Raw genomic sequence first — 144179 nt, forward strand, 5'->3', positions numbered from 1 at the left:
TGGAGGGAGCCTCTAAACAGCCCAGTTTGGACCAATTCATGGTGGAGGGAGCCTCTAAAAAACCCAGTTTGGACCAATTCATGGTGGAGGGAGCCTCTAAACAGCCCAGTTTGGGCAAATTCATGGTGGAGGGAGCCTCTAACCAGCCCAGTTTGGACCAATTCATGGTGGAGGGAGCCTCTAACCAGCCCAGTTTGGGCAAATTCATGGTGGAGGGAGCCTCTAAACAGCCCAGTTTGGACCAATTCATGGTGGAGGGAGCCTCTAAAAAACCCAGTTTGGACCAATTCATGGTGGAGGGAGCCTCTAAACAGCCCAGTTTGGGCAAATTCATGGTGGAGGGAGCCTCTAACCAGCCCAGTTTGGACCAATTAATGGTGGAGGGAGCCTCTAAACAGCCAAGTTTGGACCAATTCATGGTGGAGGGAGCCTCTAAAAACCCCAGTTTGGACCAATTCATGGTGGAGGGAGCCTCTAACCAGCCCAGTTTGGGCAAATTCATGGTGGAGGGAGCCTCTAAAAAACCCAGTTTGGACCAATTCATGGTGGAGGGAGCCTCTAACCAGCCCAGTTTGGACCAATTAATGGTGGAGGGAGCCTCTAAACAGCCAAGTTTGGACCAATTCATGGTGGAGGGAGCCTCTAAAAACCCCAGTTTGGACCAATTCATGGTGGAGGGAGCCTCTAAAAAACCCAGTTTGGACCAATTCATGGTGGAGGGAGCCTCTAAACAGCCCAGTTTGGGCAAATTCATGGTGGAGGGAGCCTCTAACCAGCCCAGTTTGGACCAATTAATGGTGGAGGGAGCCTCTAAACAGCCAAGTTTTGGGAAATTCATGGTGGAGGGAGCCTCTAACCAGCCCAGTTTGGACCAATTCATGGTGGAGGGAGACTCTAAACAGCCCAGTTTGGGCAAATTCATGGTGGAGGGAGCCTCTAAAAAACCCAGTTTGGACCAATTCATGGTGGAGGGAGCCTCTAACCAGCCCAGTTTGGACCAATTAATGGTGGAGGGAGCCTCTAAACAGCCAAGTTTGGACCAATTCATGGTGGAGGGAGCCTCTAAAAACCCCAGTTTGGACCAATTCATGGTGGAGGGAGCCTCTAAAAAACCCAGTTTGGACCAATTCATGGTGGAGGGAGCCTCTAACCAGCCCAGTTTGGACCAATTAATGGTGGAGGGAGCCTCTAAACAGCCCAGTTTGGACCAATTAATGGTGGAGGGAGCCTCTAAACAGCCCAGTTTGGACCAATTCATGGTGGAGGGAGCCTCTAAAAACCCCAGTTTGGACCAATTCATGGTGGAGGGAGCCTCTAACCAGCCCAGTTTGGGCAAATTCATGGTGGAGGGAGCCTCTAAACAGCCCAGTTTGGGCAAATTCATGGTGGAGGGAGCCTCTAACCAGCCCAGTTTGGACCAATTAATGGTGGAGGGAGCCGCTAAACAGCCCAGTTTGGACCAATTCATGGTGGAGGGAGCCTCTAAAAACCCCAGTTTGGACCAATTCATGGTGGAGGGAGCCTCTAAAAAACCCAGTTTGGACCAATTCATGGTGGAGGGAGCCTCTAACCAGCCCAGTTTGGACCAATTAATAGTGGAGGGAGCCTCTAAACAGCCAAGTTTGGACCAATTCATGGTGGAGGGAGCCTCTAAAAACCCCAGTTTGGACCAATTCATGGTGGAGGGAGCCTCTAACCAGCCCAGTTTGGGCAAATTCATGGTGGAGGGAGCCTCTAACCAGCCCAGTTTGGGCAAATTCATGGTGGAGGGAGCCTCTAAACAGCCCAGTTTGGGCAAATTCATGGTGGAGGGAGCCTCTAAAAACCCCAGTTTGGACCAATTCATGGTGGAGGGAGCCTCTAAAAACCCCAGTTTGGACCAATTCATGGTGGAGGGAGCCTCTAAAAAACCCAGTTTGGACAAATTCATGGTGGAGGGAGCCTCTAAAAAACCCAGTTTGGACCAATTCATGGTGGAGGGAGCCTCTAAACAGCCCAGTTTGGGCAAATTCATGGTGGAGGGAGCCTCTAAAAACCCCAGTTTGGACCAATTCATGGTGGAGGGAGCCTCTAAAAACCCCAGTTTGGACCAATTCATGGTGGAGGGAGCCTCTAAAAAACCCAGTTTGGACCAATTCATGGTGGAGGGAGCCTCTAAAAAACCCAGTTTGGACCAATTCATGGTGGAGGGAGCCTCTAACCAGCCCAGTTTGGACCAATTCATGGTGGAGGGAGCCTCTAAAAACCCCAGTTTGGACCAATTCATGGTGGAGGGAGCCTCTAAACAGCCCAGTTTGGACCAATTCATGGTGGAGGGAGCCTCTAAAAACCCCAATTTGGACCAATTCATGGTGGAGGGAGCCTCTAAAAACCCCAGTTTGGACCAATTCATGGTGGAGGGAGCCTCTAAAAAACCCAGTTTGGACCAATTCATGGTGGAGGGAGCCTCTAACCAGCCCAGTTTGGACCAATTAATGGTGGAGGGAGGCTCTAAACAGCCCAGTTTGGACCAATTCATGGTGGAGGGAGCCTCTAAAAACCCCAGTTTGGACCAATTCATGGTGGAGGGAGCCTCTAACCAGCCCAGTTTGGGCAAATTCATGGTGGAGGGAGCCTCTAAACAGCCCAGTTTGGGCAAATTCATGGTGGAGGGAGCCTCTAAACAGCCCAGTTTGGGCAAATTCATGGTGGAGGGAGCCTCTAACCAGCCCAGTTTGGACCAATTAATGGTGGAGGGAGCCTCTAACCAGCCCAGTTTGGGCAAATTCATGGTGGAGGGAGCCTCTAAACAGCCCAGTTTGGACCAATTCATGGTGGAGGGAGCCTCTAAAAAACCCAGTTTGGACCAATTCATGGTGGAGGGAGCCTCTAAACAGCCCAGTTTGGGCAAATTCATGGTGGAGGGAGCCTCTAACCAGCCCAGTTTGGACCAATTCATGGTGGAGGGAGCCTCTAACCAGCCCAGTTTGGGCAAATTCATGGTGGAGGGAGCCTCTAAACAGCCCAGTTTGGACCAATTCATGGTGGAGGGAGCCTCTAAAAAACCCAGTTTGGACCAATTCATGGTGGAGGGAGCCTCTAAACAGCCCAGTTTGGGCAAATTCATGGTGGAGGGAGCCTCTAAACAGCCCAGTTTGGGCAAATTCATGGTGGAGGGAGCCTCTAAACAGCCCAGTTTGGGCAAATTCATGGTGGAGGGAGCCTCTAACCAGCCCAGTTTGGACCAATTAATGGTGGAGGGAGCCTCTAACCAGCCCAGTTTGGGCAAATTCATGGTGGAGGGAGCCTCTAAACAGCCCAGTTTGGACCAATTCATGGTGGAGGGAGCCTCTAAAAAACCCAGTTTGGACCAATTCATGGTGGAGGGAGCCTCTAAACAGCCCAGTTTGGGCAAATTCATGGTGGAGGGAGCCTCTAACCAGCCCAGTTTGGACCAATTCATGGTGGAGGGAGCCTCTAACCAGCCCAGTTTGGGCAAATTCATGGTGGAGGGAGCCTCTAAACAGCCCAGTTTGGACCAATTCATGGTGGAGGGAGCCTCTAAAAAACCCAGTTTGGACCAATTCATGGTGGAGGGAGCCTCTAAACAGCCCAGTTTGGGCAAATTCATGGTGGAGGGAGCCTCTAAACAGCCCAGTTTGGGCAAATTCATGGTGGAGGGAGCCTCTAAACAGCCAAGTTTGGACCAATTAATGGTGGAGGGAGCCTCTAACCAGCCCAGTTTGGACCAATTAATGGTGGAGGGAGCCTCTAACCAGCCCAGTTTGGGCAAATTCATGGTGGAGGGAGCCTCTAAACAGCCCAGTTTGGACCAATTCATGGTGAAGGGAGCCTCTAAAAAACCCAGTTTGGACCAATTCATGGTGGAGGGAGCCTCTAAACAGCCCAGTTTGGGCAAATTCATGGTGGAGGGAGCCTCTAACCAGCCCAGTTTGGACCAATTAATGGTGGAGGGAGCCTCTAAACAGCCAAGTTTGGACCAATTCATGGTGGAGGGAGCCTCTAAAAACCCCAGTTTGGACCAATTAATGGTGGAGGGAGCCTCTAAACAGCCAAGTTTGGACCAATTCATGGTGGAGGGAGCCTCTAAAAAACCCAGTTTGGACCAATTCATGGTGGAGGGAGCCTCTAACCAGCCCAGTTTGGACCAATTAATGGTGGAGGGAGCCTCTAAACAGCCAAGTTTGGACCAATTCATGGTGGAGGGAGCCTCTAAAAACCCCAGTTTGGACCAATTCATGGTGGAGGGAGCCTCTAAACAGCCCAGTTTGGGCAAATTCATGGTGGAGGGAGCCTCTAACCAGCCCAGTTTGGACCAATTCATGGTGGAGGGAGCCTCTAACCAGCCCAGTTTGGGCAAATTCATGGTGGAGGGAGCCTCTAAACAGCCCAGTTTGGACCAATTCATGGTGGAGGGAGCCTCTAAAAAACCCAGTTTGGACCAATTCATGGTGGAGGGAGCCTCTAAACAGCCCAGTTTGGGCAAATTCATGGTGGAGGGAGCCTCTAAACAGCCCAGTTTGGGCAAATTCATGGTGGAGGGAGCCTCTAAACAGCCCAGTTTGGGCAAATTCATGGTGGAGGGAGCCTCTAACCAGCCCAGTTTGGACCAATTAATGGTGGAGGGAGCCTCTAACCAGCCCAGTTTGGGCAAATTCATGGTGGAGGGAGCCTCTAAACAGCCCAGTTTGGACCAATTCATGGTGGAGGGAGCCTCTAAAAAACCCAGTTTGGACCAATTCATGGTGGAGGGAGCCTCTAAACAGCCCAGTTTGGGCAAATTCATGGTGGAGGGAGCCTCTAACCAGCCCAGTTTGGACCAATTCATGGTGGAGGGAGCCTCTAACCAGCCCAGTTTGGGCAAATTCATGGTGGAGGGAGCCTCTAAACAGCCCAGTTTGGACCAATTCATGGTGGAGGGAGCCTCTAAAAAACCCAGTTTGGACCAATTCATGGTGGAGGGAGCCTCTAAACAGCCCAGTTTGGGCAAATTCATGGTGGAGGGAGCCTCTAAACAGCCCAGTTTGGGCAAATTCATGGTGGAGGGAGCCTCTAAACAGCCAAGTTTGGACCAATTAATGGTGGAGGGAGCCTCTAACCAGCCCAGTTTGGACCAATTAATGGTGGAGGGAGCCTCTAACCAGCCCAGTTTGGGCAAATTCATGGTGGAGGGAGCCTCTAAACAGCCCAGTTTGGACCAATTCATGGTGAAGGGAGCCTCTAAAAAACCCAGTTTGGACCAATTCATGGTGGAGGGAGCCTCTAAACAGCCCAGTTTGGGCAAATTCATGGTGGAGGGAGCCTCTAACCAGCCCAGTTTGGACCAATTAATGGTGGAGGGAGCCTCTAAACAGCCAAGTTTGGACCAATTCATGGTGGAGGGAGCCTCTAAAAACCCCAGTTTGGACCAATTAATGGTGGAGGGAGCCTCTAAACAGCCAAGTTTGGACCAATTCATGGTGGAGGGAGCCTCTAAAAAACCCAGTTTGGACCAATTCATGGTGGAGGGAGCCTCTAACCAGCCCAGTTTGGACCAATTAATGGTGGAGGGAGCCTCTAAACAGCCAAGTTTGGACCAATTCATGGTGGAGGGAGCCTCTAAAAACCCCAGTTTGGACCAATTCATGGTGGAGGGAGCCTCTAAAAAACCCAGTTTGGACCAATTCATGGTGGAGGGAGCCTCTAAACAGCCCAGTTTGGGCAAATTCATGGTGGAGGGAGCCTCTAACCAGCCCAGTTTGGACCAATTAATGGTGGAGGGAGCCTCTAAACAGCCAAGTTTTGGGAAATTCATGGTGGAGGGAGCCTCTAACCAGCCCAGTTTGGACCAATTCATGGTGGAGGGAGCCTCTAAACAGCCCAGTTTGGGCAAATTCATGGTGGAGGGAGCCTCTAAAAAACCCAGTTTGGACCAATTCATGGTGGAGGGAGCCTCTAACCAGCCCAGTTTGGACCAATTCATGGTGGAGGGAGCCTCTAAACAGCCAAGTTTGGACCAATTCATGGTGGAGGGAGCCTCTAAAAACCCCAGTTTGGACCAATTCATGGTGGAGGGAGCCTCTAAAAAACCCAGTTTGGACCAATTCATGGTGGAGGGAGCCTCTAACCAGCCCAGTTTGGACCAATTAATGGTGGAGGGAGCCTCTAAACAGCCCAGTTTGGACCAATTAATGGTGGAGGGAGCCTCTAAACAGCCCAGTTTGGACCAATTCATGGTGGAGGGAGCCTCTAAAAACCCCAGTTTGGACCAATTCATGGTGGAGGGAGCCTCTAACCAGCCCAGTTTGGGCAAATTCATGGTGGAGGGAGCCTCTAAACAGCCCAGTTTGGGCAAATTCATGGTGGAGGGAGCCTCTAACCAGCCCAGTTTGGACCAATTAATGGTGGAGGGAGCCGCTAAACAGCCCAGTTTTGACCAATTCATGGTGGAGGGAGCCTCTAAAAACCCCAGTTTGGACCAATTCATGGTGGAGGGAGACTCTAAAAAACCCAGTTTGGACCAATTCATGGTGGAGGGAGCCTCTAACCAGCCCAGTTTGGACCAATTAATGGTGGAGGGAGCCTCTAAACAGCTAAGTTTGGACCAATTCATGGTGGAGGGAGCCTCTAAAAACCCCAGTTTGGACCAATTCATGGTGGAGGGAGCCTCTAACCAGCCCAGTTTGGGCAAATTCATGGTGGAGGGAGCCTCTAACCAGCCCAGTTTGGGCAAATTCATGGTGGAGGGAGCCTCTAAACAGCCCAGTTTGGGCAAATTCATGGTGGAGGGAGCCTCTAAAAACCCCAGTTTGGACCAATTCATGGTGGAGGGAGCCTCTAAAAACCCCAGTTTGGACCAATTCATGGTGGAGGGAGCCTCTAAAAAACCCAGTTTGGACCAATTCATGGTGGAGGGAGCCTCTAAAAAACCCAGTTTGGACCAATTCATGGTGGAGGGAGCCTCTAAACAGCCCAGTTTGGGCAAATTCATGGTGGAGGGAGCCTCTAACCAGCCCAGTTTGGGCAAATTCATGGTGGAGGGAGCCTCTAAACAGCCCAGTTTGGGCAAATTCATGGTGGAGGGAGCCTCTAAAAACCCCAGTTTGGACCAATTCATGGTGGAGGGAGCCTCTAAAAACCCCAGTTTGGACCAATTCATGGTGGAGGGAGCCTCTAAAAACCCCAGTTTGGACCAATTCATGGTGGAGGGAGCCTCTAAAAAACCCAGTTTGGACCAATTCATGGTGGAGGGAGCCTCTAACCAGCCCAGTTTGGACCAATTCATGGTGGAGGGAGCCTCTAAAAACCCCAGTTTGGACCAATTCATGGTGGAGGGAGCCTCTAAACAGCCCAGTTTGGACCAATTCATGGTGGAGGGAGCCTCTAAAAACCCCAATTTGGACCAATTCATGGTGGAGGGAGCCTCTAAAAACCCCAGTTTGGACCAATTCATGGTGGAGGGAGCCTCTAAAAAACCCAGTTTGGACCAATTCATGGTGGAGGGAGCCTCTAACCAGCCCAGTTTGGACCAATTAATGGTGGAGGGAGGCTCTAAACAGCCCAGTTTGGACCAATTCATGGTGGAGGGAGCCTCTAAAAACCCCAGTTTGGACCAATTAATGGTGGAGGGAACCTCTAACCAGCCCAGTTTGGGCAAATTCATGGTGGAGGGAGCCTCTAAACAGCCCAGTTTGGGCAAATTCATGGTGGAGGGAGCCTCTAACCAGCCCAGTTTGGACCAATTAATGGTGGAGGGAGCCGCTAAACAGCCCAGTTTGGACCACTTCATGGTGGAGGGAGCCTCTAAAAACCCCAGTTTGGACCAATTCATGGTGGAGGGAGCCTCTAAAAAACCCAGTTTGGACCAATTCATGGTGGAGGGAGCCTCTAACCAGCCCAGTTTGGACCAATTAATGGTGGAGGGAGCCTCTAAACAGCCAAGTTTGGACCAATTCATGGTGGAGGGAGCCTCTAAAAACCCCAGTTTGGACCAATTCATGGTGGAGGGAGCCTCTAACCAGCCCAGTTTGGGCAAATTCATGGTGGAGGGAGCCTCTAACCAGCCCAGTTTGGGCAAATTCATGGTGGAGGGAGCCTCTAAACAGCCCAGTTTGGGCAAATTCATGGTGGAGGGAGCCTCTAAAAACCCCAGTTTGGACCAATTCATGGTGGAGGGAGCCTCTAAAAACCCCATTTTGGACCAATTCATGGTGGAGGGAGCCTCTAAAAAACCCAGTTTGGACCAATTCATGGTGGAGGGAGCCTCTAAACAGCCCAGTTTGGGCAAATTCATGGTGGAGGGAGCCTCTAAAAACCCCAGTTTGGACCAATTCATGGTGGAGGGAGCCTCTAAAAAACCCAGTTTGGACCAATTCATGGTGGAGGGAGCCTCTAACCAGCCCAGTTTGGACCAATTAATGGTGGAGGGAGCCTCTAAAAACCCCAGTTTGGACCAATTCATGGTGGAGGGAGCCTCTAACCAGCCCAGTTTGGGCAAATTCATGGTGGAGGGAGCCTCTAAACAGCCCAGTTTGGGCAAATTCATGGTGGAGGGAGCCTCTAACCAGCCCAGTTTGGACCAATTAATGGTGGAGGGAGCCGCTAAACAGCCCAGTTTGGACCAATTCATGGTGGAGGGAGCCTCTAAAAACCCCAGTTTGGACCAATTCATGGTGGAGGGAGCCTCTAAAAAACCCAGTTTGGACCAATTCATGGTGGAGGGAGCCTCTAACCAGCCCAGTTTGGACCAATTAATAGTGGAGGGAGCCTCTAAACAGCCAAGTTTGGACCAATTCATGGTGGAGGGAGCCTCTAAAAACCCCAGTTTGGACCAATTCATGGTGGAGGGAGCCTCTAACCAGCCCAGTTTGGGCAAATTCATGGTGGAGGGAGCCTCTAACCAGCCCAGTTTGGGCAAATTCATGGTGGAGGGAGCCTCTAAACAGCCCAGTTTGGGCAAATTCATGGTGGAGGGAGCCTCTAAAAACCCCAGTTTGGACCAATTCATGGTGGAGGGAGCCTCTAAAAACCCCAGTTTGGACCAATTCATGGTGGAGGGAGCCTCTAAACAGCCCAGTTTGGGCAAATTCATGGTGGAGGGAGCCTCTAACCAGCCCAGTTTGGACCAATTAATGGTGGAGGGAGCCGCTAAACAGCCCAGTTTTGACCAATTCATGGTGGAGGGAGCCTCTAAAAACCCCAGTTTGGACCAATTCATGGTGGAGGGAGCCTCTAAAAACCCCAGTTTGGACCAATTCATGGTGGAGGGAGCCTCTAAAAAACCCAGTTTGGACCAATTCATGGTGGAGGGAGCCTCTAAAAAACCCAGTTTGGACCAATTCATGGTGGAGGGAGCCTCTAACCAGCCCAGTTTGGACCAATTCATGGTGGAGGGAGCCTCTAAAAACCCCAGTTTGGACCAATTCATGGTGGAGGGAGCCTCTAAACAGCCCAGTTTGGACCAATTCATGGTGGAGGGAGCCTCTAAAAACCCCAATTTGGACCAATTCATGGTGGAGGGAGCCTCTAAAAACCCCAGTTTGGACCAATTCATGGTGGAGGGAGCCTCTAAAAAACCCAGTTTGGACCAATTCATGGTGGAGGGAGCCTCTAACCAGCCCAGTTTGGACCAATTAATGGTGGAGGGAGGCTCTAAACAGCCCAGTTTGGACCAATTCATGGTGGAGGGAGCCTCTAAAAACCCCAGTTTGGACCAATTCATGGTGGAGGGAGCCTCTAACCAGCCCAGTTTGGGCAAATTCATGGTGGAGGGAGCCTCTAAACAGCCCAGTTTGGGCAAATTCATGGTGGAGGGAGCCTCTAAACAGCCCAGTTTGGGCAAATTCATGGTGGAGGGAGCCTCTAACCAGCCCAGTTTGGACCAATTAATGGTGGAGGGAGCCTCTAACCAGCCCAGTTTGGGCAAATTCATGGTGGAGGGAGCCTCTAAACAGCCCAGTTTGGACCAATTCATGGTGGAGGGAGCCTCTAAAAAACCCAGTTTGGACCAATTCATGGTGGAGGGAGCCTCTAAACAGCCCAGTTTGGGCAAATTCATGGTGGAGGGAGCCTCTAACCAGCCCAGTTTGGACCAATTCATGGTGGAGGGAGCCTCTAACCAGCCCAGTTTGGGCAAATTCATGGTGGAGGGAGCCTCTAAACAGCCCAGTTTGGACCAATTCATGGTGGAGGGAGCCTCTAAAAAACCCAGTTTGGACCAATTCATGGTGGAGGGAGCCTCTAAACAGCCCAGTTTGGGCAAATTCATGGTGGAGGGAGCCTCTAAACAGCCCAGTTTGGGCAAATTCATGGTGGAGGGAGCCTCTAAACAGCCCAGTTTGGGCAAATTCATGGTGGAGGGAGCCTCTAACCAGCCCAGTTTGGACCAATTAATGGTGGAGGGAGCCTCTAACCAGCCCAGTTTGGGCAAATTCATGGTGGAGGGAGCCTCTAAACAGCCCAGTTTGGACCAATTCATGGTGGAGGGAGCCTCTAAAAAACCCAGTTTGGACCAATTCATGGTGGAGGGAGCCTCTAAACAGCCCAGTTTGGGCAAATTCATGGTGGAGGGAGCCTCTAACCAGCCCAGTTTGGACCAATTCATGGTGGAGGGAGCCTCTAACCAGCCCAGTTTGGGCAAATTCATGGTGGAGGGAGCCTCTAAACAGCCCAGTTTGGACCAATTCATGGTGGAGGGAGCCTCTAAAAACCCCAGTTTGGACCAATTCATGGTGGAGGGAGCCTCTAACCAGCCCAGTTTGGGCAAATTCATGGTGGAGGGAGCCTCTAACCAGCAGAGTTGGTGGAAATCAGGGTGGAGGGAGCCTCTAACCAGCAGAGTTGGGGGAAATCATGTTGGAGGGAGCCTAGTATTAGCAGAATTGTGCAACGCTTATGGTGGATGAGTATGAGGATGCGGAGGAATTGGAGAGGTTGAGAACAGACATGGAGTTTCATGTTGGGGTGCTTTACACAGGTGGGCACAAAAATGAAGGCTCTATCCAGTGGTGGTTCATTTTTATCAAAGTGAGCCGGTCGGCACTCTCAGCTGACAGACGGGTGCGCTTGTCAGTGATGATGCCACCGGCTGCACTGAACACCCTCTCAGATAGGACGCTGGCGGCAGGACAGGACAGCACCTCCAAGGCATATAGGGCAAGTTCAAGCCACAGGTCCAACTTCGACACCCAATACGTGTAGGGCGCAGAGGGGTCGGAGAGGACAGGGCTGTGGTCGGAAAGGTATTCCCGCAACATGCGCCTATACTTCTCACGCCTGGTGACACTAGGACCCTCCGTGGCGGCACTTTGGCGAGGGGGTGCCATCAAGGTGTCCCAGACCTTAGACAGTGTGCCCCTCGTTTGTGTGGACCGGTGAGAACTTGGTTGCCTACTGGAGGAACTGCCCTCCCTGCCGCCAACGTCACATGCTGGAAACATCTCCATCATATTCTGCACCAATTGCCTGTGGCAAGCATTGATGCGATTGGCCCTCCCCTCTACCGGAATAAAAGACGAGATGTTGTTTTTATACCGGGGGTCAAGGATAGCAAAGATCCAGTACTGGTTGTCCTCCATGATTTTGACAATACGCTTGTCGGTTGTAAAGCACCCCAACATGAACTCAGCCATGTCTGCCACAGTGTTAGTTGGCATGACTCCTCTGGCCCCACCGGAAAGTTCAATCTCCATTTCCTCCTCATCCTCCATGTCTACCCATCCGCGCTGCAACAATGGGACGATTCGAAGTTGCCCGGAAGCCTCCTGTATCACCATCACATCATCGGACAACTCTTCTTCCTCCTCCTCCTCCTCCTCCTCCTCCATTAAACGCAGTGAAGCGGACAGATGTGTGGACCTACTCTCCAGCTGTGACGGATCGGATGCTATCCCTAACTCCTCTGTGTGATCTGAGTTATCCCTGATGTCAATCAGGGATTCTCTCAGAACACACAAGAGCGGGATTGTAAGGCTCACCATCGCATCCTCAGAGCTCACCCTCCTTGTGGACTCCTCAAAGACCCGTAGGATGTCACAAAGGTCTCTCATCCATGGCCACTCATGGATGTGAAACTGAGGCAGCTGACTTTGTGGCACCCTAGGGTTTTGTAGCTGGTATTCCATCAAAGGTCTCTGCTGCTCAACCACTCTATTCAACATCTGAAACGTTGAGTTCCAGCGTGTGGGGACGTCGCACAAAAGCCGGTGTTGTGGCACATGCAGGCGTTGCTGGAGAGATTTTAAGCTAGCAGCGGCTACTGTCGACTTGCGAAAGTGGGCGCACATGCGCCGCACTTTCACCAGTAGCTCTGGAACATTGGGGTAGCTCTTTAGGAAACGTTGCACCACTAGGTTGAAGACGTGGGCCAGGCATGGAACATGTTGGAGTCCGGCAAGCTCCAGAGCTGCTACCAGGTTCCGGCCGTTATCACAAACGACCATGCCTGGGCCCAGGTGCAGCGGCTCAAACCATATTGCCGTCTCATCGAGGAGGGCATCCCTCACCTCGGAGGCAGTGTGCTGTCTGTCCCCCAAGCTGATCAGCTTCAGCACAGCCTGCTGACGTCTACCAACGTCAGTGCTGCAACGTTTCCAACTCGTAGCTGGGGTCAATCTAACAGCGGAGGAGGAGGCGGTGGCGGAGGAGGAGGCGGTGGCGGAGGAGGAGGCGGTGGCGGAGGAGGAGGCGGTAGAGGAGGAGGAGGAGGGGGGTGTTCTTCTCGTGTCCCTGCCAGGAATGTTAGGCGGGGAGACGAGGTACACCGGGCCAGTTTGGGAAGCAGTCCCAGCCTCAACTACATTCACCCAGTGTGCCGTCAGTGAAATGTAGCGTCCCTGTCCGCATGCACTTGTCCACGCGTCGGTGGTCAAGTGGACCTTTGTGCAAAGCGCGGAACTAAGGGCCCGCCTGATGTTGAGTGACACGTGCTGGTGCAAGGCGGGGACGGCACACCGGGAGAAGTAGTGACGGCTAGGGACGGCATAGCGAGGTGCCGCAGTTGCCATCAGGTCCAGGAAGGTGGGAGTTTCAACAAGCCGGAACGCCAACATCTCCTGGGCCAGCAGTTTAGCGATGTTGGCGTTCAAGGCTTGCGCGTGTGGGTGGTTAGCAGTGTATTTCTGCCGCCGCTCCAATGTCTGAGAGATGGTGGGTTGTTGTAAAGAAACGCCTGATGGTGCCTTTGATGGTGCAGGAGAAGGAGATAAGACAGGACCAGGGGAGGATGAGGTAGAAGTCAACAAAGTGGCGGAGGCAGATGAAGTGGTGTCCTGGCTCGTCCTCTGGAGTGCATCGCCAGCACAGTCATCAGTGGCAGTGGCAGAGGCAGAGGCAGTGGCAGAGGCAGTGGCAGTGGCGTGAACGGCAGGCGGCCTTTGTCCTGCCGTTGCTGCCTGCCACTGATTCCAGTGCTTGGATTCCAAATGACGGCGCATTGAAGTGGTGGACAGGTTGCTCTTCTCAGAGCCCCTAATCAATTTCGAGAGGCAAATTGTGCAGACAACACTATATCTGTCCTCGGCGCATTCCTTGAAAAAACTCCACACCTTCGAGAAACGTGCCCTCGAGGTGGGAGTTTTTCGGGGCTGGGTACGAACTGGAACATCTTGGGAGATTCCGGGTGTGGCTTGGCTTCGCCTAAGCTGCTGACCTCTGCCTCTGCCTCTAGCTACCCTTTTTGGTGCTGCACCTGCCTCAACATCCACACTACTTTCCCCGCTTGACATCCCCCCTGTCCAGGTCGGGTCAGTGTCCTCATCATCCACCACTTCCTCTTCTAACTCCTGTCTCATCTCCTCCTCCCGCACAATGCGCCGGTCAACTGGATGCCCTGACGGCAACTGCGTCACATCATCGTCGATGAGGGTGGGTTGCTGGTCATCCACCACCAAATCGAACGGAGATGGAGGAGACTCTAGTGTTTGAGCATCTGGACACAGATGCTCCTCTGTTAGGTTCGTGGAATCGTGACGTGAAGAGGCAGGTTGAGGGACAATGAAAGGAGCGGAGAACAGCTCTGGGGAGCAGGGACAGTTTGGGTTATTGTTCTGTAAAGCTTCGGAATTTTGGGAGGAAGGAAGACAAGACTGTTGGGTAATAGGAGGAGAGGAGGCAGAGTCTGACTGGCTGCTGGACAATGTGCTGTAAGCGTTCTCTGACAGCCATTGCAAGACCTGTTCCTGGTTCTCGGGCCTACTAAGGTTTGTACCCTGCAGTTTAGTTAATGTGGCAAGCAACCCTGGCACTGTGGAGTGGCGCAATGCTTGCTGCCCCACAGGAGTAAGCACGGGACGCCCTGTGGCTTCACTGCTACCTTGCTCCCCAGAACCATTCCCCCGACCTCGCCCACGGCCTCGTCCACGTCCCTTTCCGGGAGCCTTGCGCATTTTGAATTCCTAGTTAGAAATTGGCACTGTATACCAGTAGTAAAAATTGTGGGTGCACGTAACCCCAATATATTCTTTGAATTACCAGTCAGAAACTGGCACTATATGGCAGTAGCAAGAAATGAGGGTATTTGTATTCCCAATATATTCTTTGAATTCCCAGTCAGACAATGGCACTGTATACCAGTAGTAAAAATTGTGGGTGCACGTAACCCCAATATATTCTTTGAATTCCCAGTCAGACACTGGCACTATATGGCAGTAGCAAGAAATGAGGGTATTTGTATTCCCAATATATTCTTTGAATTCCCAGTCAGACAATGGCACTGTATACCAGTAGTAAAAATTGTGGGTGCACGTAACCACAATATATTCTTTGAATTACCAGTCAGAAACTGGCACTATATGGCAGTAGCAAGAAATGAGGGTATTTATAACCCCAATATATTCTTTGAATTCCCAGTCAGACAATGGCACTGTATACCAGTAGTAAAAATTGTGGGTGCACGTAACCCCAATATATTCTTTGAATTCCCAGTCAGACACTGGCACTATATGGCAGTAGCAAGAAATGAGGGTATTTGTATTCCCAATATATTCTTTGAATTCCCAGTCAGACAATGGCACTGTATACCAGTAGTAAAAATTGTGGGTGCACGTAACCCCAATATATTCTTTGAATTCCCAGTCAGACACTGGCACTATATGGCAGTAGCAAGAAATGAGGGTATTTGTATTCCCAATATATTCTTTGAATTCCCAGTCAGACAATGGCACTGTATACCAGTAGTAAAAATTGTGGGTGCACGTAACCCCAATACATTCTTTGAATTCCCAGTCAGACACTGGCACTATATGGCAGTAGCAAGAAATGAGGGTATTTGTATTCCCAATATATTCTTTGAATTCCCAGTCAGACAATGGCACTGTATACCAGTAGTAAAAATTGTGGGTGCACGTAACCCCAATATATTCTTTGAATTACCAGTCAGAAACTGGCACTATATGGCAGTAGCAAGAAATGAGGGTATTTATAACCCCAATATATTCTTTGAATTCCCAGTCAGACAATGGCACTGTATACCAGTAGTAAAAATTGTGGGTGTATATAGCCCCAATTCTATTGCTAGGGGACTTGCAGGGTATTTCTGGGGTGAAGGTGGGGGGGCACACCGTTGGAACGGGTATCGGGGTATATATCGGGTATACGGGAATACACTGACAGTGTATTCCATTCAGGATCCTGGGAAAGCTGGGTTGCGGCGATTGAGCCCGTCAGTGCCACGTTACACTGACAAGCTTCTCCCTGGAATTTAGCTCTTATAAGAGCTGTTGGTTGTCTTCTCCTTCCTATCCTAGCCTGTCCCTGCCTACCCAGAATCTAAGCCCTAGCTAACTGGACGGAAACCTCCGTCCTCGGTGAATTGCAAGCTCAGAATGACGCGAACCTGGGCGGCGCTGTTCTTTTAAATTAGAGGTCACATGTTTTCGGCAGCCAATGGGTTTTGCCTACTTTTCTCAACGTCACCGGTGTCGTAGTTCCTGTCCCACCTACCCTGCGCTGTTATTGGAGCAAAAAAGGCGCCAGGGAAGGTGGGAGGGGAATCGAGTAATGGCGCACTTTACCACGCGGTGTTCGATTCGATTCGAACATGCCGAACAGCCTAATATCCGATCGAACATGAGTTCGATAGAACACTGTTCGCTCATCTTTAGTTAGTATCACTCAAAGAACAGAGGTGTCCAAACTTCTATAAAAAATTTAGCCATAGGGTGAACACCATATTGGGAGAAAAAATAATCAAAAGAGCTGAACCGTTTTACACTGTTTCACCAGTCTTAGAAAATATGAACAAAAAGCAATGAAAGCAACAGACGTTCCCCAAAGTAGTATAGCTAAAATTGAATTTAGCACAGCACAAGGAACGAGTTTAGTGGCAGGCTAGCTTGACAACTGCCGAAACGCCAGAGCAGGCGGATTATCAAAGCCAACAACACGCTCATTATATGTTGTCCCAGCGAGCTACTGAGATGCCGGAACAATCTCAGACACAGTGTGAGGAACACGTTGAACAACAGGACAGCTTAAGAGCTGCCGGAACGCCGGAGCAGGCAAACCATCGACGACAGCAATTTGCTGAATATAGGTGGATCATCGACGTCAATAACAGGCAGGCGGCGTCACGGGCACAGGCTAGTATATTATATAAAAGTTACAAACATTCTGTAGTTTATATTCTGTATTACTGAGTTACAACCCTAAATTTCTGTTTGGAAATTTTTGAAAGATTATAACTGAAAATGATTCAAGGAACAATAAGACTTAAAGAGGACCTTTCACCACTTTTGGGCACATGCAGTGTTATATACTGCCAGAAAGCTGACAGTGCGCTGAATTCAGCGCACTGTCGGCTTTCCCGATCTGTGCCCGGTGTGAAGAGCTTACGGCCCGGTACCGTAGCTCTTCTATGGTCAGAAGGGCGTTTCTGACCATTAGCCAGGAACGTCCTTCTGCCTCGCGGCGCCTATCGCGCTGTGCTGTGGAGCGGGGAGGAACGCCCCCTCCCTCTGCTCACACAGCTTGTCCGTAGACTAGCATTATCAGGAGAGGGAGGGGAAGTTCCTCCCCGCTCCACAGCACAGCGCGATTGGCGCCGCGAGGCAGGAGGACGTTCCTGGCTAATGGTCAGAAACGCCCTTCTGACTGTAAAGCGCTACGGTACCGGGACCGATAGCGCTTTACACCGGGCACGGATCGGGAAAGCCGACAGTGCGCTGAATTCATGCTTTCTGGCAGTATATAACACTGCCTGTGCCCAGATATGGTGAAAGGTCCTCTTTAAGGCTGAGGCCCCAAGTTGCAAAAATGATGCTTTTCTGTTGCAGATTTTGCTGCTCTTTTTTTTTTTTTTTTAGCCAAAGCCAGGAGTGAATTGAGCAGAAGGGAGAAGTATAAGAGCTTCCTGGATATTTCCCATTCCTTATGTCACCAATTTTGGCTTTGGCTTAAAATACTATAGCAAAATCTGCAACAAAAAACGCTGTTTCCTGCACCTGGGGCCTCAGCCTTAATGTATGCTCCATTTACTTTAGTGAAGATAAGATGCAACACTGAACATAGGCCATATGCAAAAGTGCTGCTTTTTCTAGAAAATATCCTTACTTCTTATCCTGAACCACCTAAACAATATAGACCTTTAGTGTTGGGCTGGCCAACCAAAATACCAAAGAGTCCTCCAGTGGCCCCAGGCTCTAACACAATAATAGTATGGAAGAGGGGGGCGGAGTCTGACCGCGCACGGTGTAGGATGCAAGCCTGCTGAGCTCCTCACACGCAGCCCTTTTTCGGACTCCCTGATAGCTGATACGGCTACTACCATGGGCAAAAATGGTAAAGAACGGGGCCCGGATCCCCCCGGGACCCCAAATCAGTCGAAACACTTGGGAGATTTGCACAAATCAGCGAGGAAGAAGGTCGGGTACTCACCTGCTAGGCCTTCCAAGATGGCGCCGGGCACACGCAGAGGATATGAGTCGGAAGAGGATTCGGAGGCAGAGAGTGTGGCGCTCACAGACCAGTCTCAGCAGCAAGAGACCGGACAAGCCACTGTGTCTATGGCGATGCTACAGAAAGCCTTGACTAAGGCTCTTCACCCGGTTATGTCGGAGCTGGCGGCAATCAGGTCAGATTTACAGCATATGGGGCAGCGGGTGTCTCAATTAGAAAACGGGGCCATGGCTCTTACTAACCATGCTACTTCTGTCGCTGCTAGGATGGCCGTGTATAAGGAATATATAGACAGATCATTGGTGCTTGTGGAAGACCAAGAAAACAGAGGGAGGAGGAAAAACTTGAGATTAAAGGGGATACCAGAACAAGATAATAATGAAAACCTAAATGACACGGCATTGGCTATTTTTGCTGAACTTTTAGGCCCTGACAGGGCTAAGGACATTAAGATTGAGAGGATTCATAGAGCACTCCGGCCTAAACCCCAACAGGGGGAGCCTCCACGTGATGTAATTTGCGGCCTACTGATGTATCCGGATGTGGCGGACATTTTAACTGCTGCAAGGAATAAGCCTGTTATAACTTATGCAGAGTCTGAAGTGTCTATTTTTCAGGACATTGCCCCTTCTATTCTGGCTAAACGTAGACTGCTTAAACCATTGCTGGACATCCTCAGAGCGAAAGATATAAAATACGCATGGCTGTACCCCTTCGGTCTGGCTGTTCATTACAAAGGGAGGAGGATTACGGTACACTCCCCATCAGACCTACCCTCTCTCTGGGCTCAACTCCGCATAGAGCCGTTGGACATTCCTTCCTGGCTACCAACACCCCCACTTCCAGATTGGCCGGACTTGCCAGATTGCGACCAGTGGTCTGAGGGGCGCTGCGCCAAGTCACCAAAAATTAAAAAGTTCCTGGCACGTTCGAGGCAAGGAGTCCCGTGAAAGGTTTCTTATTGTTTTTGCCCAAGATTGCACGGTTTATATGTGCCTCAGCGCTATACTAACTTGATTGTATTTCCTAGTTTATGGATGTACAATGCAGTGTATAGTTATTTACAGGTGTTATAGATTTATACACTTCTGTACTTTCTTTTTTTTTTTTTTCAGCAGTTGTATGTTTTACTTAGTAGCCGTATCTTTTATGCTACTTTCTCCAGCGGTTTGTATCCAGGGAGACTGATAGGGCTGGAATTCCGATCAGACCTATCTCCAAATTGTTCCGTCCCTATCATCTTCTTGTTAGCAACATTATTCCTCTTATAATTGTGTTTATTTTACATTGGATAACACTCGGATGTAGGTGCACTTCGTTTGGGCATCTAGGTCCCTAGTGTTTTTCAGAGATTTTTTTTCCATTGACCCACCTTCCTTCCCCCCCCCCCCCCTCTCTCCATTCTTAACCGTATATTTCATTTCCTATACCCTATCCCCCCCCCCTCCCTCTTTACGGTACTAGAGACGGTGTTACGTTTTATTGAGTAGTGAAGTCCTTGCTTTGGTCTGCATCTGTAGTTATGGCGTCGCTCTCAATCACTTCTCTAAATGTGAACGGTTTTAACTCTCCACAGAAGAGACATGGGATTCTGCGGTTAGTCCAAAAATTGAAGGCGGAAGTGATAATGCTACAGGAGACTCATTTTAAAGCCACTAATTTGCCCAATTTTCCAAAAAAAAATTTCGACCAATGGTTCTTTAGTTCACACCCTACGTCTGCGTCCAAAGGGGTGGCGATTGCGTTCCACCACTCTGTCCCCTTCGCTTGTAAACAGTCACAGATGGACGCAGAGGGTAGATACTTATTTGTTAAGGGGACCTTGGCTACCAGACCCCTCACCTTCGCTTGCCTGTATGCGCCTAACCAAGGCCAGGTGAGCTGGATCAAACAGACGCTTAGTGATCTCCAACAATTTGCAGAAGGAGAAATAGTGATGGGAGGAGACTTAAATGTCACCTTAAACCCACTATTAGACACTTCAACCGGGAAATCAGCAGTCTCACAAGTAGCTTTAGCTTCTCTTCTTAAAACCTTCCATGATTGTCATCTGATTGACACTTGGAGATCTTTGCACCCAAATGTCAAGGACTTCACGCATTTTTCTCCTAAATATAACTCGCATCAGCGCTTAGATTATGTGTTTTGCTCTAAATCGCTTCTTACCAATCTTACTGGTTCAGATATAGGCTATGCGACCCTTTCAGATCACGGTCCAGTCTCAATCTCCGTTGTGATACCTGAAATTACGCCAACTGAATGGAACTGGACGCTAAATGAGACGCTTTTGAGTGACGCAGTGTTTTTAGATGAGCTTAGACTTAGGCTTGGGGAGTTCTTCCGTATTAACCAATCTAATGAAGTATCCACGGGCTCTATCTGGGAGGCTCATAAGGCCTATGTCAGAGGTCTATTGATAGCGAGAGGCTCACTGCTTAAGAAGAAAAAGCAGCTTGAAATAGACTCCCTTTTAGCTCAGATCTCTAACTTAGAACGGGCTCATAAACGGACACAGTTAGCCTCTATACTAAAGGATCTAGTGGCGCTTAGGGAGAGATTGCAGCGCATTTTTCAGAAACAACAAGCTAAGAATCAACTTTATCACAAACTTCGTGTGTACTCACATGGAGATAAAGGGGGCAAAACTATGTCGACCCTAGTGAAGAAAGCGAAGGCAAAATCATTTATTTCTTCGATTAAAGATGCCTCAGGGATCACACATTGTAATACACCTGAAATTGCTAGAATCTTTAGAGATTATTACGAAAAACTTTATAATATTGAGAAGGCAGACGCACCCGAAGAGAGGGATAGACAGACACTCCTCTTTCTACAAAAATTGCAACTCCCGACTGTCCCCTCGGAGGATGTAGAGAAATTGCTTGCCCCTGTTACTGTCCCAGAATTGCAAAATGTTTTACAAAGTTTTCCATTAGGGAAAAGCCCGGGGCCGGACGGTCTGACGGCCATGTATTATAAGAAGTTGCAAGATGTTCTTCTTCCCCAGCTGGCTGCACTGTGCAATGCCCTGATCTCTGGCGAAAAACTTCCTAAACAGTCTCAAGAGGCCTTTATAACCTTGATAGCTAAGGAAGGCAAGGATTCAACGCAGTGCGGAAATTACCGCCCCATTTCCCTCCTGAATCAGGATATTAAGATTTGGGCTAAACTGCTCGCAAATAGATTGAAAGCCATTGTCCCCAAACTCATCCACGAAGAACAAGCAGGTTTTGTCAAAGGAAGGGAGGGCAAAGACAATGCACATAAGTTGTTGCATGCCATAGCGCTGGCTAAATCCTCAGGCAAGTCATTGGTCCTTCTCGGTGTTGACGCCGAGAAGGCCTTTGATAGAGTCAATTGGTCCTTCATGGCAGCCACCCTTAAATCTTTTGGCTTTCCGCCTGTCTTTGTCCAGATGGTCTTTTCGCTTTACACAGAACCACATGCCAGGCTACGGGTTAATGGGACTCTCTCTACTCCTTTCTATATACAAAACGGTACCCGCCAAGGGTGTCCGTTATCGCCCACGTTATTTATTCTTACCCTCGAAACGTTATTACAGGCTGTTAGACTACATCCCGAGATTGTAGGCTTTCGTGTGGGTTCCCGGGCATTGCACAGTGTAGCCTTTGCCGATGACGTTTTGTTTCTGGTCACAGATCCAGCCAAGGAGCTCCCCATACTTACTAAATTGATGGAACAGTATGGGAAGTTATCGAACTACAAACCGAATGTTTCTAAGTCTGAGGTGCTTGTGATCTCTCTTCCGAGCAAAACTAGAAGGGAATTAGAGGCTTCGTCCCCTTACGTCTGGAAAAGAGATCATATCACTTATCTAGGAGTGAAGTTAACCAGCAATCTTCTCAATTTATATAAGGAAAATTTTCTCCCTCTTTTACATGACTTAAAATCCTCTTTGCAAAAAATGGACATCCCTTACTTGTCATGGTTTGGCAGACGTAATTTGTTACAGATGTATATTTTGCCAAAGTTATTGTATAAACTCCAAATGTTGCCGATCGATCTCCCTAACACATACTTGGGCTCACTCAGGTCACTTTTTCTCCGGTTCCTCTGGAGAGGAAAGCCAGCGAGACTGGCTTATGACAAATTGATTTGTAGGAAAAGTGCAGGTGGTATCCAATTTCCTGATGTAACACTGTACTATGAGGCGAACTTATTGTCGAGATGGCTCTCTTTAGCTTCCCCAAGACAAAATTCTATAGTTAGAGAGATGGCAGACTTACAGCATGGACAAAGTCTCATTTCTCACCTCTGGACCCCAGAGACTCGACATCTTAGAAACCCGACTTGGGATTGTATTTTGAAAGGCCCTTGTAGGATTTGGTTGAAGTGGAGAGATAAATTAGCCCCTCCTCCCTCTAGATTATGTCCCGCTCAGCTTGCACCAAAACTATTAAAGAACCCCATAGATGGTTACGGTGGCTTCTGGTCGCAACTGAGGCATTTAACTTTGTCAGAACTGTACACTATGGATTTTGAACCCCTCCCATTAGAGCAACTTCAGGAAAGAATGACTCTCTCTAACATAACCCCTCTTCATTACGATCATTTTCGCTGGTGCCTGAAATCGATCCCCATACGAAGAGCCTTCTTTAGACCTCTTACTAAATTGGAACAAATACTTTCGCTACCCTCCAATAAAAGATGGAATCTGGCTCAGTGCAAACAAATTTTACTTGATGTTGCTCAGGTAGAGACCCCGAAGTTTGTTAGAGATTGGGAAAAAGATCTTGAGATTCAATTCACGGAGGAGGAGGTGTCTCATATTTTGAAGCACTCCCATGGGTTTTCCAAGTGCGTCAAGCTACAGGAACTACACTTCAAAGTTCTCTCTAGGTGGTACAGAACCCCAATATGGCTACATGATCGTGGGCTCTCTGACACGGATTTATGCTGGAGATGTAAAACTGAAAAAGGCTCCATGTTACACATCTGGTGGAGCTGTCCAATCATTAGGGATTATTGGGATCAGATCCAATCGGCTATTCAGAGGGTTACAGGTTCTCCTATTGATCTAACTCCAGCAATTGTTTTATTATCCACCCCCTCAAACGATTTCAGGCACCACCGGAGGAATCTCCAGACACATCTGATCGAACTGGCCAAGTCTTTGATACCCTATTATTGGTTAAATCCATCTGCCCCTCCGATCTCACACTGGAATGAGAAGGTCTCACAAGTTGCTCGTTTCGAGGAACTTTTAAGTTGGTCCACAGGTACACATGAGAATTTCCTGAAAACCTGGAAACCGTGGTTCTTGGACCAAAATACGTCTATACACACAGATTGATATTTGTAACTTCCTAGTACTCGTTCTGTAGAGCCAGCCTATGAATATCTACACCTATGATTGTATTCTTCTACTGTCTGACTGGATGGGAATACCGTCTCCCTGCCTCTTCCCTTTCTTTCCGCCTTCCCTGATTTCCTCATCCTACCCACTCCAACGTACCTGTTCCCCCCCTCTCCCCCCCTCCCTATTTACCTTTTTTTTTTTTGGTGGTTTAATCCCACTTACTCTTAAAATGTAATAATTTTATATGTCATTGGACAGTTTATTTCCTTTACTGCCATATTCGGCATAATGTGACACTGGGGCCGCCTGGACGATGGGCCCCTATTTACCTGTTGTCTTTGTCATCAAGTTGTTATTTGTAATTGCTCTTTTCAATTTTTCAATTGTTTGGATGTATGATTATAACGGATGCTCTTTTCACCTTTGTACTTTTAATGTTTCAAACTTTTCAATAAAATGAGAATTTAAAACAAAACAAGGAAGAAGACACCTATATTTGAAGAGGTACTATGGTCTATTTCCTATGAGTTATTGGAGGGTGGACCTCCACAATCCTTTTATCTGATGGGCCCAACGAACTTCAGTCCAACACTTTTAATATACATGATGGGGCAAATTTGTTATGCATTACACACCGGTTTTCTGACTTACAAGGAATAAATAGTTGCAAATATTTTTTGCAAAAAAGTGCAATTTGTGCTGCCCTTGCCACTTTCCTGCAAAGGCGTGCCGAGGACAGGGCCATCAACCCCATTAACATCATTTGCAACATATCATTAATGATGCTATAAATCTCTGCACCTTGATTTCCCTCCAGGCGCCTAACCCTGTGGAGGGTGCACCTCATTTATGGGGAAGCCTCGTCGTAAATGAGGTGCACACTTTGCCGAGGACGGGGTCATAAAGCCCGGGCACTGATTACACCCGTTTTCATAAATCTCCCCTATTGTTTATAAAATGTATTCATAGCTGAACTACATGTCTGCTTTTGATAAATGCTTTCCTATTTTTTCCTTGCAAATTTCTCCAGATAATTCATATGCAAAGAAATTTGTATACATTAAAAAGGTAATTATGGATTTAGAGTTTTTCATACGGCAAATGGAAATCAATCTGTGGCACTTCCTGATTCATCAAAGTCTTATTTAGGTAAGATCTGCATAATCATGTAGATTAAAATGCATAATATCTCTCATACTTGTGGTTGACAATATGACAGTGAAAAGGACTAACATAGGTCAACGCTCCTTCCTGTAAGACCTCTTCACCATTCACTAAATAACAATGCAATGAGATTACAACCTCCATTTATTTCCATGATTGTCATTTATGAGGGGCCAAAATAAATTCTTGTTCCATAAAATGAATGATAATATATGTCGCATAGTGTACATTGTGTATGGCTTCAATCTATGTTTTATAATTTTTTAATGCAAATTTTTACAACAATTTTGTAAAATCATGAAAAAGTATGGGCGCACTTATGATCGCACAAAAAGAGTAAGCAATTCTGCGCTAATATGCCAAAACTGGAAAGGGAAAGAGAAAAAAACAACACTTTTTTAGCCTAATTTATGAAACAAAAACAAACAAAAAAACCTAAAAAACAGAAAGAATATAAAAACATTAAGACAAATAAAAAAAATAATAAATATATACAGTCATGGTCGTAAGTGTTGGTGCCCCTGGAATATTTAGAATTAAAAAAATGAAGTATTTTTTCCCAGAGAATTATTGCAATTAAACATGTTTTCTTATTCACATGTTTAGTTCCCTTGTTTGTATTGGAACAACATGAAAAACTGATAAAAAAGGAAAATTGGACATAATTTCACGCAAAACTCAAAAATGGGCCAGGCAAAATTGTTGGCACCTTTTCAAAATTGTGGGTAAATAACTTTATTTCAACCATGTGAGGTTTGTTCAAGTCACTTGTAGCAAGTAACAGGTGTGGGCAATATAAAATAACATCTGAAACCAGATAAAAGATAGTGTGCCTCACTAAGGATGGGCACCAGCAAGAGGAGAAGAGAACTGTTGAGGACTTGAGAACCAAAATTATGGAAAATGATCTCAAGGTTATAAGTCCATCTCCAGAGATTTTAATGTTCTTTTGTCTATGGGGCACACCATAATCAATAAGTTTGCACTCCATGTCACTGTAGATAATCTCCCTGGTTGTGGACAGAAGAAAAAAAATTGCTGAAATGCTGCAACACTAGATTGTCTGGATGGTGGATAAGCCCCGATCAAATTCCAAAGAACTGTCCTGTAGTTTTGGGGTGCATCAGTGTTAACGCCAACTATCCATAAATATTTGAATGAAATGAAACGCTATGGCAGGAGACTCTGCTGACACAAAGACATAAAAAAGCTAGACTACAATATGCCAAAATGTAAATGAGTAATCCAAAATCATTGTGGGAAAATGACCTATGGGCAGATGAGACCAAGATAGAGCTTATTGGTAAAGCACATCATTCAATTGTTTACTGATAACTGAATGAGGCCTACAGAGAAAAGATCACAGTCACATATGGTGAAGGTTCAAAGATGTTTTGGTTGTTTTGCTGCCTCTGGCAATTGGGTGCCTTGACTGTGTGCATCAACTGAAGATTACCAAAGGATTTTGGGTCGCAATGTAGGACCCAGTGTCAAAAAGCTGGGTTTGCGTTCTAGCTCATGGGTCTTCCAGCAGGGCAATGACACCAAACATACTTCAAAAAAGCTTCCAGAAATGGATGAAGCCCCAAAACACTGAAGATCTCTGAAGTGACCAGCAATAAGTCCGGATTTAAATCCCATTCAACACCTGAGGAGAGATCTTGAAATTGCTGTTTAGAGCAAAGAAGGTACACTTCAAATATGACCTGGAGCAGTTTGCAAAAGAAGAGGGGTCCAAAATTCCACTTGAGAGATGTGAGAAGCTTGTTGATGGTTATAGGAAATGATTGATTTCAGTTATTTTCTCCAAAGGTTGTACCATCAACTATTAAGTTAAGGGTGCCAATAATTTTGTCCAGCCTATTTTTGGAGTTTTGCGTAAAATTATATAATTTTTTTTTTTTTTTTGTGTGTGTGTTGTTCCAAAATACACCAAGGAAATAAACATGCGTCTAACAAAACATGTATAATTGCAATAATTTTCAGGGAGAATACTTCAATTTCTGGAAAAAAAAATAGGGATGCCAGTGCTTACAGACATGACTTTACATACATACTGAAAAATCAAAAATAAATTCAATAGTTATTCCATAATTCCACTGAGTTATTAAAGGGATCCTATCATTAAAGCTCAATTTTTTCTGCCTACCAGCATTGTAAGCGGCCATTTTCTTGTGGCCAGCAGGCATGCGTAGTCGGCTTTGCCCTAGAAGTTTGAAGCCACCTCCAGAAGAATACGCGGAAAAGATCCGTTCCTGAAGAAGATGGAGGTGGCGCTGAAGAGTTCTCTCGCAGTATTGGGGATGCCCCCAGTGCTGTTTGAGTGCTGGGGACCGCCCCCAGTAGTACGAGAGAACTCATTTGCATACCGACGAAAACCGGATTATGTACCAAACGGCGGCGTGGAGAAGACATCTAAAGGTAGGAGAAGAATAGCCTTTCTTGGGGCTATTCCTACGTGGTAGGCAGAAAAAAATGAGTTTTTATGATAGGATCCCTTTAAACCATTCAAATTTTTTGATCTGAGAAAAAATTGCTATATCTTTTATATCATATCTCACCAACCTGTGACTTTGCGTTTGGATGGCAAACCCCCTACCAGCTCAGACACACCCTTAATTGTAATTGCTTGGCAAATTACAAAGGGGATCCGTAATTTATTACATTTTTTCATTAGATCTGTCCTAATGAGACTAGCAGATCATTATGCAAATGTGTAGAGGTCTGAATTGATGACATCATCACTCTTTAATAATAAGCCATGCTGATAATAAAATACCATTTTTCTTTAATGTGTACTACAAAGCCAGAATTGCATTGATCGCTATATATGTAAGTCATCAAAAATTTCAATGGAAACGCGGTATATGCTATTGATTTCTAGCTTGGTACAAATTAAGATCTATTGACCTAAAATGTTAATAAGAAAAGAGAGATAACAACATAGCAAATATTAATCCATTATAATCAATGAGTCCGGATAACAGAGGTCTCATGTTAAATTTTACCTGTTTGTAGAAATTGAATATTTACTCCTGGGAATAACATAGTTACAGCAGTGTTTTATTTAAAAAAAAAAAAAAAAAATCTCTTTTTACGATTAATTTTTATAGTTTGTTTTCCCCAAAAAAATCTATTAAAAAATCACCAAGCTGTTGCTTAGAGGATACATGATTTTTCTATGATAAGTGAAATTTGTCCGTAATTGTTAAGCATCGATGGAATTTTGGAAAAACTCTTAAAACATTAAAATATTTTTTAAAATCTCATAACCGAACCAAAAAAAATATCAGCCCTCTATGCCTGTTGTCTCTTGCTTTTGTACTATTTGTATCCTCTTTGTAAAGGTTGAGACGCCAAACCAAAAGTAGACTTTAGGAAAGTAATTGGTTTGCTAAGATGAATGTTGCAATTGCAATAATTTTTATTGATTGAAACTTTACTTTAGATATTGCTTCCCCCGCTGTAATCTGGTTAACCGTGTAAGGGTCACAAGTTTAACTAAGTATCTTCGCTTTTCCTTTTAGAACTGCAATGATTGTAAGACGTACTGGAAACGGTTAAAGAGACTGTACAGAACACAAAGGGAATGTATTTTTTAAAATAAAACTAGAGTTGGCATATGGCATATTGAAAACTGCAGTAAGTCATCTTGAGAAGACAAAAAGTAGGGGGTGCTCACCAGAGCGTGTTCTAAAAGGCAGACTTTATTCCAAATGTCCATAAAAACATATACATGGAGATAGATGATGTATACAAGGCTAGACAACAGCGCTTTTTCAAGCCTCCCCTGTATACAGTGGCGTAACTAGGAATGCCGGGGCCTGTGGCGAACTTTTGACATGCCCCCCCCAACCGACGCCGAAGACTTCGATCAACCCCCTCCTCCGCACTCTATTATGTCCCTTAGTAAGCCCTGCACACAGTATTATGTCCATTAGTGGCCCCCGCAGACAGTATTATCCTCCATAGTGGCCCCTGCACACAGTATTATCCCCCATAGTGGCCCCTGCTCACAGTATTATGTCCCTTAGTGGCCCTGCACACAGTATTATACCCCATAGTGGCCCCTGCACACAGTATTATACCCCATAGTGGCCCCTGCACACAGTATTATCCTCCAAAGTGGCCCCTGCACACAGTATTATGTCCCATAGTGGCCCCTGCACACAGTATTATGCCCCATAGTGGTCCCTGTACGCAGTATTATACCCCATAGTGGCCCCTGCACACAGTATTATGTCCCATAGTGGCCCCTGCACACAGTATTATGCCCCATAGTGGTCCCTGTACGCAGTATTATGACCCATAGTGGCCCCTGCACACAGTATTATGTCCCATAGTGGCTCCTACACACAGTATTATGTCCCATAGTGGCCCCTGCACACAGTATTATGCCCCATAGTGGCCCCTGCATGCAGTATTATGACCCATAGTGGCCCCTGCACACAGTATTATGTCCCATAGTGGCCCCTGCACACAGTATTATGCCCCATAGTGTCCCCTGCATGCAGTATTATGACCCATAGTGGCTCCTACACACAGTATTATGTTCCATAGTGGCCCCTGCACACAGTATTATGTATTTTGTGCGGAGTCAGGCTAAGGCCCCATAATATATCCCGCAACAAAAAAACGCTGCGGGAAAAACTGCGGCGGCAATGCATCACGGTTATTCCCACAGAGCATTAGACAAAAAGTTTGCGGAGTTTTCAATAATATCTATGGAGAAAATGCCGGGGTTTCCACCGCCGGTATTGGAAATCACAGTCTGTCCACATCTCGGTTTTTACCGTATAGTGGGCATCCCATCCACATTGCCCTTACTGAAAAACAATGTTTGTCGTGATGCCCCCCCCCCCCTCACAGGGGGTCTTTATGTAGGGGAAACAGGGCAGACACTCAGAATACGGCTGAACTCACACTGCCACACAAGTACAGAGCAGAGAATGGACCTCCCTGTGCCAAAACACTTCTGCAATCAAAATCATAATATCATCAATGACATGAAGTTTTTGATTTTAAGAGGGAATTTCAAATCTAAGAGAGACAGATGAGTATGGGGGTATAAACTCATGACCACCTTTGACACATTCCAGAGGGGGTTAAACCTGTTGCATGGATTTATCTCCTTCTATAAGAACTAAGCATCAAAATACCAATCAAAGAGATCATAAAAACTCAGAGAGTCATCCTTTGAACTCATAATTTGTTTTTTAACTTGTTTACTTGTGTGTACTGCTTCCCATCACTGAACACTTGATTCCTGTGCCTCTTTTAGTATATAACTATGCAAGCCTTCAGAAATTACTGTAGCATATAAGCCTTACTTAGATACAAAAAAGCCTATTTATATGACCATTACTATGAAAAATTTAGAAGTATTTGAACCTCCAATGTTAAAAAAAAGTTTTTTTATGCAAAAATAAGGCCACATTCAGTTCTCAAACAAAGGGAACTGAGACACAGTGCGTATCCCAATGGACTGCGGTGGCTGACAACAGAATGCTAGGAATGGGTGAGTATGTTTGGTTTTTTTCATGCAAATATAATGGGAACTGAAACAGAGCACACTGATGTACTAAGCTGAAAACCAGGAAATGGAGGGGAAAGAGCAGGTGAAACCCTGAGATGATACAACCCCTTTAATTGAAAGTCCACATCGGGCCTCAAAATGTGTTCAGAACTCAGACAAGTTTGCAAAAATGATTTGGACCCCAGACCAGGTGTCAAAAAATACAAACTCTAGAGCAGACCCATTAATAGCTTAAGATCCCAGACCAAGCCTCTAAATTTATTTATACACCAGACTCCTCATCTAAAAACCAGATCAGATCCCAGACCATGCCCTAAAACTAAAAGAACAAGAGAAGACCCATAGGTACATTGAGATCTCACACCCAAAGATTAATTCACACCCCATACCAGACTAAATAAATTTAGAACCCAGATAATAAACCTTACTGCAGGCACCAAGCCAAAAACATTCTGATAACACCAGACTTCGAAATGAAATCAAATACCGGTTCAGACCTTAAATATATTTAGACTCCAACAGACGCCTCTTATTAATTCAGACTCAATAGCAGACTCCGAAATCAAACAAGAACTAAGGGCCCGGCAACATGGAGTAAACGGGCACTCACTGCTTTCATTGCACACTGCTTGCTTTGGTAGTCCGTTCAGGGGGGGGGGTCCCCATGTGGACTCCGTGATTAGATTGCCAAACGCAGATGTGAACGAGGCCTTAGGGTCCATTCACACAGAGTAAATGTGCGCTCATTTTGGCAAAATACACATGTAAAAAATACACGTGTAAAAATGAGACTCCCATTGACTTCAATTACATTTTTTTACACGTGTAAAAAAACACGTCAAAATACCAAATACATTTGCAAGCAGTGTGCAGTGAAAGCACACAGACCCCATAGACTATAATGGGGTCCATGTGTTCGCTGCACAATCTCTGCAGGGAACATGCAGCCAGAAATGTATTTCACAATCTACTTTCCTGTCCGCATGTTCAGTGCGGAGACTGTGCAGCAAACACATGGACCCCATTATAGTCTATGGCAGGGGTGCTCACACTTTTTCAGCATGTGAGCTACTTTATATACTGACCAAGGCAAAAGATCTACTACCCATTTCTTGTGGGTGGGGCCGGGGCGGGCCTGTGGGCGGGGCATGTCTGTGGGCGGGCTCGGGCGGAGCGTGAGAGCATGAGACAGTGGCATTCTGTGGCCGCCCAGGGATCCCCGGTGTCTGCTTGTTCACAGTGCAGGCTGACAGTTATCTCTGGACACTGGCAGGCTGGGGCTGCGGCAGCCCCGCCTGCCTGTGTCCGTAGATGACTCTCAACCTGCGCTGTGAACAAGCAGCACCCCGGCCCCTCCATCCCTAAGAGCGGGGCGCGTCATCCCCGGAGCTGCTGCTGCCCGGCCTGCAAGTGTCTGGAGTGCTTGTTCACAGCGCAGGCTGAGAGTCGACTCTCAGCCTGCACTGTGAACAAGCAGACACCGGGGATCTCTGGCTACATCCCGCGATCGACCCATACGTCCTTTGCGATTGACCGGTAGATCGTGTTCGACATATTGGGCACCCCTGGTCTATGGGGTCCATGTGCTTTCACTGCACACCGCTTGCAAATGTGTTCAGTAGACCGTTCGGGGACTACAAAGAACTAAGAATCCAATGTCACAATATAAATGCAGTTTTTTTTATTTAATGAATATCTCATTGTGGTGGAATTTTGGCACTTAATTTATTGCATTATAGACACGTCCTAATTTTTTATTGTATGTGATCTAATAAGCAACAATTATTTTAGTAAAACATCAATTATGCCCATAATGTGAACAATAAAGAAAAAAAATCAATCTTAAATTGTGATGATCTATTTATTAGCCATCCCATAAATCCCTCATAACGCATATTTCATTAGATCACTGCAGTCACTTCTCGTTGACTCTCACATATGTATTTTACTACAGATCCATCTTTCTTCATCTATCATTAATAACGTGTACACTTTATCACATCAAATTATGAAAGAGATTCCAGCCCAAATCTTTGTATCACTGGGCAGAAAGACCACGCATCCAGTTGGAAGAGAAAAAAAATCTATATTTATTGCTTTTGGGAAATTTAGCAGTGTGACTTTGAGAATTGTATTAGCAATTTAGCATCTGGAAGTTGTCATGGTAAATAATAATTGTCCATAAATATTTCAGGCATGATTTATCAGTGCGAAGTAAACATATTGATTGCGTCTGGGAAAACAGAGAAAAAATAGAGACTTTCTAAATGAATTTGGTAGGAAATTAACCATGACTTTGAGAGAAAATTCATTGTGGGGGAAATTATTTAATATATCTATCTATCTATCTATCTATCTATCTATCTATCTATCTATCTATCTATCTATCTATCTGTCTGTCTGTCTATCGATCTATCTATCTATCTATCTATCTATCTATCTATCTATCTATCATCTATCATATCTATCTATCTATCTATCTATCTATCTATCTATCTATCTATCTATCTATCATCTATCTATCTATCTATCATCTGTCTGTCTATCTATCTATCTATCTATCTATCTATCTATCTATCATCTATCTATAATATCTATCTATCTATCTATCTATCTATCATCTATCTATTCATCTATCTATCTATCTATCTATCTATCTATCCATCCATCCATCCATCCATCTATCATATCTATCTATCTATCTATCTATCTATCTATCTATCTATCTATCTATCTATCATCTATCTATCTATCTATCTATCTATCTATCTATCATCTGTCTATCTATCTATCTATCTATCTATCTATCTATCTATCTATCATCTATCATATCTATCTATCTATCTATCTATCTATCTATCTATCTATCTATCATCTATCTATCTATCTATCTATCTATCATCTGTCTGTCTATCTATCTATCTATCTATCTATCTATCTATCTATCTATCTATCTATCATCTATCTATAATATCTATCTATCTATCTATCATCTATCTATTCATCTATCTATCTATCTATCTATCTATCTATCTATCTATCTATCTATCTATCTATCTATCTATCTATCCATCCATCCATCCATCCATCTATCATATCTATCTATCTATCTATCATCTATCTATCTATCTATCTATCTATCTATCTATCTATCTATCTATCTATCTATCTATCATTTGTCTGTCTATCTATCTATCTATCTATCTATCTATCTATCATCTATCTATAATATCTATCTATCTATCTATCTATCTATCTATCTATCTATCTATCATCTATCTATTCATCTATCTATCTATCTATCTATCTATCTATCTATCTATCTATCTATCTATCTATCTATCTATCCATCCATCCATCCATCTATCATATCTATCTATCTATCTATCTATCTATCTATCTATCTATCTATCTATCTATCTATCTATCATCTATCTATCTATCTATCTATCTATCTATCTATCTATCTATCTATCATCTATCTATCTATCTATCTAAAAGAAAAAAATATTAGAACATGAATTATGGCCAATTTTTTTTTTATGTTTTAATTTTATTTTGCAGCCCTCATAACAGGCTATGTCCTGTTTAGTAAAGATCATATTTCAGATTGTGCTGTGTACATTGGTGGCAGGATCAAGGTAATGGTCGCCATATACACACATGTCCTTACCCATCCTCATAGGCTAAGGCTACCCATTGTAGAAACGCAACAAAAAATTAAAGAAAGAAGAAGTATTTATTATTATGCTCACTTATATACTGTAGCGCCATCATATTCCACAGCGCTTTACAGACATTGACAATCACTGTCCCATATAGGGCTCACGATCTACATTCCCTATCAGTATGTCTTTGATGTGTGGGAGGAAACCGGAGTACCCAGAGGAAACCCACACAAACAAAGGGAGAACATACAAACTCCTTGCAGATGTTGTCCTGGGCAGGATTTGAACCCAGGACTCCAGCGCTGCAGTGCTAACCACTGAGCCACTGCAGAAATATAACACATGTATACATGTATGCATTTTCCATGATGTTATCCCATATTTTCAGAAGCATTTCAAAATGAAGTGAAACACTGCGTGCTTGTTGTGTTTTTTTTCTCACCCCCATAAAAGTCAATGGGAAAAATGCAGGTAAAATTCACACAACGCATTTTTCAAAAACTCACACTGTTGCATTTTCTGCAGCTCTTTGTTTCCACTATGTGTGAATAAGAGTACATAAAGAAAAAGCCAGGAGCCGATTTAGCAGAAGGGGAAAGTATAAGGACTTCTTTTATATTTTCTATTCCAGTTGAGGCCACTCTTTGCTTTCCCTTAAAAACAACACTGTAAAATCTGTAACAAATGCTGCGAAAAAACTCAGCAGCTCGCCACTTTCAGTTGCATTTCCAATTTCTGCCTTCCCCCAATGAGACTATTGAGAAAATACAGAGTTTTGCATGTAAAATTAACAATCTATTAGAGATGAGCGAACAGTGTTCTATCGAACTCATGTTCGATTGGATATTAGGCTGTTCGGCATGTTCGAATCGAATCGAACACCGCGTGGTAAAGTGCGCCATTACTCGATTCCCCTCCCACCTTCCCTGGCGCCTTTTTTGCTCCAATAACAGCGCAGGGTAGGTGGGACAGGAACTACGACACCGGTGACGTTGAAAAAAGTAGGCAAAACCCATTGGCTGCCGAAAACATGTGACCTCTAATTTAAAAGAACAGCGCCGCCCAGCTTCGCGTCATTCTGAGCTTGCAATTCACCGGGGACGGAGGTTTCCGTCCAGTTAGCTAGGGCTTAGATTCTGGGTAGGCAGGGACAGGCTAGGATAGGAAGGAGAAGACAACCAACAGCTCTTATAAGAGCTAAATTCCAGGGAGAAGCTTGTCAGTGTAACGTGGCACTGACGGGCTCAATCGCCGCAACCCAGCTTTCCCAGGATCCTGAATGGAATAAACTGTCAGTGTATTCCCGTATACCCGATATATACCCCCGATACCCGTTCCAACGGTGTGCCCCCCCACCTTCACCCCAGAAATACCCTGCAAGTCCCCTAGCAATAGAATTGGGGCTATATACACCCACTATTTTTGCTACTGCCATATAGTGCCATTGTCTGACTGGGAATTCAAAGAATATATTGGGCTTACATATAACTTCAATTCCAGGGAGAAGCTTGTCAGTGTAACGTGGCACTGATGGGCTCAATCGCCGCAACCCAGCTTTCCCAGGATCCTGAATGGAACACACTGACAGTGTATTCCCGTATACCCCATATATACACCCCAAATCCCCGTTCCAACGGTGTGCCCCCCCACCTTCAACTCAGAAATACCCTGCAAGTCCCCTAGCAATAGAATTGGGGCTATATACACCCACTATTTTTGCTACTGGTATATAGTGCCATTGTCTGACTGGGAATTCAAAGAATATATTGGGGTTACGTGCACCCACAATTTTTGCTACTGGTATATAGTGCCATTGTCTGACTGGGAATTCAAAGAATATATTGGGGTTACGTGCACCCACAATTTTTGCTACTGCCATATAGTGCCATTGTCTCACTGGGAATTCAAAGAATATATTGGGGTTACAAATACCCTCATTTCTTGCTACTGGTATATAGTGCCATTGTCTGACTGGGAATTCAAAGAATATATTGGGGTTACAAATACCCTCATTTCTTGCTACTGGTATATAGTGCCATTGTCTGACTGGGAATTCAAAGAATGTATTGGGGTTACGTGCACCCACAATTTTTGCTACTGGTATATAGTGCCATTGTCTGACTGGGAATTCAAAGAATATATTGGGGTTATAAATACCCTCATTTCTTGCTACTGGTATATAGTGCCATTGTCTGACTGGGAATTCAAAGAATATATTGGGGTTACAAATACCCTCATTTCTTGCTACTGGTATATAGTGCCATTGTCTGACTGGGAATTCAAAGAATATATTGGGGTTACAAATACCCTCATTTCTTGCTACTGCCATATAGTGCCAGTTTCTGACTGGTAATTCAAAGAATATATTGGGGTTATAAATACCCTCATTTCTTGCTACTGGTATATAGTGCCATTGTCTGACTGGGAATTCAAAGAATATATTGGGGTTATAAATACCCTCATTTCTTGCTACTGGTATATAGTGCCATTGTCTGACTGGGAATTCAAAGAATATATTGGGGTTACGTGCACCCACAATTTTTGCTACTGGTATATAGTGCCAATTTCTAACTGGGAATTCAAAATGTGCAAGGCTCCCGGAAAGGGACGTGGACGAGGCCGTGGGCGAGGTCGGGGGAATGGTTCTGGGGAGCAAGGTAGCAGTGAAGCCACAGGGCGTCCCGTGCCTACTCCTGTGGGGCAGCAAGCATTGCGCCACTCCACAGTGCCAGGGTTGCTTGCCACATTAACTAAACTGCAGGGTACAAACCTTAGTAGGCCCGAGAACCAGGAACAGGTCTTGCAATGGCTGTCAGAGAACGCTTACAGCACATTGTCCAGCAGCCAGTCAGACTCTGCCTCCTCTCCTCCTATTACCCAACAGTCTTGTCCTCCTTCCTCCCAAAATTCCCAAGCTTCACAGAACAATAACCCCAACTGTCCCTGCTCCCCAGAGCTGTTCTCCGCTCCTTTCATTGTCCCTCAACCTGCCTCTCCACGTCATGATTCCACAAACCTAACAGAGGAGCATCTGTGTCCAGATGCTCAAACACTAGAGTCTCCTCCATCTCCGTTCGATTTGGTGGTGGATGACCAGCAACCCACCCTCATCGACGATGATGTGACGCAGTTGCCGTCAGGGCATCCAGTTGACCGGCGCATTGTGCGGGAGGAGGAGATGAGACAGGAGTTGGAAGAGGAAGTGGTGGATGATGAGGACACTGACCCGACCTGGACGGGTGGGATGTCAAGCGGGGAAAGTAGTGTGGATGTTGAGGCAGGTGCAGCACCAAAAAGGGTAGCTAGAGGCAGAGGCAGAGGTCAGCAGCTTAGGCGAAGCCAGGCCACACCCGGAATCTCCCAAGATGTTCCAGTTCGTACCCAGCCCTGAAAAACTCCCACCTCGAGGGCACGTTTCTCGAAGGTGTGGAGTTTTTTCAAGGAATGCGCCGAGGACAGATATAGTGTTGTCTGCACAATTTGCCTCTCGAAATTGATTAGGGGCTCTGAGAAGAGCAACCTGTCCACCACTTCAATGCGCCGTCATTTGGAATCCAAGCACTGGAATCAGTGGCAGGCAGCAACGGCAGGACAAAGGCCGCCTGCCGTTCACGCCACTGCCACTGCCTCTGCCACTGCCTCTGCCACTGCCACAGCTGACTGTGCTGGCGATGCACTCCAGAGGACGAGCCAGGACACCACTTCATCTGCCTCCGCCACTTTGTTGACTTCTCCCTCATCCTCCCCTGTTCCTGTCTTATCTCCTTCTCCTGCACCATCAAAGGCACCATCAGGCGCTTCTTTACAACAACCCACCATCTCTCAGACATTGGTGCGGCGGCAGAAATACACTGCTAACCACCCACACGTGCAAGCCTTGAACGCCAACATCGCTAAACTGCTGGCCCAGGAGATGTTGGCGTTCCGGCTTGTTGAAACTCCCGCCTTCCTGGACCTGATGGCAACTGCGGCACCTCGCTATGCTGTCCCTAGCCGTCACTACTTCTCCCGGTGTGCCGTCCCCGCCTTGCACCAGCACGTGTTACTCAACATCAGGCGGGCCCTTAGTTCCGCGCTTTGCACAAAGGTCCACTTGACCACCGACGCGTGGACAAGTGCATGCGGACAGGGACGCTACATTTCACTGACGGCACACTGGGTGAATGTAGTTGAGGCTGGGACTGCTTCCCAAACTGGCCCGGTGTACCTCGTCTCCCCGCCTAACATTCCTGGCAGGGACACGAGAAGAACACCCCCCTCCTCCTCCTCCTCTACCGCCTCCTCCTCCGCCACCGCCTCCTCCTCCGCCACCGCCTCCTCCTCCGCTGTTAGATTGACCCCAGCTACGAGTTGGAAACGTTGCAGCACTGGCGTTGGTAGACGTCAGCAGGCTGTGCTGAAGCTGATCAGCTTGGGGGACAGACAGCACACTGCCTCCGAGGTGAGGGATGCCCTCCTCGATGAGACGGCAATATGGTTTGAGCCGCTGCACCTGGGCCCAGGCATGGTCGTTTGTGATAACGGCCGGAACCTGGTAGCAGCTCTGGAGCTTGCCGGACTCCAACATGTTCCATGCCTGGCCCACGTCTTCAACCTAGTGGTGCAACGTTTCCTAAAGAGCTACCCCAATGTTCCAGAGCTACTGGTGAAAGTGCGGCGCATGTGCGCCCACTTTCGCAAGTCGACAGTAGCCGCTGCTAGCTTAAAATCTCTCCAGCAACGCCTGCATGTGCCACAGCACCGGCTTTTGTGCGACGTCCCCACACGCTGGAACTCAACGTTTCAGATGTTGAATAGAGTGGTTGAGCAGCAGAGACCTTTGATGGAATACCAGCTATAAAACCCTAGGGTGCCACAAAGTCAGCTGCCTCAGTTTCACATCCATGAGTGGCCATGGATGAGAGACCTTTGTGACATCCTACGGGTCTTTGAGGAGTCCACAAGGAGGGTGAGCTCTGAGGATGCGATGGTGAGCCTTACAATCCCGCTCTTGTGTGTTCTGAGAGAATCCCTGATTGACATCAGGGATAACTCAGATCACACAGAGGAGTCAGGGATAGCATCCGATCCGTCACAGCTGGAGAGTAGGTCCACACATCTGTCCGCTTCACTGCGTTTAATGGAGGAGGAGGAGAAGGAGGAGGAGGAAGAAGAGTTGTCCGATGATGTGATGGTGATACAGGAGGCTTCCGGGCAACTTCGAATCGTCCCATTGTTGCAGCGCGGATGGGTAGACATGGAGGATGAGGAGGAAATGGAGATTGAACTTTCCGGTGGGGCCAGAGGAGTCATGTCAACTAACACTGTGGCAGACATGGCTGAGTTCATGTTGAGGTGCTTTACAACCGACAAGCGTATTGTCAAAATCATGGAGGACAACCAGTACTGGATCTTTGCTATCCTTGACCCCCGGTATAAAAACAACATCTCGTCTTTTATTCCGGTAGAGGGGAGGGCCAATCGCATCAATGCTTGCCACAGGCAATTGATGCAGAATATGATGGAGATGTTTCCAGCATGTGACGTTGGCGGCAGGGAGGGCAGTTCCTCCAGTAGGCAACCAAGTTCTCACCGGTCCACACAAACGAGGGGCACACTGTCTAAGGTCTGGGACACCTTGATGGCACCCCCTCGACACGGAGGGTCCTAGTGTCACCAGGCGTGAGAAGTATAGGCGCATGTTGCGGGAATACCTTTCCGACCACAGCCCTGTCCTCTCCGACCCCTCTGCGCCCTACACGTATTGGGTGTCGAAGTTGGACCTGTGGCTTGAACTTGCCCTATATGCCTTGGAGGTGCTGTCCTGTCCTGCTGCCAGTGTCCTATCTGAGAGGGTGTTCAGTGCAGCCGGTGGCATCATCACTGACAAGCGCACCCGTCTGTCAGCTGAGAGTGCCGACCAGCTCACTTTGATAAAAATGAACCACCACTGGATAGAGCCTTCATTTTTGTGCCCACCTGTGTAAAGCACCCCAACATGAAACTCCATGTCTGTACTCAACCTCTCCAATTCCTCCGCATCCTCATACTCATCCACCATAAGCGTTGCACAATTCTGCTAATACTAGGCTCCCTCCACCCTGATTTCCCCCAACTCTGCTGGTTAGAGGCTCCCTCCACCCTGATTTCCACCAACTCTGCTGGTTAGAGGCTCCCTCCACCCTGCTTTCCCACAACTCTGCTGGTTAGAGGCTCCCTCCACCCTGCTTTCCCACAACTCTGCTGGTTAGAGGCTCCCTCCACCCTGCTTTCCCACAACTCTGCTGGTTAGAGGCTCCCTCCACCCTGATTTCCACCAACTCTGCTGGTTAGAGGCTCCCTCCACCCTGCTTTCCCACAACTCTGCTGGTTAGAGGCTCCCTCCACCCTGATTTCCACCAACTCTGCTGGTTAGAGGCTCCCTCCACCATGAATTGGTCCAAACTGGGGTTTTTAGAGGCTCCCTCCACCATGAATTGGTCCAAACTGGGGTTTTTAGAGGCTCCCTCCACCATGAATTTGCCCAAACTGGGCTGTTTAGAGGCTCCCTCCACCATGAATTTGCCCAAACTGGGCTGTTTAGAGGCTCCCTCCACCATGAACTGGTCCAAACTGGGGTTTTTAGAGGCTCCCTCCACCATGAATTGGTCCAAACTGGGCTGTTTAGAGGCTCCCTCCACCATGAATTTGCCCAAACTGGGCTGTTTAGAGGCTCCCTCCACCATGAATTTGCCCAAACTGGGCTGTTTAGAGGCTCCCTCCACCATGAATTGGTCCAAACTGGGGTTTTTAGAGGCTCCCTCCACCATGAATTTGCCCAAACTGGGCTGTTTAGAGGCTCCCTCCACCATGAATTTGCCCAAACTGGGCTGTTTAGAGGCTCCCTCCACCATGAATTGGTCCAAACTGGGGTTTTTAGAGGCTCCCTCCACCATGAATTGGTCCAATCTGGGCTGTTTAGAGGCTCCCTCCAGCATGAATTGGTCCAAACTGGGGTTTTTAGAGGCTCCCTCCACCATGAATTGGTCCAAACTGGGCTGTTTAGAGGCTCCCTCCACCATGAATTTGCCCAAACTGGGCTGTTTAGAGGCTCCCTCCACCATGAATTGGTCCAAACTGGGGTTTTTAGAGGCTCCCTCCACCATGAATTGGTCCAAACTGGGCTGTTTATAGGCTCCCTCCACTATGAATTGGTCCAAACTGGGGTTTTTAGAGGCTCCCTCCACCATGAATTGGTCCAAACTGGGCTGGTTAGAGGCTCCCTCCACCATGAATTTGCCCAAACTGGGCTGTTTAGAGGCTCCCTCCACCATGAATTTGCCCAAACTGGGCTGTTTAGAGGCTCCCTCCACCATGAATTGGTCCAAACTGGGGTTTTTAGAGGCTCCCTCCACCATGAATTGGTCCAAACTGGGCTGTTTAGAGGCTCCCTCCACCATAAATTGGTCCAAACTGGGCTGTTTAGAGGCTCCCTCCACCATGAATTGGTCCAAACTGGGGTTTTTAGAGGCTCCCTCCACCATGAATTTGCCCAAACTGGGCTGTTTAGAGGCTCCCTCCACCATGAATTGGTCCAAACTGGGGTTTTTAGAGGCTCCCTCCACCATGAATTGGTCCAAACTGGGCTGTTTAGAGGCTCCCTCCAGCATGAATTGGTCCAAACTGGGGTTTTTAGAGGCTCCCTCCACCATGAATTGGTCCAAACTGGGCTGTTTAGAGGCTCCCTCCACCATGAATTTGCCCAAACTGGGCTGTTTAGAGGCTCCCTCCACCATGAATTTGCCCAAACTGGGCTGTTTAGAGGCTCCCTCCACCATGAATTGGTCCAAACTGGGGTTTTTAGAGGCTCCCTCCACGATGAATTGGTCCAAACTGGGCTGTTTATAGGCTCCCTCCACCATGAATTGGTCCAAACTGGGCTGTTTAGAGGCTCCCTCCACCATGAATTGGTCCAAACTGGGGTTTTTAGAGGCTCCCTCCACCATGAATTGGTCCAAACTGGGGTTTTTAGAGGCTCCCTCCACCATGAATTGGTCCAAACTGGGCTGGTTAGAGGCTCCCTCCACCATGAATTTGCCCAAACTGGGCTGTTTAGAGGCTCCCTCCACCATGAATTTGCCCAAACTGGGCTGTTTAGAGGCTCCCTCCACCATGAATTGGTCCAAACTGGGGTTTTTAGAGGCTCCCTCCACCATGAATTGGTCCAAACTGGGCTGTTTAGAGGCTCCCTCCACCATGAATTGGTCCAAACTTGGGTTTTTAGAGGCTCCCTCCACTATGAATTGGTCCAAACTGGGGTTTTTAGAGGCTCCCTCCACCATGAATTTGCCCAAACTGGGCTGTTTAGAGGCTCCCTCCACCATGAATTTGCCCAAACTGAGCTGTTTAGAGGCTCCCTCCACCATGAATTGGTCCAAACTGGGGTTTTTAGAGGCTCCCTCCACCATGAATTTGCCCAAACTGGGCTGTTTAGAGGCTCCCTCCACCATGAATTTGCCCAAACTGAGCTGTTTAGAGGCTCCCTCCACCATGAATTTGCCCAAACTGGGCTGTTTAGAGGCTCCCTCCACCATGAATTGGTCCAAACTGGGGTTTTTAGAGGCTCCCTCCACCATGAATTTGCCCAAACTGGGCTGTTTAGAGGCTCCCTCCACCATGAATTTGCCCAAACTGGGCTGTTTAGAGGCTCCCTCCACCATGAATTGGTCCAAACTGGGGTTTTTAGAGGCTCCCTCCACCATGAATTGGTCCAAACTGGGCTGTTTAGAGGCTCCCTCCACCATGAATTGGTCCAAACTGGGGGTTTTTAGAGGCTCCCTCCACCATGAATTTGCCCAAACTGGGCTGTTTAGAGGCTCCCTCCATCATGAATTGGTCCAAACTGGGGTTTTTAGAGGCTCCCTCCACCATGAATTGGTCCAAACTGGGGGTTTTAGAGGCTCCCTCCACCATGAATTGGTCCAAACTGGGGTTTTTAGAGGCTCCCTCCACCATGAATTTGCCCAAACTGGGCTGTTTAGAGGCTCCCTCCACCATGAATTGGTCCAAACTGGGGTTTTTAGAGGCTCCCTCCACCATGAATTGGTCCAAACTGGGCTGTTTAGAGGCTCCCTCCACCATGAATTGGTCCAAACTGGGGGTTTTTAGAGGCTCCCTCCACCATGAATTTGCCCAAACTGGGCTGTTTAGAGGCTCCCTCCATCATGAATTGGTCCAAACTGGGGTTTTTAGAGGCTCCCTCCACCATGAATTGGTCCAAACTGGGGTTTTTAGAGGCTCCCTCCACCATGAATTGGTCCAAACTGGGGTTTTTAGAGGCTCCCTCCACCATGAATTTGCCCAAACTGGGCTGTTTAGAGGCTCCCTCCACCATGAATTGGTCCAAACTGGGGTTTTTAGAGGCTCCCTCCACCATGAATTGGTCCAAACTGGGCTGGTTAGAGGCTCCCTCCACCATGAATTTGCCCAAACTGGGCTGTTTAGAGGCTCCCTCCATCATGAATTGGTCCAAACTGGGGTTTTTAGAGGCTCCCTCCACCATGAATTGGTCCAAACTGGGGTTTTTAGAGGCTCCCTCCACCATGAATTGGTTCAAACTGGGGTTTTTAGAGGCTCCCTCCACCATGAATTTGCCCAAACTCTGCTGGTTAGAGGCTCCCTCCACCATGAATTGGTCCAAACTGGGGTTTTTAGAGAACACGCATAGCACAGGGGAGTCACAAAGTTACTTCAATGCATATAAATAAATAACTCCCATCAGTATCCCCAATTGTAAGAAGCATACTTCAACCAAAAAAATGCATACAGACAAACGGTTCAGGATATAAATAATCCCAAAAAAAGGTTATGAAGTATTCAGCATACACAAGAAGTATTATAACATAACATACTTTATTATCAAATAGTAAAAAGTTATACAAACATACAAAAACACATAGAACACCAATAATTCAAGCAAAAAGGACAGCCCACAAATACGAGTGTAATACTGTCAGACCACAAACATAGAAATACACAATGACACTAAGATACTACCTGTTGCCCACATGGCAAAATGGGCACATATATATATCTAGGTGTACATCATCTCCCTCCTAAAGTATGTAAGTATATGCAATATAAGGGAGGAAAGAAAAAGGTATATTCACAAAAGATTATATATCAGAGGGTAGAAGAAACCCAATGTAATCATACCAAGTAAATACTGTACATGTTAATCCATACCCTTACATAGCATGTCTGAATAGACTAAATAGTAAATTAGTCCTCAACATAGAATAATAGAAAGCCCAACAGACATGCCTAAGGGCATGTCTGTTGGGCTTTCTATTATTCTATGTTGAGGACTAATTTACTATTTAGTCTATTCAGACATGCTATGTAAGGGTATGGATTAACATGTACAGTATTTACTTGGTATGATTACATTGGGTTTCTTCTACCCTCTGATATATAATCTTTTGTGAATATACCTTTTTCTTTCCTCCCTTATATTGCATATACTTACATACTTTAGGAGGGAGATGATGTACACCTAGATATATATATGTGCCCATTTTGCCATGTGGGCAACAGGTAGTATCTTAGTGTCATTGTGTATTTCTATGTTTGTGGTCTGACAGTATTACACTCGTATTTGTGGGCTGTCCTTTTTGCTTGAATTATTGGTGTTCTATGTGTTTTTGTATGTTTGTATAACTTTTTACTATTTGATAATAAAGTATGTTATTTTATAATACTTCTTGTGTATGCTGAATACTTCATAACCTTTTTTTGGGATTATTTATATCCTGAACCGTTTGTCTGTATGGGGTTTTTAGAGGCTCCCTCCACCATGAATTGGTCCAAACTGGGCTGTTTAGAGGCTCCCTCCACCATGAATTGGTCCAAACTGGGGTTTTTAGAGGCTCCCTCCACCATGAATTGGTCCAAACTGGGGTTTTTAGAGGCTCCCTCCACCATGAATTTGCCCAAACTGGGCTGTTTAGAGGCTCCCTCCACCATGAATTGGTCCAAACTGGGCTGTTTAGAGGCTCCCTCCACCATGAATTGGTCCAAACTGGGGTTTTTAGAGGCTCCCTCCACCATGAATTGGTCCAAACTGGGCTGTTTAGAGGCTCCCTCCACCATGAATTTGCCCAAACTGGGCTGTTTAGAGGCTCCCTCCACCATGAATTTGCCCAAACTGGGCTGTTTAGAGGCTCCTTCCACCATGAATTGGTCCAAACTGGGGTTTTTAGAGGCTCCCTCCACCATGAATTGGTCCGAACTGGGCTGTTTATAGGCTCCCTCCACCATGAATTGGTCCAAACTGGGGTTTTTAGAGGTTCCCTCCACCATGAATTTGCCCAAACTGGGCTGTTTAGAGGCTCCCTCCACCATGAATTTGCCCAAACTGAGCTGTTTAGAGGCTCCCTCCACCATGAATTTGCCCAAACTGGGCTGTTTAGAGGCTCCCTCCACCATGAATTGGTCCAAACTGGGGTTTTTAGAGGCTCCCTCCACCATGAATTTGCCCAAACTGGGCTGTTTAGAGGCTCCCTCCACCATGAATTTGCCCAAACTGGGCTGTTTAGAGGCTCCCTCCACCATGAATTGGTCCAAACTGGGGTTTTTAGAGGCTCCCTCCACCATGAATTGGTCCAAACTGGGCTGTTTAGAGGCTCCCTCCACCATGAATTGGTCCAAACTGGGGGTTTTTAGAGGCTCCCTCCACCATGAATTTGCCCAAACTGGGCTGTTTAGAGGCTCCCTCCATCATGAATTGGTCCAAACTGGGGTTTTTAGAGGCTCCCTCCACCATGAATTGGTCCAAACTGGGGTTTTTAGAGGCTCCCTCCACCATGAATTGGTCCAAACTGGGGTTTTTAGAGGCTCCCTCCACCATGAATTTGCCCAAACTGGGCTGTTTAGAGGCTCCCTCCACCATGAATTGGTCCAAACTGGGGTTTTTAGAGGCTCCCTCCACCATGAATTGGTCCAAACTGGGCTGGTTAGAGGCTCCCTCCACCATGAATTTGCCCAAACTGGGCTGTTTAGAGGCTCCCTCCACCATGAATTGGTCCAAACTGGGGTTTTTAGAGGCTCCCTCCACCATGAATTGGTTCAAACTGGGGTTTTTAGAGGCTCCCTCCACCATGAATTTGCCCAAACTCTGCTGGTTAGAGGCTCAATCCACCCTGATTTTCAAAACAAATGTTGGTGCCAACCTCAACTTACTACAAGGGCCAAATTCACTGCTGGTGACAAGCTCTCCTCACTGCAAGTGCCAAATACACATGTTTCAAGGTGTTTTCCTACTGTCAGAGAGGTGGTATTGAGTGTGTAAAGTGTGTAGTTGTTAGGCTGTGATGTTGGGGTAATAGAGGGTCTTTGGTGTGTTAGATGCCCCCAGACATGCTTCCCCTGCTGTCCCAGTGTCATTCCAGAGGTGTTGGCATCATTTCCTGGGGTGTCATAGTGGACTTGGTGACCCTCCAGACACGGATTTGGGTTTCCCCCTTAACGAGTATCTGTTCCCCATAGACTATAATGGGGTTCGAAACCCGTTCGAACACACGAACATTGAGCGGCTGTTCGAATCGAATTTCGAACCTCGAACATTTTAGTGTTCGCTCATCTCTACAATCTATGTCTTTCTATGTCATTCAGAATAAGCTGGCATATATTCAGTGTGAACTCACCCTTAGGGTGCATTCACACTGAGTAAACGCTAGCTTATTTTGTAGAGTAAAATTACACTTGTAAATTTTGCTATCCCATTGACTTCAATGACATTTTACAGGCGTATTTTTTACAGGCGTATTTTTTACAGGCGTATTTTTACACTTGTAAAAAAATATCATTGAAGTCAATGGGATAGCAAAATTTACAAGTGTAATTTTACTCTACAAAATAACTAGCTAGCGTTTACTCAGTGTGAATGCACCCTAAGGCCGGGTTTACACGGAGTTACGGGCCGCGAGATTTGGCACGTAGACGCCGCGTGACCCTTTGCGTTCCGTACACGCTCCCATTGAGTTCAATGGGAGCGGGGAGCGTATGCGCCGCGCTAGTTTGCGGCCGTGAATAAATGCACGGCCGCAAACTAGCGCGGCGCATACGCTCCCCGGTCCCATTGAACTCAATGGGAGCGTGTACGGCACGCAAAGGGTCACGCGGCGTCTATGTGCCAAATCTCGCGGCCCGTAACTCCGTGTGAACCTGGCCTAAGGGTGCATTCACACGAAGTAAAATGGAGTGTATTTTGGAGCGTTTTTTTTACACGTAGCGTTTCAGTAGCGTTTACGGAAGTGTTTTTTTACATGCGTAAACGCTCCAAAAAATGCTCCGTAAACGCTACTGAAACGCCACATGTAAAAAAAACGCTCCAAAATACACACGTAAATTTTTTACACGTGTAAAATTACACTCCAAAATACACTCCATTTTACTCTGTGTGAATGTACCCTAAGGTGGAAACACAGTGTTTTTTGTTGCAGATTTTATTTTTTTTTAGCCTAAGGGTCAGTGCACATGGAGTTTTTGGTGCTGATTTTGACGCTTAATCTGTCTCAAAAAAAGAGGTGGATTCAGTGTCAAAATCAGCGCCAAAAAGAGGATTTAGCAGAAGGGAAATGTCTAAGGGGCCAAATTGTGGCTCAGTGGTTAGCACTGTAGCCTTGCAGTGCTGGAGTCCTGGTGTTCAAATCCCACCAAGGGAAAAAAAAAACCCATCTGCAAGGAGCTTGTATGTTCTCCCTGTGCCTGCATGAATTTCCATCCCATCTTCCAAAAAGACATACTGATAGGGAAAAAATGTACATTGTGAGCTCTATGTGGGGCTCACAATCTACATTAGAAAAGAAGGGAAATGTCTAAGTACATACTTTATATTTACCATTCCTCTTCAATCGTTGACTCAAAAACTGCAGCAAAATCTGCAACAAAAAAGCTGTTTCAGCAACATGGGGCCTTAACTTGAAACACATAAAGAGACTAAATAAAATCTCACTCTGGGACTGTAAAAAGTAATGTGCCTCATAGCCAAAATTTCCATAACATGTGGCCCCAGCCTTAGGCCCCTTGCAGACAATCTGGGTTTTTCCTGGATAGCACACTGATCCATTCAATTCCACCAGATCACACATGACCGTATATGAAGAAAAATGGCTGATTATGCCAACTGCGCATGTCCATCACCCTTTTTCCTGTAGCCTCTCTTGTTTGGCCCACATGAAATGGCCGATGGACATGTGCAGTCGAGGCATTTGGACCCTAAGAAGAGGAGCGCATGAGAAGAAGGAGGTGTCAGTGAAGAAGACTGGAGCCATCACTGGAGGGTTTAAAAGCAGCACTGAGGATGCTCCCAGTGCTGCGAGAAAACTCATTTGCATAAGGAAGAAAGAAGAAATTCCTCAGGAACAGCTGTGCAGATCAGAATAATAAAGGTAAGCAAACAATAGCCTTTCTTAAGACTATTCCTATGTGTATTTATTGTAAAAAGGGTTTCTATTGATAGAATCTTTTCAACCTTTTCCTAAGCCAGGAATGATGTCTTTCTTGCAGTTCTCTGCTTTCAGCCACTAGAGGGAGTGTAGATGGATATTGAGCCATTTATTGAGCCTGACCTCGTCCTGGTACCTGGTACTCAGAGCCAGAATCCAATAGGATGGGTAATCAAATATAACGTAGAGATCAGTCATAATGGGGGGGGGGGGGGTACACGCATACAGTGCAATGGTGGAAAATCTGAAATAATCAGGCGCAGATAGCTCAAGCTGTGATAATATGGGGTGCAATCTGTTGTGATTGTCCATAGTGATTGGTGACTACAGTAAAGTAAGATTATATTCACAGCAATATTACATGTATATATGAGCAGTGAACAAGCAGCAGTGCTACCATTTCAATTATGCACAGCAATGTAGACATTACTTGTTTTTATGTCTTTATCACTTGTACTTGATCTATACTATAGTGTGACTATGTATCATTTAACACAAAAATGCATTACGTTACAATTTCACAGTAAGGAAATCCATTGGGGAATCAAATGAACTAATTGAAAGTACCAAAAATCTTTAGGCGCATAAATGAACAAAACATAAAACATATTTATGATAGAAGATACTTATAATTATACATGACAATGAGTTAGAAATGCTCATGTTACATATAGCGGGACATCGACAGCGTGGCATCTAATTGGCATTCTCATGGTGAAGGTGCAGCGTGTAACGTCAGGATCTATTCACAATGTACTGGGTGGGTTTGCCTTGACAAAATGTATTTAGTAGAAAAAAAAAAGCTAAAACAAAACATAGAAAGAACCTCAGTAAATTGTAGCAAATACAAGGGCAACACGGTGGGTCAGTGTCTAGCACTGCAGCCTTGCAGTGCTGGAGTCCTGGGTTTGAATCCTGCCAGGAACAACATCTGCAAGGAGTTTGCATATTTACCCCGTGTTTGCATGGATTTACTCCCATTCTACAAAGACATACTGATAGAAAAAAAAAATGTACATTGTGTATATTGTGATCCCTATATGGGGCTAACAATCTACATAAAATAAATAAATTGTAGCAAATATATTTGCAAGTATGAACTAGATACAAGAGAAGATGGTCTTGTTCATAAATGGTTATGGTTTGTAGGAAGTAGGTATGAATATTGGTTAGAGATGGGAGAACTTCTGAAGATTCGGTTTGCTACAGGTCCAAAGAGTCTTCACAAATCGGAAGTGCTGTTATTATGCTCTGGAGTCTTCTGGGAGATGCCACACAGGCCTGTGATTGAGCCCCAGTAGTCACATGAAGTGCACCAACATCATGGCTTTTTACCACACGCGCACCCCATATGACCACTGGGGTCTCAATCTCAGGCCTCAGCAGCCCCTGGAGTGCTTGACGTTACCCAAGAGGCAAGAAGAGAACCCCAATGGAGCACTGGATACCACAAGAGTGCTCATTTGCTACTGGCCAAGCATTTTGGGAAAAGCTAACAATGTTAGCTAAGTCCCATAGGAATGAATGGATGCAGCCGACACACAGCCTGTGCCGGTGTCCGACCGCTTAACCCCCTGCGTGCCAGCTGCGTCCATTCATTCTAATGGGAGACTAGCTAACATCGCTAGTAAATTAAGGCTTGGTTCACATAGGCTGATGTGTTCCGTCCGTAATAGTGCGCATGAGGACACCTACGGACGGAACACATCAGCATATGTGAACCGGGCATAACACTTACCTGCACAGAAGCGCTACCGCTGGTCCGGTCCCCCTGTTCTCGCTCTTCTTCTCACCTTGCTGCCCCCACCTCCCAGGTTAGTGTTACAGACCTAGGAAGAAGGCGGGACTTGTGGCTTAGGAGAGTATGGGCGGGTACTGGGAGGGGAGCACTCACGTCTCCCTGCCCTTTACCCGCCCACACTCTCCTAAGCCACAAGCCGCACCTTCTTCCTAGGTCTGTAACACTAACCTGGGAGGTGGGGGCAGCGAGGCGAGAACAAGAGTGGGAACAGGAACGAGAACAGCGGGGACCGGACCAGCAGCAGCGCTTCTGTGCAGGTAAGTGGACACCAGGGGGGGACTAAGTAGCCAGAGGATTTTTTTTTTAATCACTACACAGCGTGCGGTCTAACAATTAAAGTGTTCAATCTTTAGACTCCATGCTGTGTAGTGAATAGGATCATTTTTAAAATCCGTTCTTCGATTATTAAAAAAATCCCATTGACTTGCATTGGGATCGGAATTGGGATCGGGTTCAAATGGAAAATGATCCCGAAATCAGATTTTAAAAACGATCCTGAAATCTCAAGATCGGCTCAACCCTACTTATTATATTTCCGCACCTCCCACCGGGGCCTCCGCTTGTTATACTCTGAAGAGACCCTAAAGTATAATAATGATTCATGGGTGATAAACCCCAACATTTATATTTCAGATGGAGCCTAAAACATTGAACAATTTGAGTTGAATCTGGTTAGAACTGAACCAGTTCTCTCCTCTTTTCCATAGAAGATAAATGTCAGATCAGTGGAGGTCTGACCTCTGAGACCCCCACCGATCCTGAAAGCAGAGGGTGTTTTACCCCTGCTGTGAATGCAGCTGATTTAAGGGCAGTCACTCCTCCGGTAGATGCTGACGCACCATCTTCCATTGAACTCAATGGGACCACTGGATAAATCCAAAGTACAGCACTTATCTATGTCCAGAGCTCCTGTTGAAGGTAACAGGGGTGTTTGGGTGTTTGCATCCATCAGGAGTTCAGTTGCTTTCACAGGGTAAAAAAAAAAAAAACTTTCTCAGGATCAGCAGGGGTTTCAGCAATAAGACCCCCAGCAATAAGCAATATAAATTCTTTCCTATGTATAGAGGATAAACATTTTTCATGGCATAACACACTTAAGTATTTTGTTGAGTGAATAAGTAAGCAATGGACACCCTGCCAGGGAGATATTGACATTTTAAAACATAACATGAAAGACTCCAATTTCTCACAGTGCAAATTCAATGCAATAGCTCTACATGCTAGCAAAGTACTTCAAAGCCTGTCAACTACAATACAACCGCTGGGTGGCCACACATAGGAAAATGTAGCTGATATTTTGCAATATTGTGTCACAGGATGTTTATCATACATGTGTCTATGTGTGGCCATCTAGTGGTTGTGTTGTGAACTGCAGCTTGTCAAGTGTTTTGCCAGCATGGTATAATATTGTACTAAGTGTACAATATTATTATTGGCCAAGCGTACTACAGTAAAATGGATGAACAGACAGGCGCAGTTGGCTCTGCCATCGGTCTTTGGGCACAGAAGACTGCGCATGTCTGTTCGGCCATTTTAATGTTCCTGTAAGCAGCCACAGTAAAATGGCCGAACAGACACGTGCAGTCGGCTCTGCCTGAAGCCCTATGGCTTACAATGCCATACAGTCATAATAAATTTGCTTCAATGAAGAATAAAGTTGCAGAAAACACTAAAACATGCTACACCAATGGCGTAACTACCACCATAGCAGCAGAGGCAGCTGCCACAGGGCCCAGGACATTAGGGGCCCAGTGACAACCGCTACCGCTGCTATCATTATACTTGGGTGTCTTTTCGGACCCCCGAGTATAATGATCGGATGCCCAGGAGAGGTAAGAAACATAAAAAACACTGTTGCTTACCTCTCCACGATCCTGGCCAGGCCTCCTTCCTACTTGTCTGACGTCTCTGACGTCACATGAACCTGGCTTGCGTCCCGGGTGACGTGACGTCTGACGTCTTTGAAGAAGGACGGCAGCGGAGGCCGACAGCGTAGGAGCCGGGGGACAGTTAAGAAACAGTAGCTTTTTATGTTTTTATTCCGCCGGGTCTCCGATTATTATACTCTGGGGTCTGAAAAGACCCCAGAGTATAATAATTGTCTATGGATGTCCACAGTGGGACATAATACTGTGTGCAGGGGCCACTATGGGGGATAATACTGTGTTCAGGGGCCACTATTGGGGATAATACTGTGTGCAGGGGCCACTATGGGGGATAATACTGTGTGCAGGGGCCACTATGGGGGATAATACTGTGTGCAGGGGCCACTATGGGCATAATACTGTGTGCAGGGGCCACTATGGGCAATAATACTGTGTGCAGGGGCCACTATGGGGGATAATACTGTGTGTAGGGGCCACTATGGGCATAATACTGTGTGCAGGGGCCACTATGGGGGATAATACTGTGTGCAGGGGCCACTATGGGGGATAATACTGTGTGCAGGGGCCACTATGGGGCATAATACTGTGTGCAGGGGCCACTATGGGACATAATACTGTGTGCAGGGGCCACTATGGGGGATAATACTGTGTGCAGGGGCCACTATGGGACATAATACTGTGTGCAGGGGCCACTATGGGGCATAATACTGTGTGCAGGGGCCACTATGGGACATAATACTGTGTGCAGGGGCCACTATGGGGGATAATACTGTGTGCAGGGGCCACTATGGGGGATAATACTGTGTGCAGGGGCCACTATGGGGCATAATACAGCGCGCAGGAATGCATAGGAGGGGGTCAGTCGAGGTCGTTGGTGTCGGTCGGGGGGAGGGGGGGCCATGTCAAAAGTTCGCCACGGGGCCCCGCCATTCCTAGTTATGCCACTGTGCTACACTATAGGTGCACATGTCATAACGAACCCCATTGCCATTACTAGGATGCAGAATATTATAAAGTTTCCTATATTTCCTTCTATTATTGATTTGTGTAAAGTTTGTTGAAATATTAGTGACCAATTAAATACATTGTTTCCCTGAATCCTAGAAATTGTGAATGTGGTAACATTGATGTATTGGTAGAAACTGATATTTTCTGTGATACATTTAGATTGAAAAAGTCAAATACAAGTCAAAAGGCAAAAGAGCATAAAAGAGGCGATGTAGTTGCTAGGCAGCTGCTCGGGTAACTATGCTATCTCACATACAGTAACAACAGCAGCGTTATAATGTAAATGAGATGACTGAGCTTTGCTATAGATTCTGCCAACCAGAGCCCCATTCACACTATAGAGACTGAGATCAGATAAACTTCTTACCGCCATTTAACGTCTTCTATGCCATGGCCAAGATTAATCACAGAGAATTCATCGGAAGAAGAGAATAGTTATGAATAAATATTATATAGTAATATATATATATATATATATATATATATATATATATAATTATTATTATTATTATTATTATTATTATTATAACGTTATATTTTCCCTACATATTCACCACTTTAAAAATTAAATATATTTAAATTATTGAATGTATACCCTAAAATTTTGCCAAAAGAAAATACATTCAGAAAGTCATGTTAGAGTAAAAAATAAATAAATAAGTAAAAATAAATAAAAATAATAATAATAATAATAATAATAATAATAATAATAATAATAATAATATAAAAAAATAATAATTTCAATGGATAAATAAAAGTGGGTCTGACCAGGTCCTGAAAGGGTTAACAGTGTCTGGGATATAAATACCTTTATTGCCCATAAATCAGAGCGGTGCACTGTAACTTCACGTGGAAATCCATAGAACTGTTCTAGTGCCTGCACGGATACAGTATTAGCAGATGTACAGATATTCGTTCAGCAGCTAGCTGGCATCATTGTATATTAATGTGGCACCGCCTGCTGGCCACAATAGGAAAAATGCCTTATAGTATTGTGTTGCAGTGGTTTATATGGCAGAATGGAGACATTGATGCATCCTGGCTATAGGCTTGTACTGACAGTCCCTGTTGTATCCACATTACATTGTCTTGTTTGTTTGACTGCTTTGCATATTCTATTGTCGTTATGTAATTGTTATAAATTACCAATGTTTCACCTAATTGTTTTATTAGTCAAACACAGGAGACATTGATATCACAAATGGTAATACATGCCCAGGTGTGAACGGAGAATCGGCTTGCGACTATTACACCTGCATATACAGCAAAGCCTTGGTTTAGTTTCCTGGTTAGGGCTGAGGCCCCACGTTGGGGAACAGCTACTTTTTTCTTTTGTAGAATTCTCAGCATTTTTTGAGCCAAAGCCAAAGCTGGCTTCAACAAGAATGGGAGATGTATAGGAAGTTCTTATCCTTCTCCCTTCTGCAAAATTCACTCCTGGCTTTGGCTCAGAAAATCGCAGCAAAGAAGTAGCTTTTCTGCAACTTGGAGCTGTAGCCTTAAAGGGGTTGTCTGGGATAAATAGAAATCCCTACACTAGTGTAAACACCCTCCCCCTCCTATGATCTAAATAACAGAATTAATCAAAATGTATGGTTACCCATATCCCTGGGGCAGACCATTTTCTGATTATCCGGGGACGATCCATTTCCCCATTTCCGGAAACAGATCGTCTCTACTATTCCCCCATTCACCCTATCATACTTACCTGCCAGGCTTCTTCCTGCAGGACGACTTCTTCGTCTTTACTGATTCTGCAGGCGAGCGCTCTTCTGCAAGTGTTGCTTTGTGCACTGCTGCTGATAATCCACCTCTACTGCGCAGCTCCTATGCCTGCAAACAACAGGATTAAAGTAGGTAGCAGGGCAGGTACCCTAACATTTATATATGTATGTATTTATTTTTATTTTTGTCCTATTCCCAGACAGCTTCTTTAAGGGGTAAATTTTCTTTTATCATTTTTAATGCATTATAGCAACATGCTAGCAAAATTCTTAATATACCGCAACATGTTAGCATATCCATCTCCTGACAGAGTATCAGGAAATTAAGTTTTCTCAAAGATAATAGTCTTCCACAGCTCTAAGGATATGTCAAGCCAAGAAGAAAGTTAAAGAAGGGCCTACACCTTTGCAGCCACTGGATGTAAACAGCTATGGACTGTTCTTTCCTATACAATGAAAAGTAACATCCAATTCTTTTTTTTTTTTTAAATGTAGATTGTAAGTGGGCGTTCACACTACCGTCTGTGTCCGACAGGTAGTGTCCGCTCCTAGTGTCCGTTCAAAATCTGGCACGGACATTAGGAGCGGACACTAGCTGTGTCCGTGACACCTGTCATTTATTGAAATGCCGATCGGGTGCGTTCTTTTGCACTCCGTGCCCTTTCTTCACTGTCCACTTGTAAAGATGTCCGACTTTTCAAGCGGACAGAAAAACCCTGCATGTAGCAGTTCTGGTGAAACTAAAGTTCTGGAGGAACCTCATGAATATTTGCGAGACATATCTTTACTTATAGTTCTATGGAACACCACGCAGTTGTACTACACCAATACAATGTTGCAGTATTATGCCTGGGTATAAAGTAGTTGCACTATTTTATTATTATTATTATTATTATTATTATTTATTTATTTATTTATATAGCACCATTAATTCCATGGTGCTTTACATTTGGGGGTTTACATACAGTACACAGAATATACAGGTAGATATAATACTAACAATGACTGACTGGCACAGTGGGGTAGAGGGCCCTGCCCGCGAGGGCTTACAATCTATGAGGAAAGGGGGATAGAGACAGAAGGAGAGACACTATGATACATGTCTGTTTCTGTTATTTAACAATTAGCATTGCTTAACTTATCACTGACCTGGAAGTAGAGTAGCATTGCAACACTCAGGAGGGGCCAGGGCTGGTATCACTGGTGATTATATCCGATGTGGCCAGCTTGCAGGGAGTCCCTGGGTCCCGAATGTGCACCAAATCTCCCTTTTTGATGTCCCTGATTACCCGCCCTCACTCTGATATCTGACAATGACAACAGACAACCAGGCTTCGGGGGTAATCGTTGCTCTTTTACTAGCAGGACAAAGTAATACAAATGTACATATGGAGGAATTCTTCACATACAATACAGCGATCTTTATAGACAGTGTTCACTTAATCAGGTGATGGAGCTTTGAGCAAGAATACCTTGGACTTGGATAACTCGTAGTAGCTTGGGAAGTTAAACTTGTATATACTTGTAGGGATGGCCTGTATCCAGGGGGTTAGACCTCAACAAAGCTGGGTACACGTATATAGAAGAAGAGATACAAGTTATCGACGGCGGGCGACCCTCAATTTCCGTCGAACTAGCTATGGGCTCCTTTAAATATAGATTTGTCCCAAAGACTTACTTGCATAGCGAAATATGTGTGGAGTTCCCAGATGTATGGATACAGGACAGCCTACTCGTAGAGAAGTGGAGCTTCAGAGGAAAACACTCCCTGAGGAACATCTTGGAGGCAGCGGAAAAGGCATCTCTGCTTGGAGATTCAGAAGAAAGTATTCTCTGAGAAGAAGCTTGGGTACAGAGGAAAAGACGTCTCTGTTACAATTTCCCGGAGACTTAGCTGCCATTTTTACAGCTTCTCAGCTCAACACCGAAGACCAAAGACAAAAAGTTCCCAACCCCCTCTCTAGAGTGGGCGGTCTCTCAACTCCGCCTCCAGGCCAGCCAAGCTCCCTTGAGTGGTCCTGGAGGTCAACTAATTATAATGGACACTCCCTTTACAGTGCCAGCTCAAATTACAATGACAAAGTATAGGCAGGTGTAGTTCACAAAAACATCCACAAGATGGCGCATGCTCTGGTGAAATATAGAAGGACTGACGGGGGAGGAATCTTTTTTACCTTATGTGCAAATGTCCATATCATCTCGGTCTGCACGGATTATTAAAGGGAATGAGACTAGCAGTACCGGGACATTACAGCATGACCCTCCTTAGGCCTGGTTCACATCTGCATCGGTAATCCATTTGGGGGAGTCCGCATGGAGACCCCCCAAATGGACTAGCGAATGGATTGGCAAGCGGTGTGCAGTGAAAGCCCACGGAGCCTATAGACTATAATGGGGTCTGTGTGCTTTCCGCACAGTCTCCGTGCGAGTCATGTAGACAGGAAGGTAGATTGTGAACTAGATGCCTACCAATGCCAATGCCCCATGCCCCAAATGGATTACCGAGCAGATGTGAATGAGGCCTTAGAAACACTGGATACTTCCATAGTAAAAGTGGCATGAGGGTGAAATTAAAGGGTGATCACTATTCTAATAGGCAGATGAGGTCCGGACTTCTCACAACTATGGAGCACCTCATAAACTCATGGATTTGTGTAGAATAAATTCTCTTCTTTATTTCTCTTTAACATTGCCATAATCCTGACCTTTTCCTTGGTTATGGTGTTATTCTATTTTTATGTTGTTATTCAGTGCTACGACTTCTGTGTCCTGATGAAATATGGAGAGCTCATAAAATGATCATAAAATCCCACAGTAATTTATTAACTTCACATTAAGATTATATATAATGTTCTAATAACTTCTCAGCAAACCTATAACAAAAATGGAAAAAGTAAACGAAGCTGGTCTTACTTACAGTATGAATACAGATATAAACATGCATGCTCGGTGTACAAGTTTATTTCAGAGTCTGTACTGCATGAACACGACATTGGGCATAATAACATCCAACCAGTGGGTGATGCTGAGACATTCATTGCCATTGGATCTAATGGAACACTCCAAAGACATACTGATAGGGAATGTAGATTGTGAGCCCTATATGGGACAGTGATTGTCAATGTCTGTGAAGCGCTGCGGGATAGGATGGCGCTATATAAGTAAGAGAAATAAATAAATAAGGTGCCATATTTGGCCGAGTTTTACCTAATGTGTATGGCCGATTCATTTTTTTTTTAAATTTCAGAATGGAGTAAAATAAAATAAGTCACATGTCACCATTCCCGCGTCACTTTTGTTCTGACATTTCCCAGAGTGGAAGAGGTTGGTCACTGCTACGGTCATCGCTATGGTCATCATTTCCATAAAGAGATGTAATACGGTCAGTGGATACCATTGTATCGTTGCGGTTCTGAGTAAGAACCGGTCCATGGACAACATCTACAGTAAAAAAAAAACAAAAAAAAAACGAAAGAGAGTCTGCGGAGGAAAACTTCACAAACTTTCTTTTTAAAGCGCTGCGGAAGAACTACGATACATTGCTGCCGCGTTTTTTCACAGGCCTTAGGCTTTGGCTACTGCCTCATGGGTCGGAAATGCTGCGCTAAAGTGCTGCAGGGACAACCGCGGTGGGAACGCATCGCGGTTCTTCCGATAGCGCTTTGAATAGAAAGTTCACAGTGTTTTCCTCCGCAGACTTTCTGTTACCATTATATGTACGGGAATTCCATAGGTATAATTGACATGCTGCAATTTCCAAAAGTGCGCTGGTTTTGGAAATCGCAGCGTGTCCACGCTGCAGTTTTTACCACAAAGCGGGCATGGGATTCTCATCAATCCCATCTATTTTGCAGACTCCAGATATATCACAACTTTTAGCACTCATGTCGGTCTAAGAAGGTTCAAGAGGCTGAACTTTCGCATTTCATCGGCTGCAGAAATCTTTCAGAATATTATCAGGCAGGTTCTTTCAGGAATACCTGGAGTCCTCAATGTCAGTGATAACATCCTTATCTTTGGCACAACCCAAGAGGAACATGACAAACACTTGGAACAAGTCTTTCAGAGACTGCAAACCTGCAATTTAACCATAAATCCATCGAAATGTGAGTTTAACCAGACGTCATTGAACTTTTTTGGCTACATTTTTTCTGAAAATGGTGTTTCTGCAGACCCTGAGAAAGTAACTGCCATAACCTCTGCTAGCCAGCCACAAAATGTCTCAGATGTTCAAAGTTTTCTTGGTCTGGTCACATACTGTGGACGATTCATACCTGATCTGGCTACTGTTTCTGAACCCCTATGACACCACACTAAAAAAAGATACTCCTTGGTCATGGACAGTTGAACATCAATCAGCATTTGACACATTAAAGTCCAGTCTTACTAGTGACACAGTCATGGCTTATTTTGACCCACTAAAGCCCATTGTGGATGCCAGTCCTGTAGGCCTTGGTGCAATTTTAACTCAGGTATCCAAAACTGGCAGCATCTCCACAGTCTCCTATGCGAGCAAGGCTTTAACAGAAACGGAACAGCGCTATTCTCAAACTGAGAGGGAAGCTCTCGCAGTTGTATGGGGATGCCTTCATTTTCATCTTTACCTCTTTGGTCGTCCATTCACAGTGGTCAGTGATCATAAACCACTCATTCCAATCTTCAATAAACATTCATCAAAGCCACCCCCACGACTTGAACGCTGGCTACTCCGCCTGCAGAACTATCGCTTTCACTTGAGATATAAGGCAGGAGCTGGGAACCCTGCAGACTATTTTTCAAGGCACCCTTCACCACAGTCTACCAAAGATGACTTGCCTGCCACTGTCTTAGCTGAGGAGCATGTAAATTTCGTTGTTAGACATTCTGTGCCAAGAACAATGACCCTAGAAGAAATTAAACATGTGGTGGATTCTGATATCCAGCTCCATTTGGTAAATGACACTGTTTGGTCTGAGAACTGGAACTCTTTTCTAGCTGAGACTCACCTTCAACCGCAGGGCCAAACAGCATATTTACAGGCCTTCTTTCATACAAGACACTCCCTCTCTGCATCTGACTCAAACATACTACTACGTGACAACCGCCTGGTCATTCCTCAGAAACTTCAGAGTAGAGTGATCGATCTGGCCCATGAGGCCCATCAAGGTATAGTTAAAACAAAGCAATTACTTTGAGAGAAAGTATGGTTTCCTGGACTAGATAAACAAGTGGAAGCACTTATTGCCACATGTATACCTTGCCAAGCAACTACGGTGGACCATAGCCGAGCACCAGTACAAATGACACCTCTACCAGACAATCCATGGACTGCTGTGAGTTTTGATTTCTGCACTTTGCCAGATCATTCCTATTTACTGGTTGTCATAGATGATTTTTCTAGGTTTCCAGTTTTTGAACCTGTTTCCACCACCTCTGTAAGAGCTGTCATACCAAAACTGGACAAAATCTTCTCTGCATATGGCATACCTGAAACAGTGAAGACTGACAATGGGCCACCTTTCAATAGTGCAGATTTTCAGTCTTTTGCAACTTATCTTGGTTTCACCCACAGGAAAATAACTCCTTACTGGCCTCAAGCCAATGGTGAAGTGGAGCGCTTCATGCAATCTATCAACAAAACTCTTTGGATTGCTACCATGGAACACAAGGATTTGCAGCAAGAATTGTACAGGTTCCTTAGACGGTACAGAGCCACCCCACACTCTACTACAGGAACTCCGCCAGCGACTGCGCTTTTTGGCAGGCCTTTGCACATTAAGCTTCCAAACATCCCAGTAGTTCACGTCCAGACTCCATTGGTCATCAATGATTCCCTTGCCAAAGGAAGGATGAAAAGATATGTAGATAAGAGAAGTTGTCTCTGCAAACAGCTGGATGTGGGAGACTGGGTCCTTGTTAAAAGGCTGAGACCCAGTGACAAGTTATCATCCAGAACCCTTTCAAGTCACACACGTCAAAGGTACCATGGTTACTGCTCAACGCCAGGGTCATCAAGTCACAACAAATGTATGACCTTTTATTTATTGTCCATTTATAATGTTTGCATTTTATTTTTATTTTTTATTTTATAAGAAGGGGAGACGTGACGTTTTTATAAGTATGTTCTGTTCTGCTTACTGATTCTGCTTTGTCTGCCTAGTAACAGTGAGGTAGTAATGGAGGAGGAGCTGAGCTTAGGGGGAGGAATTGTGAGACAGGGAGCTATGATGGAAACATGGAATAAAGTGTTCTGATCTAAAACATTTCAAACCCATTCACAAAGTCAGACATGCAAGACTTTGTGTCCGGTTAAAAAAAAAAACAGTTTCCCCGCGGACAGGCAGAAGACACACACGAGCGGTCACCTCTGCAAACCCATTCAAGTGAATGGATTTGAAAGCTGACCGCCGGGTTTCTGTCCCCTGTCCACTTTCATGGGCAGAAGACGGAAACCAGCCAGATTGGCTAAACCGGAGACCGGACGCAGATGTGAACCAGCCCTTATCCCCTCTGTCATCAGAATGTTGAGGGTTATGATACAGTGAATGATACAATGTAATATATTCTCCTCGGAGCTTGTATTTATGAAGTAACATGTATAACAATAGATTCTGTTACATAAGGTAATAAATGTAGGGCGCTGCTATGTGCTAGAATGGCAATTTACAAGGAAATCTATTTTAAGGAATAGAAATGTGCAGTGCCAGCATTTGTTCTGCCTTTAGCAGCATAGGACATGGCTAAGAATAATAAGCTTAGGGTCTGATTAGGGTGTATTAGTCTCCTTCCAGCCGGACCACACAGGAGCAGTCTATGAGAGTCCACCTATGAAATACACTTGTGTGGTCTGATTGTTCATATAGCGAAATGTCAGATAAAATGGAATGCAGACGGTTTATCTTTCTTTCCAACTTTCTTGATGGCAACCAGAGAAACCAAACAAAAATAATGGTCCTTTCTTCCACACTTCATGCACAGCAAATATTGGTTTGTAATTGTAGCCCAAGTCCCGAAAATCTTTCACTGTGACCAGTGTAAATTCTCCATCTTTGCAATTTGGTGGGTTTACTTTAATTTTAAGCCCTACTGCACCAGGACAAACAAACTACAGGAGGTCAGTAATTCACTGGGAAAACCTATGGCAGCCAGCAAACAGCATAGCAATCTGGAAATGATTAGAGGAATGGTGTTAGTTGTTGTAGGGACCGGGATTTACTCGTAGTATTCAGGGCTAATATCAACAAGACAATTAGTTCTGCTATTTTTACACTGGAAAGGACTTTGGTGTTTCCCCTTTGTCAAGAAAAGCAGAAAAACTTCAAGAAATCCAAGTAATGGTGAATATATAAAACCTCAACCTAAATCACAATCTCAGACAAAGAATCTGGAAAAAGTTGCTAACTTATTTGTCAAAATGTAAAAAAAAAACGTTTCGAATGCTTTATTTTCATTTTCTTTGTATCCAGTTTTTAGTACCCATCTTAGGCTAAGGCACCACGTTACAGAAAAGTGGCGTTTTTCATTGCATTAAAAAGTATAATAGAATATAATATATATTTATATTGTTATATAATTCTATAGAATATGAAATATAAAGGAAGCTCTTATACTTCCTTTTACTCAATTTACTCCTGACTTTGGCTCAAAAAAAGAAGTTTTTCCACAACATGGGCCTTACGCCTGGTTCACATCTGCATTGGTAATCCATTCAGGGGAGTCCGCATGGGGTCCCCCCCCCCGAATGGACTACCGAATGCATTGGCAAGCGGTGTGCAGTAAAAACACATGGACCCCATAGACTATAACAGGGTCTGTGTGCTTTCTGCACGGTCTCTGCACGGAACATGTGGACAGAAAATAACTTCATGATCTATCTATCTATCTATCTATCTATCTATCTATCTATCTATCTACCTGTCTATCTATCATCTATCTATCTATCTATCTCCTATCTATCTATCTATCTATCTATCTATCTTTCATCTATCTATCTATCTATCTATCTATCTATCTATCATCTATCTATCTATCTATCTATCTCCTATCTATCTATCTATCTATCTATCTATCATCTGTCTATCTATCTATCTATCTATCTATCTATCTATCTATTAGGGTTGAGCGATCATGTTCGGAAAAGAACGGATTCTGATCAGCGATCGAGAAAATTTCACGATCGCCATCAGAATTCCGAACATGATCTTTTTATGTGGGATCGAGATCAGTGATTTTTCCCACAATGCTTTGCTTAGCCTTCACACTGAGTATACTCTGTATATTCAGTGTGAAGGCTCCGCTGCAGTTCCATAGGAATGAATGGAAGCAGCCGACACACAGCCTTAACCCCCTGCGCGCCGGCTGCCTCCATTCATTCGAATGGAAGGCTAAACTAAATCTCTAGCAGCTACTTACCTCTAGAGATGGCTGCTCCGGTGCCCTCCTTCTTGCCTCGCTGCCCCGCCTCCCAGGTTAGTGTTTAAAGTGCTAGGTAGGCAGGGCTTGTGGCTTAGAATGTGGGCGGGCACAGGGCGGGGAGACGTGACGTCTCCCCTCCCAATACCCGCCCACACTCTCCTAACCCGCCCACACTCTCCTTAACATGCCCACACTCTCCTAACCTGGCTGCGAAGGGAGAAGAGCAGCGTGGAGCAGCAGCGAGGCGAAGAATGAAGGTACGGGGCACCGGACCAGCCATCTCTGGAGGTAAGTGGACACCAGGGGGGACTAAGTAGCCAGAGGATTAAAAAAAAAATCCTCTGGCTACTTAGTGATTCACTACACAGCGTGAATTCTAACAATTCTTAGATTCCATGCTGTATAGTGAATAGGATTGCTTTTAAAATCCGATCTCCGATTAATAAAAAAATCCCATTGACTTGCATTGGGTTCGGAATTGGGATCGAGATCGGGTTAGAATGAAAAATGATCGGAAATTGGATTTTAAAATCGATCCTGAAAAGTCAAGATCGGCTCAACCGTACTATCTATCTCTAAAACAATGGCTTTTGCTATAATCACATATAGAACCCAAGGTGTTACATTTAGGTGTTGTATGACGACTCCCTCTGCATATCCTGATGAATATAATGTAGCATTTTGAAGCATTACATAAATCATAAACAATTAAAATGTGCAGAATCATAGCAGTAATACTATTAGTCATGCTTGGCAACATGTGTATCTGCACGGATACATTTGTTTAATTTGATTTTGAAGAAATAAGTCAAAACTGCGCAATGCGTCTCTCTGTGATTACGGACTTAAAAAAAAATAATTCCGTTTTACAGATTTTATAAATTAAAATATTATCACAACTTTATTTTTCCATTTTTATTGCATTAAATTATACTTCAGTAATGTTTTATGAAAAGGACTTTGTGTTTATGCTAATGTGCTATCTGGCTCTGTATTGATAGTCTAAATATTTAATTTGGAAGCCAAATTGGATTTTATAACATGAGAAGATACATAAAATTTAAGAAACGCTCCTTGACTTATCTTGCATCACCAGTTTTTACACTAGCGTGAGCAAAGTAATCTGTAAAGTGACCAGATTTTGGTAATCAACATTGTTGTATTAATTTACATACTTTAATCAGCTAATGTAGAAAACACCAATTTCTTAAAAATAGCAATATTTGTGCTCAGTATAAAACCAGATCATTTAATTTATTTTTTATAGGTTCACAATGAAACATCTAATAGTATTTGTTTAAAGTGTATGGAACTCCATTTATCTGAGAAAGTTTCAAATCCCCTGCATACAGATAGAGATGATACTATTCTGGCTGCTTGCAGAAAAAAAAAAAAAAAGAAAAAAAGAAAGAAAGAAGATATATATATATATATATATATATATATATATATATATATATATATATATATACACTCACCGGCCACTTTATTAGGTACACCTGTCCAACTGCTCGTTAACACTTAATTTCTAATCAGCCAATCACATGGCGGCAGCTCAGTGCATTTAGGCATGTAGACATGGTCAAGACAATCTCCTGCAGTTCAAACCGAGCATCAGTATGGGGAAGAAAGGTGATTTGAGTGCCTTTGAACGTGGCATGGTTGTTGTTGCCAGAAGGGCTGGTCTGAGTATTTCAGAAACTGCTGATCTACTGGAATTTTCACGCACAACCATCTCTAGGGTTTACAGAGAATGGTCCGAAAAAGAAAAAACATCCAGTGAGCGGCAGTTCTGTGGGCGGAAATGCGTTGTTGATGCCAGAGGTCAGAGGAGAATGGCCAGACTGGTTCGAGCTGATAGAGAGGCAACAGTGACTCAAATAGCCACCCGTTACAACCAAGGTAGCCAGAAGAGCATCTCTGAACGCACAGTACGTCGAACTTTGAGGCAGATGGGCTACAGCAGCAGAAGACCACACCGGGTGCCACTCCTTTCAGCTAAGAACAGGAAACTGAGGCTACAATTTGCACAAGCTCATCGAAATTGGACAATTGAAGATTGGAAAAACGTTGCCTGGTCTGATGAGTCTCGATTTCTGCTGCGACATTCGGATGGTAGGGTCAGAATTTGGCGTCAACAACATGAAAGCATGGATCCATCCTGCCTTGTATTAATGGTTCAGGCTGGTGGTGGTGGTGTCATGGTGTGGGGAATATTTTCTTGGCACTCTTTGGGCCCCTTGGTACCAATTGAGCATCGTTGCAACGCCAAAGCCTACCTGAGTATTGTTGCTGACCATGTCCATCCCTTTATGACCACAATGTACCCAACATCTGATGGCTACTTTCAGCAGGATAATGCGCCATGTCATAAAGCTGGAATCATCTCAGACTGGTTTCTTGAACATGACAATGAGTTCACTGTACTCCAATGGCCTCCACAGTCACCAGATCTCAATCCAATAGAGCATCTTTGGGATGTGGTGGAACGGGAGATTCGCATCATGGATGTGCAGCCGACAAATCTGCGGCAACTGTGTGATGCCATCATGTCAATATGGACCAAAATCTCTGAGGAATGCTTCCAGCACCTTGTTGTATCTATGCCACGAAGAATTGAGGCAGTTCTGAAGGCAAAAGGGGGTCCAACCCGTTACTAGCATGGTGTACCTAATAAAGTGGCCGGTGAGTGTATATATATATATATATATATATATATATATATATATATATATATATCTTCTGAGAAGGTTACAGGCAAAGCGCTGGAGTTCCGCTATATCAGCTCAAGACTGGAGTACATTGATAGATTAACAAACTTGGGGTTATTCAGTTTAGAGAAAAGACATCTACGGGGAGATCTAATAACAATGTACAAATACATGAAGGGACTATACAAAGAACTTTCTAAGGATCTTTTTACTCCTAGGCCAGTGACAGTGACAAGAGGACATCCTCTACGTCTGGAGGAGAGAAAGTTTCACCCAAAACATAGAAGGGGACTCTCTGCCCCAGGAAGTGGTGATGGCGGATTCACTGAACAAGTTCAAAGAGGGCCTGGATGCCTTTCTTGAAGAGAAAATATAACAGGTTATGGACTCTAGATTTTAAGGACTTGTTGATCCAGGGTTTTTATACTGACTGCCAGATTTGGAGTCGGGAAGGAATTTTTTCCCCTAAAATAGGGCAATTGGCATGAGCCTCATGGTTTTTTTTTTGCCTTCCCCTGGATCAACACTGTAGGGATTGTAGGGTTACAGGTTGGACTTGATGGACTGATGTCTTCGTCCAACCTCATCTACTATGTAACTATGATTCTTGACCTATGTGTGGTCCAGGGCAGGTCTAGAATATGCCTCAGCCCCAGGTGTGGGTCATAGGCTCATTACTGGCCCATAAAAGGCTGCAGAGCCTGCACTTCAGGGCAGATCCTGAGAGTGAGAAGAGGCGTCCGGGTCTGTCTTGATACTTTGGGTCTGGTGAGATGGTATCATGTTCATTTGTTTGTTCGTGTGGCTGTTAGTAAGCCACATGTATAGTTTATTAATAATGTTTAGTTTAGAGTTCGGATGAGCAGGATTTTGTTTCGTATCACCTTGTAATATGGTATAGTATTGTTTTGTTTGATTTGTGTGGCTGCTAGTAAGCCGCACATACAGTTAGTATTTTTTGTGTTTTGTTAGCGCTCAGACGAGCAGGATTTTGTTTGATGTTATTTTGCCTGAAGTTAAGGCTGTATTTTATTTTGCTCATTTTGTGCCTGATTTAAAGGTTTATTTATTTTGCTGTTTTTTTTTAAACCGCTTTGCTCCAAAATTTGTGTCCCTGTCTCTGACTGGCTGGGTCCACATCACTGCTTCTATGAGCTACCTTCTATATATATATATATATATATATATATATATATATATATACATATATAATTTTTAGTGCCTGTATTTACTAACTAAAACCAGGTAGTAACACATATTCTAGATTTGAGTCATTTTTATTTATTGCAGTTGTTTTTCTATTCTCTGTACATAATTATGGAGGAATCCATTTCTCCTGAACTGCTGTTAAAAAAGGACCTTTCATTACATCCATTGATTTCAGTTCTTTTCTACCTTTAATGCTGCAAGGCAAATTTGGCCGCTACTCCCATTGTGCAATCAAAGATCACTAGGTTGCCTTCTGAATCCTTTACCCATGTTAGTAAAGTCACAATCAACGCTGGTCCTGCCGGAGGCTCGTCTGTGAGGAAGCGGAGTCTAAGATCAAACCACAATGGAGACTGCTGTGTTCCGATCTTAGACTCTGCCTCCTCGCAGACAAGCCTCTGGCAAAACCAGCATTGATTGGCCGAATGCTGTACACTGGCCAATCAACGCTGGTCAATTCATTCCTATGAGAAAAAGTCTGCTCCCTCCTAACAGCAAACTGCCAACTCTATGTCAACTAGCAAGGACATGCCTGCTGCAGAACCAGTGCTAGTTTGCCAAACTGTATAGCATTCGGCCGATCAACGTTGGTTCTGAATCGAATATTTACCGTGAATAGCTAGTAGTATTCGATCGAGTATGAGTATTTTGAATACTGTAGTATTCGATCGAATACCTACTCAATCAAATACTACTCGCTCATCTCTAATAGCAGGCAAACAAAGCAGCATTTCTAAAGTAATGAGCAAATACAATGAAATGAATTGGTACACATGATGTCTGCAAAAAAGTGGATGCCACATGTACATGATATGCAGATGTGCGAAGAAGGGCATACATGACATGGTTTTGTCATTCTGCAGTTCAATTTTGATAGGAGGTTTGCATGTTCAGTACACCAGGATATCGAATTTTTTTTTTCCATTTTTTGCAATTTTGGTGCAAGCTCAAATTTGACTGAGGACTCTAATTTCTCATAAAACAATTCATCACAATATCGTCACATGCTAACCAAACAGTTGAAAGACTGTAGAATACAATGCAACCACCGGGTGCCCATAAATAGACTCATATAGTATCTGGGCATGTCCAAACAAGGAGGAAGGTAAGAGAGGACACATTTAGAGATTTACATAGCATCAATATTTACAACACGGGAAGTTTTTATTCATCAAACTATTTACAAAGCTGCTTGGATTCCTAACCTTTCAGTAGATGCTTTTGGAGGAATTGTCATATCCTTGAGCCTTGTCACCTTGCAGTGCCAGCCTACAACAGAATAACTGCATAGTTAAACACTTACATTAAAAAATAAATACAACAACAAATCAATGTTTCTGTAGGTATACAGTCTCTCACCATACGTGCCAGCCTTGGCCTTACCCTGCATTTTGTCACAGCAACAAACATTTGTAACGTGCCTTTCTCACAATGGACTCAAAACACAAAAATATTTTCAATTCCAGATACATTTTTATCAAACAGCTAAGTTCTAATGTTTTCCTTCTGTTTAACCTTTTAGATTCTTGGAATATCCTCATGGGACCACAGCTGTTTATTGTGAAAGCCATTTTAATGAACAAATGTCTGTGCCACCTGCACCATGCATAGCTTGGTGTTAAACTTCAGCCATAAAAGTGTTCTTGGCTATTGATTCAGTGACCATGTTTGATTGTACCTGTGGGAGAGGGGACATCCAGGGAACAGAGAAGGCTATGTTTTACTATCCTAATTACACATAGGAAATAAATCTTCCTTACATTAATACATTATTTTTCCCCCTGTCTCTGAGGACTCATTAGGTGATTGGTTCAGACCCTCACTTGGCCCTTCTACCCTATTGCCTGAATCTCACCTTTCCGTCTCCACAATGCATTTTATACAGTAAATACTTTCTCTATTTACATAGCACCTTCTTCACACATTAGATCTCACAGCGGGAAGAGTGGTAACAGCTTATATAAAATTTTCATACATTTAAGTAAACATTATTAAAAGGAAGTGTCTGCTTCATGCAATAGCTTGGCTGCCTGCTATATAAAGGAAGAAATCAGATAAGAAAATATTTACGGAAAATGTAATATATATTTTCATTGGATCTTTTATACAGTAAAAATGATGGAAATTCTTCCCTTTGCGATAGTTATAGAAATGCATATTTTATTTCAAGGCAATTTTATTATGTATTTAGGTATGCTAAGAAATATAGAATATAGAAAAAAGTAGAGCGTGTGCATTCTTTTACAACTCATGCTGGAAATAGAGAACTGGCAATTCAAAATCGGTGACAAGATTTAAAGGGGTTTTCCAGGAAGTTTATCAGAGGTGTGGGGAGGTAGCTCGGTAGCAGCAGTGGTGCGGACCCAACCAGTCAGAGAAAGGGACACAAAATCTGCAGCAAACTGGTTTATTTAGAAAAAAAAAAAAAAATAGATAAACCTTGACTTCAGGCACAGGATAAGCAAAATAAAATACAGCCTTAACTTCAGGCAAAACGATATGAAAAAAAAAATCCTGCTCGTCCGAGCACAAAACTAAACAGTAGTAATAAACTAACTATACGTGTGGATTGCTAACAGCCACACGAACAAACAAATGAACATTATACTGTCTCACTGGACTCAGAGTATCAGGACAGACCCAGACGCCTCCTCTCACTCCCTGGATCTGCCCTGAAGTGCAGGCTGTTCAGCCTTTTATAGGCCAGTAATGAGTCTATGACCCACACCTGGGGCTGAAGCTTACTCCAGACCTGCCCTGGACTCAACATAGGTCAGAAACCTGGGGTTTATATAGTGGGACTCCAGCACTTTGCCTGTTAACCCTCTCACAGTGGGTATATAATAAAGTCATACACTTAACGAAATATTCAAAATGTGATATTACACAGTATTTGACATATCCAAATAAGTATGCTATATAGTGTGCAAAATATAATGTCAATCAGGTATGGGCAGGGTGTAAAACCTATTTTTTAGTGAGGTTGGCCAAGATTTCACTATGCTACGTTGAGGAAGACGTGCACATAGATTTAGGATACCAACTATCTCTGTAGAAAGCTGGTTGAAGGCAAGACGTAGGAGGACCCCACTTGATAACTGAAAAAGTGCATAGTTAGTTTGTGTCCAGTTGATAGAGAAGAGTAATGTGTTGGCTGACGAGGAAGTCAGGCAGGAGACAGGCCAAGTGAAAGTTCTCAGAGATGGTTTAAGAGGACTGAACTCTTGACCAGACCAAATGCAGCAGCTTGAGCAGAGGTTGCAAAACCAAGCCCAACAGAAGATCAAGGTTAACTGTACACAGAAGGTAGCCATCTTGGGAGCCTGTGAGCTCACACAGTGTATGAAGCTGCAATTATACACTATACCCAGGTCCCAGGCATATGTTTCATCATTACGCTCTATATAATGGATATGGAGATTCCCCTTGCACAGACCAGCTGGCTGAATATACAGAATCTACTAGTGCTTGTAGTTCTTGTGTTCAACCGTTACAGGTCAACCTGTTTTAATGTTCCAAATATACCTGATAGGTTCAATTTAAATTCGGAAACTATAGCATTATTCATTTGGTAAATCCTCACTCTTGTTGCCCCGTCTAGTCTTTGCCTACTTATTCTACAGAGGTGACATCATCTACATCCTTGTCATGGCCTCAACTAATCACTGCCTTCATTGGTCTTGTGTCAGATATGGAGATATCACCTCTCAGGCCAGCGATTTTCTATAGCAGTCATATGTATATGACATGTTACTGCTTCATGGAAGTAAACAGAGACTGGAAAGAATCACTGAAGATGCAATTCTGGTTGGGCAGGGAATTTACCTTAGAGGTAGTAGTGTAATGTTGTTTTATTCTTTTTTTAATATTACTTGTTTCCTTGTTTTACTCAATTTTCTTGAAATCCTGGGAAGCCCTTTAATATATTTTAAGACCAAGGATTAAGAAATGCATCTGAGAAACATTACAATATTAAAGGGGTCTTCTGGGCAAAAAAAATTAATTTTTCCAAAAAGGTTAGTTAATGCTATTAATAGGTTAATAAGTGCATCCTAATACCTTTAGAAGTGTTTTGAGTAATTTCTGGGTTTCTCTGTGAGCTCCTGGCATCTTCTGTATTTATTGACATGGGCATCTTTCTGTTTTGTGTTTTCCTACAACTACCATGATGCCTTGGGCTTCACTCAGAGCTGATTCACACCACTTCCTTCTCTCACTCCCTCTCCCTCTGCTTCTCACTTCCACTCCCCTCCCTGTTTCCCTAAATAGCCTGCCCACTACTAGCCGTGTCCAACTAACTCAACCCCATCCCCGCATCATACTTACCTGTCTTCTGGTTCGGACCTTCTGGGCACATGACGTCGCTTCTTTGGGAGTGCCAGCTACTGTGCATACCGGCATTCTGGCTCTATTGCTCAGGTGAAGAAAAAGTGATGTCCTGTGCCCAGAAGGTCCAGACTGGAAGACAGCTAGGTATGGTGGTGTGGGTGAGGGGTTAGTATATGTGATGTTTTGTTTCCTCCCTTCCAAAAAATTGGAAAATATTTCCTTGGTAATTTAGGTAGACACAAATTTTTGGAAAACTAAGTAATTTAGAATGTAGGCAGGGGTGGGGGATGTTTAGCTTAGATTAGAAATATCAATTTATCTCGGAAAAGCCCTTTAAGGTAAGTAAAGAAGAAAAATAATCTACAGAAAACAGTACTTAAAAAGGTTTTCCAGAGATTTGATATTGATGACATATCCTTAAGACAGCTCATCAATAACAGATTGAAGGGGGGATCATTAATATCGAGTGGGGTTAAGCCAATCTTGAGATTTCAGGATTGTTTTTTAAAATCCAATTTTTGATCATTTTCCAGCCGATCCCGATCGTGAAATTTGCTCGATCACCGAACAGGATCCAATCTTTCTCGATCGCTCAACCCTAGTTACTTTATGTTTATGGAGTAGGGTTGAGCCGATCTTGAGATTTCATGATCATTTTTAAAATCTGATTTTTGATCATTTTCCAACCGATCCCAATCCCAATCATGATCATGAAATTTGCTTGATCACTGATCGGGATCCGATCTTTCCCAATCCTGATCGCTCAACCCTAATATCAAGCCATTTTTAATCAATATCAAACGCATCAAAAACCCTTTTAACAATTTAACGAAAACTTATTTATTTTTTACCGTTGCCTCAAGGACACAGATCTCTTTCTAGGACTGGTCTGATCTTTAGGATTCATGCTGTATGGAGATTATAACATTGGACTACTAAATATTCAGCTTATGATATAATCCAAAATAGACCAACAGAGGCCTTAAGAAGATCCGAGTACACATATGACATTTTTAATATGTACTCATATCCGTTCTAATCCCCTGTATATTACACAGCGCCCATCCTGTGTTTGCTGTATCTTATTGTTTTATTAAAATTAGGGAGGGGGAAATAAAAGTTGTGCTTAGTGTATTTTTTAAGTTTTTCCTTGAAGGATTAGATTAACCCTATAAGTGGAAGAAGATATAAACTTTATATTATGATACCCGATAAAATAAGTCAATGTAATACTGTCTAAATGAAATTGTATTCTACACACATGTAGCCAGTTTAGTTTCTCAAATGAAAAATGAATTCAATAATATTTTACCATCTGCTTGTAATTTGCTTGCTGGCATTATTAATACCGTATAGCCTCCTACAATACGGTGACAGATCTACTAGGTGCAACCTTCTGAAATGTGGTTTACAATCTAATTTGGGGCTTTACAGTGATCACGGAGATAGAACATGTCGTAAAGATCACTTCTATTCTACTTTTATCCTTCTGTATTTTTTTGTGCTAGGTATTATACCTCCAACCATGTGATTTATCTGCACAGTACCATCCTGCACCTCTATAATTAACTGGATACCTTGTAATTTTACATCTGTCAATTGAATCACAGGTTTAATCTGCTTCATTAATGTATGTTTCATAGGTTAATAATATAATGTATTTTACATCTCACACTCATTTCCAAAATTGATATTACAAATTTGTAATTATTACATTTCATTTAAAAAGAGTTTGAAACTGTTTGATTATTTAATGTAACATTATAAAGAAGGATTCATTTTACATAAATTGTAGCAATTTAAAGATATATAAAATTAAATAAACGTAATTTATTTAAAGCATACCTCCAATTACAAAATAACTATAACTATAAATGAATAGTACAAGTCAATATAAGAAACTTTGTGAAATGTCTTGCTTAAGAAATATGTTTGGTTCTCCACTTATTATAGTGATTTAATTTTTACATATTGGTCTATGGAGAGGAGAGGGTGGAGGAGGCATATGCTGAAAAACACACAAAAATAATTGCAGCTACAATCTGCTACATTGAGATTTAGACTGGGTTTACATAGCACCTGCCTACTGAAGAACTGCATGCAGTTTTTAATTGCATTTTACTCTGCATTTCACCTATATACTCATGGCCATTAACATGAAAATTACTGGTTTACTGACATAGTGCAGCTGGAATGATCTGTTACAACAATTGGGTGTTTTTAGCTGTGTGTTTTGGGTTATTATCCTGTTGCAAGACCCATGACCTGTGACTGAGATTAAGCTTTCTGACACAGGGCAGCACATCTCTCTGGAATCCCTTGATAGTCTTGAGATTTCATTGTACCCTGCACAGATTCAAGATAGCCTGGGCCAGATGCAGCAAAACAGCCCCAGAAGATAACAAAGTCTCCTCCATGCTTCACAGTAGAGACAGTGTTCTTTTCAAGATATGCTTAATTTTTCCATCTGTGAACATAGAGCTGATGTGCCTTGCCAAACAGTTTGATTGTTGTCTCATCTATCCATAGCACTTTCTTCAGGAAGATTTGTGGTTTGTCAACATGTAGTTTGACAAATTCCAGTTTGGCTTATTTATGATGGTGTCCACCTTGGTTGTCTCCCATGAAGTCCACTTTGGCTCAACCAACAAAGGATGGTGCAATCTGACACTGATGTTCCTTGAGCTTGAAGTTCACCTTTAATCTCTTTAGAAGTTTTTCTGGGCTCTTTTGCTACCATTTGTATTATCCGTCTCTTTGATTTGTCATCAATTTTCCTCCTGCGGCCACCTCAAGGGAGGTCATCTACAGTCCCATGGATCTTATATCTCTGAATAATATGTGCAACTGTAGTCACAGGAACATCAACCTTCATGGAGATGGTCTTATAACAGTTTCCTTTAACTTACTTGTCTATAATTTTCTTTCTAAGCTCCTGAGACAACTCTTTCCTTCGCTTCCTCTGGTCCATGTGGAGTGTGGGACACACCGTGCCACCAAACAGCACAGTGAGTATCTGTAGCCCTACATACAGGCCACTGACTGATTACAAGATTATAGACACTTGTGATGCTAATAGTGAACACACTTTGATGTAACATGTCACTTTGGTCACATTATGGTCAGAGGTGCCATCATTTCTGTCCAGGCCTGTTTCATCAGATTTATTTTTTGCTAAAGCATGGTTGAAAAGCAATATATTTGTCCACTTGTGTATATAATACATGGATAGGTAAGTACATTGCACTCTGGGTAATAGAATAAGGTAACCCTCTCCAATAATTCTCTAAGAGCGTGTTTGAAAAAGGATTTTCTAAATTGAACAACCTGTTTAAGCTCTAAATTTATTATAATTATTATTATTATTATTATTATTATTATTATTATTATGAACAGTAGTAACGATATTATTATATAAATACAATATATTTTATACCTATGTATTCAAAAAAGCCTCAACAGTGTTGACCTTTCCTTTCTCCCGTACTTGTAGCATTACATCATTACCTTTCTACATGTTATCCCATTGGGAAAAAAAATGTTAAATAATTTAAATTGGCTATTTCTGATCATCAGAAGTTCAAAGAATTTGAGGCATCTGGCAGAAAATGAATTCTACACCCTGCTGGCTGCACATGTATAAAGAATGTGCTTCACTTACCCTGGTATCTATGTCCTCATGATGAACCAAAAACATCAACATAATTTCCAGATTATTGAAGTCATATTTTACCACATTTCAGCCACTCCGCAGCATTACATGTAATATTACCATTTACACTGATTTATAGTATACAGTATATTGTACACGCAATGATATAGATTATTTTATTTGTTGAGTTTAATAATAAAACTAATCATTATCATTCGAACATTTTTTTTTGTGATTTTTAATGATATGAGACACTATTTAAAGGAATACTTTCTATAAAGTTAAAGGAAACCTGTCACATAAAACATGGCAGCATATTCTAGCAATAGAAGCCAAGCAGATTGATACCCCATTTTAGTAAAAGAAGGGACACCTACCTTTCCTGACATCTGCCATACTAATATGGAGATGGCGGCCACTGGGGAGCTGTTTAATATAGCAGACACTCAGCGCTAATGTCCATGATCAGTGCTCACACCGATCTCAGGTATTAACCCTTCTGGCACCTCGGTTAAAGCTGGTAATATTCCCCTGATATCGATAAACCCAGACTCATCCATCAGCCTGTCAGACAGAGAAGCATGATTGTCCACAGAACACGTTCTCACTGCTCCAGAGTCCAATGGCAACCTTGTGGCATTGTGCTTGGTGATGTAAGACTACGTGTGCAGCTACGTGGCCATGGAAATCCATGCTATAAAGTTCTGTGTTGGGCACAGCTTTTGTGCTGATGATAATACCAGAGAAGATATGGATCAGCAGGGCATTGAAGTTACTTTGATTTCTAAATACTTGTCCCATAATGGCCCATCCACACAGTATAATGTGACATAATGGCTAGTGCACATAGTAAAATGTTACATAGTGGCCCCTGCACACAGTATAATGTCCCCTAACGGCCCCTCGACACTGTATAATGTTCCATAGTCGTGTCTATACAGTATAATGTCCCATAGTGGTCCCTTCGAACAGTATTACGTCCCACATTAGCCCCTACGGTGTTAGTTACAGATTTTGCAAAAACTTAGAACCCGAAATAGTTGGGGTACACCACCTACAAACTATTATTATACTCTGGAGTCTTTCCAGCCCCAGAGTATAATGATCAGAGGCCCAGGAAGATGAGTGTACATAAAGTACACTGTTACTCACCTCTCCTGGGCTCCAGCATGACTCCTCTTCAATGCCGTCACAGACGTAGGTTATGCTGGGGTCATTATGTACAATGGTGCCATCCTGACCCACATGACATCTGTGATGTTACTAACAAGCCGAAATACAGTAGACAGTCTCAATGGAGACTGAAAGAGATGAGTAGAGTAACACTGTTTTTTTTTTTTAATGTTCGCTCACCTCCCCTGGGCCTTTGCTCATTATACTAGGGGGTGAAGACACCCCTGAATTTAATAATAGCAGATTGAGTGTGGACGTATTCAGTCTGAATGGAACCAGGTGAACTTTGCGAGATAAATCTTGTAGGGTTCGCCAAACAAATACTCTTGCTTCCTCTTCTGCCCTCCAGGGGGCCCCATACATCCCATATCAAATTGTTGTCAGCAACATCCTGACTCCAGCAGGTAATGGCCTATTAAAAAAATAAAAAAATAACAGCGGAGGCCCCACAAGATAGGGCAGTAGTGACGCCACTGGGCTGGATTTTGTACTTCTGTGGCAATGAAACTAAATACAACTCCTGAACTCATCGATGTGTTTGTCCATAGACTGTATATAGTTTTGTGGGAAAAGATTTAGTATAAAATATAGTTTATTAATGTAGAAACAGAATGAGGTCAAGATGACAAAAATACTTGAAAGGTCAAATGTGTGATGAAAATAAATTAGAAAGTGAAAGGGACAATTAAAAGATTAGCAGACGTCTGAAGAAGGTCAAAAGTATAAATTAAGAAATAGTTCTAAGTTTTAAGAATAGTTTCAAGGGAAAAAGACTATCTTATTCCTAACCCACATTCCAGGTGAAAATAAAGTTTGTTACACAGAATTTAACATTTTTCTTTTATCGACCCCTGTATGAAATGTCCACTTGTATTAAAATAAGTTATGTCTTTTGTAGAGTAGTCTTTCATATATTTTGATTCCTGTTACTGATACCAATAAAGACACTCTCTTAGCTCAAGTAGTTTAGAGATTACACAGACCAATAACCTCCTGTGTCTTATGGTTTCTCCATATACATTGCATTGTATATATTTTTCATCTAACCTCTATGTGTCAGTTATAGTTTGTCTTTAGAACTCATTTCAAAATTCTAAAACAATTCATTTTAATTGTAGCTCATCAGGGCTTAGGAGTCCATTGGGATGTCCTTCTCCATTATAGCATTCCCTGTTTATTTGTACATTCAAAGATGCTACCAGTGCATCTCAATAAATTAGAATATCCTCAAAAAGTTCTGGACTGTTGCTCAGTGGTCAAAGGTGTTTTCAAATTAAAGTACATTTTGGATTTCATTTGGAAGGTCCCAGAGTCTGGAGGAAGAGCGGAGAGGCTGCTATACACAATCCAAGTTGCTTGAAGTCTAGTGTGAAGCGTCCACCATCAGTGATGGTTTGGAGGAGAGCCATGTCATCTGCTGGTGTAGGTCCACTGTGTTCTATCAAGACCAGTCAGCGCAGCCGTCTACCAGGAAATTCTAGAGCACTCCATGCTTCCTTCTGCCTACAAGCTTTTTGGAGATGGAATTTTCATTTTCCAACAGGACTTGGCACCTGACCACACTGCCAAAACTACCAAGCCCTGTTTTAATAATCATAATGTCACTGTGCTGGATTGGACAGCAAACTTGTCTGAACTTAAACCTATAGAGAATCTATGGGTATTGTCAAGAGGAAGATGAGAGACCCCAGACCCAACAATGCAGACGAGCTGAAGGCTTCTATCATACGCTGTCTACCAATAAGTATTTGAACACCTGCGGTAGAATAGGAAAACAACATTTCTTCATATCCAATAGTTGGTAGAACCCAGCAGATGCTTCCTTACAGATGGTATAGTTTGACACAATTCTCCCAGATGCCTGGTGACACTCCTGGTGTATGTGAGCCATCGTTTGGGTGCGATTTCTCTGGCCAGCACTCGTCGGTCTCTATCTCCCAGTTTCGGGGGTCTGCTGGGCACATTCTGAAAATCACCGTTGCAGAGAAACAGAGAAACCGCACCCAACCAATGGCTCACATACACCAGGAGTTTCACTAGGCATCTGGGAGTATTGTGTTGCTCAATACCTTCCGTAAGGAAGCATCTGCTGGGTTCTACCAAATATTGGATATGAAGAAATGTAGTTTTTCTATTCTACCTCAGGTGTCCAAATACTCAGGGGCGTAACTACCGTAGAGGCAGCGGAGGCAGCTGCCACAGGGCCCGGGCCATTAGGGGGCCTGGTGACAGCCGCTACCGCTATGTTTTTTTTTTAGTTTTTTTTAAATAGGCTGTTACGGTCCCTATTCACTTGACGATCCTGGCTGGGCCGGGATCGGTAAGTGACACCGCCGGCCCCACAAACACTATCATTATACTCGGGGGTCTTTGCAGACCCCCGAGTATAATGATCGGCGGACCGGGAAAGGTAAGTGAACATAAAAAACACTGTTACTTAACTCTCCATGATCCTGCCAGGCCTCCTTCCTGATGTCCTTTCTGACGTCTCTGACGTCACATGAACCCGGCCTGCGTCAGGTGAACCTAACCTATCTCTCTGCAAGGTTGGGTTGACATCCTGGATTCTGGTAACCATATTAGAGCTAAATGGACAAGCCCTTATCTGCACAGTGCTAGGTCAGTCACATAATATTTGCACTGGTAAAGATACAATTGTGTCTGTGAGAACACAACACAGGGAAATCTGAGTACTAGGACATCCCGTTTTGGGATACCTCATAAATTCCGCAATATCTTTTTGGGATTACTAAATGCAATCTGTTCTGGTCACGTCATACCTTACAACTTATATATCCTATTTTGAATGTTTCTCTCCAGTGGACACATCATAAAAGTTATTATTAACCAGTCAATCTTTGCTTCTTTTATAGATTTATATCTATAAAAATAATGCATTACATTTGTCATGGGCATTAATAATGCTTGGGAAGGGGTCAGTATATCATAACCCAGCCAATTCCCTCAGTCTCAAAACTTGGACTTCCTCCTGAGTCTGAATATTATTCAGTCTGGGCTCTGTCTGGCCGTACAGAAATAAATGGTCATGACAACACTAGAATGAAATATTGGAGTTAAAGGGATACATTTTATTGCCTAAACCAATAGATTTAATTTGTAAAGTTCTGTAATTACACATGACAGCATATTATATGCAGAAAATATATGTACTATAAGCAGAATAGTATGAAGAATTTTAGATGTTGTATCAGAAGAGTAAAGGCATATAAAATGACATTAGAAAATACTGTAGTATATATATATATATATATATATATATATATATATATATATATGTAATGTAGTAGGACATAGATGTGTATTGTATAGAGAAGATTAACAGGGCTGTCCAGGAATTGGACAAACCACAGGGGAGGGCAGATGAAACATAAAATAAAAATAATGCTCGTTTTTTCAAGGTGCTCCATTGTCTGCTGCTGCTGCTATCTTTTTGGGCATGTGCTGTGCCCTTGTTAGTGGCAATCCTTTAACCCATGTGACCAACCAGTGGCCTCAGCAGTCATTGGAAAGGAATCAGTGATATATGTGAATGACATCACCAGTTCCTTGCCTGTGACTGATGAAGACATTGTTTAGTCTCAGCGGTCACATGACATGCAGGACTTCCGAAAACGAGGGCACAGTACGAGACAAGGGCATGGTGCGTGAAACAAGACTGAACACATGACTAGAGATGAGCGAGTAGTACTCGATCGAGTAGGTATTCGATCGAAAACTACGGTATTGAAATACTCATACTCGATCGAGTACCACTCGCTGTTCGAATGTAAAAGTTCGATGCAGAACCAGCATTGATTGGCCGAATGCTATACAGTCGGCCAATCAACGCTGGTTCTTCTCCTACCTTTAGAAGTCTTCTCCGTGCAGCTTCCCCGCGGCGTCTTCCGGCTCTTCATTCACTCTGCCAGGCATCGGGCCTGGGCAGAGCCGACTGCGCATGTCCGCTTGTAGTGCGGGCATGCGCAGTCGGCTCTGCCCAGGCCCGATACCTGGCAGAGTGAATGAACAGCCGGAAGACGCCACGAGGACGCTGCAAGCAGAAGACTGCACGGAGGATCCAGCCCGACCCTCACTCGTGGACTCGGTAAGTATAATTTGATTGAACGTTGCCTACCCCTGAAACGAGCATTTTCCCCCCATAGACTATAATAGGGTTCGATATTCGATTCGAGTAGTCGAATATTGAGGGGCTACTCGAAACGAATATCGAACCTCGGACATTTTACTGTTCACTCATCTCTACTAGAGATGAGCGAACAGTGTTCTATCGAACACATGTTCGATCGGATATCAGGGTGTTCGCCATGTTCGAATCGAATCGAACACCACGTGGTAAAGTGCGCCAAAATTCGATTCCCCTCCCACCTTCCCTGGCGCCTTTTTTGCACCAATAACAGCGCAGGGGAGGTGGGACAGGAACTACGACACTGGGGGCATTGAAAAAAATTGGAAAAAGTCATTGGCTGCCGAAATCAGGTGACCTCCATTTTAGACGAATAGTGGATTTCAAATCCGGGTCATATGAGAATGTGAACTTTGTGACTATGAGACAGGGATAGCTGTACAGGCAGGGATAGCTAGGGATAACCTTTATTTAGGGGGGAATGTTATTAAAAATAACTTTTTGGGGCTCTATCGGGTGTGTAATTGTGATTTTTGTGAGATAAACTTTTTCCCATAGGGATGCATTGGCCAGCGCTGATTGGCCGAATTCCGTACTCTGGCCAATCAGTGCTGGCCAATGCATTCTATTAGCTTGATGAAGCAGAGTGTGCACAAGGGTTCAAGCGCACCCTCGGCTCTGATGTAGCAGAGCCGAGGCTGCACAAGGGTTCAAGCGCACCCTCGGCTCTGATGTAGGAGAGCCGAGGGTGCACTTGAACCCTTGTGCACCCTCAGCTCTGCTACATCAGAGCCGAGGGTGCGCTTGAACCCTTGTGCACACTCTGCTTCATCAAGCTAATAGAATGCATTGGCCAGCGCTGATTGGCCAATGTATTCTATTAGCCTGATGAAGTAGAGCTGAATGCGTGTGCTAAGCACACACATTCAGCTCTACTTCATCGGGCTAATAGAATGCATTGGCCAGCGCTGATTGGCCAGAGTACGGAACTCGACCAATCAGCGCTGGCTCTGCTGGAGGAGGCGGAGTCTAAGATCGCTCCACACCAGTCTCCATTCAGGTCCGACCTTAGACTCCGCCTCCTCCGGCAGAGCCAGCGCTGATTGGCCGAAGGCTGGCCAATGCATTCCTATGCGAATGCAGAGACTTAGCAGTGCTGAGTCAGTTTTGCTCAACTACACATCTGATGCACACTCGGCACTGCTACATCAGATGTAGCAATCTGATGTAGCAGAGCCGAGGGTGCACTAGAACCCCTGTGCAAACTCAGTTCACGCTAATAGAATGCATTGGCCAGCGCTGATTGGCCAATGCATTCTATTAGCCCGATGAAGTAGAGCTGAATGTGTGTGCTAAGCACACACATTCAGCACTGCTTCATCACGCCAATACAATGCATTAGCCAGTGCTGATTGGCCAGAGTACGGAATTCGGCCAATCAGCGCTGGCTCTGCTGGAGGAGGCGGAGTCTAAGGTCGGACCTGAATGGAGACTGGTGTGGAGCGATCTTACACTCCGCCTCCTCCAGCAGAGCCAGCGCTGATTGGTCGAGTTCCGTACTCTGGCCAATCAGCGCTGGCCAATGCATTCTATTAGCCCGATGAAGTAGAGCTGAATGTGTGTGCTTAGCACACACATTCAGCTCTACTTCATCAGGCTAATAGAATACATTGGCCAATCAGCGCTGGCCAATGCATTCTATTAGCTTGATGAAGCAGAGTGTGCACAAGGGTTCAAGCGCACCCTCGGCTCTGATGTAGCAGAGCCGAGGCTGCACAAGGGTTCAAGTGCACCCTCGGCTCTCCTACATCAGAGCCGAGGGTGCGCTTGAACCCTTGTGCAGCCTCGGCTCTGCTACATCAGAGCCGAGGGTGCGCTTGAACCCTTGTGCACACTCTGCTTCATCAAGCTAATAGAATGCATTGGCCAGCACTGATTGGCCAGAGTACGGAATTCGGCCAATCAGCGCTGGCCAATGCATTCTATTAGCCCGATGAAGTAGAGCTGAATGTGTGTGCTAAGCACACACATTCAGCACTGCTTCATCACGCCAATACAATGCATTAGCCAGTGCTGATTGGCCAGAGTACGGAATTCGGCCAATCAGCGCTGGCTCTGCTGGAGGAGGCGGAGTCTAAGATCGCTCCACACCAGTCTCCATTCAGGTCCGACCTTAGACTCCGCCTCCTCCAGCAGAGCCAGCGCTGATTGGCCGAATTCCGTACTCTGGCCAATCAGCACTGGCTAATGCATTGTATTGGCTTGATGAAGCAGTGCTGAATGTGTGTGCTTAGCACACACATTCAGCTCTACTTCATCGGGCTAATAGAATGCATTGGCCAGCGCTGATTGGCCGAATTCCGTACTCTGGCCAATCAGCACTGGCTAATGCATTGTATTGGCTTGATGAAGCAGTGCTGAATGTGTGTGCTTAGCACACACATTCAGCTCTACTTCATCGGGCTAATAGAATGCATTGGCCAATCAGCGCTGGCCAATGCATTCTATTAGCGTGAACTGAGTTTGCACAGGGGTTCTAGTGCACCCTCGGCTCTGCTACATCAGATTGCTACATCTGATGTAGCAGTGCCGAGTGTGCATCAGATGTGTAGTTGAGTAAAACTGACTCAGCACTGCTAAGTCTGCATTCGCATAGGAATGCATTGGCCAGCCTTCGGCCAATCAGCGCTGGCTCTGCCGGAGGAGGCGGAGTCTAAGGTCGGACCTGAATGGAGACTGGTGTGGAGCGATCTTAGACTCCGCCTCCTCCAGCAGAGCCAGCGCTGATTGGCCGAATTCCGTACTCTGGCCAATCAGCACTGGCTAATGCATTGTATTGGCTTGATGAAGCAGTGCTGAATGTGTGTGCTTAGCACACACATTCAGCTCTACTTCATCGGGCTAATAGAATGCATTGGCCAGCGCTGATTGGCCGAATTCCGTACTCTGGCCAATCAGCACTGGCTAATGCATTGTATTGGCTTGATGAAGCAGTGCTGAATGTGTGTGCTTAGCACACACATTCAGCTCTACTTCATCGGGCTAATAGAATGCATTGGCCAATCAGCGCTGGCCAATGCATTCTATTAGCGTGAACTGAGTTTGCACAGGGGTTCTAGTGCACCCTCGGCTCTGCTACATCAGATTGCTACATCTGATGTAGCAGTGCCGAGTGTGCATCAGATGTGTAGTTGAGCAAAACTGACTCAGCACTGCTAAGTCTGCATTCGCATAGGAATGCATTGGCCAGCCTTCGGCCAATCAGCGCTGGCTCTGCCGGAGGAGGCGGAGTCTAAGGTCGGACCTGAATGAAGACTGGTGTGGAGCTATCTTAGACTCCGCCTCCTCCAGCAGAGCCAGCGCTGATTGGTCGAGTTCCGTACTCTGGCCAATCAGCACTGGCCAATGCATTTCTATGGGGAAAAGTTAGCTTGCGAAAATCGCAAACTGACAGGGATTTCCATGAAATAAAGTGACTTTTATGCCCCCAGACATGCTTCCCCTGCTGTCCCAGTGTCATTCCAGGGTGTTGGTATCATTTCCTGGGGTGTCATAGTGGACTTGGTGACCCTCCAGACACGAATTTGGGTTTCCCCCTTAACGAGTTTATGTTCCCCATAGACTATAATGGGGTTCGAAACCCATTCGAACACTCGAACAGTGAGCGGCTGTTCGAATCGAATTTCGAACCTCGAACATTTTAGTGTTCGCTCATCTCTAATCTCTACACATGACGGAAGCAAACAACACAGCTCCAAGGTCAGGTGAGTATGAATTTTTTTTGTTACACCTCCCTCAACCTCAACCAAGGTCTGTCCAATTCCAGGACAAGCCCTTTAAGACTGGGTCCCCATGTGCATAAACGTCGTGGTTTGGTCATGGTGGATAATCCACTGAAAAAAAAACGGAATTTTACAGTCACTACAAGTTGGATGGGAATCTAGTGAATCCCATCCACACCTTTGAGAAAAAGTATGCACAGCAGACACACCCCGATTTCCAAATCTGTCGAGGTTTTGGAAATCACAGCATGTCAATTATACTGGTGGTTTTCCTATAGGTATAATGGAAGCAGAAAGTCCACAGAGGAAACCTCTGCAGAATTTCTGTAAAAAGTGTTGCAGGTAAAAAAATGCGATGCTGCTGCAGTTTTTCCTGCAACACTTTCTTGCTGCGACCCGCTACGTGGGGCCTGAGCCTAACATAGTAACCAAAAAGACCATATGCTCCATCTAGCCTGCCCTTGTATAATTTCCTTTTATCTTTATTGTAGGATTTATGTATATATTTATCGCAGATATATGATACAGTATATTTAATGCCAGTCTGTCAGAGCCATCACTCCCATTAAAATACAGAGAGGAACACACTTTGCAAATATATCTTCACTGTTGTGGCCTGGGATGTAGTTACAGAGAAAACTAAATCCAATATGCAAATAAGGTGATAATACCATTGTCACCTTTAATGGCAGAAAAGCCTCAGTGTCTCCTTCACAATCCCCACCCTACACTGTACCCTGATCAATCCATAGCACTAAAATCTTGCACATGCACCATGTAGCTGCTATACAGCATATCCACAGTACTCTGCCTGGTGTAGAGGGATGGCATTTATCACACATTTGGCACAACGCCAGTCAGAATCTTGTATTTTGCTAGTCTACCACTAGTGGCTGCTATTCCTTACTTTGAAATATTGTTACACTTCCACTCCTCACCACTGGAGGCTGTTGTGTTCATCTTAGGACTTATCTATACCAGTGTGAAGCCATCTTGTTTTCTGTTTGTGCCTATTTATACCCATAAGGCACTATAACACTCTGCTTGAGTATTGTGACTTGTTTCCGGTCTCCGGCTCTCAGAACTGTGTTCCTCAGACTGTTTCTACTCCAATGCGTTGTTGCCCTTGTGTTCTAAACTCAAGCCGCACCTTGCACTACTACTCATCAGTACCCATCTGCTCATGGCTTATTTCATCTTGCCACCAGATTCCAGTTACGTATACCGGTAATGTAACAAGGCCCTTTCTTGCTCCAAAAAATGTACCACAACCTCTGTTCCACACCACTTTTTTTTTTTTTTTTTATAAATTCTTTATTTATATACATTTTACAAAAAAGCAAAACACAGGGCAGAGCAATAACAAGGTAGGCCCAGAACTAACGGACCCACAAACTAAACCACACACAAGGGCTCGGCAAAACAGGACAAAGGGAGAAAGGTATCTGAAGGGTGGATGGGGGGAAAGAAAGAGAGAGGAAGAGGAGGAGGGTCAAAGAAGCGACCCCGAACTCTGAAAGACGGGAAGGAAGGGCGACCAACTGAGAGCCAGGAGGCTAATAACAAGTAGAGATCCAAGAGAGTACATCCGATGGTGTCAAGACCAGAGTTAACTCCTCCAGTAGCATGGGAGAACTATCAAACCAGGGGAATCAGGCAGAGAGAAAAGGATGTGAAAATGAGAATCAGAACCTCCCTGGGATTGAGCTTCAAATTGCAACTATTCCTCACATCAGGATGTCTGAGAGGGCCAAAGGCCGGGGCTCCATAGGAAGAAAAAGAAGGGGACGAGGGAGAAAAAACAAAAGACAAAGTACAAAAGCAGGGAGAAGGGAGACGGGAAGGACAAACAAGCGAGTCTGGAGCGGGCAACGAAAAGAACTGTGGGAAAAAACCCACTAATGCAGTTCTTGAGGACGGGCCGTAGAACGCCCTCAGAGAGCCGCCAATCCTAACTAAGTGGGGGAGAGGCCGTAAACCATGACACATAATCCGCACCCCAAGCAACAACATGAAACAGCAATGAAGAACCGAGCAAGAAGACAGGAGAGGAAGGAGAGAGGTGACAAACACCACTGGGAGCCGCAGCTGGTCGGGACCAGCCACAGCCACCAGCAGGGCAGAAAACTTAAGGCATCAGTCAAAGGCACAAACTGTAAGCACAGCAGGAAATCAGATACCAACAGAGTAAACAAAGTTCACACAGGAAGGCTGGGTCCAGAGAGACCTGAGGCAGCAACCGCGGCGAATCAGCAGGCCGGGCCAGCTGACGTGGCAGGGAAGAGGAGAAAGAGCAATCCGCAACAGTAAAGCACAACACGGTCCAGCAACAGGGAAAACAAGTAACAGAGAAATTGCAAATAAGGAAGAAACAGAGAAAATAAGGACAATAGGCACAATATGATTCAACTCTGTTCCACACCACTTTTGCCATATTATTCGCATGTGGGCTGGCAGACTAAATGGGAAGGGCTGAGACGGGGACACCTCAACCCTAAATATTCATTATAACTCACATGTTTAAATGGAAATCTAAGTCAATACCTAACTGGCATAGATTTCCATTCTGGTGCTGGGAAAGGCGGGTAATTTATGAAGAGGCCGCAGCTTCACACATTTCCTTCGCCTGTATGGACCTTTATTAACACTGGTAATACCCCTGAGTACGAATCCTGCCAAGAACAACATCTGCTTGGAGTTTCCATGTTGTGCTCAGGTTTGTGTGGGTTTCCTCCAAATACTCCGGTTTCTTCCCACTCTCCAAAGACAGACTGATAGGGAATGTAGATTGTGAACCCTATATGGGACAGTGACTGACAGTGTCTATAAAGTGCGGCGGAATATGATGGAGCTATAGAAGTATATGCATCTGACAGATTTGGATCCCACCACTGGTACTCGCCTCTTGAGAATACTCGTCTTGAGAATAAGCCTCCCCTGACCCCCGTCTCATGGATTCCATAAGTGAAGAGGTGGCCATATACGCATAGCTTGAGCAGAGAGACTTGACTTTTCTTGGAAGTCCCTACATGTAAACATTAAGAGCCACACGTGTTTATTTACTGCGTAGGTGAGACACGAGTTGGGCGACCCCTGTTCTCGGGATGAGAATACACCTTTAATGAATTAATGAATCCACTAATTTATTTAACATTTTCACAAGTCTTTGTCTATTAGCATCGTTCATTCTATATTACAATCATATTTGCAATTTCGATTCATAGAAACATTTGCTCAGCATCTGCTCGGCTGTGCGTTTGACAAAATAAATGACTGCAAATACCTGAGCAGGATATAAAGTTTATGTGATCACAATTCTTGCTGTTTGTTAATTCAGTCGTAATATAGGTAAAAGCTTGTTAAAAAGTCAAATAAGGGTTTGCCTAATTAGGCCCTAAGAGAATAATTAGCATTGCCAGAGATATAAAACGTAAACCTCCCAGGTGTTTTGGTTTTACAATCTTACGGAATGCTAATAAACATGCTTGACTTCTTCCAACAGCTATTTTAAACTTGTAAAACCACCAAGGGTGAAACTTTAAAACTCTATTACAAAGGAATTGCTATATCAGAGATGGACGGGAAAGTATTTGTTGATTTTCCCAGCTGTCTGAGTTTTAATAATTTTAATTATCATAAATTCCAATCATCTCGGTTATGGAATATTACAGGCGCTGAGCTCTGCTGACAACAAATCATATTGGCTGCTTTCTCTGGGGGGAAACCGGTTTTATTTCAGGGACTTAATGATAATGGTTGTATGTCACTCAACTCGAAATAGTGGGAAAAATTAAAAATTGAACAAATTAATTTTATGTTTGACAGTATGTGATTATTGTATATTTGTTCTTTCTTAACAAGATGTTTTATAATAGTTATGGAAAAATATTAGACATTATATTAGACACTTAGCTGTTTTCTGGCTTAAAGGCAATGGTTACTGTACAGTCATGGCCAAAAGTTTTGAGAATGATACAAATATTAATTTTTACAAAGTCTACTGCTTTAGTTTTTCTAATGGCAATTTGCATATACTCCAGAATGTTATAAAGAGTGATTAGCTTAACAGCAATTACTTGTAAAGTCAATATTTGCCTAGAAAATGAACTTTATCACCCAAAACACATTTCAACATAATTGCAGCCCTGCCTTAAAAGGACCAGCTAACATCGTTTCAGTGATTGCTCCATTAACACAGGTGTGGGTGTTGATGAGGACAGGGCTGGAGATCAATCTGTCATGACTAAGTAAGAATGACACCACTGGACACTTTAAAAGGAGGCTGGTGCTTGGCATCATTGTTTCTCTTCTGTTAACCATGGTTATCTCTAAAGAAACACGTGCAGTCATCATTGCACTGCACAAAAATGGCCTAACAGGGAAGAGTATCACAGCTAGAAAGATTGCACCTCAGTCAACAATCTATCGCATCATCAAAAATTTCAAGGAGAGAGGTTCCATTGTTGGCAAAAAGGCTCCAGGGCGCCCAAGAAAGACCAGCAAGCTCCAGCACCATCTCTTAAAAGTGTTTCAGCTGCGGGATCGGGTTACCAGAAGTGCAGAGCTTGCTCAGGAATGGCAGCAGGCAGGTGTGAGTGCATCTGCACACACTGTGAGGCGGAGACTCTTGGAGCAAGGCCTGGTCTCAAGGGGGGCAGCAAAGAAGCCACTTCTCTCCAGAAAAAACATCAGGGACAGACTGATATTCTGCAAAAGGTACAGGGAGTGGACTGCTGAGGACTGGGGTAAAGTCATTTTCTCTGATGAATCCCCTTTTCGATTGTTTGGGACATCTGGAAAACAGCTTATTCGGAGAAGACGAGGTGAGCGCTACCACCAGTCTTGTCTCATGCCAACTGTAAAGCATCCTGAAACCATTCATGTGTGGGGTTTCTTCTCAGCCAAGGGAATTGGCTCTCTCACAGTCTTGCCTACAAACACAGCCATGAATAAAGAATGGTACCAGAATGTCCTCCAAGATCAACTTCTCCCAACCGTCCAAGAGCAGTTTGGCGATCAACAATGCCTTTTCCAGCATGATGGAGCGCCTTGCCATAAAGCAAAGGTGATAACTAAATGGCTCAGGGAACAAAAAAAAGAGATTTTGGGTCCATGGCCTGGAAACTCCCCAGATCTTAATCCCATTGAGAACTTGTGGTCAATCATCAAGAGATGGGTGGACAAACAAAAACCTACAAATTCTGACAAAATGCAAGCATTGATTGTGCAAGAATGGACTGCTATCAGTCAGGATTTGGTCCAGAAGTTGATTGAGAGCATGCCAGAGAGAATTGCAGAGGTCCTGAAGAAGAAGGGTCAACACTGCAAATATTGCAACGCTGCATTAACTCATTCTAACTGTCAATATAAGCTTTTGTTACTCATAATATGATTGCAATTATATTTCTGTATGTGATAAAAACATCTGACAAACACACAGAAAAACCAGAGGGCAGAAGATCATGTGAAAATAGAAGATTTGTGTCATTCTCAAAACTTTTGGCCATGACTGTACTTTATAAACTTTGTATAAATCAATAATGCTGAATGCAAGAAATGTTCTTATCACAGAAAAATTATAACTTTGTACAGTTAGCAGACTCCCCCTCTTGTCTCCTAAACTGAAAACTCTGCTAAATTTGCATTGGGGGATGAAAAGGACTATGAGCTCATGGAGGGATCACATTACAAGCTGCCCATAAAAGTCTATGGAGAATTTGATGAAGAGTGCTAAGGGAGAGAAAGGCAGAGAGAACACCCACCCTCCTTCTCTGATAGCACTACCTACCCTACCAACCTACGCTGATAGCTCTGATTAATCTGAATTTGGGGATGAGAAGGACTATGAGCTCACGGAGGGATCAGATTACATGCTGACAATAAAAGTCTATGGAAAATTTAATGAACAGAGCTAAGGGAGAGAAAGGCACAGAGACCTCTACACACCCTCCTAAACTGTACACACTCTGAAATCTCTGCTAAATTTGTATTGGGGGATGGAAAGGACTATAAGCTCACAGAGGGATCAGATTACATGCTGCCCATAAAAGTCTATGGAGAAGCCAATGAAAGGAGTAAAGGGAGAGAAAGGCAGAGAGATCCTCCTACCCTCCTAAACTGTACACTCTGAAATTTCTACTAAATTTTTATTGGGGTATGAAAAGGACTATTTGCTCCTGCAAGGATCAGATTATACGCTACCCATAAAAGTCTATGAAAGCCGATGAAAAGAACTAAGGGAGAGAAAGGAAGAAAGACCCACTCCTCTCCTAAACTGTACACTTACTCTGATAGCTCTGATAAATCTGTCTTTGGGAATGAGAAGGAGGGAGCAGGTTACATGCTGCCCATAAATGTCCATAGAGAAAACAGAGGAAAGAGGCGGAGCCAAATGAGAGCTTGAAAAAGAGAGCCCCCTTGCATAACTCCTTTGAAATTTCTGCTAAATCTGTCTCCTGTATTGTGATGAGAAGGACAATGAACTTGCAAAGGGATCAGGTTACTTGATGCCCATAAAAGCCTGGAGGAACTAAATGAGAGAAAGGTAGACAGGGATCCCTCTTCCTCCTAAACTGCACACTTACTCTGAAATCTCTGCTGAATCTGTATTTCAGGTTGAAAAGCATTACTCACTGAGATGCTGCCCAAAAAATCTATGAGAAAGCAGGGGAATGACAGAGAAGCTGAGTGAGAGAAAGGTCAAGAGTTCCCCCAACCGGACACACTTATGATGTAATCTCTACTTACTCTGTCTTTATGATGAGAAGGAATATGATCTCAAAGAGGGATCAAAGAAGTCTATGGAGATGGAAGGATCAGGAAAGAAGAGGATGCAAGTGATAGAAAAGCAGAGAGAAGCACACAGACATCTCACTACTTCTCTATCTCACTCCAAGTGTTTTTTCACATCATTACAGATCAGTACTTCTCTTTAATGACCCGTATAATGCTTCTAAGTAATGGAGAGTTGGAGAGCAGAATCTCCTGTTTTCTGTCTCACTAGCAAAGGATAAACTGAGAAATAGTGAAAGTGTCTGCAGACAAAAAATGTTTCTGCAGGAAAAATGCTAAACATGCTACATACAAGCCATATGTTAGGCAGACAGAACTATTTCTCATGTACATACTTGACTGCTTAACCCATTAGCTGCCAAAAAATGTTATCAATAATGTTTGCTTCATTTATATCTGTCTACATCCCAGTAGTAAGAAAAACACATCCTTGTGATTTCTGCATAATCACAATGACAAAATTGACAATTTTATTCCTATCCCCAAATGTGGATCATGGCACATACTGCCATATTTGAAAGAATTGCCTGTGCAGCCCGACATTGCATATAGGACATTGTTTCCTTGCATTTTTCTTGCACACTGCGCATTTCCTCTGCTTCCCCATTTCCATGCATTCGATGCAGTGTGATCCTGATGTGTGTTCCTGATGGGAACAGCACTGCGAAAATGACCTCATGTGCACAAGGCAATGCATGCAAGTGATCAGTTTAGGATACCTATTAGAGATGAGCGAATACCGTTTGATCGAGTAGGTATTCGATCGAATATTAGGGTATTCGACATATTCGATTCCAATCGAAAACCATACGGTAAACACAGTAAAAATTCGTATGCCCTCCCACCTTCCCTGGCGCTTTTTTTGCACCAATAACTCTGCAGGGAAGGTGGCACAGGAAGCAGGAAAATGTCGGCATTAAAAAAAAAAAAAAAAAAATAGGAAAAAGTCATTGGCTGGCTAAATCAGGTGACCTCGGATTTATAAGAATAGTGTCAGCCATATTCGTGTCAGATGCGGTTTGGTGAGATAGGGAGAGACATTGTGCTGAGGGTGAGATAAAGTTTAGCCACTGCTAGGCAGGAAGAATTCAACAGCTCTTTCAGAGCTATAATGCAGGAACAGTGTACACATACACTGAACCTGCCAAAGATGCGTCAGGGTAGCATCAAGGGACGGAGGCGTGGATGTGGAAATCCAGCTGGGGTCCAGTCCACAGTCCCGCTACTGGAGAGGAGCTGCCAGCAGTGCCCCTCATCAGTAGCACAAGGGAACGAGGACGGGGACGTGGATGAGGAAATCCAACTGGGGATCCAGGCCACAGTAGCTCAACTGTGGATCCAGTTATCTACTGGAGAGGGGCAACCAGCAGTGCCACAGCATCAAGCTGGGTGCAGGGTACCTCGCTGACGAGGCCCGAGCACCATGAACCTATGCTAGGGTGGATAGCAGATATTGTGGACCCGCAACCAGCATGTCCTGTCCACAGTACTCACGAGACACAGTTCCATGTGTCTGTGCCAGCACACAAGTTCCTCGTCTTCCTCCTCGTCCTCCTCCTCCAACACCACCACCTTCATCGTTAACAAATAGTTAAAAAAAAAAAACATTCATGTTTTAGGGCTCACCCCAAGGACATGAAAACTAATTTTTTACGGCTCACCCCAAGGGCCAAAAAATATAACACTGCTGGTTACAGGCTGTACTCATCCCAAGGGTGAAAAACTAAAACTCTGCTGCTACAAGGCTGAGTTCACTCAAAGGGCCAAAAACTATGCTGGTTAGAGGCTCAACTCACCCAAAGGTCCTAACATTCTGCTGGTGCAATGCTCAGCTCAATTAAAGGTGCAACGTTTAGATGGCTTCTTTCCAAACCGAGGGTGATTCCTTTCGGTAAGATCTGATGACTGTTTCAAGCCCTGATTATCCTGGTTGTGGTTTCCCCTGAAACGAGCATTTTTCCCCATAGACTATAATGGGGTTCGATATTCAGTCGAATAGTCGAATATTGAGGGGATACTCGAAACAAATATCGAATATTTCACTACTCGCTCATCTCTATTACTTATCTCTGGTGACATCCTGCTGGAGCACACGAATGTCCTGTTTCTATTCCTCAATGACAGATAATGTTCGTAGGCGGGTTAAAATATTATTATTGTCATTATAATTAGTATTATTATTTAAATGTATTATTATTATTACTATTATATTATTTTATTATGTAAATGTATAAACATGATTCTTCGTCTTCCTCTTCTTCTTCTTGTTAATATTATGTAAATGTATTAACATCACTATTCTTACTATTATTATTATGTATTAACATCGCTATTATTATTATTATTATTATTACTATTATTATTATTATTACTATTATTATTATTATTATTACTATTATTATTATTATTATTATTATTACTATTTAACATCGCTATTATTATTTAAGGATACAACTGAAAAATCATCACTAAAACAAATGAACATTCAGTGTTTGTTTTTACTGATTAGATATTAGAGATAAGTTTATTAATTTCTGCATGAATATAATTTAAATTTCCTAAAAGCTTTGTATTATGCAAAAACGTTTGGCATTTCTTTCAAAGAAATCTTTCAAAATCATGGACTTTTTATTTCATGGTTAAGTAGCCCACCACCATATAACGCTAGGTCATTGACCTACTTTTAATTATCAAGAGTAATTTGTAGATCAACCAACGACAGCTTATAGATAAACTAAATTATATAAAAAAGCTGTTTTCTCACTTAATTCTTGCTATCATTCTCACCTTGATGATATATTTTTAAAAGGATATTTTTTTTTTCCAGAAAATTATGATGTCACTCTTTCACTCTCCTCTATGACTTTTTATCCGGTCACATATCATGTTCATTTCATTTCTCAGTCTGGTGCTTAGATCAGACATGTAACAAGGCTTCCAATCCCAGTAGACGGACCAGCTTTTCTGAATGACTGACCAACCGGGTTTTTCCTGGAATCTAGACTGGATCAGGATTATAACAGTTCCCTAAGGAGAATTAGGCTGAGTGCCTGCACTGCCATTATTAATTCTGTCAATTCATTACAAATTGCAATGGTCTTGGCTACTTGCTGCTTTGCCTCATTTCCTGTAATGTTTTTTTTTTTTTTTTTTTTTTTAAATAAAGCTTAAAGGGGTTTCCCATGCTGTTCTAATCAGCAGCTACACAGTGGACAGAGCTAGAAGTAGGTGGCTTTGTGCACTGTGTAGTGGTGGTGCCAGGTTACTGCAGGGAACCCCTTTAGCAGTGGCCATCTAAGTATATTGTATTATCCCATGTGAGCCTCCTGTCACATGTTTGCATCCCATAGAGGTAATGGATACTTCCCTGGGTGCTGAGAAGGAAATGCTGCAGAGACTCTCCTGGGAAACATCTCCTAACAGCTAGGTCAGAATGTCCTAGACATTGGACAATGTGTTGAAATTACCATCCTGCCTGTCTGAATTCAGTGATGTGCCCCCTCTCAAAGCTTGACCGCTGGGCAAAATGTCTTCAAGCAGTCAACAATCTCAGAAGAAATGGTTCACAACCCAAATGTACCCTCGGAAAGTCTATTTTAGTTTAGGGGATACTCGTACTCATCAGGGAGAGTGTGTGCCTACATAGGCAGTACAGACTCATTCCTGCCCCGCTAGGGATTCTGGGTAAAAAAATATGCAAATCTATTCTCCAGTAATTAGGAGAACAGTGCACTCTGTATGCCGCCCTCTAGAGGGCAGCATCCTAAACATTATGCATGACTCAGTTAAAAAGTCTACTATCATGATGCGGATTTAATTGCCAAATTAGTATTTCAATTCCAAAAGGAACAGATTCTCAGCTATGGACAGTACTGTTTCGGCCTTTTGGGCCTCCTCAGCATAGCGCAGGGATACTGATTTGGCAGAGTAGTTTAGTGAAAGAAACATTTTTACGTCCCCTTGTGGCAAGACCTAGTGTTTAACTAGACCACACCTGTTATCATTTACATATCTGACTGAGACATAACTACATACCTTGTTTTGAAGCGAACTTGGAGTGTATCTGGGTGTGCTATTTTTCCATCAATGTGCACACAGCTACCATATTACCATGGCTTTCATCCTTTGTGTTATGTTCACACATCACAGTATAATTTTTGAACTAGGTTTTAAGATGCTTTCCTCCTCCTCATTTGGTGCTTAAATGTCCCTAATGTGACTCACTTTGTTTTCAAAGGGAGACAATGACTGTGTGAACATACCCCTGCATTGTAAAGGTTGTAATCTGCAGCATTCTATAAATTGACCTGCTGTGTCTTGCACTGTTCATTTTTATGCTGTATATGGACGGGATTTGTTTTTAATTGTAAATATATCATGGTCAGAGGGCTGTGAACCCACTGCATTGACAAAGTAGACTCCTGAGTATTCATTCTTCAATCTGGACTTCACTGCAGGCAGACTGCCAGATTGCTACCTCCTATTATAGTCATGGTGGCCCAGAGAGGTCAAAAGACACTGGTGTGAAGAACCAGGGATATGGAAAGAGAATGTCAGGTACAGACAGGTGATCAGGGCAGGCAGCAAAGATGCAGAGGTCAGAATCAGGCCTACGTCAGGCATAGGTAACCGGCAGGACAGGTATGTAGTCAGGCAACAAGCCAAGAGTCAAATCATGGCACAGTCTAGGTCAGATCAACAGATCTAGCATATTAAGTTTCCAAGGAGAGGGCTCAGCACATTTATATAAAGGTTTGCCGCAAGGGATAGGCTGGTTGCACAATTACTAGTCACTTGCTTACATTTTAAGAGATAAAGTGAGCCATTGTATGGACACCACTAGTAGCTGGGGAGGAGGATGCCAGACAGGAACAGGGAGGAGAGAAGAGATGGGAGGTTACCAGTGAGCAGTGGTGTACATACCGGGGTGTACGTGCCACAGGGCCTGGGACATTAAGAAGCCCAGCGGGCCCCTGATGTGTTTTTATTTTTTAACCCCTTCCCGCCGATGGCATTTTTTGATTTTCGTTTTTCTTTTTTGACTCCCCTCCTTCTAAACCCCATAACTTTTTTATTTCTCCGCTCCCAGAGTCATATGAGGTCTTAATTTTTGCGGGACAATTTTTTCTTCATGATGCCACCATTAATTATTCTATATAATGTACTGGGAAGCAGGAAAAAAATTCAGAATGGGGTGGATTTGAAGAAAAAATGCATTTCTGCGACTTTCTTACGGGCTTTGGTTTTACGGCGTTCACTGTGCAGCCAAAATGACATGTCCCCTATATTCTGTGTTTCGGTACGGTTCCAGGGATACCAAATTTATATGGTTTTATTTACATTTTGACCCCTAAAAAAAATTCCAAAACGGTGTTAAAAAATTTTTTTTCTAAAAGTCGCCATATTCCGACGGCCGTAACTTTTTTATACATAGGTGTACGGGGATGCATAGGGCGTATTTTTTTGCGGGGCTGGGTGTACTTTTTAGTTCTACCATTTTCGGGAAATGTTATTGCTTTGATCACTTTTTATTCAAATTTTTATCAGAATTAAAACAGTGAAAAAACGGCAGTTTGGCACTTTTGACTATTTTTCCTGCTACGGCGTTTACCGAACAGGAAAAATATTTTTATAGATTTGTAGAGCGGGCGATTTCGGACGCGGGGATACCTAACATGTATATGTTTCACAGTTTTTAACTACTTTTATATTTGTTCTAGGGAAAGGGGGGTGATTTGAACTTTTAATACTTTTTATTTTTTTTTTTACTTTTTTTTAATTTTTTTTTTGCATTTATTAGACCCCCTAAGGGTGTTGAACCCCAGGGGGTCTGATCACTAATGCAATGCATTACAATGCTAATGCATTGCAATGCATTGCAAAAAATCATCATCTCTTTTGCAGGCTGTATACACCAGCCTGCAAAAGAGAGAATTTGCAGACAAGCCTGGGAGCCTTTAACAAGGCTCCCGGCTGTCATGGCAACGTGACGTCGGCCCTGAAGCATGCTCCAGGAGCCGGCGATCCCTGCCAAAATGGCGGCGCCCATGCGCCGCCGGGAAAATGGCGCCTCCGGCGCCTTTGACAGCAGCGCCGGAGGGGTTAATGCCTCCGATCGGTCCGGGGACCGATCGGAGGCATTAGAGCCGGTTGTCTACTGCTTGAAGCAGTAGACACCCGGCGGCTATGACAGCCGCCCGGCTCCCGGGCGGTCGCCATAGTTACAGACCCGACACGCGCCGTACTATTACGGCGCATGACGGGAAGGGGTTAATAGGCTGTTACTTGCTGGAGTAACCCCAGTAGGTAGCAGTACCTATTTACCTATTGATTCTCGCTCCTGCTCACAGATGCTTTGGGGAACAGTAGGTGGCTGTGATCAAGAGCGGGCATCAGTAAGGGCGGGTTCACACCTGCGCCCGGTCTCTTCTTTGCAGGTTTCCGTATTCTGCCCGAGGAACTGGACAGGAGATGGAAATTAGCAGTCAGTTTTCAAACCCATTCACTTGAATCGGTTTGCAAAGTGTCCGCCCGTGTGCGTCTTCTGCCTCTCCGCGGTGAAACAGTTTTTTTTTAACTGGACACAAAATTGGACATGCAGAACTTTGTATCCAGTTAAAAAGAAGTGGTTTTGCTGCGGAGACCAGAAGATGCTCACGGGCGGTCACTGACTTCCGTCTCCTCTCCAGTTTTTGGGCAGAAGACGGAAACCCACAAAGCGGAGAGCGGGCACAGGTGTGAACCCACTCTAAGTGAGGTTGCGGGCCCGCGAACCCCAACCACTGCTATAATTATACTCTGGTGTCTTTTCAGACCCAGAGTATTCTGATCAGAAGGCCAGGGGAGGTGAGGGAACATAAAAACACTGTTACTTATCTCTCCTGTACTCCAGTCTTCGGGCCCATTTGATGATGCCCCAGATTTCATACATAATAACCCTCACTATTCCTGAGCAATTGGTATGTTTATTTTCAGCACCCAGTATACTTATTAGGGTCTCCACTGTCAGGTGGGCGGTCCTAGAATGGAGCAGATATTCTAGGAGTCTAAGGGTTGGTTCACACTAGCGCTTGTATTCCGTCCGCAAGGAGTCCGCATGGAGACCCCCCCAGACGGAATGCAATCGTAATTGCAAGCGGTGTGCTTGCAAAGCACATGGAGCCCATAGACTATAATGGGCTCTTTGTGCTTGCCGCGCACTGCCCGCATGAATGAATTGTGCGGGCAGTGCGCGGCAAGCACACGCAGCCCATTATAGTCTATGGGCTCCGTGTGCTTAACTGCACAGCGCTTGCATTAGCGTTGGTATTCTGTTCAGGGGGGTCTCCATGCGGACTCCTTGTGGACGGAATACAAGCGCTAGTGTGAACCAACCCTAAGATCACCCACCTGACAATATAGGGTCTATCTAGCATACTAGGTACTGGGTACTGAAACTAACAGCACTGATTGATTGGAAACAGCAGGGGCTAGAGAAATAATGCTAAGAATAGAGATGAGCGAGTAGTGTTCGATCGAGTAGGTGTTCGATCGAATACTACGGTATTCGAAATACTCGTACTCGATCGAACACTACTAGCTGTTCGAAGTTTAAGGTTCGATGCAGAACCAGCGTTGATTGGCAGAATGTTATACATTCTGCCAATCAATGCTGGTTCTTCTCTTACCTTTAGAAGTCTTCTCCGTGCATCGTCCCCGCGGTGTCTTCCGGCTGGAATTCACTCTGCCTAGGCATCCGGCCTAGGCAGAGCCGACTGCGCATGCGCGGGCATGCCCTCGCATGCGCAGTCGGCTCTGCTCAGGCGTCGGGCCGGGCAGAGCCGACCGCGCATGCGCAGTCGGCTCTGCCTAGGCCCCGATGCCTAGGCAGAGTGAATTCCAGCCGGAAGACGCCACGGGGACGCTGCGCTGGGAGAAGACTTCAAGGGGAATCCAGCCCAACCGTCACTCATGGACTTGGTAAGTATAATTTTATCGAATGTTGCATACCCCTGAAACGAGCATTTCCCCCATAGACTATAATGGGGTTTGAAATCCATTCAAACAGCCAAACAGTTTGTGGCTGTTCGAATCGGATTTCGAACCTCGGACATTTTAGTGTTCACTCATCTCTAGCTAAGAACTGTTGACGTAAGTGATAAAATGTCCTCATTCAAGTAGGGTCCCTCTTACAAGAGGTTGTGGTGAAGAGGTCTTCTACACGTATATCAAACTATGCACCAGCAAGACATCAATGTAAAAAAAATAACATAATAGAGATCTTTTTTGATGACTTTTTAAGCAAATACATTTCACAACAAGAATATAGATGTCTTTCCTTTCATGCCGTATCCTTTGTGCCTTCTATCTTTTAGATTTCACCACATTGTATTATATTTTTTTTACCCAGACAATTGCGGTTAATGTATGGAGGTCTCTAAAATAATGCATTCTCATGACAGCCATGCCTCGCATTATAGTAGTAGTAAACATTATGTACCATTAGAAAGAGCCGGATTGTTCTAAAATGCCATTTAATTGCAAAAAACATTAACGAGAGTAAAATGGTTTGAAAAAGATGATTTTTTTTTTTATGTAAAAACCTATAGATTATGTCGCTGTAAATGCGCATTCTGGGAAGCAAAACGTGCAGGAAGAGAATGGTTTCATTAGCATTCATGTTCCATAGACGCTCATTCACACTCCCATAGCTAGCTAATTTGGTCTGCAGCCAACTTTCTTATAATATGATGACAAGACAACAAGCCTGACTGCCTTCTTTTCATCGCTAACGATTCAATGAGTGGCAGTTGTGGTCTCGGAGCTCAGCGTGGCTCCTCACCCTGCAGAGATTTTCTATGTCTGTGCTGTCTCTGTCCCTCGCTCCCTGCCAGGCCTTCTACAGCAAGGACAAACTCGAAATACAGGAACAAAACAAAAGTTTATCAAGTGGGATGCAATTTGAACATGGCATGTTTTTGCAACAATATGTCTCCTGCATAATACCCTCAGCTGGTAATTGGATGCCCCTCGAAAACCTTTGTCCCCACTTTGAAGAAAACAAAAAGGAACGCTGTCAATCACCGGCAATTATTCAGCCTTGTGATGGCGGCCATATTCATTTACATACAGATGTTGAGAGAGATTTTTAAGGCTTTCACTCAGAATCCATTGTTCTAAGAATCTTCAATTTGTTTCATTTATTTCATAGCCGTAACTGCTGTACGCTATTATGCCGCACGCCATTGTGCCCGCTTCATTATTTCTTAATGGTTTAATTATATGTAAGGCTGGATTGCCGCAAATGTTGCGAGTTTAAGGAAATATTTGTTAACACCAATTCTGGTATCCTTTGTGCATTGTAGCGACGGTCTAAAATAAGATGGATACGATTCCTATAATATGTAAGCAGAGATGGGAGAACTTCTGAAGATTCGTTTTGTTTGGGGTTCGGATGGTTCCACACCAAATATTCCTTTTGGGTAACCTTTCACTCACATCTGCGTTCGGTTCGGGAGTCCGCATGGGGAATAGCGAATGCAATTACAAGTGCTGTACAGTGAAAGCACACGGATCTCATAGACTATAATGGGGTCCATGTGCATGGACAGGAAAGTAGATTGTAAACTAGTTTTCTGTCCGCATGATGCCTGCGGAGATCTCGTGGCAAGCACAAGGACCCCATTATAGTCTATGGGGTCCGTGTGATTTCACTGGCACACCGCTTGCAGTTGCGTTCGGTATTTCGTTCGGGGGTCCTCATGTGGACTCCCCCAGATGGAATACAGACGCTGATGTGAATGAGGGCTTAGTTTGTTGCGAACCAAATGTGGAAGTATTAGGGCATGTTCACATGGCGGAAAATGGATTCCGCATGTGAACATACCACATGGCTAGCTGCGACGGAATGCCGATGCAGTGCACTGGTATCCCATCACAGCATTCCACTCCAGATTAGACCCAAGTGAATGGTCTTAATTGGGAGGAAGTCTTGCATCGCGGACACCGCAGCTGAGTTAGCTGCGGAATCCAGGGGAAGAAGGGGAATGTCGCTTCTAGCTAGTGGGAAAAAGAAGTGAGCGGCTCCCATTGAAGTCAATTCGGATTCTGCTGCCAAAAAACTCAGTGTGAACTAGCCCTTATACTCTGGGATCTTTCGAGACCCCCAAGTATGAGTGGAGGCCCAGGTGTTGAGGAAAAATAGATAGATAGATAGATAGATAGATAGATAGATAGATAGATAGATAGATAGATAGATAGACCGATTATAATATACTTTGATGTGACCGCTGAGGCCCAATCACAGGCCTCAACAGTGACCTCGGGGTGTGTGACATCACCCTTTGTTGTTCCTCCTGGACATTTAGAAATAAATTACCAACTAGTTGCTACAATTCTACTATTAAAAAATGTTCTATATCTACACAGTCTGACTGTGAACAGTATGATCAGACTGTGTCGATAACACCCCAATGGAAAGTTTATTCTTAAATTTCTAGGTGGAATAACATAATTTATAAGAAAAGATGCTCCAGAATTGTTATTTCACATTAAGTATTTACATGTCAGAGGAGGTGACAGGTCGTCTTTCTGTTATGCCTCCATTAATAGTGCCATTACACATGTCAATCATTCTTAAATTTTCTAGCAATTATTAAAAATAAGAGACTGAGTAATAAAAATTAGATCTGCCAATTATTTTTTCTAAGCTGAGAAGAAAATTGTGAAGGATTTAATGTTTGTGATAACAGTCATTTTACATGTCTTAGAGTCGGTAATATTTTCACATTGATGTCTTAGTTACAGACAGATACCACTTACCATCTTTAGTATTCATTGTGGTTTTCCCCAAAATTTTGGTTTTCTAGTATTTTAGGCCAAATTGTTCCAATGTCATCAATTTTTTCTCTCCCCAAAGGTTCTCAAAAGGCTAAAATTATGTGTGCAATGAAGGTCCTGTAAGGCCCATTCACACGGGGCATAGGATGGCGTATTTTGGTCCTGATTTTGATGCGTCAGAATAGGACCAAAATGCGCCTGTCACGAATGTTGCAGCTTCCGACAGTCTTGGCTTCCCGCTACAGAGTAGGCCCAAATGAATGGGCCTAATCCGGAGGGTGCTGCCGTGAGGCGGAGGCTGTGGCTGAATCAGCCGCAGAATCCGCCTGAAGAAAGGGCAGCTCGCTTCTTTTTTCCATTAGAAGGAGGAAGAAACCACTCACGGAAAAAAGTAAGCTAGCGGTCTGCATATACCTCTATTGGGAAGGGGCGGCTTTGAGGAGGATGCAGTAGCAAAATCTGCCCCCTTTTGCCCAAAGGCTTAGGCCCCACGTAGTGAGCTGCAACCGAAAAGTAGCAGAAATGCGTTGTGCGTTTTCCCGCAGTGCTTTTACATAAAGTCTGCAGAGTTTTCTATGCGAGCATTTTCCTAAGAAAAATTGACATGCTGCGATTTACAAAAACGCAACAGTTTTTGAAATTGCAGCATATCCGCTGTGAATATTTTTCTGCAGTGTTTGGATGGGATTAGCCAGTGTCCTATCCACTTTGCAGGTATGTTTCTGCAATATGGGATCATAGTCTTAGACTGGTCCCATACAGAACTTGTTGGTTGCTGATTTCCTTCCAATTTCTCACGAAAACATTGCAATATGATATCATAGCGTCCTAGAAAAACCCTTGACAGGCTGCACGGCTGCACCTTACAACACTACCACAGGTTGGCTGCCCATAGAAACATGGGATAGTTAGCATATCACTTTGTGACAACATATTCCAAACCATTGTCGTTTTAGAAAATGCATTAATCTTGTGACTCACATATCTGGACATATTCATCTTAGAGCAAAGTTAGGGAAGAACACTTCGGTATTTACGTATTACGGTACATTGACTGCAATGTGTACTACAGCAATCTAGAATGTTGTTTTCTAGAGATGAGCGAGTGGGTATTCGATCGAGTAGGTATTCGATCAAATACTACTGTATTCGGAATACTCGTACTCGATCGAATACCACGTGGTAAATTCAGTAAAAATTTAATTCCCCTCCCACAAGGCTTTTTTTTTTACACCAATAACTATGCAGTGGAGGTGGGACAGGAAGCAGGAAAACATAGGCATTGGAAAAAAACTTATACAGTCATTGTGGACTTGACTCCAATTGGTCGAATTTTGGTTTCCCTGAAATGAGCATGTTTTTCCCATAGACTATAATGGGATGCGATATTCTATGGAATAGTCAAATATTGAGGTCTACTCGAATTGAATTTAAAATTTTTGAATATTTCAAATATTTCACTACTCGCTCATCTCTGTTGTCTTCCAATTCTCTGACTGTGTACTGGGAAGCACAATGAAGACTGCTGTGGTCCGATCTTAGACTCCGCCTCCTCACAGACGAGCCTCCGGGAGAACCAGCATTGATTGGCCGAATGCTGTACACTGTATAGCATTCAGCCAATCAACACTGGTCAATGCATTCCTATGAGAAAAAGTCAGCTCCCGCATAACCGCAAGCTGCCAGCTCTCCTGAATAGCAAGGACGAGCCTGCTGCAGAACCAGCGTTGATTTGCTGAATGCTAAACAGTGTATCAATCAATGCTGGTTCTGCAGGACGAGTAAGGCCCATTCACATTAACACTTGCCTCCCATCCGGAAGGAGACCGCAAGAGGACCTTCCGGAACGGAATATCAGCGCAACTGCAAGCGCTGTGCAGTTAAAGCGCATAGACCCCATAGACTATAATGGAATCCGTGCGCTTTAACTGCAGAACGCTCCTCCTAAACACTCTCCTCCTGCTACTCGTGAACTTGGTGACTCTCCTTTAGTCGAATAGTGTTTTCCCCTGAAACGAGCATTTTTTCCCATAGACTATAATGGGATTCGATATTCGATTGAGTAGTCGAATATTGAGGCTCTACTCGAAACCAATATCGAATCCCGAATATTTCACTACTCGCTCATCTCTAGTAGTGACTACATAAATAGATAGACAGATAGATATGAGATAGATAGATAGATAGATAGATAGGAGATAGATAGATAGATAGATAGATAGATAGATAGATAGATAGATAGGAGATAGATAGATAGATAGATAGATAGATAGATAGGAGATAGATAGATAGATAGATAGATAGATAGATAGATAGATAGACAGATAGATAGGAGATAGATAGATAGATAGATAGATAGATAGATAGATAGATAGATAGATAGATCTTTTATGCTGTATATCAGTTATTTGTAAGTATGGTTACATTGTTGTTATATCATAGTTGTTTCATCAATTATAGAAATGAATACCATCCAAACAAGGTAAATTAATATAATTAGTGTTTGGTAAGTGGCGACATGGTACAACCACATGCCGCTAACCAGATGGTCGCACAATTCCAACAATTAGACCACATTAGATGTGACTTTTATAGACACATTGCTATTTATTGATTATTTTAGTCCATGTTCTCTTACTTTTCTCACATTTTACATTCAACAGTATAAACATTATGAGAGCACTTCACTCAGACTAATGTATCAGAATGCCTTCTACAATTATCCATAATTGTAATGTTTTTTCCAGAAGACAATTACATCCATAATGATAAATTAATGCAAATAAACAATAGAAATGAAACCGATGTTAGTCTAATATTTTTCTATTAAATAAGTAAACTTTTAATACTTTGTCATTTTCAGGTGGAACATTTTGTGCTGATTAGAGATGAGTGAACGGCGTTCGATCGAATCGATATTCGATCGAATATCAGGCCGTTCAAGGTGTTCGATTCCAATCGAAAACCACGTGGCAAACTCACTAAAACTTTGATCCCCCTCCCACCTTCCCAGGCGCATTTTTTGCACAGATAACCTCCAATTTAGATGAATGGTGGATTTACCATTCGACTAATTTGGAACTGTGAATTATATGAATGTGACTCAGGGACAGATCTACAGGCAGGGTTAGCTAGGGATAACCTTTATTTAGGGGGGAATGTCACTCACCCAGCTCTTTGGGGCTCTATCTTGTTGGGATCCCTGTCAGCTTGCGATATGCGCGAGCTGACTTTTTCCCATAGGGATGCATTGACCAGCGTTGATTGGCCAAATGCCCGTACAGTGGCCAATCAACGCTGGTCAATGCATTCCTATGGCTCGGAACTACTAAAGGAATAGCTGAGCTGAGCATGTTAGTACTACTAAGGAATAGCCAGATGAGTGTGCAGTGTGGGAGATTATCCTATTCACTACACAGCATGTACCCCATGCTGTGTAGTGATTAACCCCCTCCCCCTGGTGTCCGCTTACTTGCAGCTCTTTGCTCTTGGTCCACTTCGGTCCATGGTCCCGGTTTCAGAGAGCCCTGCCCCCCTCTCCCCGACTATTATTGTAGAGAAGGTGGGGGTTAGGAGAGTGTGGGCGGGTACTGGGCGGGGAGACTCCACACTCTCCTAAGCCCTGCCTTCTCTATAATAATAGTCGGGAGAGGGGTGGGGCTTAGGAGAGTGTGGGTGGGGAGTCTCCATGCCCACACTCTCCTAAGCCCCGCCTTCTCTATAATAATAGTCGGGGAGAGGGGGCAGGGCGCTCAGAAACTGGGACTATGGATCGAAGTGGACCAAGAGCAAAGGGCTGCAGGTAAGCGGACACCGGTGGGGGGGAAGGGGTTAATCACTACACAGCGTGGGGTACATGCTCCGGCATATCGCAAGCTGACAGGGGATCCCGACATAATAAAGGTACTTGATGCCCCCAGACATGCTTCCCCTGCTGTCCCAGTTGCTTTCCGGTGTGTTGGCATCATTTCCTGGGGTGTCTTAGTGGACTTGGTGACTCTTCTGAGTTGAATGGTAGGATCCCCTGTAGCGAAGCATTTTCTCCCATAGACTATAATGGGGTTTGATATTCGTTCAAATAGTCGAATATTGAGATGCTATTCGTAACTAATATCAAATCTCGAACATTTTACTGTTCGCTCATCTCTAGTAACTAATAGTGGCTGTGTGACTCTCCTACTTTCGTATCCAAGCAGTGGAGCAGACCGGACCAGCAGGAGCTCAGGATAGATGGATTCAAATGTAGACACGATAATATAAATCAACATGGGTTTATTTCACCCAAGAACAGCAACAAGCAATAATACAATACTGTAATGGCTTTGGCAGTAGTGGTATTGGTGCAGTCCTGTTGGTGTCTTTCCAGAGTCTAACTGCTGGTCAAAAACTGAAGCCTTCACAAGCCTAAAGTGTTAGCATGTCCAGTCACACAGCTATAAAGCACTAAAATGGCTGCAGGAAGTGACATGGACCAAGGCTGCCTAAAACCACACCCAGAGAGAAAAAACATTTATAGAAAAAGCAAGGGTGAGCAGCATGCAAATTCTGGTCAGCAGATGGCAGCAAAAACAATGCATAGAAATAACATGTGAAGGAATTGGTAATACAGGACATTTAAAGGAGTTGTCCCAAGTTATCTCAAGGATCGTAACTATACTGGTAGCTTACGTAAATTGAAGCCTTTTTCTAAATATATTGCTTTAGAAATGCTGCTTTGTTTGCCTGCTAGGTGAACTTATTCTTCCCATTGTTTAAACAGTGTTGCTATAACCACGGACCTTGGAGATAGGACAAGTGACATCACGTACTCAGTGCTCCGCAGGGCAATCCGCTCAGATAATTGCACTCTGCTGATAAAGCCGATTCTGTTATCTCTCTTAATTTTCAAGACATCTACAATTTGCCCTGGCTTAGAGTGAGTGAGTGACAAGAGGGATTGGTCAACTGTGTCAAAGGCAGAGGAGAGGTCAAGGAGGAGGAGGACAGAGTGATGGCTCTTGGCTTTGGCGATTAGAAGGTCATTAGTGACTTTGATTAGGGCAGTTCCAGTGGCAAAAGGTATACAGTCAGTACAGTATATAAACCGGGATATCTTGAGTCCCAAAAATTTCATAGCTGTAAACCTTCTCGTTCTTTCCTAATATTCACACAATGTAATGTACATGGGGGACAACCTTCTCTATATATAATATAATATAAAAATTAAATTTAAATCTATTGAATTTTTTTTTTTAATATTGGCACTCGACTAACTTTTCGAAATGACATACTTTTTTTCTACGAGAACAATATAAGTATGATTGTTTTATTTTTATATGATCCCTAAAATAATTTTCTCAATTTGCCACTCATTTTACCACCAGTGTGTTTCCATAAGACTATTATTAATAAAGCTTTTATCTGCCACTCCACTCGTCGCAGTGTATCGATCCACAGAGAAGAACTGTACTTGCGCTTCCTTTTAAGCTTAATCTCTGGAACATGCAATAAATTGATATGTCTGCTTATGAAGATGATCAGTCTCATCACAGAAGATAAGTCACGGCTCCGACCATCCATGAATAATCCACTCTTCATAGTCGAGACTGTCTGCCAAAAAGGAAGTCATTGGAAATAAACATGGCAAACATGTAATTCAGAGACAACATGTAGAAAATATCCATAAAAAGCCAAGGATGGAGAACACATTTTCTGGAATCTGAAAGATTCTACATTATGTTCAGTTTCAGGCAAGTATGGAAATATGCTGAAAAGTAAGAATGCTTTCAAAATTGAAGAGTCAAAAGCAGGAGAGAACATTGGAGGCAGAATCAGGAGAGAAAAGTGATATACAATGGAAAGCCAAGGGTTAAATCAATGGCAGTTCAGTAGGCAGAAAAATAAACAGAAAACAAGCTGAGAGTCAAACTAAGGTTTACAGCCAAACTAGAGAACTAAAATAGAAGGCACCTGGGTCAGGAAGGAGGGGTCTCCATGCTGGAGAATAAATCCCACCTCATGTATGAGACATTGACGGCACTTGGCTGCACTGTCAGTGACTGATTGCTTTACCCCAAGTGTGAGAAGGAGCGCTATCGGAGGTCCTTCCTTCCAACTGCGGTCAGGCTACATAATCTACATCAGACCAAGCGAAGAGAGAGAGCTAAATGATCCTGAAATCTTCTTTCTTTCTTTCTTTCTTTCTTTCTTTCTTTCTTTCTTTCTTTCTTTCTTTTTCTTTCTTTCTTTCTTTCTTTCTTTCTTTCTTTCTTTCTTTCTTTCTTTCTTTCTTTCTTTCTTTCTTTCTTTCTTTCTTTCTTTCTTTTTCCTTAGCTTGTGTGTTTCTCTTTCTGTAATATATTACTTGCTAGCCTCTACCCACAACTTTGTCTGCGGGTTGTTAGAGTGCATGATCCACCTATATTCAGCAAATTGCTGCCATCAATGGTTTGCCTGCCCTGGCGTTTTGGCAGCTCTTAAGATGTCCTGCTGCTGATCTCGTTCCTCGCGCTGTGCCCATGACTGTTGCAGCATCTCAGCAGCTTGCTGGGAAGCCATATAATGAGTGTATTGTTGGCATTGATGATTTACATGCTCCGGCGTTTTCGTCAGCTGTCAAGCTGGCCTATCGCTGAACGCATTCCTTGCGCTGTGCCCAGGATTGTTCTGACATCTCAGCAGCTCGCTGGGAAGCTATATAATGAGCTTATTGTTGGCAATGATGATCCGCATGCTCTAGTATTTCGGCAACTCTCAATCTGGCCTGCTGCTGAACTCATTCCTCGGCTGTCAAGCTGGCCTATCGCTGAACGCATTCCTTGCACTGTGCCTGTGATTGTTACAGCATCTCAGCAGCTCGCTGGGACCCCATAAAATGAGTGTGTTGTTGGCGTTGATGATCCACCTGCTCTGGCGTTTCAGCAGCTCTCAAGTTGGCCTGGCACTGAAGTTGTTCTTCGCACCTTGCCTGTAACTGTTACGGCATCTCAGCACTTTGCTGGGATGCCATATAATGAACGTGTTGTTGGCATCTATGATCCCTCCTCAGCTCCACTTGAGGAGAAGACTGGGACTTCTGGCTACCTTCATAGTTCTCGTTGTTTACAACCAATTAGATTCTCTTTTTCCAAGCATGTTTAAAATTGACAAACTGCCAATTTGGATTAAAGGTGATTGCCCATGTCATTTTGTCTGCACTGCCTGGAGCAGAACAGATAATATGCAAATGCCTGTACAATGAGGGTTAGCGTGTGTTTACACAGAGAGATAACAGCCCTGGGACCTGAGATGAGGCTGCTGCTGGAGCAGTGTAATATAGTATGTGAACATAAATTCATAACAGTCATGAAGCCATGTCATTTACCAGGATAAAAAGTAGCCTATATTTTAATCAAGGTTATAATCTATCTGTGTGCCAAATTTCATTCAAATCTATTCATCCGTTTTTGCGTAATTGAGGAACAAACACACAAACATCCAAACACACAAACCTTCACATTAATAATATTAGTAGGATTATCCTGTATCCGTATTATCATGCTGCTGTAACTCACTGAAATTTCCCCACTGTGGAACTATTAAAGGATTATCTTATCTTATCTATGCCATCTCAACTACTAAATGGACAAGTCCAAGGAACTTTGAAACTGCATAAGCTTCCCAGGTTGACATGGTAACCTTAAAAGTATAGCAGTGGAATTGAGAATCCTTACGATTTAGAACAATCTCCTTCATAAGAGCCTTCAAAAACTGTCTACAAGTGTACCTAGAAGGATTGATGTAACTGAGATATAATATATATATATATATATATATATATATATATATATATATATATATATAATGATATATAGTATAAATCTTTAATGCTAAGCTTCTTCCAACCCCATATATTAAAGGAAACCACATTGTCAATAACCAGTATAATACCAAGGGAGTAACATATGATTGCCAGTGAACTCTCCTGTGCTATAATTCCCACCTATAATGAAGTCCACCTGACCCCATTATCTACACGAGGCATGATGTCTGGCAACCTATACACTATTCCATTTTCATCCATTTGAAACCCATGTTTGGAAACACAACATGTATTGATCCATACTTTCTGCCCTCTGGCAATCTGTGACATTTTCCCTATGTGACCTTAGCTGTAGCATACTTCCCTTTAAGGGACATCTTGACAAAATAGGATTTAAATGAAGCCATATGTGAAGATAACTCCGCTCTATATTTTGATATAAGGCTGAAGGGCATCAATCTTAGGGCAGAATGCAGGATGTAAGTAGATTTTAATACATTAAATGTCAAATCTATTTTAACTTCTGAGACTGGTGAGTTTTAGGTGGTTCAATTTTTATCTAAAAGCAGCGTAAGCCACAGGGTGTGCTAGAGATAGTCCTCCCATATACTCTATGGCCTGCTACTTGTCTATACATGGCTGTAGACTTACTAGCATTATCTGGGTTGCTTAGAATATTTTTTAGTTTTCGGAAGATAGGCTGAAAGCATCAAGTATAAATGAAGATGAATAACCATAAATTTATATTTTTCCAACTTTGTCAATTAGGCCTCCATATCTTTTTGCTTCACCTTCTGGAGTTTTTGGGACTTTAAAGGGTATGTGACACTTCACAGTCCATGTGACATTTATCAGTTACATGGCATGTTCTTAGCTCAGTCCAGCGGTGTTACTAGGAATGGTAGAGCCCTGTGGCGAACTTTTGACTTTTCAGACCCCAGAGTATAACGATCGGAGATCCATAGGAGGATAAAAACATAAAAAAACATTGTTTATTCCCTCTCCCGGGCTCCAGCGCACTCCCTGCTGATGTCGGCCATCTTCAATGATTGGAAGAGACGTCAGTTGAGGGGGGGTTCACGGGCCCGTAATCTCACTTACAGATCCCAGTTCTTGCTCACAGCCACCTCCACAGAAGGGGAAGTGCCAGTGGCCATGAGCAGGGGCCAGTATCGGTAAGTAAATAGAGCCGATAACCTGCTGGAGTTACTCCAACATGTAACGGCCTATTAAAAAAACAAACGGCAGCGGATGCCGCCAGGCCCTCTATAGTTCCAGGCCATGTGGCAGCCACTACCGCTGCTATCATGATAGTTATGCCCCTAGCACAGTCTCATTCAACTGGATGTATAACATTGTATTTAGTTTTCTGTGAAGAGGTCACAGTACTCATCAGATGGCTGCAGTCTCTTCAAACACCTGATCAGTGGGAGTCCCATGTGTCAGATCTGATCTTCAATTGATGACTTATCCAGTTCTCCCAAAACCACACTGGAGGTGTGACACATGAAAAAAAGCTTGTGGTGTGGCCCAACTATTTCAAGTGGTGCTTCCAGGAGTCAATTGTGCTTCATGTGCAATCTATATTCTGTGACACGTGTGTTCCATTTCCATCCATTGGGTTCGAAGATCAGATGGGGGTAAAGGAACCAGCCAGGGCTGATTACTTTCCATTGATGGGACACCGATGTGACATATTATTATTAGAGATGAGCGAACACTGTTCGGATCAGCCGTTCCGAACAGCACGCTCTCATAAAAATGAAAACAGCTGGCACGTACACTTTGCCGGCGGCCGGTCGCTTAACCCCCACGTTCCGGCTACATCCATTCATTTCTATGGGAGCGTGCTGTTCGGAACAGCTGTTCCGAACAGTGTTCGCTCATCTCTAATTATTATGGGATGGCTACCAAAGAGACACATTATGAGTAGTGGTATATGAAGGGCATAGCTATTGTTTCTTTCTTTACCTTATTCCTGAGGAAGGGGGAATTGTCTCTGTACACCCCAGAAACGCAATGAGCACAGGTGCAGATGGTGTTTATAATTAGAGATGAGCGAGTAGTACTCGATCGAGTAAGTATTTGATCGAATACTACGGTATTCGAAATACTCGTACTCGATCGAGTACCACTCGCTGTTCGAATGTAAAAGTTTGATGCAGAACCAGCATTGATTGGCCGAATGCTATACAGTCAGCCAATCAACGCTGGTTCTTCTCCTACCTTTAGAAGTCTTCTCCATGCAGCTTCCCCGCGGCGTCTTCCGGCTCTTCATTCACTCTGCCAGGCATCGGGCCTGGCCAGAGCCGACTGCGCATATCCGCTTGTAGTGCGGGCATGCGCAGTCGGCTCTGCCCAGGCCCGATGCCTGGCAGAGTGAATTCAGAGCCGGAAGATGCCGCGGGGAAGCTGCAAGGAGAAGACTTCTCAGAGGATCCAGCCCGACCCTCACTCGTGGACTTGGTAAGTATAATTTGATCAAACGTTGCCTACCCATGAAATGAGCATTTTCCCCCCATAGACTATAATAGGGTTCGATATTCGATTTGAGTAGTCGAATATTGAGCAGCTACTCAAAACGAATATCGGACCTCGAACATTTTACTGTTCGCTCATCTCTATTTATAATGTAAATAAAAGTGAATGTTTGATTTAGGCTAATGCCCCATGTAGCCGGCCACAGTGAAAAAGCATTTTTCACAGAAAGTATTCAGAGTTTCCTCTGAGGACTTTCTGCTTCCATTATGCCTATAGGAAAACCGCTGCATTTCCCTAGTTTTGGAACGCAACAGTTTTGGAAATCGCAGCATTCATCCTACTCATATTTTTCCGCTATGTGGGGCCCTGGCCTAAAGAATTGTGATGTCCTTTGAACTTGAGTGCGATAATAGCAGTGAAGAAAAACAACTGAAGTATTATGTGAAGCATCATGGGACTCAGGAGTTTGAGGCGTTCTCCACCCCGGAGAGGTGAGTTACTGTCAATATAATGGCAATATAATACTGCCACCATCCTTCATCCCCCTCTGGTATTAGAAACTTTCTTTGGGTATATTATAGCAGTCTTCCTTTTTCTGTAGTTTTAGTCTATGGCTGTGATAAAATATCATCAGGCTGCAACAAAATGTGGCAAGTTACGCTTTTCTATATCTGTATTATTTACCACCATTTGCGGAGCTGAACTCCAGACACAACATGTACAACATCCAAGGCTGGGACGTCTAGATAACAGTGAAGGGTACTGCCCGGCCAATCAATTAACATTGATTTTTTACTTGGATTTTATTTACTTGGATCACACACACCATTAGTGTGCCTGTAATAGAGCATTAGTGTCTAGAACTAACCCCTATCAGAATTTGTGCATGTAGTGCCCTTTGACCTTGTGTTTGCAATTTTTGAACTGCCTGACCTCTAATGACCCTTTCTGCCTCATGTTTGCCTCTTGCGCCTTGCCTATAGTGCATCTTGTCCCTTGTCTGAGACAACCCTTCTGTTCTGATACCTTGCTGTGCATTCAGCTGATGACCTGTATTTTTTGATCACCCCCACCTCGGTGACCCCCACCTGCCAATTATGTACTGAAAGATTTATTGTTGTTGACCTAGACTGCTGTTCACCATCCTTTTTCTTCTGGTAACCATTTTCTAGATACTCTCATAAGCGTAGCCACTCATCTTCTGGGACTTAGTATTCCCCAATGAACTGTAAGACCAAATAACAGCTACACTATATGTTACCCATCTTGCCCGATACCTTATGTGTATTGTTCTCTGCATTAGACTGTTAGAGGGATCAGTGTCCCTTATTGATGTCACTCGGTTGCGGGATTTATTGTATAACTAGCATTTCCTTATACTGTCTATTTTTGAGACTTGTGGCTGTCTCTATCCCTAATCCCATGTATATTTTAATGCCCCCAGCTCTGACTACTACCTAATCCTGGCCCATGACAGTGATGATTTGGATACCTTGTCCCAATGTGACCTCAAACTCTACCTGAGACTGCAACATATGAAACATATCTACACTTAGTCATGTACCTCTGTCCATCTTTTGGACCATGATCTTGAAGTACCCTGTAGGAAAAGGGAAGCACATACTCACCTCTCTCCAGGTCTTGGCATCTAAATGTATTGAGGGCAACTGTATTCCCGCCATATTATGGGTGATGAAAGATCTCACACTCCAAGAGTAATTTCAGAAAATTGCATGTTTTTTATTCATCACATGTGATATAGACAGAGTAATTTTTGTGATGTGGCGTTTCGGTCTATATCGGCCTTCATCAGTCTCCAAAATGTAAGTCACAGAAGAAATCATAAACGAGTGCTGCAAACATAATGCTGGGAAAGCTGGGTGGCTCTAGGTCAGATATGCCTGTGAAAAATATAAGGATGCCAGAGTACACATTGGTGGTGTATGGTAGGTGCAGTGCTGCATAATATAGTTGAAATACACTAGGGGGCAACACGGTGGCTCAGTGGTTAGAACTGCAGCAATGGAGTCCTGGGTCTGAATCCCACCAGGAACAACATCTGCAAAGAGTTTGTATGTTCTCCCCGTGTTTGTGTGGGTTTCCTCCCATTCTACAAAGACATACCCTCTACCCCACTGTGCCAGTCGGTCATTGTTAGTATTATATCTAGCTGTATATTCTGTGTATTGTATGTAAACCCCCAAATGTAAAGCACCATGAAATTAATGGTGCTATATAAATAAACAATAATAATAATAATAATAACAATAATAATAATACTGATAGGGAAAACAATGTACATTGTGATCCCTATATGGGGCTCACAATCTACATTTAAAATAAAATAAAAATACACTTGCCGTGAAGGGCCAGAGAGTGTCAAGTCATTATAGCCTAGGATCTCATCTAAAAGAGGTTGCCTTGTCGCTGGCAGAGGGGCTTACACAGTTTGATCAACCTATACACCACGAACCTTATTTTCATGTATTTTTATATATAATGGGTATTAGCAGTAATGCTCTTGGTGCAAGCAGAGTGAACAGCCTTTTGTGATTTCCTGTCACAAAGTGATATGCTACCACATTAGAGATGAGTGAACATCATTCGATCAAGTAGCTATTCGATCGAATATCAGGCCGTTCAAGGTATTCCATTCCAATCGAATACCAGGCCGCAAACATAGTAAAAATTTGTATCCCCTCCCACCTTCCCTGGCGCTTTTTTTGCACCAATAACTGTGCAGGGGAAGTGGGACAGGAACTATGACAACGTAGGAATTGAAAAATTAATTGGAAAAGCCCATTGGCTGCTGAAAACATGTGACCTCTGATTCATAAGAATACTGTCGGCCATCTTTGTCTCATTTTCGTTTTGGAGTGACAGGGAGAGCTTGTTCTCAGTGTGAGAAACAGATTGTAGTGTTTTATAGGCAGGAAAAAACAGCCCTTTTCAGAGCTATACTGCAGGAACACTGTATATATACAGTGAAACTGCAAATCATGCAGCAGGGTAGCAGCAGGGGACGTGGACGTGGCTATCCAGCTGGGTATCCAGTCCACAGTCCAGGTACTGGAGAGGGGCTGCCAGCAGTGCCCCTCGACAGTAGCAGCAGGGGACATGGGCGAGGACGTGGATATCCAGCTGGGTATCCAGTCCACAGTCCAGGTACTGGAGAGGGACTGCCAGCACCCAATTCACTCCTCCTCCTCCAACCCCAGCCCCTTCACCGTTATGTAATTGTTAAAAAACTTTAATTTTTTTTAAAATTGTGATTAATTTTTCATGGATACCCCCCAAGGGCCTGCAAATCAATTTTTTAGGGCTCCAGCCCAAGGGCCTGCAAAATAATTTTTTAGGGCTCCCCCAAGGGCCTGAAAATTAATGTTTTAGGGCTCACCCCCAAGGGCCTGTAATCTAATTTTTAGGGGTCACCCCCAAGGGCCATAAAATAAAACACTGCTGCTATAAGGCTCTAGTTACCACATCATAGCACAGGAATAACTCACAAAGCATAGGTACCATAGAGATTTTCCCTTCTGCCTCTTGGCTGGACATGTCCAGATATGTATGTCATAATTACTGAATTTCCCCATGATGAGACTATTAAAGGATTATCTTATTTTATAAAATCGCTAACTGTTTAAGATAATATGGTTTTATAATATTGTGTCACAAGTAGGGCCGATCTTGACTTTTCAGGATCGATTTTAAAATCCGATTTCCGATCATTTTTCATTCGAACCCGATCTCGATCCCAATTCCGATCCCAATGCAAGTCAATGGGATTTTTTTATTAATCGGAGATCGGATTTTAAAAGCAATCCTACCCCCTGGTGTCCACTTACCTCCAGAGATGGCTGGTCCTGTGCCCCATGCCTTCATTCTTCGCCTCGCTGCTGCTCCACGCTGCTTTTCTTGCTTCGCTGCCTCCTTCCTGCCAGGTTAGGAGAGCGTGGGTGGGATAGGAGAGTGTGGGCAGGTATTGGGAGGGGAGACGTCATGTCTCCCCGCCCTGTACACGCCCACACTCTGAGCCACAAGCCCCGCCTTCCTAGCGCTTTAAACACTAACCTGGGAGGCGGGGCAGCGAGGCAAGAAGAAGGAGGGCACCGGAGCAGCCATCTCTAGAGGTAAGTAGCTGCTAGAGATTTAGTTTAGCCTTCCATTCGAATGAATGGAGGCAGCCGGCGCACAGGGGGTTAAGGCTGTGTGTCGGCTGCTTCCATTCATTCCTATGGAACTGCAGCGGAGCCTTCACACTGAATATACAGCGTATACTCAGTGTGAAGGCTAAGCAATGCATTGTGGGAAAAATCACCGTTCTCGATCCCACATAAAAAGATTGTGTTCGGAATTCCGATGGCGATTCTGAAATTTTCTCGATCGCCGATCGGAATCCGATCTTTTCCGAACACGATCGCTCAACCCTAGTCACAAGGTAATATCCTATCACTGAATCATCATGTTGGCAGCAGCTGCAAACAGATAATTAGTTAAGATGTCGAATAATCATCAATCTTATACAGGACTCTCCAAATAGATCCTAAATATTAAAAGGCTATAACTAAATTTGTAGTTTAATTGAGGTTCCGGAATTAACCCAGGATTTTCAAAAGAGAGGTGACCAGGGGGATCCACAGGAGAGTGGTTGTGAAGATCTAGAAGGGAAGAGTCAGCTTCTGAAGAAGAGATATTACAAATGGAACCATGTTGCCACTCATGACGATCATCATCATCATTGAGGAGAGTAGTGGCATGCCAGGTCAGCAAGTGGTAGTTTTAAGTTTTTAATTCAGCTCCATAGTGATTGCTATGCCTGCCAACCTGGTAGTCACCCCCATGTTAACTGCTATGAATCCTCAAGAGTACAGTCCGGATCTGGGTTTCTACAATAAGTGAACTTGAGTAGAGTTCACCATCTTCATGAGATATCACCATCTTCATTAGATATCAAAAGAAGAAGAAACCAGACCAAAGGAGGCTTCAAGAAACCTCTCACCCAAAAAGCACATGGCATTTTTTAAGACATATTGATGGAATGTGATGACATGAGCCAACATGTGGAATCAGCCCCATTGTAAGTTCTGCTATAAAGATTATGTAGTGTACATTCCAGATGAAATCATATAAAATCGGAAGTGGATGTGCTATAGGAACAGTATAGACCCATGTAATTCAATAGCATATACGTAGATCCATATTTTTTTTTCTTGTCCAATACAATACAACCTGTATATGACCCAACAACTACAAACAATTACCAGATAGGCATATTGTGCCTATATAAGTAGTATTCCCAAGACTTAAACAATTATTACCATTTTTTCTTTTCCAAAAATATATTTTTATTTACCCCACCACCACCACCACCACCACCACCACCAGATATTCACATCTGCTGTCTATATGTGGATCATTAATATAGAGGAACTTGACAAGCCCATAACAGAGAATGGTGCAATGGTAATGAGTAGAGATGAGCGAACACTAAAATGTTCGAGGTTCGAAATTCGATTCGAACAGCCGCTCACTGTTCGAGTGTTCGAATGGGTTTCGAACCCCATTATAGTCTATGGGGAACATAAACTCGTTAAGGGGGAAACCCAAATTCGTGTCTGGAGGGTCACCAAGTCCACTATGACACCCCAGGAAATGATACCAACACCCTGGAATGACACTGGGACAGCAGGGGAAGCATGTCTGGGGGCATAAAAGTCACTTTATTTCATGGAAATCCCTGTCAGTTTGCGATTTTCGCAAGCTAACTTTTCCCCATAGAAATGCATTGGCCAGTGCTGATTGGCCAGAGTACGGAACTCGACCAATCAGCGTTGGCTCTGCTGGAGGAGGCGGAGTCTAAGATCGCTCCACACCAGTCTCCATTCAGGTCCGACCTTAGACTCCGCCTCCTCCGGCAGAGCCAGCGCTGATTGGCCGAAGGCTGGCCAATGCATTCCTATGCGAATGCAGACTTAGCAGTGCTGAGTCAGTTTTGCTCAACTACACATCTGATGCACACTCGGCACTGCTACATCAGATGTAGCAATCTGATGTAGCAGAGCCGAGGGTGCACTAGAACCCCTGTGCAAACTCAGTTCACGCTAATAGAATGCATTGGCCAGCGCTGATTGGCCAATGCATTCTATTAGCCCGATGAAGTAGAGCTGAATGTGTGTGCTAAGCACACACATTCAGCACTGCTTCATCAAGCTAATAGAATGCATTGGCCAGCGCTGATTGGCCAGAGTACGGAATTCGGCCAATCAGCGCTGGCTCTGCTGGAGGAGGTGGAGTCTAAGATCGCTCCACACCAGTCTCCATTCAGGTCCGACCTTAGACTCCGCCTCCTCCGGCAGAGCCAGCGCTGATTGGCCGAAGGCTGGCCAATGCATTCCTATGCGAATGCAGACTTAGCAGTGCTGAGTCAGTTTTGCTCAACTACACATCTGATGCACACTCGGCACTGCTACATCAGATGTAGCAATCTGATGTAGCAGAGCCGAGGGTGCACTAGAACCCCTGTGCAAACTCAGTTCACGCTAATAGAATGCATTGGCCAGCGCTGATTGGCCAATGCATTCTATTAGCCCGATGAAGTAGAGCTGAATGTGTGTGCTAAGCACACACATTCAGCACTGCTTCATCACGCCAATACAATGCATTAGCCAGTGCTGATTGGCCAGAGTACGGAATTCGGCCAATCAGCGCTGGCTCTGCTGGAGGAGGCGGAGTCTAATGTCGGACCTGAATGGAGACTGGTGTGGAGCGATCTTAGACTCCGCCTCCTCCAGCAGAGCCAGCGCTGATTGGTCGAGTTCCGTACATCAGAGCCGAGGGTGCGCTTGAACCCTTGTGCAGCCTCAGCTCTGCTACATCAGAGCCGAGGGTGCGCTTGAACCCTTGTGCACACTCTGCTTCATCAAGCTAATAGAATGCATTGGCCAGCGCTGATTGGCCAGAGTACAGAATTCGGCCAATCAGCGCTGGCTCTGCTGGAGGAGGCGGAGTCTAAGATCGCTCCACACCAGTCTCCATTCAGGTCCGACCTTAGACTCCGCCTCCTCCGGCAGAGCCAGCGCTGATTGGCCGAAGGCTGGCCAATGCATTCCTATGCGAATGCAGACTTAGCAGTGCTGAGTCAGTTTTGCTCAACTACACATCTGATGCACACTCGGCACTGCTACATCAGATGTAGCAATCTGATGTAGCAGAGCCGAGGGTGCACTAGAACCCCTGTGCAAACTCAGTTCACGCTAATAGAATGCATTGGCCAGCGCTGATTGGCCAATGCATTCTATTAGCCCGATGAAGTAGAGCTGAATGTGTGTGCTAAGCACACACATTCAGCACTGCTTCATCACGCCAATACAATGCATTAGCCAGTGCTGATTGGCCAGAGTACGGAATTCGGCCAATCAGCGCTGGCTCTGCTGGAGGAGGCGGAGTCTAAGGTCGGACCTGAATGGAGACTGGTGTGGAGCGATCTTAGACTCCGCCTCCTCCAGCAGAGCCAGCGCTGATTGGCCGAATTCCGTACTCTGGCCAATCAGCGCTGGCCAATGCATTCTATTAGCTTGATGAAGCAGAGTGTGCACAAAGGTTCAAGCGCACCCTCGGCTCTGATGTAGCAGAGCTGAGGCTGCACAAGGGTTCAAGCGCACCCTCGGCTCTGATGTAGCAGAGCCGAGGCTGCACAAGGGTTCAAGCGCACCCTCGGCTCTGATGTAGGAGAGCCGAGGGTGCACTTGAACCCTTGTGCACCCTCAGCTCTGCTACATCAGAGCCGAGGGTGCGCTTGAACCCTTGTGCACACTCTGCTTCATCAAGCTAATAGAATGCATTGGCCAGCGCTGATTGGCCAATGTATTCTATTAGCCTGATGAAGTAGAGCTGAATGTGTGTGCTAAGCACACACATTCAGCTCTACTTCATCGGGCTAATAGAATGCATTGGCCAGCGCTGATTGGCCAGAGTACGGAACTCGACCAATCAGCGCTGGCTCTGCTGCAGGAGGCGGAGTCTAAGATCGCTCCACACCAGTCTCCATTCAGGTCCGACCTTAGACTCCGCCTCCTCCAGCAGAGCCAGCGCTGATTGGCCGAATTCCGTACTCTGGCCAATCAGCACTGGCTAATGCATTGTATTGGCGTGATGAAGCAGTGCTGAATGTGTGTGCTTAGCACACACATTCAGCTCTACTTCATCGGGCTAATAGAATGCATTGGCCAATCAGCGCTGGCCAATGCATTCTATTAGCGTGAACTGAGTTTGCACAGGGGTTCTAGTGCACCCTCGGCTCTGCTACATCAGATTGCTACATCTGATGTAGCAGTGCCGAGTGTGCATCAGATGTGTAGTTGAGCAAAACTGACTCAGCACTGCTAAGTCTCTGCATTCGCATAGGAATGCATTGGCCAGCCTTCGGCCAATCAGCGCTGGCTCTGCCGGAGGAGGCGGAGTCTAAGGTCGGACCTGAATGGAGACTGGTGTGGAGCGATCTTAGACTCCGCCTCCTCCAGCAGAGCCAGCGCTGATTGGTCGAGTTCCGTACTCTGGCCAATCAGCGCTGGCCAATGCATTCTATTAGCCCGATGAAGTAGAGCTGAATGTGTGTGCTTAGCACACACATTCAGCTCTACTTCATCAGGCTAATAGAATACATTGGCCAATCAGCGCTGGCCAATGCATTCTATTAGCTTGATGAAGCAGAGTGTGCACAAGGGTTCAAGCGCACCCTCGGCTCTGATGTAGCAGAGCTGAGGGTGCACAAGGGTTCAAGTGCACCCTCGGCTCTCCTACATCAGAGCCGAGGGTGCGCTTGAACCCTTGTGCAGCCTTGGCTCTGCTACATCAGAGCCGAGGGTGCGCTTGAACCCTTGTGCACACTCTGCTTCATCAAGCTAATAGAATGCATTGGCCAGCACTGATTGGCCAGAGTACGGAATTCGGCCAATCAGCGCTGGCCAATGCATCCCTATGGGAAAAAGTTTATCTCACAAAAATCACAATTACACACCCGATAGAGCCCCAAAAAGTTATTTTTAATAACATTCCCCCCTAAATAAAGGTTATCCCTAGCTATCCCTGCCTGTACAGCTATCCCTGTCTCATAGTCACAAAGTTCACATTCTCATATGACCCGGATTTGAAATCCACTATTCGTCTAAAATGGAGGTCACCTGATTTCGGCAGCCAATGACTTTTTCCAATTTTTTTCAATGCCCCCGGTGTCGTAGTTCCTGTCCCACCTCCCCTGCGCTGTTATTGGTGCAAAAAAGGCGCCAGGGAAGGTGGGAGGGGAATCGAATTTTGGCGCACTTTACCACGTGGTGTTCGATTCGATTCGAACATGGCGAACACCCTGATATCCGATCGAACATGTGTTCGATAGAACACTGTTCGCTCATCTCTAGTAATGAGTAGAATCACTTTGGAGTTATGGATCTATAAACATGTTAAGCTGTGGATGGGGTATATTACAGTACCAGAAAAAGTAATTAACCATAGTACATTTAACCAACTTAGAAAATTAAAGCATCAATCAAAAATGTAATAAATGTTGAAATGTAATGGATCCTATTAACAGGCCGGTGCTAGAACTGTGCTTAAGTACGTGTCCATTTATGTCACAGTGTATGGAGATTATTCAGTACAAATGTTATTAATAAAAATCACGCATTGCAATTATTCCGCTGCATCCTAGAACTTCTGTCCTTCATACCATTTATTTTCTTATGACGGCCAAACTTTCATTTTTTTTATGTTGTAAAGCACAGATAAAAATGATTATTCTTTTTCTTATTCCCACCAAAATAAAAATATTCATTTTAAATAACCTTTATTTTTATATCTAAAATAGTGGCTAAAAAATTTCCTAAAGCTGTGACAGTAATATGAAACAGCCGCGAATAAATGGGCACCCGGTTTAAGGGATCCCTCCTACATTTCATCATATCTGTCAAAATGGGTAAAAATAGGACATTACTTTTTTTTTTTAATGTAGATTGTGAACCCCATATAGAGCTCGCAATGTACATTTTTTTTTCTTACTATCAGTATGTCTTTGTAGAATGGGAGGAAATCCACCCAAACACAGGGAGAACATACAAACTCCTTGCAGATGTTGTTCTTGCTGAGATTCGAACCCAGGACTCCAGCGCTGCAAGGCTACAGTGCTAACCACTGAACTACCGTGTTGCCCCTGCATAACTTATTTTTTTTACTTTCAAATGGACCATGACAAAAATCATTCATGTGAATAACCCTCATTCATATACATATGAAAAATGTCCGTCACACAGCTGATTATCCCTGTCATGTGAATATAGATCTGCCGTACAAAAAATAAGGACTCTACAGCTATATCAATCGAAAAAAGTTGGAAAGCAGGAAACCAAGAATAAACTAACCAAACCCACCTGTGACCTGAAGGGAATTACTCACTACAGTCATTTCCCTCCAAATGAGAGATGGCTAGATATTCCGCCATGGAGGTCACTGCAGGTATTGCATGGCAGTCATTAAGATGGCGGTCTCTCTGATCCAAGGGAAGCGTTCCAACAAAGAGGCTCTGTTATCTGACATAGAAGAGGACTGACTCAAGTCTAATACACTATACAGAAAATATATCAATGGGAAGTGTTTATAGTTTAGGGTAGGGTAGGGTAGGGTAGGGTAGGGTAGGGTAGGGTAGGATAGGTAGGGAAATAAGTTTGTTTCAACCACAGGCTAGATGAATGCTGACATTCCCACCATATTTAAAGCAGATTGCCCCACACCTAGCCTCGGAAGATAAATTAAAAGGCTCTCACATAGAGTAAAGAGGAGAAGATTTGCATTGAAAACTCCAGTTCCCAGTGTCCTGATGGTGGGCACTATTGTTCAGATGAAATGAGCGCCCCATCCGAAGTTGAATATACAGTCCTATGAAAAAGTTTGGGCACCCCTATTAATCTTAATCATTTTTAGTTCTAAATATTTTGGTGTTTGCAACAGCCATTTCAGTTTGATATATCTAATAACTGATGGACACAGTAATATTTCAGGATTGAAATGAGGTTTATTGTACTAACAGAAAATGCGCAATATGCATTAAACCAAAATTTGACCGGTGCAAAAATATGGGCACCTCAACAGAAAAGTGACATTAATATTTAGTACATCCTCCTTTTGCAAAGATAACATCCTCTAGTCGCTTCCTGTAGCTTTTAATCAGTTCCTGGATCCTGGATGAAGGGATTTTGGACCATTTCTTTCTACAAAACAATTCAAGTTCAGTTAAGTTTGATGGTCGCCGAACATGGACAGCCCGCTCTCAAATGATCTGAAAACAAAGATTGTTCAACATAGTTGTTCAGGGGAAGGAGACAAAACGTTGTCTCAGAGATTTAACCTGTCAGTTTCCACTGTGAGGAACATAGTAAGGAAATGGAAGACCACAGGGACAGTTCTTGTTAAGCCCAGAAGTGGCAGGCCAAGAAAAATATCAGAAAGGCAGAGAAGAAGAAAGGTGAGAACAGTCAAGGACAATCCACAGACCACCTCCAAAGAGCTGCAGCATCATCTTGCTGCAGATGGTGTCACTGTGCATCGGTAACAATACAGCGCACTTTGCACAAGGAGAAGCTGTTGGGAGAGTTATGAGAAAGAAGCCGTTTTTGCACGTACGCCACAAATGGAGTTGCCTGAGGTATGCAAAAGCACATTTGGAGAAGCCAACTTCATTTTGGAAACAAAGATTGAGTTGTTTGGTTATAAAAAAAGGCGTTATGCATGGCGTCCAAAAAGAAACAGCATTCCAAGAAAAACACTTGCTACCCACTGTAAAATGTGGTGGAGGTTCCATCATGCTTTGGGGCTGTGTGGCCAATGCCGGCACCGGGAATCTTGTTAAAGTTGAGGGTCGCATGGATTCCACTCAGTATCAGCAGATTCTTGAGAATAATGTTCAAGAATCAGTGACGAAGTTGAAGTTACGCCGGGGATGGATATTTCAGCAAGACAATGATCCAAAACACCGCTCCAAATCCTCAGGCATTCATGCAGAGGAACAATTACAATGTTCTGGAATGGCCATCCCAGTCCCCAGACCTGAATATCATTGAACATCTGTGGGATGATTTGAAGCGGGCTGTCCATGCTCGGCGACCATTTAACTTAACTGAACTTGAATTGTTTGTCCAAAATACCTTTATCCAGGATCCAGGAACTGATTAAAAGCTACAGGAAGCGACTAGAGGCTGTTATCTTTGCAAAAAGAGGATCTACTAAATATTAATGTCACTTTTCTGTTGAGGTGCCCATACTTTTGCACCGGTCAAATTTTGGTTTAATGCATATTGCACATTTTCTGTTAGTACAATAAACCTCATTTCAATCCTGAAATATTACTGTGTCCATCAGTTATTAGATATATCAAACTGAAATGGCTGTTGCAAATACCAAAATATTTAGAACTAAAAATGATTAAGATTAATAGGGGTGCCCAAACTTTTTCATAGGACTGTATATAGTCCAGGTCACACCTCCAGTCGTTGCAGCCATCATAAGCAGTGCCTGAGATTTGTTGCTATGAGACAAGGATGAAGAGTGGGGCAATTCCTAATTTATTACCCCCATTTGAAATGCCTTATGGCCATTAAAGGGATTCTACCATTAAACTACGTTTTTTTCTAATTACCACGTCGGAATAGCCTTAAGAAAGGCTATTCGTCTCCTACCTTTAGACGTGGTCTCCGCCACGCCGTTCCGTAGAAATACCGGTTTTAACCGGTATGCAAATGAGCTCTCTGCAGCAATGAGGGCGGGCCCCAGCGCTGAAAGGCCGATGAGCGCATCCCCATTGCTGCCCGAGAGCTCTTTCCTGCGCCGCCTCCTTCTTCTGCAGCAACTCCGCCTCTTCTGGCTTCTCTTGCTCTTGTAGTTCTATACAGGAGCATAGAGAGGCCACCCCAAAATGGCCGCCGGCCGGCTCTTGTATTGAATTGCAAGAGCGGCTACCCAAAAATGGCCGCCAGCCATTTTGGGGTGGCCTCTCTATGCTCCTGTATAGAACTACAAGAGCAAGAGAAGCCAGAAAAGGCGGAGTTGCTGCAGAACAAGGAGGCGGCGCAGGAAAGAGCTCTCGGGCAGCAATGGGGATGCGCTCATCGGCCTTTCAGCGCTGGGGCCCATCCTCATTGCTGCGGAGAGCGCATTTGCATACCGGTTAAAACCGGTATTTCTATGAAAAGGTGCGGCGGAGACCACGTCCAAAGGTAGGAGACGAAAAGCCTTTTTTAAGGCTATTCCGATGTGTTCATTAGAAAAAAGGGTAGTTTAATGGTAGAATCCCTTTAAATTGCATAGAAGTATTTTTGGGAGAACCAACATTTACTCCACACCCCTATAGTCTCTGAGCGATTCTTTTGAATTAAATTTTTATTCATTATTAGAGTCAATTTTCTTTTTTATGAAGAAACATTGAAAGTTACATTGAAATTTTAATTGATTTACTTGATTTACTCATCTCAGTAACAATAAGTATTGGGTCAGCAACATTCTTAAAAACTCAAGACCTTTGGCCCGGGGTTGTTGCCCTTCGTATAGAATGGCAGAAAAACATGATAGAATGTCTTGTTTAAGAAAAAAAGTTATCAAAATATTAGCTGTCATGAGTTAAGTAACCTTTTCCTATCTAATGATGAAGGTGAATTTTTCTTGTTAATTAGAAATTGTCCTTGTAAATTGTCATCTCTGCCCATACATGACGTGATTATACAGTGTGCCTAGATAATCATATCGTCCTACAACTTTAGGCCATAGTCACAGATGTGTGATAACTAGAGATGAGAGACCATTGAAATATTCGAGATTCGAGATTCATTTCGAGTAGAGCCTCAGTATTCGACTATTCGATTGAATATCAAATCCCATTATAGTCTATGGAAAAAATGCTCGTTTCAGGGGAAACCACTATTCGACTAAAGGAGAGTCACCAAGTCCACAAATAGAAGGAGGAGAGTGTTTAGGAGGAGCGCTGTGCAGTTAAAGCACACGGACCCCATTATAGTCTATGGGGTGTGTGCGCTTTAACTGCCCAGCGCTTGCAGTTGCGGTGATAAAAAGTCAGCTCCCTCGTAACAGCAAGCTGCCAGCTCTCCAGACTAGCAAGGACGAGCCTTCTGCAGAACCAGCGTTGATTTGCCGCAGGCTCGACCTTGCTAGTCAGGAGAGCTGGCAGCTTGCTGTTACGAGGGAGCTTACTTTTTCTCATAGGAATGAATTGACCAGCGTTGATTGGCCAATGTACAGCATTCGGCCAATCAACGCTGGTCAATTCATTCCTATGAGAAAAAGTAAGCTCCCTCGTAACAGCAAGCTGCCAGCTCTCCAGACTAGCAAGGATGAGCCTTCTGCAGAACCAGCGTTGATTTGCCGCAGGCTCGACCTTGCTAGTCAGGAGAGCTGGCAGCTTGCTGTTATGAGGGAGCTTACTTTTTCTCATAGGAATGAATTGACCAGCGTTGATTGGCCAGTGTACAGCATTCGGCCAATCAACGCTGGTCCTGCCGGAGGCTTCTCTGTGAGGAGGCGGAGTCTAAAATCGGACCACAATGGAGACTGCTGTGGTCCGATCTTAGAATGCTGTACACTGGCCAATCAACGCTGGTCAATTCATTCCTATGATTAAAAGTCAGCTCCCTCGTAACAGCAAGCTGCCAGCTCTCCAGACTAGCAAGGACGAGCCTTCTGCAGAACCAGCGTTGATTTGCCGCAGGCTCGACCTTGCTAGTCAGGAGAGCTGGCAGCTTGCTGTTACGAGGGAGCTTACTTTTTCTCATAGGAATGAATTGACCAGCGTTGATTGGCCAATGTACAGCATTCGGCCAATCAACGCTGGTCAATTCATTCCTATGAGAAAAAGTAAGCTCCCTCGTAACAGCAAGCTGCCAGCTCTCCAGACTAGCAATGATGAGCCTTCTGCAGAACCAGCGTTGATTTGCCGCAGGCTCGACCTTGCTAGTCAGGAGAGCTGGCAGCTTGCTGTTATGAGGGAGCTTACTTTTTCTCATAGGAATGAATTGACCAGCGTTGATTGGCCAGTGTACAGCATTCGGCCAATCAACGCTGGTCCTGCCGGAGGCTTCTCTGTGAGGAGGCGGAGTCTAAAATCGGACCACAATGGAGACTGCTGTGGTCCGATCTTAGAATGCTGTACACTGGCCAATCAACGCTGGTCAATTCATTCCTATGATTAAAAGTCAGCTCACTCGTAACAGCAAGCTACCAGCTCTCCTGACTAGCAAGGACGAGCCTGCTGAAGAACCAGCGTTGATTTGCCGAATGCTGTACACTGTATAGCATTTGGCCAATCAACGCTGGCTCTGAATCGAATATTTACTGCGAATAGCTAGTAGTATACGATCGTGTATAAGTATTTTGAATATCGTAGTGTTTGATCGAATACCTACTCGATCGAATACTACTCGCCCATCTCTAGTGATAACCACAGCCAGCATCCATCCTGCTTATTGCCAGATCACGTGCTGTCTGTAGTTGATCCACTTTTCACATGAAAAATCCATGAAAAATGTATCAACTTTTTTTTCTTTTACATTTTCTATGCTTTTTAATGTCTCTGTATCAGAGAAAAATGGACGACATAGAGATGCTCTCTGTTTTTTCTCATGGACTCATAGACTTGCACTGATGTGATACATCCGAGATGCATCCAAAAAGAAACAAACATGTTTCTATGAAAAATATGGATGAATAATAAATTAATTGAAATGAAAGGACCCGTGTGTTTCTCGTGAAAACTGCAGATGGCATAAATTGCGGATGTATGAAGAGGTGTAGCATGAACTATATAGATCAGCAAAAGGCATAAAACAGAACTTTTTATATAAAATGCATAAAATCCACAATAAATAAAGAACAAGTCCCAAATCAGACAACACATACAACAAAATATTACACCATAGCAAGGAGATAAGAATTATATAATCAAAGTGTCTAACTTTAACATTCATTTCAATAAGTCCAAGATACTGAACGTTAACACTACCCCAAACTTGCTCCAACATCTGAAATCCTCTACTCCCTTTCTTTGGTTCGCCCATTAAAATACTGGGAGTCAAAATTCCTGCAGACCCAACTCGGCTTTTCTCACTCATCTATGCCCCCCTCCTGGCTGACCTTAAACAGCAGCTATCTGAAATGCGTATCCCTGTTGCCTCCTGGATAGGAAGAAAAAAATATCCTTATAACATATATCCTCTCTAAGATACCCTATATCCTGCCAATGGTCCCCATCCTCTGTAGACTTTTCATTTCATTCCTGTGGTAAAAACCTCACATCCACGTCTAGCTTATTCCCTCCTAACTCGACATGAAATACATAGTGGCTTCACACTCCCCGACATACAAGCCTAAGGCCTAAGACATAAGCCTAAGAACTAAGGCCTTACACATATGGCTTTACACCTGTCGGGATGTCTTGACTTAGTTTAGACTAATATTCCCTTTGGTAAAAGGAAAATGTTTGTTTTGGTACCGTGTTAGCCAGTGGTTATAAAATATAAAAAACAAAAAAACTTTGCAAGTCTTCAGTAGGTGATACCTTTTTTTAATGGCTAACTCATCATTATGAGTTAGCCATTAAAAAAGGTATCACCTACTGAAGACTTGCAAAGTTTTTTTGTTTTTTATATACTAATGTTCCCCTCATCCATATTTCCCTGGAAAGGCACTTGCTACCTGCTCACTACCATTGGTTCCTGTGGTTTTCTTGCTACACCCCTAATTCTAACTCTGTATTTTCCTTTGAAGAGTATTTTACTACTTTGCAATTTAAGGATCATTTTTATTTTCTGGAGTCTTGCTATATGTCTTGTGGATGGGTGGGTGGTGTAGGTGGGGGTTCTTAACTTTTACACAATCGAGTTTCACCCATGAAATTTGGTCGTGTGAATGTGGGGTGACTCCATTCATCTATTATTGTATGGTTTTGAAAATAAATGTATATAGAGACAATACTTGGGACTCCTGGGCTCTGATGCGAAATTTGCAGTTTTTTTTATAAGCTATTTATACTACTGGTATCCTCTAAGGGTCCATTCACACTGAGGAAAATGGTGAGGAATTTGGTGGGGAATTTTCCACACAGAAAAAAAGCCTCCCATTGATTTCAATGGGTACTGTTAGCTTTTTTTTCCACTAGCGGAATTATCCTTAGGGTAAGTTCAGACAGGGTTTTTTGGATCGAAACCTGGCATCCATCAGCATCCAGTCGCGCGCCCTGCTCCGGGTTAGGCCCAGATTAGTCCCAATGTGCCTAGTGGGAAGGAGGGAGTTTCTTCAGGCCGAATCGCAAGGTGAAACAGCCTGAAGAATGAGCATCTCGCTTCTTTTTCCGGGAGCCGGCTTGTTCCTGAGTCTGACCAGCTCCCATTGATTTAAATGGGAGTAGTCTTTTTGGTCAGGATTTTCAGATGAATACGGCCTTAAAATCCTGACCAAAAAACTCTGTGTGAACTTAGCCTCATATGGTTTTGAGGTCATCAGGTTTTCCCAGGTCAAAGGCTTAGGAGCAGCTGAAACTTTTCAGCCTTATGTATGTATTTATTTAATAATTAATTAATTAATTCATTCAATCATTTATTTATTTATTTATTTATTTATTTTTGCAAAACCTTAGATAGTTTTCAAGAAAAAGACAAAAACATTTGTAAGATTTAGAAAAATTTGCCATGAAACTGATAATCGCAGTTTTTTCTGGACACATTTCTCAATGAGAATCCTGTGAATACATATAATTTGTCTTCATTTTAGACTACAACCCAATATCTAATTAAAATACTGCGATTCAGGGGGAAGGGAGGTTAAAGCCCACATTGAAGAAAATAAGTCGAACTAATGGGGCAATAAAATAGGTTAATGCCTCATCAGATAACAGTCGTAAATCTGCGAATATCATGAGGGGGATTGGATTCTCCATTCATGACCGAGTACACCTGAGGTCTCATTCACTATGTAGATAAGTCAGAGCCGTAAAACCGGTCATTGCATATTTATGTGGATCCATCACATCTGTGACATTGTACAGAGTTTATTGACTGACCAGCTGCCTGTTTGTTTGAGCAGAACTAGCTTACCGAAGCTTTAGGAGAGATCGGCCTTTTTATTCTTTTTTAATAGAGTGTATTGTAAGTGCACAGGATTGGAAAAATGGTACGCTATACCTTAGACAATGATGCTTGGATGGATATAGCATCAAAAATGTAGCATACAATTGCAGAGATCCCTAAAGGGGCTTTAAACCTTAAAGTACCTAAACTTTCCAACAATTTTTGGTTTCTATCAACATTTGTGTCATTATCAAATTTTGTTGTACACTTTTTCTGGATTTTTCCCCCTTTTTTTAGATTTTTAATGATTTTTTTTATGGGGGGAATTTTTTTTTTAAATTTGCCTCCTTTTTGTTCTATTTCCCCTTCTTATTGGCAGCAAAAATCTTCCTTGATTCTGAATATGAGTATGTGGGAGTAGGCAGGGGTGAACCTTCCTTTTTCGCCGTCCGAGGCGGAGTGGAGTGGGGCGAGGCGGAGCGAAGGGGGGCGGGGTGGAGCGAAGGGGGCGTAGCAGGAAGAGGACCTGCTCTCTGCCTGAGCATGAGGGGAGGCCGCTGGAGCAGCACTACGTCCCTCAGGGCCTCCCCAATCCACCGCTCGGTGATGGTGACGCTAAGCCAGTCCAGGACAGCTTGTCCTGGACTGACTTAGGTAAGCAAAAATGCTGGCCTCCCCGGGGCCCTGGCATAGCGGTCGCTTCAGGTCACCTCATGGGAGGTGCGGCGCTGGGAGTAGGGATGGAATACAGAGAAGTTGTGGCTGGTGGGGTGTGACAATTGGCGGTAGTTTAGCATCCAAGGTAGTGGTTTCCTCAACAGACGTGTTGGTGGCACTGGGTGCCAAATAAACAGCAGATCAGTTAATACAATCCAAAAGAAGTGGTTTTATTCAGCTTGTAACAGAAACAACAGATGACAACACAGCATAGCCCTGACTACCTTCTGAGGTCAAGATACTTTCAGGAATTTGCTAGCTTTTTATTTCTCTAGCAAAAAAAGGAACCCATTGAAGTCAATGGGAGGCTTTTTTTTCAGCGCTGTAATTCCACACCAAATTCCTCACCATTTTCCTCTGTGTGAATGGGCCCTTAGGGTAAGTAAACACAAAGTTTTTTGGTCAGGATTTTGAGGCTGCCAGGTGACAGGTGGTCACATTAATGTGACTGGACTGTGTACCAGGATTTGTATTACAGGTTTTAGAGAGAAGCTTGTAATATAAATGAATGCCAGACAAGCCTGAGAGCCTTCAATAAGCTCCCAACTGTCATCACCGACTCTGATCTTGTTCTGGGCACCAGTGATCTACAAAAAAATGACTTTGCCCAGAGGGCTTAATGTTAGCAATCAGTGTGGGCATTGATTATGGATGTTAGTGCTCGGTCTCTGCTGTATAAGACCTGAGCAGCCACCACATTTAAACACCCGACATCTGCTATAATTGTATAGGGTTAGAGATAGTGAAATGTGGTAAAAAATGTGTCAAAAACACAGTGCATACATGTCTTTTCTGCAGTGGCATAACCAAAGTCTTCTGGGCCCCGGCACAATCTTTTGCCCGGGTCCCCCTACCTCATCCCTACAGTGAATTATTGACAGTGATGGTTATGGGTGCTAAGGAGTTTAATCATCCTTAGTGTGGTTAGGGGAATCTGTGGGTCTCCTTGTCTTATGGGCCAGATGGAAGCTGCAATCTCAATACTGATACCAGTGCTTGTGGGCCCACTAAGGCTCCTGGGCCCCGGTGCAACTGTGCCCTCTGCACCCACTAAAGTTACACCCTTGCCTTACTGGCTCTTAGTCTTAGCTGGACATGTTCTACTCTATGTTTCATGAGACCAGTTTTTCAGGACAAATTAACTCAACGGTAAGAACACATCTGTAGCTATAAAATGAGTTCGAAGTCTTACAATATCTCACTCATTCTTAGGCCAGGGCCCCAACATTGTGAAAACGCTGCATTTTACAGTACCTGGATTGGTTTCTGGCTAATCCTATCCACGCATTGCAGAAAAAAATCTGCAGTGGAAAGCTGTTTTTTCAAAAAGCATATCAATAATACCTACGGAAACACTGGCATTTTCTCTTTAGATATAATAGGGAGAAAATTTCCACAGAGGAAAACTCTTCCCCCTTCTGTGAAAAACGCTACGGAATAAACCGCACTGTGTTTCCTCCTTTTTTTTCCACAAGATTTTTTTGTTGCACCTTGCTATGTGGAGCCTTAGGGTAAGTTCCCATGTAGTTTTTTGGTCAGGATTTTGATGTCGTATCCACCTCAAAAACCTGTCCAAAAAGACGGCTCCCATTGAAATCAATGGGAGCCGCTCAGGTCTTTTTTCTGGGAGCTGTTTCTTCCGGCTCCCGGAAAAAAAAAACAAGATGCTCATTCTTCAGGCAGAGTCGCCTTGCAATTCAGCCTGAAGACACACCCTCCTCCAGACTTGGGCCCAATCCAGAGCGGAGTGCGTGGCTGGAAGCTGGTGCAGTGCACCGGCTTTCAGTCGCGGCTACCCGGCTTTTAGATTGGAACCTGAGGTGGCCTTCGCCTCAGGTTCCGATCCAAAAAACCCCATGTGAACTTACCCTTAGCCTTAAGAAGTTTTTCTGGCCCCAGGTTTTGGAAGCTAGAGCAATGGATGGGCAGTTTTCTCCTATTCAAGTAATAGGAGCAGAGTTGTAGTTCCTCGGTGCTGCCATTATACAGTTAAAGGGGCTGTTACTTCTGACACCACGTCAGTGGATTTGTATGGGGTCTGGATGTTGGGGCCCATAGATCAGATACTATGAATAGGTCATCAATATAATTCATTTAGGCCTGAAAAATCCCTTTAAAATTGCAAGAAACATGAGAACTCCATTGCATTAGTTAGTGTACATGCAATATTGGACTAATGTTACTTGAGCCCACCAGACAAAATGGTTCTGGAGACCCATCCTCCAACAACTCCTTGGGAATAGACCATAGTACCCTTCAAATTTGGGTCTTCTGCTGGACCATTAATGTGTTAGAGCCCGGGCCAAGGGGAGATCTTCTGATACTTTGGTGGCCCAGCCCTACATTGTGTACATGTTTAGAGGCTAAAGACCAATTGGTTCCTGTAAGTGGCAGAGTTGTGTAATCATGTTGACATTGGCCATTCTCAGGCGCAGCTTGACAATGACGTATGGTAGCCGAGAACCATTCTAACTATGCAAGAATAATGACTGTATGGATCATAGATTATGCTAAATATCACAAACCACTGAAATAATCTGAAGTTATAGGTTTTCTGTATATTTACAGTCATATCAGTGATACGCGTCAGATAATAAGCATATCTAATACACAACATTCACATCTACACTAGAAATATAGATAAAATCTAGCATTCTTCGTCAATGGTTTATTGGCCTCACGCTTGCTCAGATGCACTAGTAATATCTTACGCATGGTTGTTTATAAGGTGTTGTAATTTGCTTGCTGAATATTGCAAGTGATTACATTGTCTTCCAGGAACCTCTTATCATGCTTGTCCCTCAGGTATTTCTCCAGTAGTTTTTTCTCTTGCTTAACTATGGCGCCTGGCTGTGAGCTTTTCACTGTACTCCCCAGGGCTACAAAAACATGAATCATTACTTTACCTTCTTTTGAATCATCCGCAGGGGACTAAACCAACACTTACTGTCTGATTCAGTCTGTCTCCCTGCATGACTAAGTGTGCAGTCTACGGCTTAGCCTGGGTAGGTAGAGAATTCGTAGCTGCTGTCTGGAATGGGGAACATGACTGTGGCTTAAATGTAGGTTGTTCATATATAATATACCTTATACATACTGTATACGCCTATGGCTAATCCTCAATGACCAGACAAGTCTGTCTCTTTCTGTATCAAATATCTATCTATCTATCTATCTATCTATCTATCTATCTATCTATCTATCTATCCCATATCTATCTATCTATCTATCTATCTATCTATCTATCTATCTATCTATCTATCTATCTATCTATCTATTTATCTATCTAGTCTATCTATCTATCTATCTATCTATCTACCTATCTATCATCTATCTATCTATCTATCTATCTATCTATCTATCTATCTATCTTGTAGGAATATTTTTTGTTCTTGTATAGGTTGTAATAAATTGATCACTCTGAAGCTATGGACACACAGGCATCATTTAACCATTGTTCTAGTCCATTGGAGTTCTAGAATAACGTATAGGCAGAAGCAAAAAAAAGTCCTCTGTGGTAAACCAGTATCACCAAAAAAATCAGTGGCAAGTGTTTATTTCACCATTGCTAGTTCTGTATTTGGGTACCTTTGTGTACAAGTCTCAGTTGGCATGTATTGATATTATTGCATTATGTCACCCTCGACCCCCTCACTAAAGTGAAGGAATGAAGTCCCGTTCCTACCCCAAGGCTACACCTACTACAACCTCTAGTCATAGAAAGAGTGAGCATTGTTGCTTTGAATTCACAATCATGGCACCCTACTGTAGCCTGCAGTGTCTCTGGTCTTGTCTGCCATTGCATACATCCGGGGCTCCATTGGTCAGCATTTGCAAATTGGAGCTGCCAACAGTCAATTTTGATAATTTCATGTCCAAGTAAATTTAGCCTGGCATAATATTCCTCAAACAGCCAGGAATCCATTAGTGACTGGCATATAGACTTTCTACATTGGTCACCAATAAGACTTATTCCACCTCAATAGACTTTCTACGTTAGTTGTGACAGAGTAATGCAGAATAATATGCTCCTAATGACTGGGATCAGCAAACTGACGATCCCTGGCATTTAACTCCTTAGATGCCTTAGGCTTGGTTCACATCTGCGTTCGGTATTGTGTTCAGGGAATTCACTTGGGGACCCCCCGAATGCAATACCAAATGCATTAAAAAGCAGTTAGCAGAGAAACCACAATGACCCCATAGACTATAATGGGGTCCGTGAGTGTCCGCATGAGTCATGTGGAGAGAAAAGTATTGAAAGCAGCACTTTTCTCTCCACATGATTCATGCGGACATCGCACAGAAAACACACTGACCCCATTATAGTCTATGGGGGTCCATATGGTTTCTCTTCTAACCGCTTTTTAATGTGTTTGGTATTCCATTCAGGGGGTCGCCAAGTGGACTACCAGAACAGAATACCTAATACAGATGTGACCCGAGCCTTGGAAAAAATGATAGAGGGGGGCAAGACGGTAGCTCAGTGGTTAGCACTGCAACCTTGCGGCACTGGAGTCCTGGGTTCGAGTCCCGCCAGGAACAACATATGCAAGGAGTTTGTATGTTCTCCCCGTGTTTTTGTGGATTTCCTCCCATTCTACAAGACATACTTATAGGGAAAAAAATTTGCATTGTCATCCCTATATGGGGCTCCCAATCTACATTTTAAAAAAACGGAAAAAAAAAAAATCAATAGGGCATAGAATGTGACGCCAGAAAAGTGCAAAAAGTAGTTTGGCCATCAAGTCCTAAACCAGGCCGGTTACTAAATGGTTAATAACCTTATTACTAGCACGCAAAATCAAGATGTTTTGATTATTTTTGTTTCCATTTTTTCATCACTTTCATCTCATCAATACTGTGATTTGTCAGCATATTTGTACCCATGTCACTGCTGAGGTCCTATAACAGGGCTTAACCCTGAGCCCAGGCCCATGATATCACATAAGAGCGCTGGCTATCACCAGGAGAGGGCCAGATGCTATGAGGAGGCCCAAAAGAGGAAACAGGAGGGGTTTTTTTTTTGTCACATCCCCTGGACCTCCACCTATCATACTCTTAGGTTTCTATTGATGGCTATTTTAATTCGCCTGAGACTATCTCCATTTGTTTGGTTACATACAAACCGATTCGCCCATCTCTATTGATGAACCATCCTTAGAATAGGCCATCAATATCAATTCAAAAAGTTGATATCCACCACTCTCTCAATAAAGTCTTATTTGAAGATTAGCTTTTATAAATAAAAAAACATGGTTTTTCATGTGGTAATATGACTCAAACATCAATTGTTACGAATAAGACTTTATTGAGAGTCTGGTGGATATTGACTTATTGAGGTTGAAAATTCTCCAAAAGCTCCTCTGTTTGATAGTTGGTGTGCCTGGCATACAGCTAGTTTGATCAATATCCGATCACTTGGGTCTGATACCCTTCACCAGTCTGTGTGGGTACCAGGCATTGGACTCTTAGGTTATCAAAATCCCAGAAAACTCCTTTAACTTTGGGGACAGTAATATGATTTGGAGGTTCGACGGCAAAGATAAAATGTATGAAAGAGAAATTCATTTATTCGTTCAAGAGCCAAGTAGTAATAAAGCCATTCTTAATTATTATTTTCTGTATTTCTCCATTTTTATATGATATATTATTTGAAATTTTATTTAAAAAATGTGATAAGAAATGTTGAAAAAAAATCGGATTTTTTTTTGAGCAACTCTGGTATCAGCTATGATTGTACATAAAAGGCATTCCTAGAAATACTTATGACACAGACTTAGCTGAGTCAAGTTTAGTACATTAGTCTACAAGAATTTTCTTCACATCCGCCTTATCACCTAAAGGTGTAATCCTTCTCCGAGCTCTGTATTTCCGAGAAGCAGTTTTAGAGCTGTTATACTGTGTGACAAAATGTAACAGTAATAGCACATGAGTCAGAGCCACCCTGCAGACTGCACAGCACCGAGGCTGACATATTCATTACCCTTATAGAAAAGTGTACTACGTTCAATATATTAAAAGTACAATGAATGTACAAATGGCGCAAAGTATAAAGAGGTTTCCAGGAATTTCAGAAGTCAGAGAGGAGACCGGGGAAGGTGAAACATAAAAAAAAAATGGACTCACCTGCCCTCAGCACTCCAGGATTCGTGCGTTTGCCAGAGGAAGTCCTGGCCACACGTGACTGCTAAAGGTCAATCAGTGTCCTTAATGACCACAGGAAAGAGACTGATGAAGTCACTCTCAGCAATTGGCCTTGTGCTTTCTCCGGCAAAGGCACCAGACAGCACTGGCAGACACCAGAGCATCGGGGACAGGTGAGTATGAATTTTTTTTACATTTCATTCCTACTGGCCTCCTCCCTGACTTCTGGAATTCCTGGACAACCCCTTTAATTTTGGCACCAATGATATTAGCATGGAATACAATAAAACCACTGAAAAGCCATTGAATGACTTGAGGTAAAGTTTTGAGCCACAGAGTAGTTAGGGTCAGTTCACACGTGAACTGCCCGCGCGGGTTTTGAGACCGAGAGAGCCGCGTCGAGCCGCGTCTCTCTCTTGTCAAAACCCGCCTGCCGTGACCATCGCGGTCGCGGCTTTCCCCTCCGCTGTCGGCTCAAATGAATGAGCCGACATAGGAGGGAGCTGCCGGGGAAGGGCAGGTCGTTTCTTTTCTCTGCTAGTGGCAGCCCGCCGCTAGCGGGAAAAAAAGCCCGGCGGTCTACATAGACCACCATTGTAAAGGGGCGGATTTTGAAGTGAAATCCGCTGTCAAAATCCACCCCTTTGCCCACGTGTGAACTAGCCCTTACATATTACTTGTCAAGTTAAACTTTGTTCCATTTTAATGATAAAAAACAAGCTGTGGGGAATCAGTTTCTGGCAGCTTTTGAACAATATTCATGGTGGATGTGCAAGCAGCACTTTTGTCTCCGCATGATTCGTGCGGACACCGCACGGAAAACACACGGACCGATTATAGTCTATGGGGTCAAGGTGATTTCTTAGCTAACCACTTTTTAATGCATTCGATATTCCATTCGGGGGGTCCCCAAGCAGACTCTCCGAACAGAATACCGAAATCACATGCAAACCAGGCCTAAGTTGCAATTTTTTTTTGCAGAGTTCTTGGTTGGATCTGGGGCAATCCATAAGAAATCCTATTTAGACCCCAATCGTTTGCATCCTAGCAGTCAGATCCTCATAGATGAACAAGAAACAGAATATTCCAGACCTATTCCAACACATCCTCACATATTAATATACCTTTTAAGCTTGCTAAGTAGTTTCTCACTATCCAACTCTGTTTGGTTATTATTAGAGATGAGCGAGTAGTATTCGATCGAGTATGTATTTGATCGAATACTACGGTATTCAAAATATTCGTACTTAATCGAATACTACTAGCTATTCGCAGTAAATATTCGATTCAGAGCCAGTGTTGATTGGCTGAATGCTATACAGTGTATAGCATTCAGCAAATCAACACTGGTTCTCCAGCAGGCTCGTCCTTGCTAGTCAGGAGAGCTGGCAGCTTGCTGTTACGAGAGAGCTTACTTTTTCTCATAGGAATGAATTGACCAGTGTTGATCGGCCAGTGTACAGCATTCGGCCAATCAATTCTGGTTCTGCCGGAGTCTCGTCTGTGAGGAGGCGGAGTTTAAGATCGCAGCAGTCTCCATTGTGGTCCAATCTTAGACTCCGCCTCCCCACAGATGAGCCTCCGTCATAACCAGCATTGATTGGCCGAATGCTGTAAACTGGCCAATCAACGCTGGTCAATTCATTCCGATGAGAAAAAGTCAGCTCCCTCGTAACAGCTAGCTGCCAGCTCTCCTGACTAGCAAGGACAAGCCTGCAGAAAATCAACGCTGGTTCTACAGCAGGCTCGTGCTTGCTAGTCAGGAGAGCTGGCAGCTTGCTGTTACAAGGGAGCTGATTTTTTATCAGCACAACTGCAAGTGCTGTGCAGTTAAAGCACACGGACCCCATAGACTATAATGGGGTCCGTTCGCTTTAACTGCACTGCGCTCCTCCTAAACACTCTCCTCCTGTTACTCGTGGACTTGGTGACTCTCCTTTAGTCGAATAGTGGTTTCCCCTGAAATGAGCATTTTTTCCCATGGACTATAATGGGATTCGATATTCAATCGAGTAGTCGAATATTAAGGCTCTACTCGAAACGAATATCGAATCTCAAATATTTCACTGTTCGCTCATCTCTAGTTATTACCATAGAGTCTCTTAATTATAAATACAGGATGTTGTTTTTATAACCTCATCCTTTTCTGATATTCTTATTCTTATATCACCAAAAATCATATTTGTGTCACGTTTCCTATGCTCCTATCTTTGGATGCTCCTCTTAGCTTGCTATGTATGATGAGCCATATGCACACAGTTCAACAGAAGAACCTTAGACGGCAGGGATGAATCATGGGTTAAATAGCAGATTGCAGAATTTGATCATCCCTCTAACATCATACCAGCACTGTAAGCAATGGAGAGGTAGGCTGGATGAGGTGCAAAAATAAAAACAATATTAGTCATGGGAAGTTTATACACTCTGTCTTTATAGCAAAGCAGGGATTACAATAAGTCAGAAAGGAATTGGCATATAAATGTACTTTTTTATTTTTGCAGGGAATATAAAAGACGAAGAAACAAAAACAAACAGAAGTGGAACAAATATTCAATGTACCAATCCACATCCCAAATAGAATACAATGCAAATTTCACTTTCATCGCTTTATATTGTATCTTGTCAGAAAATCCATACTTTTTTTTTCCATACTGCTTTTGCAACTTTTCTTGTCATTCCAATTTACATTTGCAACACATTGCAGCTCATTCATTCCCCAACACTAAAAGAGGTCCAACTCATTCCAATGTTGCATAGCATGTCCAGACTTTAAAGTCCTCCTGGTCTCTTCTAATTCCTATTTCTACTCTGAGCGCTCACATTAGCCTTCTCAAGTACAATTCAGTCCTTCTTTTACTGGAATGATTTCATAGGATGATTCTATCTCCCTATGTTTCAACGAACTTGTTAAAGTCCAATTAAAGTCAAAGCTTACCTGTAAAGAAATTGCTAGATGAGCAATTCCCTAGTATCTGCTGGTGAACTCTGAAGGAGGGGCACAACAAGACAGCAAGCCCTAAGCTGATCCCTCCCCTGTCCCTGCCTACTTGCCTCACTTCCCTAGGCAACAGAAGACAACAGGGCGACAGTCCCTTCTTAGATATAAGTGATGACACAGAGCGTAGACAAGACAAACAACAACAAAAGGGAGGTCAGCTAGACAAGGGTTGATACTTGATACTTGAGTTTGGGGTTGTAAGAAGAAGAAGACCTGAGAAGACACAGACTTCAAGGCTTGACTTTAGCAGGGCAGACTTCAAGAGCCTGAAGGCAAGGGTTAGCAGAATTCCATGGTGCAAAATTCTTAAGCACAAAAATGCACATGAAGGGTGGGAAATCTTCCGTAGGGAAATCATTAAAGCACAGGAACTAACAATACCTAGAAGGAAGAAAAATGGGAAGCACCTAAAAATATCAGGATGGATGACCAAAAAATTACATAACCTGCTAAAAAGGAAAAAGGAAACATACAAAAAGTGGAAGATGGGAACTATACCTAAGGAAGAGTACACAGCAGTCTGCAGACTCTGCAAGACAAGCATCAAAGGAGCTAAGGCTGAACACGAATTGAAGCTTGCAAAAGAGGCAAAGAGTAAGGTAAAAGGATTTTGGGGATATGTTAAAAGCAAAAGAAAAGTGAAGGAGACCATTGGAGTCCTGAAGAATGACAAAGGAGAAACAGTTAACTTGGTGGAACAGCAGGTGGAGCTACTAAATTCATATTTTGTATCTGTCTTCTCCCAAGAAACTAATGGAAATATCGACATTAATGGTGATGGAGATGAGGGGAAGGAGGACTCCAAGCTGACTATAAGCAAGGGTCTGGTAAGAGAGCACTTAGCCAAGTTACAGGAAACCAAGTCCCCAGGACCAGATGATTTACACCCTAGAGTCCTGAAAGAGATAGCAGAGGAAATAACAGAACCCCTTGCTATAATCTTCGGTAAGTCATGGGAAACAGGAGTGGTCCCTTTAGATTGGAAAAGGGCAAATGTTGTCCCCATCTACAAAAAGGGGAAAAGGGACGATCCAGGAAATTACAGGCCGGTAAGTCTGACCTCGATAGCAGGAAAAATCTTTGAGCAAATTGTCAAGGAACATTTACTTCAGTACCTGGATGGGAAGGCATTAATTAACCAGAGCCAGCACGGCTTTATGACCAATAAATCTTGTCAGACTAACCTGATTTCCTTCTACAACAAAATCACTGAATGGTTGGAGCAAGGGAATGCCGTGGACATAGTATATCTTGACTTCAGTAAGGCATTTGATAAAGTATCACATAACCTTCTTATTGAAAAAATGATTAAGTATGGCTTTGACAAAAAAATCAGTTAGGTGGATTCACAACTGGCTTAATGATCGGGCACAACGAGTAATACTAAATGGCTACACATCGAACTGGAAGAAAGTCAAAAGCGGGGTGCCGCAGGGCTCTGTTCTGGGCCCAGTACTTTTTAATATCTTTATAAATGATCTGGACGATGGAATTATTGGGGAACTCATAAAATTTGCAGATGATACGAAGATAGGAGGAATAGCCAACACTAGAGAGGAGAGAGAGTGTATTCAAAGGACTTAGACACACTGGAACAATGGGCTGAGGCCAACAAAATGGTATTTAACAGGGACAAATGCAAAGTTCTACATCTGGGTAACAGAAATGTAAAAAACATATATAGTATGGGAGGAATAGAACTAAGTGATAGCATAGGGGAAAAGGACTTGGGCATAATAGTAGATCAGAAATTCAACATGAGCCAACAGTGTGGTGCTGCTGCAAAAAAGGCTAATAAAATTCTGGGATGTATTAAGACAAGCATTGAATCTAGATCAAGAGAGGTCATTATTCCGCTGTACTCTTCCCTGGTCAGACCACACCTGGAATACTGTGTACAGTTCTGGGCGCCTCAATTCAAGAAAGACATCGATATATTGGAGCAAGTCCAGAGAAGAGCAACCAAAATGGTGGAAGGTCTGCAAACCATGTCCTATGAGGAGCGGCTAAAAGAACTGGGATTGTTTAGTTTGCAGAAGAGAAGGCTGAGGGGAGATTTAATAGCAGTCTACAAATATCTGAAAGGTAGTCACAGTGCAGAGGGATCTACCCTATTCTCATTAGCACAAGGAAGTACAAGAAGCAATGGGATGAAACTAAACGGAAAGAGATACAGATTAGACATTAGGAAAAACTTTCTGACAGTGAGGGTAGTGAGAGAGTGGAATAGGCTGCCACGGGAGGTGGTGGGCGCTCCATCAATGGAAATCTTCAAGCGGAATCTGGATAAACATATAGCTGGGATGATTTAGGAAAACCTGCACTCGCAGGGGGTTGGACCCGATGGCCCTTGAGGTCTCTTCCAACTCTACCAAAAAAAAAAAAAAAATACCAGTCGAGCAATGCAGTACAGAATGAAAATCCAAGAGAATAGTCACAAGAAAAGCCAGAGGTCAGAAATATGTATAGAACTAACAAACAGTAAGGAGTAGATAGCCAGCACACACAAAGCAATAGAAAGCAGAAGGTGAATGTGAGCAAACAATAAATAGAAAGGCTAAAATTAACTAATAGAGGAGCAGAGGAAAACCAAGGTGAAGGAGATGGATGTAGAAAATCAATTACAGAGGTGAGGGAATAGGAAAGTGTTCAGACAATACAAGAACTCAAAGCAAGGAATCACAGTCGGACAGGCATGCTGCACCACAGCATGCGGCCAGAGGATGTCGCTGAAGCTCAGACGGGCAAGGATGTTATACAAACAGTCACATAATATTATAAATATACTACAATAACCTACAATATAACCCTTTAGCGGTATTCCACTGGTTCACTACAATACTACTAGACTGTTATGACTGTGGGAGATGATAAAAATCTAAATGCAGATTTAATCCATATGATATTGGGATGCCATCAGCTCCACCATGTCTGGGTCCAGATATTAGAAAAACATAATAAACATTTCACATTCAGATACTAATAGAAAGTTTTAATATCTTATTAGGCAGTACAATGGGTAGAAAAAGTACAAGATCCAAAGTCCTTATGGGGTAAAGGTGTATTCAATTAACATTGTTCTGGCGTCTACATTTCTAATATGTGTAATAAATGTATGGCCCTCATCATATATGTGTCTTGGCAGGATCAAAATCGGTAGTGTAATATCGTCCATGTAGTAAAAACTTCAGTATTACATCATGATGTGAAGCATACGATTATTGGCAGTGACGCGAGTGAATTTAAACTGTTTGCCATTAGTATATTAGGCGAAAAGTTTCTGAATAGAATGGTTTGTTGCACCTGTAATAACTTGGATGCAGATCTTATGGCAAAAATAAAATGACACTCCATAGTCATAAACTGGAATCACATAGTGGCTTGGGCGGGAAGTAGAAGGTAGACTTCAGATTTAGGTGACTGTCCTGACCTTGTATCTAAATGGCCTAACCAATACAGAGTGACTTTTTGGCAGCCTTCCTGGCACTCATCAAATAGGGCATGTGTCCTGCTTCTCCCTAGCTACAACTCTGGTAGAGTGCCAGGATTATGGGACCTCCAATGGTAAATATTAGAAATATTCTGTCCAATACTGAAGTGGGTTCTGGTGTAAGGTTCAGAGAGCAAATGTATAGGGATAGACCGTCCTCTTTCTCCTCAACTTTGGGAATTGTATCTCAGAAAGGAATCATAAAACATCAAGATATGTTTGAGATTTGTTTATGCATTGTGTTGTGAATTGAGTCTATCAAGAGCTTTGTTAACATGTTGTGATATTGTATTGAATTGAGAAATTGGAGTCCTTAACCAAATTAGAGTTATCTTAAAGGGTGTCTATCACTGTGGTTTTACATTTTTATCTAAGTCTATCTTCATATAGCCTTTACAAAGGCTATTGTAGACCTTTTGTTTTTCCATCGTTGCAACCAATTTCACGAAATAATTGTTATCTTCTTAGTCTTCTGGGAGCACAGGGGGCAATCTTACTATGCCCCGAGCACTACTGTGTCATCAGACTGGACCTGCATCGTTGTGCCCTTCTCCTCCTCTTTCTTTCCTTGTCCCATTGGTGCGAATGAAATCTAACGCATGTGCTGTACACTTGGCCACTATAGCTTTGGGCTTGAGCGTACAGTGCATGCTCCATACACCATTTTGGATTTCTTCTTAGATGAGTGCCTGAGCAGTACACTGACGGACAAGTAAAGAAGAGAAAGAATGAACAGCAAGCAAGAAGGGGGCAGCAATCCAGGATTACGATGCGGGTGTGCTCGGAGCACAGTCCAGAAGACTGATTTGTGTAACAAGATGATGAGTTTGTTTGTGAAATTGGCTGCAATGATCAGAAACAAGAGCATTTCTAAAGACTGCATGAAGATAGGTTTAGTTAAAAATGTAGACGCCCTCTAAGGGTGGGCATATATGTAGAAAAGAGCGCCTAGGTTCAGACTTTACATTTTAGCCCAGAAATTTCAAGTTACACCTAAGCACTGGTCAGG

This window comes from Leptodactylus fuscus, chromosome 3 (genome assembly GCF_031893055.1).
Source record: "Leptodactylus fuscus isolate aLepFus1 chromosome 3, aLepFus1.hap2, whole genome shotgun sequence".
NCBI lineage: Eukaryota > Metazoa > Chordata > Amphibia > Anura > Leptodactylidae > Leptodactylus > Leptodactylus fuscus.